Source organism: Cyprinodon tularosa, unplaced genomic scaffold (assembly GCF_016077235.1).
Source record: "Cyprinodon tularosa strain WSP-4 unplaced genomic scaffold, ASM1607723v1 ctg311, whole genome shotgun sequence".
Taxonomy (NCBI): domain Eukaryota; kingdom Metazoa; phylum Chordata; class Actinopteri; order Cyprinodontiformes; family Cyprinodontidae; genus Cyprinodon; species Cyprinodon tularosa.
Window position 1 is genome coordinate 415,196 of NW_024039021.1, and position 144,179 is coordinate 559,374.

The window sequence follows — 144,179 nt, forward strand, 5'->3', positions numbered from 1 at the left end:
GGAGGAGCTGCTGCTGTCCTATCCAACAGGAGGAGGGAAAAAAAAGTTGTTGCTTTTATGCAAATTGGCATCTGATGAAGGTTTTTTAGGGGAGCCACAAAGAGGGTTTGTGATCGGAGTGCTGAGGAGAATGGGAGAGGTTAGGAGGGGTTATGGGGAAAAGACAGGAACAAAATTCCCATCGCTACACCCGGACCCATCATGTTGCATCCTTTCTCTGTTTGTTCCTTTTCCTCTCCCCTTTTTTTCATCCTCCTCTTCCTCACATCCATGACCCGGTTATTAATGTGGTTCAGATTAGTGGCTCGTTAATTAACGCATGTCCCCCATCCGTTGTTCTTAAGCCTTTTTTTTTCTTTTGATTGTATCAAATTCGGGGGTTTTCTCCCACTTCATCTTTTATCAGTTTCCTTTTTTCTATGATTTCTGATGATGAGAATAAGGAAATTTGCAGCGCAAGGGAGCTAAAACAAGACCAATTGGTGGTTTAATTTTTATAATGTGGGCTTATTTTTTTAATATAACGCTCTTAACAGAATGAATTGTAATTTTATGCCCTATTGAAAGATATATATTATGCATTTGTGACACAATATTGCATGGATGTTGAAATGTGGATCTGTTTATAAGTGTCTGATATGTCCTCTGAACAACTCTGTCTTGAGAGGATGAGGTAGGAATTCAAAATATCAAATATAGAAACAGGATAAGTCCCTATGGTAAAAGCCACTTAGATAAAAGTCCGCTAGGTGATCTGAAAAACCCAACAATAACAAAATAAAAAGCCTAAAAACAAACTTTCTAAAATCTATACTATAAAACATATTTTATTTTATATAATGTTTTGTAATTCTTTGGAGGATTACAGCAATCATCAGCATGTGTAAAAGCAAAGATATCTTATGAATCTTTATTACATTTATGCCTTACACTCTACCCTTTGGTGAGACAAAATTAAAAATGAAAGTCAAGAAATCTGTTGAATTTCTAACCATTTTTTTCCCCTTTACTTAGAATGCATTTGATTTAAGCCTTTCTTTACACTCCGGTTTATGTCGCTGCATAATTATTGAACTAGTTCACATTACTCATAGTACCTGTACGAAATAAATATTTTCCCCCTAAAGAGAGTACTTGAAAACATGATCTTGCCCCTTTAACAGATGTCTTACTGTGCATAAAACAACAAAAGACTCTAAAATGCAGTTTTCTAAATAATCCTTTTATTCAAGCAGAAAAGCTATCCAGACCAGCTTGATGTGAAAATATATTCCCTGCTAGTTAGTGAAAACTATAAGACCTCATAAAATCACCAGTATGACAACATGAGGTTAGCATTATAAGCAATCTATAGAAATTCAAGAATAAATGAGTCAATTTAGCAATTGTTATATACCCAAAGTAAGGGTTTTGGACTCCAGTTAGAGCCATCATTTACAAACTGAGAAAAAAACAGAGGTGTTTTTTGAGGGTTGCTGTCAAATTAATTCAAGTCCACAACAACTCATCCACATTTTACGGAAAAACACAAAAGAACATTTCAATCAGGTTTCTGCTGAGATTAGTGCTCATGATTTCAGAAGATGGAATCAGACTGGACAGGAAATGCATCCACAGGAAAATGCCAGAGTAGAAACCCACTGCAGTCTGAAGAGAACACAAAGGTGTTTCACATTTTCTAAGAAGAAATAATTTTTATATATTTTTATATATAAACATATCTTCAGGTAACACAGAGTACATGTCAGACTTAATAATATTACTTTAGCGATAGTTTCAAGGTGTTGCTTTATTGTATGTCTCGTACCATGTCTTTCGGTTGTGCTGTTGTTTTTTCATCACGTTACAGGTGATGAAGCAGACTGAAAATGTTTTGTCATTGTATCCTTTCTATCTCCTCTTTCTTTCATCTTTTGTCTTTTTTTTCTTTTTCCCTTTTTCTTCTTCTGTTTTTCTGCTCTATTTACATTGCAGTGTCCATATAAACTGTAAAACTCCCTGCATAATTATAATAAAGCAATTTATAAGCCTGAAACAAGTGGAGCTATATGGCAATTGCCATACTGCTACATTTGTGAAAGTAAAATCTGTTGGGCTCTTTTTGGCATCAAGACAATTATTCTTGATGCCAAACTGCAAAAAAAAAAACACTGTAAAAAAAAACTGTAAAAAAAAAAAAGAAGAAATAATTTTTTCACAGAACAGACATTTTACATTTTGTGGTGTCAGACACTAGGGAAACAAAAAAAAAAAGCAAAAAAGAAGAGAGAGAGAATTTTGTAATGAAAATCAATAAAATCTGAATGAGGTGCTGTGGCATTACGTTTTAGCCTAGACTAAAAATTTACCTTTTTTTGATCAAGTTGAGCTATCTAAGCTATCTCTAAAGTTATGCTGCTATTGGTTTAAGATGATGGAGGACAGAAGGATCACTTTACATAAATTAATTCATTCTTTCTAAGTTCTGCTATTGTGAGGATTCGTTAGTTCAACCTCAAACATTTTGTTCTCTCAGCTTTTCTCATCATGGAAGCTTCATGTGGTTTGTTGCCATCTGGCTGTGTCTCCATCCTGAAGAGAAATATCAGCTGTGCTGCCGCCATCGACACCTTCACTAAATCATAGGATTGGGCCTATTTACAGTGCTTAGTCCTGTTTCTCTCCTAGACATAACCATATGCTCAGATTTTACTGTGACTACTTGTATGTGCTCTTTTATATTCTTTTCGGCATGAGATCTGGTTCCAAGATGGTCTGCTTAACTGGTTCTAATGTAGAAAAAGCCACCTGTTGAGCTAGTTAACTGTTGCCAGACCGTATTCATAGATATGTGCTTCCATGTTTCTTTCGTATGTCTGTTTCTGTCTTCTTGAACCGCAGTCGGCCTCGGAAGATGGATGCTCAAACAGAGCCTGGTTCTGTTGGAGGATTCTTCCTGTTAAAAGGGAGTTTTTCCTCTGTACTGTTTCTGCACACAGCTGTTCTGCCACAGCTTTTTGTGGTAGGTTTTAGGATTAAGGCCTGAGATAGTTTTGGAAGAATGTTGACATTAGGTCCAATTAAGCAACAGATTTTTAAAGGGCTCATTCCAACATCACAGTCTCTTCACTATACTTACCAGAATGGATGGTTTTATTTCTTTTTTTCCCCTCAAATCTTAGCCTCATCTGATCAAAGCAGTGGTTACAGTTAAGTAGAATTAGAAGAGGCTTTTATGCCAAGTAGTGTTTTACAAATACAAGGAATTTTTTGTTGGTGATTAGGTGGTACACATTGACAGGTAAGATTAGAGTTGACATATGTAAACACTGGAATATGTCTTTTGCAAATTACATGTTCTGTGATGGTGGGACAAAAAAGTTTTTCTCTGAATACCTTAAAGAAACCCCCTAAACCACGATCTAAACGTTAATATGTGTCATGATTCTGCACTTTTTGGTTCTGTTTAAGTTTTCTTTTTGAGTTTTCAGTTATATTTTAAATAACGTCTTTCTGTGTTTTCTAGTTTGATTTCATTTCTATTTTGCGTTATTCTAGGTGTTTTTTGTTATATTTTCTGACTTCTTCTGTATTAGCCTAGCTCCCTTCTTGATTGCTCTGTCCACACCTGCTCCCAGTCTGCTAATTAGCCTGGTCTTTGTTCAGTCATTTATACACCTCCTGTTCAGTCACTCTTTCCTGGCTCCTCATGTGTGTTTTCCCTGTTATCTCCTAGATTTGGGTTTTCTGTATTTGTTATCTTTGGATTTTTTGTCTCAGTTGACACCTTTTTGATTTATTAAAACTGCAAGATACTACTTCAGGTTCAGTCTTTGCATTTGACCTTTCCAAAACCTCCACCCAACCCTGACAATATGGAGTCTTAAGGCACGTTTCCATCCATATTTCAGGCAAAGTTCAAGCATACATTTAAAATTTCATAGAAATAAAAAAGCTAATTGGATATTCCATCCATAGAGGGATTTATCCAGGTGATGCAAAGTGGAATTAAGTCATATGTTTAGGACACACTTCACTGTAATAAACAGGAAATAGAGCTAGCAGGCTAACCAGCACCACAGATGAGTCATGAACCGTTTAAATTAATGTGTTGCAATCAAACAAATCGTACTCACTTTACCAGATCAGGTAGGATTAGCGATTCAAGAAAGACATTTTAAAGCTTGCACTTAGGACAACAGCAGAGGAAACGTCTGATCATTCATATGAGCTATAGGGTTAGTGAATTTACTCTTTTTAAAACTAGTTGTACAGCTTATATAAACCAAAATTCTCCAACACCATTGGCTTTCATAGCACAAATAAATAAATGTAGTCCAGAACTGTCAGTTGAATTTTTAGCTGTTTTGAATGAATAGTCCAACAGTGCATTGTATTAAGAAACAAGTGGCATAATTTGTTCAAATTGCGCCTACATATAATTGACATGAAGGGATTCGCGGTTGACCCTGATGCAAAAGGAGGTTGTCACAAAATGTTTGTCTTTTTTTTTTCAAAATAAAGAAAAAAAAGTTAGAAACTCATGAATAAAAAACAGAGATTATAGCAAAAAGGGGTGAGAGAGTGTGAAATGAAAACGATCAAAAGCTGAGGAGAATTAGGACAAGAAGCTGAAGAAGAGCCAGAAATAATGGACAGAATCTGAGCAGAAGGAAACTAAATAAATATACGTAGCAGAAAATTTTAAATGTAACCCAACATGAGAATAAAAAAGGAAACACCAAGAGAAAATAAAGATATTTTGAATTCAAACACTAACCAATCCTAACAATACAACACTTTTTTATCATGCATGTTCAGAGGATGATATAACAGTTGAAATATTTTTTTTTCTTTCTCAGCTTTCCTTATTCTGCTGATCATAGTGTGACTTAATGGCTGCCCCCCTTATATCCAGGCATTGACCCCCCCCCCCCCCCCTCCTGTAAGGGGCTCCTGGTGAGGCCCCATGCTTCCTCAATCGGGTGCCTCAATTAACAGGGCACAAAGCCCCAGACCTCTCCCAACCTTTGCAGCCCTTTCTGCAAGGCCTGCAGCTCAGAGGCATGCGTGTGTTGGAAGCAGGGCCGGTCGGGGTGACGGGGGAAGAGGGAAGGTGGTGGTGGTAGGGTCGTCAGCACTCTTTGTTCCCTCAGTGTCCAGCTTGGCCCCCTTGCCCCCGGAGTCTTTCATAAGGAGTGTGTAATAACTGCCTTTGTTGGTTTTTCCTCTTGTAATGAGTCCAGTGGGAGGCCTTGTTAGTGCGCGGGGTGCTACGCCAGGGGACCTCGCAGGAACTCTGGGATTAGAGGCTGCCCTATTCTGCCCTAAATGTGATCCTTCCATGTCACAATGGTCCTTCCATCAGTGGATGAAATTGATTCTTTTGATCTCCCAAATTTTGAATGATCTTTTGTTCTATCTAAAGGCTTCAAATTTGGGCTTGCTTAGTCATCTAAAGTTAAATGAAGGCCTGGTGCTTCTGTGATTTTAGAGACAATGAAGGAAATTGAGCATAAAGCCTTGATATTATAACCTTAAGGCCCTGAAATTATAGAGGACAAAGGGGAAAGGAAATTTCTTCCATCTTAAATTATCTGTTTTAATAAAATAAATAAAATAAGCCCAGCTTATTTGGTTTGTAAAATTTTATTAAACATTTTGGTGCCTGATCTCATTTTTATTATGCTAAAAAAAAATAATGCTGTAACTTATTAAAGCGCACAACATCTGCACATATTTGAGAATACAAACGATTGCATGTCTAAGACAACAATTTTACCCACAAGCCTGCTTTGACCTCGGGGCTTCATGGGTTCAGCCAATTAGTTGTTATCACCTCTGCCTGTGAAGAATGCTAAGGTCACGCTGGATCCCAGTCCTGCCGAGCTCCACTCTCACAAGCAGGATTTGTTTTCCACAGGTGAGCGTTAAAAGAATCGAAGAGTTGTGGGGCCTGAAATGAACACAGCCTCCACTTTTGTTGATTTGGCATTCACTGGGTGAGCCATTTTACAGGGGGAGGAAATTCAAGTGAAGCACTCCCATGTACTCCTGGAGCACTGAAGGCAATTTTCCCTCAGTCAAGTGGCAGAAACCCTCTTCAGCTGAACAACTTCCTGCATTTAGTGAGCACTCCCACTGACACCCCTGCTCCATCATCCCCCCTTCTTAGCTGGCATCAGTCACAACCTCTCAGCACGTCTCCGCTCCCTTCAGAAATGTGACAACAACTGCTTTGCGTAGAGATATAATCTGACACTAAATGAAAAAACAACAAAATATGCATTTTTTTTCCCTATTTCTTATGTTGCACTAATATCCCAAGATGTTTTTGGTTTTGTGTAGCTGATGCTGTAGTTTTTCAGAAATAAATATTTAAAGCTCATAAGAGCGATTGGAGAGTTGATGGAGCCGTTTGAAATAATAAGTGTTAAATTAACTCGGAGTGAGAATTCCCAGATGCACTCACAAAGTGCTGATGTTTCTACTTTGAGTGTAATTAATGGTGAGAATGTTTCTAAAAATGAGTGATTAAACAATCACAGAATAACAGGGAGATTCACACGTAGCTTCACCATGCAGGCTTCACTACGAAGTCTGAATGTAAAGAAATGACACCAGATATTTTGCATGTGGTTCTGCTGTTCTGCAACATTTTAGATTGGCATCAGTGATTCACTGTTGGCTTATTATGGTTTCTGTGAAGGCTGTAAGCGGACTGAGGGGTTCCCACAGGAGACCTGCTCGTCCTGAGGGAGCCTATTAATCTATTATGTTCACCTTCAGAACAGCGTTAAGAACAACAATCGCACACAAGCCGGAGGCTGAGCCACAGGAGGCTCCAGCTGCTTAGGACGGAGCCCGTTTAGCTGGAGGGGCTGATCAGCACCGTTCCCACGTGCCTCGCAGCTCACATACAGAGACATACAGTGACGGGGTCAGGGGTACCACCGTCTTATTTACATGTAATGGGGTGTTTAAGAAAACTGAAAAGTGATCTCATGACAGTAAGGCTGGTTAGGCTGGAGGCAAAAATTCCCCTCTTAAATTTGCTAAAGTGTGTTTTTTTGTTTTTGTTTTTTGCAATAAACTGTCCTTATAGATTAACATTTTTTAAATAAAATTGGTGCAATTTTTCATCTCTTAAAAAGGATCTCTAAATTAATGACAAATATTAACCTTTAAAATGATAATTTTTTTAAGCTACATCTGCACCAAACACAAACAACATATTTTTTACAGTGGGTATAATGCCAAGCAGAAAAAAAGAAAGTCTCCTGAAGACATATTGGACTCTAGAAATGATTACCATAATCATGATTATTTTTCCTTTGCATTTTAATTAGCCCTATGAAGCTCAATTAAGCTCTTCAGTATGAGCGCCTATTCAGTAAACAGCTGTCCACCTGTCTTTTGGTTCCTGGGAAAAAGCTGCAGTGCCTGTTCACGCCGTGGCACCATCACCACGCTGGGTGGGGGGTCAGAAGAGGCTCCTGCAGCCTGCAAGGGGCCCTCAATTAAAAAAAAGGGAGGAATAATTCGGCTCTGCTGCAAGCAGCTCATCAGGATATGCAAACGGCTTGATTATCAGGACTAAAACTACAATGAGATAAATTGTTAATGACAACAGCAAACATCCCAATCACCAGATTGAAACATTTTACGATCAAAATTATTTTGTCTTTTGAAAAATGTTCCCTCTAGCCAAGCAATCAGATGCTTGCTGTAATTATTGCAGCTCTGTTAACTGAAATCAAATGCTTATGAAAGTTACCCCTCAAAAAGCTTCATCATGAGGCCATGTGTCTTTATTTCCCTACCAGCACCACCTGGTGGTCTCCATGAGAGGTTTTTCAGCAGCAGAAAAGCAGAGGATTAGCTGTCTCTTTTTGTGTGGAAGTACTGTATGACAGGAATGACTGTCATGGGTAACAAAGCATCATTCTTTAGCATTGGTGTCATGGCTACTCCGTAAAGATTTAATGAAGTCTACATCTGTTTCACTTATGTATCATGTTGTCGTACAGAAGATCTGATTAAGAGCTCTTACCAATTATAAAAAAAAAAAAAATTGTAATCTTTATATGTGAATAATCATCTCAGAATATCAATTCCTAATTTTTGAAAAAAAATTCTCTTGATAATCATCTGGAAATGCCAAAGGATGCTCTCCACTTATCAATAAACCTACTGTGTAGATATACGTAACATAGAACTATTTTTCATTTATCTCAGTCCATTGAAAACATATTTGCTCTGTTGCACATTCCTCATCATGCTCAGATGATAGTTTCATTTATTAAGAATAAAAAGCTCCCCAAACCAACCTCTTCCTGTGTGAAAAACAAATCAGCCCTCAATTCTGACCATCTCCCATCATGGGTCTTTTGCGTATTTTGCATCACTGAAGAGGAATCGTGACCGATTCTTAAGCTGAACCATTCATTTAGCTGCACTGGATGTTTTTTTTAAGCATCCCAGAAAAATACAGAAACAAACTGAGCTGCTGGTTGATTAACTGCCTCTCTGAAAAATAAAATATTTAACAAGACCTTACCTCTATTTGTCTTTGATCTATATCGTCAGGGTGCAGTGGTGTGCAGAGTAGCCAAAAATGTACTCATGTAATGATTATTAACACTAACTCATCAAGAGTAAAATCAACACAGCATCTAATATTTAAAAAGATGTAATAAAGACAGTCCAACGTGTACACTTATGTGCAAATTATCTTTTAAAGACTATAATAAGATAATTAAAACGGAAATTGATTCCAGGAGGAAAACCCCTTTCCAAACTAATTTCATTTTTAACATAAAACCGATCAAACCTCTACTTACGGTGGCCCTTCAGTAACAATAAATCATTTTGGCATAATTGTTAAACGGTTAAAGCACTTAAAAAAAAAAAAAAAAAAAAGCAAGTTTGTTCATTATTTAATGAAGTTACTCACGATGGGCGGAGTCAAACTCTAGTAAGAGTAGAGATATTTTATTAAGGCATCCATCCATCCACTTTCTCTTATTCCATCATGGTGGCGGAGGGCCTCTCTGCAGTCTATGGGCGAGAGGCGGGTCACACCCTGGACAGGTCTCCAGTCAGGACTTATTAAGATATGATGCAGTAAATCTATTCCTAAAAGTATATTTTTGTCAAAATGTTAACCAAGTAACTGTAACTGAGTAAATGTAATGAGATATTACACACCTCTGGAGGCGGTGTATTGGGTAGAGAGCAGGAGAGGCTACATTCATCAGGTTAGCTTAGACTGTAACTGCTTCAGTACACTGGCCGCTGCCTGGGTGGTTCATCACTCCAAGTTCTCTTTATTTGAGGATTATGACTCTCACTGCAATTGACTGAACTTTAAAACCATAAAAAATTACTCTGTAACCTTTTTCAGGCCTATAAACAAATCATTACTGTCAATATGTATTGCTCTTTTTATTGTGGCATGTCACTTTTAGCAGTTCTTTTTGCCAGCTTCGTGTTGTCAAACAGGCACTAACCCTTTTTTTTTTATATATATCAGTTAGCGTAATGACCTAGGTTTTCTGGAACTGAATAAAAAGGGGATCAATTGTGGTACTGCATTTTAGTAAGACAAATATATTTACACATGGGGCTAAGTTGGTTTACACTGCAAAAAAACTATCCAGAAATCAGTAAAAAAATCTTAAGTATATTTACCCTTAATTTGAGCAGGTAAATAAGATGATATGCCAATGGAATTAGTATTTTTACTCTTAAAATAAGATAGTTAAATAATATTAACCTGAGATAAGACGATAAAATAGTTTTTTCTTATTTTAAAAGGAAATTGTCTTGTTCCATTGGCAAAGTGTCTTACTTACCTCCTCAATTCAAGGAAAAATGCACTTATTTTAAGAAAAAATAACTTATTGAGATTTCTACTTTTTGCAGGGTAGACATGTCAGATTTATTATCTGGCTTGACAAAACCGCAAACAGAAGAAATACTCAAAATTTATTGTATGTAAGGAATAATCTTTACTATCCATAGAAGGACTTGTTAAAAGAATATTAGATAAGATAGAGATGCATACTTCTCATATAATTATAGATTTTCCTACTCATTATAAGGCTATAAGGATAGAAATTCAGTTTCATTTAATCTCCCCAAGAAGTCAAATTAGTTTAAACAGAGATCTATTTTGCCAAGATTAAGGTAATAATCCTCACTGTTTAAGTAACAAGGTTGGAGGGGAAGAATGGAAAGATACACGGCAGACTATATAGATATAATAGCCTATATAGCAATAATGATAATGCTGTTCCTCTTCTTAGGGGCCAGGTTTGATCAAATGGAACACGTCTTTAATTATGGCATTAGAGATCGAGCCAGCAGACTTACAAAGTAGGGCTGGACATCTAATAACGCAGTAACCTATCAGATAGACAGCAGCTTGGTGTGACACACAGATGTCCGATATCACTGAGGTATAAGAACCCATAATTTTCTTTATTCTTTTGATGCTGAGTCCAGTACTGTAATCTTGCATTCATATGTTGGTCTTTAGGAACTATTTTTCCACATCACACGATAACCTATGCACAAGAATGGCTTTGCTCATGTATGGCGTCTAAGTTCAACTTAAATCACCAATTTTTGCTTGAACTGGAACTTGAGAGAACATGAGTTTTCGAAGCACTAGAGATAAGCTCCAGCTCTGCAATGCACCCAAAGCATGGAAGGTGGATAGAGGGATGCATGTGTGGATCAATGCCATTCTACTTTGGTATCAATGATGAATGATGGTCCAGAAAATGTCATTTAAATCAGTTTGACTGGTGCATCAGAGCTGATTCACACCAACTTGTTTTCACAACAATGAGGAAAAACATGAAATCCAAACCTCTAAATCGAAAGGAACACTTCTGCAGCAGAGATGCACATTAAAGGATGAAATTATATTGAGTTTAACAAGAATAATATTTAAGGTTTGCTCATAGGATGTTAATCTCCTCATAAGAGGATAGAATTTTTTATGAATAGAATAAATATCAACTTTGTTTTCACTTTTTCAATACTCTCTATAATAAGTACATGGGTTAATACTGATGTTATGGAAACAGTTATTTTTATATACCTGGATAAAAAATGTACCTGTAACTATAGCAACTATAACACAGATTCACCTCAGCGTTATTGTGTTTAGAGTAAAAAACAGCTGTCATAGCTGGTTGAGTGTTCAGAGTTTAAATAAAAGCTATTTTTCTTGAGGAGTTATTGCATTATAATCTGGAGACGGGAAAAAAGTGCGACACTGATGGACATAAAACAGTCCGGATTTTATCTGACCGTCATTTGATTTCTGCATCTTTTCCAAAATTTTAATACCTTGGGCCTGTTTCAGAAAGGAGGTTAAGTGAAAACTCTGAGTTTGTTAACCCTGAAATGAGGGAAACTCTGGGTTTTCTGTTTCAGAAAGGGAGGTAAGTTAAACCTGAGAAAGCAGAGTAAGTCAAGCCCGTTTCTGAAAGAGAGGTAACTTATACTCAGAGTCAGTTACCATGGCAATTTACTCTGTGAACCTAACCTGGTCGGGAGCAGGTTTTCTTCAGAAAATCCAGAGTTTATTTTGGCCTCCTCCCCTTTTTTAAAGAGGAAGTGGTGTTTAAACACCTCATTGATTCTTTGGGGACATACAGTATTCATTGCACACATTTCAGTCACGTAGAGCGCATCAAAGGGAATGAAATGGCATGTCCTTGTATGGATGATCCTGTTTGTAAAGCCAGGTAGCTAGTCTACTCCCATGATGTGCTCAAGGCTTACCTGCTTGAAGTATGTTTTTATATTTCATTTTCAGCTGCTGCCATGTTCTTTTGAACACTAAATTAGGTTTAATAAAATACTGTTCTTCCAGTTTCACCTCTGATATTATAACAGTTGGGTAAGTTACTCTAAAATAGTTCTTAATTACTAACTAAAAATTTTATCTTCAACAAGTCTAATTAGATTAATGTAATAATTACTGTCTCTAGAAAGTATTGGTCTACTTACTAATTTGTTTTACTTACTTATTAATTACTTTCTAAATCCCAAATCAACCTCAACCACTTGAACAATACAAGGAGAGACAAGAAACTGCACTTCTAATGCTTTCAAATAAACAATATTCAATTGCATGAATTAATCTTAAATTGACCAAAGTGTGTAACTAGAGGGAGAAAGTTCAAATCAAAATATACCTTTCAAAATTTGATATTAAATCCACTATTGTTTTATAGTCTTTAATTTAATTACAGTATTTATATGACTTAAGTAACTTAATTCATTACACCCAACACTGTATAAAAGTAATTAAAATGTAAACTTACGCATTGACTCGAGCAGCTATTTTCACCCAAGCTAACTCTCTCTCCTTCGCCGCTGCAGCCGTGTTGCTTTTTTTTTTAAATACATGTTCAAATTCTGCATATGTTTGCATAAGCACATCCAGTTCTGCTGGTGAGAAATATGCACACCTCTTTTTGTCTAACGCTGTTGCCATGGTGACTCGTAATATCTGTGCTCCATTGATAATGGCTTTATATAGTTGTGGTGCATGCGCTTAACTCAGAGTCAGTCAATTTAGAGTTGATTGAACTAACTCATTTCAGCTGTTCTGAAACCCAAAACTCAGAGTTTCCAATCTCAGGATAAGTCAACTCAGAGTTCAAGTTTTAACTCAGAGTTGGTTGAACTTCCTTATTGAAACAGGCCCCTTGATTAAAGAGGCTTTGAGATTTCTAACAAAAACCTGATGTTCATTTCAAAATAAAGGCATAAAGCAAAGCCCATCATCCAAAAGTCTCTCTGTGCTTTACTGGATAACCTTCCTAAAGCTTCAATGTCTCCCGTTGCAGACCTGCTGTATTGGTTGATTATAAATACCACAAGGCAAAAAAAAAAAAAAAAAAAAAACAATTTAAAGATTTTATTTTTTGGCCCAAAACAAAATTAAACACAGTATTTTAAAAGTATTTCCTTAAAACAGTCAATGTAGCCAACATCCATTGTCATGTTGGCTTAGGTCAAGTTAGAAGATCATAAAAATAAAGTATACAACTGCAAATACTTTCATATGAGAAGTAAAACTGTATAAAACTCTAAACCTAATAAAATCAAAAGTAAAACAGAATTATCTCACAGCCTGAAAACGTTCCTCAGATTAAATGAAAAGTCTGAAAATTCTCTCATCCAGACTGAAGGAATTAAGTTCAGTGAAAACATCTGGGTTTATATAACATTTTACTTTGGTTGGAGCTGACAGTAGAAGTGTAATTCGGTCACATGATTCTTTTCACTACAGTGAATCAGCTTTTAATTCAATAACACATCCTTTATCATTGCAGCGTATTCACAGATACAGCTCTAGATTGACCTCTGGTGGTTTTCTCTATTAACAAGAAAAAAAACAATATTTGCTCTTATGTTTTTCTGTTCTAGTCTGAATTGAATAATAATGTATCATGTTTCACATGTATAAACAACTTGACAGCTGGAATGAGCGTAATGAATATTTTTGAGCCTGTAGGCTTTCAAGTGCTGTTAAAACCTCTGATTGGGTCTGTGTTTCTCAGTTTCAGTGGATCTATTCTCTAAGTGTTGAGCTTCTCAACCTCCTCTGTCCTCACAGTAGTTAGCTCCTCCTGATGATGATGATGCTCTTCCCCTGGAACCTTAAATAAAAGAAGAGAAAACTTGAGAATGGCTGAAAATTTCACATTAGTAACTCAATTATTTACTCTGTTATAATTTGCTTTCTTTATCATTTTTTTTTGAAGATATGTTGGATAAATTTTTCAAATGAAAAAAGCGTATTATTCTAGCTTAACTTTTTCACCCTGACATACAGTAAATGCACATATCAAGATGAATTATATAGCAAAACAGTTAATTGAATGTTAACAAAGCTTCTGCATGGAAATAAATTAAGAAGACAGGTTTAAGTAGCAGTTCTAAAAGAAAAAATCCTGAATTCAGCATAGATCTGCACGCAGTAGATCAAAAACATTAAATAGAAGCAAACATGTTGCACAATCTCCCAGTGAAGGTCATCAATGACAACAATTGGCTGGTTTTATTTAGCAGGTTTGCTGAAATTATTTGGTGTGGAATTTGCTCCCCCTGGTGGTCAGTCATGAATATATATCTTATTCACTTTAACTTGCATAATGGTGGTTAGATAAAACCTCACCCCTCCTAGCGTTTTCTAGAAGAAGTGGTTTCACTACAAAATTTTCCCTGAAGTATTGGTTAGAGTATTTTTTTTCTTCTATCCTTTAATGTCATCATCCAACAAATGAATTTTTGTGCAAAGAAAGAAATGGCAGTACAAAAGTAACAATAGATGTTCTTTCTACATGAACTACAATCATTGGGACAGAAATTGATGAAAACAATTATTTATAGCATATTAAATAAGGTGTTTATTTTATAGTATATGAAACATCTTTCCCAGTAATTTGCCCTTTTGTTAAGAGTTCTTTTTTAATGATTAAACATGTCGAAATTTGGTTCAGAAAAATCATGATAAAAATGTCAATTAATCAGGGCAATGGTAAACTGTAGCATTTTTATATATATATATATATATATATATATATATATATATATATATATATATATATATATATATATATATATATATATATATATATATATATATATATATATATATATATATATATATATTTCCCAAGAGAATCAATTAAACCAATATTCTTCAAATGTTGCCTTACTGTCATAAAAAATTGCATTAAATTATAATAAGTGGTGCATTTTTACCTCTATAAATAAGAAGTGAATAGCTGCCTTTTCGCTACGTTTAACTTTCAAATCAGTATTTATGTCTTTTCTTTATTTTATGTATTATCTGACCGCAAGCTGTGAGATATTATACAGATGCTGATTTTAAAAAAAAGTTATCAACACTTTTATCACCACAATAAATGTCACAGTTTATTGTGAAAAAATTCTAACTTCCCATTAACAACTCCTTCATACATTTTTAAAGGTTTTATTCCTCTATTCAGACTTTTTTCCCCATGACACCTTGGAATAAAGATGCAATTTGATATTAATTATGTGTCTGTTTAAATAAATGAAACTTTATTAGAGATTTATCAATATTTATTTTTGTTTTTTCTTCATATTTTGCATTTGCAGTTTGTTTTCAATCAAACTCACCTCCCAGTAGACGTTGTCCTCAAAGCAGGCATTATCGCGAGGAGCACCGAGCACCGGCAGCTTCAGAATGAAACCTGAAAACACAGAAAGGAAACTTGATCCTCTGTTCTCTTCAGGTGTTAAGTTCCATTCAAACAAGTAAAGAAACATATACTGCACTGAGATTTCTTTTTAAAAAAATACTTTGCTTTTCGCCTTCATTCATTTATCCACTGTATAGTAAACTGTTTTACTGTTTCATGTGGGTGATTTTTTAACTATGTGTTTTTCTTTCTGGACATTATTGTGACCAGAAATAACTACATTTATCCTTTACTGCAACACTAGTTTCAGAAATGCAAAGTTTTTTTTATTTTTTCTTGAAACACCAAGGACAAAAAAATAAATAACGTAAATATTACAAAGGCAAATAAATAAAGAAGCTAATTAAGAGTTATATACATTTATGTCTCACTTTATAATTTAATTTCTACTTACCTTTATTTGTTTATTGTATTTTTGTTGGCAATTAATTGTATGCTTATATATTTTTTGAGCATTTATTTATTTATGTATTTATTTTTAAATATGGCAGAGTTGGTCCTCCATACAGCTTAACTGATATCAGCAGTGATTTGAATGAAGATGGTGCTTGTTGCAATTTTCAAATGATTTGGGTTCTTTTCAATGCTATATCCTTGGAATTGCTTTGATAATCACTGGTTATGCACACACTTACCAACAATAAGTCCTCCAAGAAGAGCAATACCCAAGGTGATTGCAAGGGAAATTGCCTGCATGCCGCCCTGATAAGACGTGTCTCTACTTCCACTTGCCACATCAGGGAAAACTTTTTTCAAACTAACAGGTGGAAAAAAGGGAGAAAAAAAAACATGTTAGCCAAGTGTTAAATGTATATTATGGTATAGAAATTATTAAATGAAGGATCTATATGTGTAAAAATGTTCAGTTGAATATTAAGTGAGGGAAAGAGCAGATTAAGTGTTTACCCGTCTCCATATACATCCTTGGGAACAGCAGCAGCGGTGACGGCTCCAACAATGGCTCCCAGAATGCCGGGCATGCCGTGCAGATTGTGGACCCCACAGGTGTCTTGGATCTTTAGCTTTTCCTCCAGGATGGGCTTAAGGGAAGAAAAGAGCATATAAGGAGCTGCTGATAAGATTGTCATGTTATCTTTTATTTTACTAAACCACGTGGGACGAGTAACAACTCCAAATACAAAAATGAATAGAAAATGTGATAAAGAATTTATTCTGCTGTCTTTAAGACATGAAAACATTTTGAAGTATTTATACCGAGAGGTACTTGAACCCAAGAACGGAGATGATTCCTGCCAAAAAACCGACAATCATGGAGCCGAACGGCGTGAGCATCATTTCACCAGCTGTTCCTGCTGCGACTCCTCCAGCCAGGGCTGCATTCTGAATGTGCACCTAAAAATACAGACAGAACACAGGGTGAGATAAAGTAACAAACCATCTAAATTTACACTGTGCTTTTCTCTTAATTCAGTCCACTTCAAGCCATTTATTCCAGAGCCAAATTCACCCAGTCACACACTGAAAAAAATGAAATATAACCAAGTCAGTTTTTTTTATATGGGTGTATTTTCTCTTATTTTGAAAAGATGCCAAAATGTTTAAATGGAATAAGATTATTTCAGTTTAAAATAAGAAAACATAACTCCATTATCTTATTTTAAAAACATATTTAATCATCGCTAAGGGGGAAAAATACCAACTCCTCTGGCAGATCTTATTAACCTGCACAAATTGCAAGGCAAATACACTTATTTTGAGAAAACTTTAATCAGTTTCTGCGACACATTCAGACAGTTTCATTCATGCAGACACAGATTTGCTGATCAGTAAGCTGGGGTTAAATAAAACATGCATTTGCTGGTGTACTGCTCTGGATCTGTGCTGCTGGATTTTGTCTTTTGATATTTTCTGTTTTTTTTTCCTTTATGGAGCTCTGTATTCAAAATGAAAGAGCTCACCTAAGTAGGAAAGGGATAAAAAGCAAAACACATATTTAGCAAACATCAAAATATATGCATTTAACTAAATATTTTTGATAGAAAATGAAATACAAGCCTTGTAAGTAGACATTTAATATTTTACCTGCTTTACTAATGCTTGTTTCCCTAAAACAGATATCGACAATAATGTCTTCTAAAACCATAGTGCACGTTTCCCAGTGATGTAAATACACAACAGTTTTATTCTAAAATAAAGACCATTTCTAGCTGCCATGCCTAATTTGATATGTTGATTTCAGGCAACAATCTAAGGTCCAGTGATAGAGGTCCTAGAAGGATTTCACAGCACACAAATATTACACGACACTCTTAAATACCAAAGAGTAAAGACATCAAATTTGGTGAGTAGATTTTCCCCTAGCATCCAAAACAAATGTATTGTTTAGAAAACTTTAGCTAATGAATATAAAACCAATTAAAGCAGGGTTTCAAGGAAAGCAAAAACGGCAGGAGTTAATGAACCAACAAGAACACAAAACATTTCCTTTCTAATGCAATGACCGAGTAGAAGGCAGAGGGGGGAGATGTGGAGTCAACAAGTCCTTTTCTATGCCATGTTGTTCTGTCCATCCGCTGAAATAAGCGAGTCCAATCTGCAGGGGGGATTGAATTGTGCAGATTGGATTGATGTGGTTCAGTGGCTGAGCAGAACAAACACATAGGAGAGATGACTTGTTGACCCCACATCTCTGGTAGAAGGTGACCTAAGGTGTTGTTTGTTTGCATAACTTCTCAGTTAAATGTTCTTTAACAGTCAAAAACATCAGCTATCATCTGTGGGTCACATCTTTAAAGAATCAAACTGTTTGCTGAAATCTTTCCTGTTGATTTCTATTCACAATACTGCTGCAGGGGCCCATTTATTTCCTGGTGTCTGAGCTAATCATGGATAGAAATATAAAATGCATCTTCTTTATGATTCTAAATCTATAACTTTACTTCCTGTCAAACATTGTGTGTATCATTAGCTTGAACTAACCATTGCATCATACAAAAATGTGTGAAATCTAAGGGTAGATGGACATCAGTATAACACTGAACTATGCATCATGAAATAATCTGTGATTACACAGGCTATTGATGTTTGTGAGGTTTAAAGTAATATAAAATGCAGTAATCCTTTTAATATTAACTAACAGATTGATGAGGATTCATAGAGGCCATGATGTTGGCTCTATTATTAGGAAAAACTCCACCACTCATAAGCTTAGCTGCTGTTCAGGTCCAGTAGGAACAACCTTACTGAAAGCATATTGCAATTTTCAATATTTGACGGTGATAAAAAAAAAAACAAAACAAAAAAAAAAAACATTATTCTTTAGGAAAATCTAACTGTAAATTTTTTCATTACTGCTTCTTTAATGTTCACTTTCATAAAATGATGGTATTGCAATGTAAGAAGTGTAGATTTAAAAGACAAATCCTACTCTATATGTACCATACACACATTATTATCCCAGATATTTAGTGTAAGGCAGTGTTGGTTGCAGCGTTTGTGCGTAAAGTGAAACCATATAAAGAGATTAATATTCCAGCACTATACAGAGTTCCCTCCCATTTTTTGATAGGCATCAGTCTAGAGACACCATGTGATGATTTACCACCTGATCCCTCAGTAAGTGAAGATAGTTGGTATCAGATGAATCTTGCAACAATTTGGCTGAGACCCAATCTACATTTTTTGAGGAGGTGTGCACCTTTCATTAGCTTTCATGTATTGAGTAACAGACGCATGTTCCTCAAAATGCAATTGGAACAGGAAGCAAAGATGTGAAATCTTCTGTTTCATTTCTTTCAACTAAATACTGATCTATCAAATTCTGATAAACTGCATGAATATTTCATTAAGGCCCCATCCACACAGAATTTTTGCAAAGATAATCTATTCTTTAGGCTCTATTTAACATGGATGGGGCATTTTTGGAGGCCATAAAATATATATTTTTAAAACCAGCTCCCACAGTGGGAAACTCTTAATGCTGGTTTAATGTCAGTGGATTTCTATTGGTTTTGTTACTGGTCTTACCACAGTGACACCAATAGGCCAAGCATACTGTATGTAATACAGCTTTCTCAGTGATGCTGTTTGCACTTTTATGGGTGCAATTTGATTCAAATGCACTTATGAAAAGATACTTAGACTGGATCTCAGCCTTTTAATCAATGTCCTGATTGATTTTCTTGTTTAAAAAAAATGAGTTAAAAAAAGTAATTATAATCCTGCATACTAACCATGTCCAGCTTTCCGTCATGAGCTGTGAGAGAAGACATGGCGTACGTAGACATAGTGCAGGCAGCCAGGGAGTAGTAGGTGTTCATGGCTGTACGGTGCTGGGGGTCTCCATGTTCTGTGATGGCAGAGTTGAAGCTGGGCCAGAACATCCACAGGTAGATGGTACCTGTATTTACAGTAAAATGGAGTCAATCTTTAAAAATCTAGCAGTAGTAGAATACATTTAAAAAAACTGAACTTAAAATATCTGTAAAGATACTGTATGCTGTGTTGCATTTAATTCAATTCAGTTTATTTATGTAGCGCCAATTCACGACACAAAAGACACTTTAGAGAGAATTCAACAAGATCATAAAGTCAGATTGCATCGACTCTACAGCAATCCCTCAAACCAAGCATGCTAGTAGCGACAGTGGAGAGAAAAGGCTCCCTTTTAACAGGAAGAGACCAAGAGAAGCAGGCTCAGTGTGAGCGGCCATCTGCCGAGGCCAACTTTAATCAATCACCATGATTATAAGTTAAATAAGAAAAAAGAAGTTAAGAAGCATTATTGCTTAAGATTTATGTGCTAAGAAGATGGTGTGTTCACTTGCAAAAACGAGAAAAAAAAAAAAGAATCTGTCATACTGAATGGAGACATTTAAATAAATCTTTAAAGTAATGCCCTATGATTGGTAGCTCTTAACATGAGTGACAGTGTCGTCCTGTCAGAATACCTCACATTGATCACACACCCTGGCTACTTGGCCACAGGGATATCCCTTTGGATAAGCACGTGTGACCTTCGCCTTGGAGTCTGTCAGAATCAGAATCGGGTTTATTGCCATTGTTAGTGAAGGAGTTCACAACTAGGAATTTTTTATGGTACAATCGTCGGATCAAATCCCACCCGGACCCTCTGTTACATACCACACACATAATCTAAACCATTGCATTACATTCTCTACCCTACTTGACGTTGAACTTGCCCCACCTTCTCATGCTTTTTGCAGTCTTTAAAAGATGTATTTATTCCTCCTTTTCATTAAATTTAGAAACCTTTCCTGTTCCTCCAGAAGATAAGCATCCCCACAAGTCCCAGCATGCTGGTGCTTTGGTCTGGCATCTTTAGTGTTTTGCATGTTTGGAAAAAAAGTTTGATCTATTATAGTATAAATCTCACCTAACCTGAACATCCTGTATCAGATGTCCATCTCTCCAGCCTGACTTCAAAGATTCTCCCACATGAGCCCTGGATCTCTGCAACTCTATCCAGTGATACCATGTGCATTTCAGATAGAAAGTCTTTCTATACAATCTTTCATGTTAGTCTGACTTCCTTGTCTTGGGAGGGATTGCTGCAGAGTCAACCACATTATGCAGGCGAATTTCTACGAAGCTACATGCTCATCCAGAAGGAGAAAATTCTGCAGCGTTAATGACTCAATGCAGTCTGTGGTGTTTCCTTAGCCAGAAAACTTTGAGGGGTTTTGAAGCAGGATTAGGTTATTAAAAGAATCCCCAGAGCTTTCTCACTGACCTATCCACCATGTTCCTGGGTCTCTATACTGTTTAATAAGTGATGTTCTATAATAAACCTTTGAGATCTTCACACACCACCCGGATTATACTAAATGAAAGACTTATTTACACAAGCATGGGTTATATTTACTAATGCTGGATTTAAATACATGTACTATAGTGTAAATTAATTTAATCTCATGAAGACATATTAACATAGCCTGGGTGCCATTCCGAACTCAGTCCCGGCCACAAGGTTTGAGGTCGGGAAGTTCGGTCTGGCATTGCTCCATAGTAGCGTGAGTATGATAGCCCACTGTCTGGCGATCCAATCAAATTGTCAGGGCGGGCTTTATACAATGATGGACAGATGATCAACAGTAACGTAATCAACCACGTGACCAATGCGCGCTTGGGTGACAACAACAATGGCTGCCTCTGGAGAGTTGAGGTGTGTAGATTCTGCTATTAGGTCTGTTCTAGAAGATATCGACAGCAAATTAATTTTGAAAGAGGAACAGAGAAACACGATCAAGGCTCATCTTCTTATTCTAGGCGTGCAACTGCACGCTTTGATTTTTGTTGACAACAACTATGCATCGCTTAACATACGTCATGCACTCCGTTGCTCTTATTGGTTGTAGGTCTATCCAATTGAGTGCAGAGGCATTTTTTTTCCTGGTTCGTTCTAAACACGCCCCATAATCACAGCTCTGTGGAGCAGTATCAGACTCATATTCTGACTAGAATTGAAAAGGACTACGTCAGACTAATATTAACATGCTTAGATATTGAAATATTTTTGACTTTTTAACTATAAGATGTGTGTCTAAGAAATTTTATGTAGGATTTATTCTCCTCACCTCCAACTCTTCTGTGTTTTATGACCAATTGCGGGTTTAATACTGCCAGGTCCCTTTAGCTGGGGAGTTTTATGACTGCATATTTTACATCACTAAAAATATCCGACATAGGTATAGATATTCAGATATAGGGTATGTTTACAAGGATCATCCTTCACTATGATTGTGGAAAGTGAAGACAACAGAGGGATCTGGAAAGTTTACGAAGAGGAATTTCAAGTTTTTAAATTGTAAATATTGGATGCTGTGAGTCAGGTCACACTTCTGAGTTCTTTCCTTTACATCAAGCATGCTGAAAACATAGGACCTATGAAGGAAAGCATTTCCTATTAGAGTTTTTGTCGTATGAAAGTAAAGGTTGGGGGGAAAACAAGCAAATTACTCAAAGCTACTAATATAGTAATGTCATCAAGGATTCATGGAGAAGAGAATGAAACCTATTAGATCTGAGCGCTGAAACAAGCCCTGTTGTTCTAGACAGCCTATATTTACAGTACAAAGCATGTCACAACCGTTTGGCACCGAGCCTCAACTTATACCCACAGGTAGTATACAAAGAAAACTTTTCCTGGAAATCTTCTGTTTCGCAAGAATTACCTATCATAGCAAACATGTCAGAGTGGTAGACAGACGAGTTCTTGTGTTTGCTCTTGTCAAGGTTGGGTCGGTATAAGACTCTGGTCACCATCAGGCCAAAGTAGGCTCCAAATGTGTGGATGGTCATGGAGCCTCCAGCGTCTCTAGTCTAAAAGAAGGTACAAGGGTTGGTTTAAATCCTCGAGTGCATCAGCTGAGCAAATAATACATTTTAATTAAGTACTATTTATTACGAAGGCATTAGATTAGTTATCAAAGAAAAATATTTATTAGTTTGGTTTATGGTGACTTACTCCTAGAAGGCTGAGTAAGATAAACTCATTGACAGCAAACAGCGTGACCTCGAAAATGGCCATAATCAGCAGCTGGATTGGGCTGGTTTTACCCAAAACTGCTCCGAAGGAAATCAGCACAGAACCGGTGCAGAAATCTGCATTAATCATACTGCAAAACAACAAAAACAGAGATTAGAATGGAAAAACAAGCAAAGTCAGCTTTCTCTCAAAGTCAGTTTTTCTCTTACGTCTCTTAATCAGCCAATGTTAGATGACACAACCCTCATAGAACATGTCACTACATGCGCAATGTTAAAGTTAAATAAATGCTTTTGGCAGTATAGGTTTTGCTTAACTTCCTTCAGAGAAACAAAGGTCTAGCTGTCTGAGTTAGTTTATAGACTTTACAATATTGCAATAACGCTCTTCAAGGTAATGCATCTTTTATGTTATCATGTATTGTAAAAGATGAAACACAGTTAGTGTCCCTTGATTAGGGACACCTCTCATTCAAGCATGAGAAAGGAATCATGTAAAGTTGGTTATAATGCCATATCCTCTGGAAAAATTATTACTTAGACTTTAGTTGAATTACAAAAAGAAAATTACTTTATGTTCATGTAAGTCACCTTTAGGAATTAAAAGGAACCTTTATGAAACACAGGTTGGATGCACATTTCCAAAGGTGGTGGCTGCAAGTTTAACTCCTCCAGGCCAATAAGTGGCTTACTCACCCTTTGCCGTTCCGTACTGCTCACCTGTCATTGTCCAAATCTACTAACTTACAGGTTCAGAGGAAAATCAGTACCCTAGGCGTGGCGTCTACACCCCTTCCTCGAATCTGCACCAACAGTCGAAAGCTTGTAAACTTGTACCCCCTCATTTTCCTCTTTTTCTTTTTTGGCTTAAATATGAAAAATTTAAAGTTGGGAAGAAAGCTACTAGGATGTGGCAACACAAGAGCTTTTTCTGACGTGACTTAATACACCATTATTGCTGCAGAACCTTTGCGTGTCGACATTGGCATCGTACAACTTATTCTCCACCACTGTAGGCACCATTCATGGAGGTATCACTTTTGATAATTGTTTCGGTTTATAAGTTGTACCTATGATCTGTAATCATTAGGTTTAATTTAATCATCTAATATTTTCTACCTTTCAACCCCAATGGCGATCTTCCCATCATGCAGGCCATGGAAGAAGCCTTGCATGAGAGTGGCCCACTGCAGAGAAAAGGCTGCAATAAGAAAATTGAAGCCCACACTGCTGAAGCCGTAGCGTTGAAGGAAGGTCATGAGGAAACCAAAGCCGATGAAAATCATGACGTGCACATCCTGGAAACCTGCAGAAGATGGAAAACATGGCATGGGGATGAAGTTAATGTGGACTCACTGCCTTGTTAGATGCATGTTTTGGTCAAAATATGGTCTCATACACTCTGCTGCAAGTGCAAAAAGGTCTTTAAATAAGTTTCATTCATCACTGTTGAGCTGTCAGATACTTGGCTCATCACCAACCTGCATCAACAGACCTGCATTTACCATCTAATTACTGACAGTTGATCTTATTAACTTAGGCTTCCTGAAAAGTCAGGTTCAGTTGTAACTTGCATGATGGTATATGACTCATTTGTTTAAACCTTTAAACTTTGAGTTATAACTTACAGAAATTCACAAAATAAATCTAGATTAGAGTTTGAAATGGTCAATGACCCATTTTAAAAATGAACTCTGTTAACCTTTTCCATGACATTGTCTCCTGCCCTGATTCACACAGTTTGAGAACATTGCTCATTATTTGTTTCAAACTGCTATTCATAACATTGCTCTCTGCTGTAGGTGCCGTCGTTGTGGTAACTGTTAATTGGCTTAACCAAGCAGAGATCTTGCCAGCTTCCCTGTTGGTATTTTGGCCTTGATTCCCACAGTTCCCAGTGGCCTGGACGGACGCTTTCATATCAATGGAATAAGAAGCGCTGTTGGCTGGGAATCCTGTAAGCCAAAAGAAAAGTTCTAAACTGCGTTTTTTCCCACTGACATCATTTTAAAACGTTGAGATTTTCCTCTTTTTTTCTTTGATCATACCTGCTCAATAAATGGAAATCTAGATGATAGATTTGAAATCAATTAGCTCCTGCCATATGGGCCGAAGCACGAATTTAGAAGATTAAATATTTTATTTATCTCATATCTTATTTAAAGAAACGGAGCGTTTTTCTGTACAAGATATGCAAATACATTACTAAATCTAAACCAAAGCCAGTTTATTCATATTCTACACATACTGTATCGTGTACTGAGTTAAAAGAGTTTCTATTTAATTTTTTTAAATATAATTATATATTGATTATTAATTATGAGAGCTGGGGGTTAAGCATACATAAAATATTACAGCACATGACTTGTCCACCAGTTAGCTCATGTTTAGTGTTGCCTTCCAATTCAGTAAGATTGAGCCAGAGTCCTTTTCCAGCTATTTTTACATCTGAGGTGAAAAACTAAAGAAAACTCACAATGTGGATAATTTGTTTTGGAAAATAATATCAAAATACTCTGTTTCCTGGCTTTTTTTTTTTTTTTTTAACAGTATGTTACCCCATAGGCACGCTGGCTTCGTCCAAAAACACGACTGTTAGGTTAATTGGCTTCTCTAAATTCTACTTAGGTACGAGTGTGTGTGTGTATGTGAATGGTTGTTTGTCCTGTTTGTCTCTGTGTTGCCCTGCAATGGACTGGCAACCTGTCCAGGATGGACCCCGCCTCTCGCCCATTGACAGCTGGAGATACTGTAGGCACTAGCATCCCTAACGACCCCAGCAGGGATAATAGTGACGAAAAATGGATGGATAGAGGTTATCCAATATAAGCTGGTCATATGCTCCACTTTGCTCAAAAGAAAATTAAGTACTAGAAACACAATAGGTTATTCCCAGTTTGACTTAATGACTACCTTAAACTGAATAAATGAGCAAATTACAAACCCATGTGATGAAGAACTTTTATAATTCAGTTTCTATAGCATCTCTAGAGGTCTGAGCTTTTGGAAGAAGCCGGAGTACCCATGGGATTAAAAACATAATTTATTAAATAGGGGTGTGCATGATAATTGTCATGACAATGCATCGCGATTCTAATCTTTGTGATCTACTGCATCGATTCTTGATGCCAAGTATCGATTTTTTATTTTAAAAAAGGAATAAATAAAATACATGAATGGTTGGCGCACATCAGCCAAAAATAACGTCCAGTCCAGAAGATGTCGCTGCGGATGTGTTGACGCCCGCTTCCTGGTGTCACAAGCATTTTCGGCCGCGGAATTCTGCGACGAGTCATTTATAAACAAAACATGAAGGAAAATTCGCCCAGTTCCATCACATTTCAAGTCAGATGTTTGGATACACTTTGGCTTTAAAACATAGAAGGTAAAAACGAAATTGATATGACGCACGTAATTTGAAAAAGGGGAAATGTCATACATTTGAATGTTTTCATTTCATTGGTTTAAAGGACCAACTAAATGAAAACAGTGCAGAGTAAACGGCACTGACTATCCCTTTTTTGTTATTTTAAGTTTTATAAATGCTAAGCACTTTTTGTCAGTGTGTCCACTCTAGTAATAGTAATATTTGTTTCCAGTATTTGTTTTCATGGCAATACCTCCAAAAGTCATTTTAATAAATAAAGTTATATATGAATTTTGTTGTTTTCAGTTATTTATCAATTGAAGACTGTTAGAAATATTTTATCTATACTCTGTTTGTGTTTGATGGGTTGTGTTCTAATGAACTATTATGATGTATAATATGTGATTCATCTTTTATTAACTCTTGCTTAAGATTGTTCCAGATAAAGGTCATGCAACGGACGGGTTGTAAAGGAGGCCTGAACATCCTCTATCACATGCTGGGTTGTAAAAAAGACATGTTTAGAATAAAGACACATGTTTCTTCTAAACATGTGTTCTTGGAACAATTCTACGAGGGGCCGTTTAGGACAGAAACTATTTTGTTTTAACATATGTGCTGAGGTTTAAAGTAAAATCTTTTTGTTTCCCCTTTCCCTTTAGTTAAACCTCAGCTGATGTAATTAGGGACATCCCCTTTTCTTCAATAAATAGCAAGGAGAAAGCTGAAGACTGCAGAGTGGGGTGGAGATTGTAAACTCTGCATTCTCCTTCCTATTCTCCTCGCAAGTAACTAAATTAATTGTCTCTGTGCCTTCTTTCTTTCCCTGTATGTATGTACGTATGTATGATGTTTTAGGTGCTAAGACCTGACAAAGACACTATCCAGGTCAGACTCAGCCAGTCAGCCACTGGTAATGGCTGTATATTTTTCTAACAGTGTTCAGTGAAAATATTGCAGTGCATCGCAATATTTCAAGTATCGTGATGCATCCTGATAGAATCGCATTGTGGCATGTGAATCGTGATTCAAATCGAATCGTGACTTCTTTGGCAATACCCACCCCTATTATGAAATTATGTTCTCTATGCATTCAGAAAAGTTAGTCATGTAGTTAATTTTAGAATTTTTGTCGTAAGTATTCAGTTTTACTCTGTGTATGCTTAACTTGATACTGGTTCCTATGAATTGTTTATTCTCCTAACAGTATGCCTGCAATAGTGGTTCCAGGCTGTAGAGCATGAAAAGTGTGAACCTGTCTCTGTTTACTGTATATGATCCTTTTTGTCCCAGCATACAATAAAGAGGCAGGATAGCGTCTGTGTACAAACATCCCTGAGATGTGAAGGTGAACTTTTTTCCAGATCCTTTGACAGAGAGGTGTCAGGTTAAAAACTGTTACTCCTCAAAATGCATCAGATTCAACTTTCCACCCTTATTTTCACATTTTAGATGTGGCACAGCAATGAAAGAAATAGTTAATTCCTCTAAGTTTTAAAACTATGTTCTTTGTGTCTCAACATCAAGTCAGTGCGGCCAAAGTAAAGTGATGCAGATCTATTTGGAAAAATTCTATTAACGGCATCTTTTTTATTGCTTAATCTAAAACAGATAATTAAGTTGAGTAAGGATGTGTGTGTTTATAGCAGAGGTCAATCAGTGAGGGGAAAAAAAGGATGCAGTGTTTGCTGTCAGAGGAATGCCACGTTGAAACTAAACTTTAGCAATAAGGTAATTTACTCAGAGAGCTTGCATTGGCTTGATAAAGTCAGGGGCTGAGCAGAGAAACTGGTGTAAAAAAAGTTAGGAAGAGAAATGTATTGTCTCTTTAGTTACAAAAGGGTTGAAAATGATTTAAGATCCATGATCAGTTTGGAAGGCAGTCAAAATGGTGAACAGGATCCACATTTATGACACCTCAAAGATGTTAAAACTTAAATTTGGGCTGCCTATTGGTACTTTGAGCAATGTTGGGTTTTGGTTCAGGTATAAGTGAACTAAGTATGAATACACCTAAATAACACTGAAGTTGGATTGTTCAAACATTCAAAAGTGAGACGAACTTTCTCATTCGTTTAGAAACTAATATCAATAACAATAAACCCACCAGATTATTCTGTTACCTTCTTATCAGAGATGAGACAAAATAAGTCACAAGTCTTTATCCTCAAATCCAGAGTCAAGGTAGTCAAGTCAGACACGAGTTTCCAAATAATACAAGTAATTCAAGTAATATCCCAAGTCTGAAACTTCAAATTTCCAGACCTTTCAGGTCCTTTGTTTTTAAACAAAGTAACATAAGTCAAATCTCACTAACTGACACAACCATTGCAACTCCACATTTCAACTGGAAATGTCAAAAAGTGGAAAAACTCACAAAGACAATCAACAATTTCAGCGTTTTATTGAAATAAGAAGCTTAGCCCGAGGCGCTACAGACGGGGGGGGGGGAGATGTAAACATACAGAATGATGATGGTTTGATTGAGCGAAGCAAATAGCATTGATACATCATTCCCGCAACAGCCTTACAGTGATGTTAGAATAAAGAGAGAAGGAGGAATGGGATCAGAAGATCATATGGGATGTTTTAAATGTATTATTGGTGCTCTGTTTTTTGTTTTTTTTAAACAGACTTTTTAAACTTTAGATTTGAGGTTTAACTGCCCTGCGTTGAACTGGCCACCTGTCCAAGGTGTACCCCGCCTCTCACCTGTAGACAGCTGGAGATAAGCACCAGCACCCCTCGCAACGCCAGCAGGGGTTGACAGAAGATGGATGGATGGGTGGCGTTAAAATTAGTCTAACTAAAAAAGCTCATTTCCAATTCAAGTCTAGAGTCATTCATGAAAAAGTCAGTCAAGTAACAAGTCAGACCATTTTTTCAAGTTAACTCTGCAGTCATTAAATGAATTAATCTAGTCCAAGTCATATGACTAGATTTTCCACCTCTGCTTCTCATGTTAAGTTTCTCTTGCATGGATTTAAAACTGAGATCTCGTAATTACGTCAAACCTCTTTCCCTTTTGATAAGCAGTTGCTAAACTAGCTGATATGCTCAGTGTCAAAACTAATACCTTTTACCAATACCCCTTAATGTTCAAACAGTGTTGCTGCATGTTTACTAAAGGAGACACAGCTCAGTGTGTGAAGAGAATAAACAATTTAGTTGTTGTGGTTAAAAAGTTTAAGACTTCAGATAAACTATGTTTCTCCTCCAGGTACCAATAACTCTTATGCAAGGTGGCCAATTGAGGTCGAGTCCAGGATTGTTGGGAATCCTGCATTCCCCAAATCAAATTTGAAATTTAGAGTGAGCCTTCGGTTAATTTAAGTTAAAACCCAGAAATTTAAATTTTTTAGAAATAAACTGACTATCATGCCGTTTCAATATTAGGGATAAAAATTGCGGCCTCTTTGATTATTTCTAGAAATCTTTTTATTCACACCAATTTTACTAAGTTTAAGAACCACTGCAGTAACTGATTCAAACATTTTATTAAAGATCTAATTAGACAAATGTGTTCTGGGAGGGACCACTGAAAGCTGACTGCTCACGCTGACTTTAAGCATCCTGGACTGATGCTCACAAGTGTTTGTAGGATAAGAGATGGATGGAGTGACTGGGTATACTCTGAAGTAATGTTTTCTCTGTGGGGGTCTGTTAAGAAAGCATTATGATCTTCTTGGCTGATGGCTGCTCCCGAGTCTGCTTCTGTTGGAGGTTTCTTCCTGTTAAAATGTACGTTTTCCTCTCCACCGTCACTACAAGCATGCTTAGTGTGAGGGATTGCATTAGAGTCAATGAGTCGATGCAATCAACTGGTTTTCCTTAGATCGAAAACTTTGAATCAAATTGACTGTATGATCTGGTGAACTGTAAAGTGCCTTGAGATGACATGTGTTGTGAAGTGGTGCAATAGAAATAAACTGAATTGAATGCTGTGGCCATGAGCTAATAATAATTGGATAGGTGGAAAACCTTGCTGCTCTTGTACTCTAAGGATTTTCATTTAAGCAACACATGTCCACCTGACGATTACCTTTACATGTTGTATTATTGGACACCATTACGATGTGTGTTATCTCACACTTTTTAAACAGATGGACTGGGTTCAAACATCAACACAAATCTGTTCGATAAGTTTAGGATAAAGGAGACTTTTTCAACAAGTGGCATAAAGATAAACCAGCAGCTACTGTTCTTCTGTGTATGTTTTCACTAAACAGGAAAAAAAACATGATATTCTGCAGTATAACACTTTGGCTAAAAGTCCTTCAAGTTTCATTGTCCATAAAGTTTTGCATTGATGCATCTGAGGCCTTAAGCTGTATATTAATGTAACAACAACCTGCACTTTATCCAACCTAATTGTACTTTTTGTTGCTTAATACACTGAACAAACAACGTTTAGCCTCCTAAAACTCACCTAAGTAATCGTCACCTATTTTGCATACCCAAATCCAAAAGCAAATACCTGAGGAACTGTAAGCCCAAATTACATGTGTGATACATCATTTAAAGGCTAAAGTAACTTTAAACTCTGATATTCAGATTAAGCTTTGCTGCAAAGCAAACTTTGTAAACTCTGCTAATCAGGCAACGACTTCAGCAAATAAGGGTGGTATTCTTAGAGAGTCACATGTGATTTGTTGGCTCTAATTCAAAAGTCAATATCACAGTGACAGGCTGAGGCAGCCCTACAGTAACCTGCTACTGGAAGAATTATTACCTGGAATATTATTATGCAAGAAGATGGCTTACCCTTTTAGCATTCCCATCATTCTTTGTTGTTTCAAAGCTCCGCCCTCTCACCTGGGTGAGATGCCTGGAGGTAAAAGCCTCTCAGATTGACAACTAGACAGCCATGTTAGGATGTCCTTTTAAAGATTGAATATTAAGCTATGGGGAAAAATTTAACTCATGATTATTCTTTTGCATTTTACAAAAATGAGAGATTCAAACATGTGAATTAATATTTATCTATAAAACATATTTATACATAAGTAGAATGCTCTTACTAAATATCTTAAGCCACACTAGAAAAAAGATAAACTTTTGAAAACAAATTAATCAAACTGCTTAAATTTTGAGCTTTTCAATTCTATTGAGTTTTTTCTTTGTCAGGTTGTATGCTCCGAATGGAGTTGCTGAGCACTGGAAAATTAACTGAATAAAAATTTTTTTCTTACAATGCCTTGCTATATAAAAAATTATGTTAAACATTAGTAGTCAACCCTTTTTTTTTTGTTGTGTTCATTTTATTCTTGAATATACTTTTGGATCAGGAAATTTAAGAAAACAAAGGTGGCCCAACAAATTCAGCATTAAAGACAGCTGCAGCTTTCTCTTAAAATGGTGCCCCAACCACAGCCCAGCTTGGATGTGTCCCTGGTGCAGCAGATAGAATTGAAATGATTGCACTTCCTGCTTACCCTGCTGTCAAGTTTGGCAGAATGATCTAAGATATCAAATCAAGGGTGTGTTATTAAGGAAACATCTGAAACCTGCAGCCACCTGAGGACCATGGAAGGGAGACTTGATCCATAAATAACAGTCCAGTTTGAATAGGAAGTGCTGATTTACCTTAGAAAGTTGTAATGCTAACCGCTTAAACAATAAAAAAGGAGGGATTCAAATTTACTGATAAGGAAAGGAATAAAAACGGATAGAGATGTATTTTCATCAAAAACAGATAGGCATGATAGCAAATGTCATTTAAAGCAATAGTTTCTGTGTTATTCCTATCTACAGGCTAAAAAAAAAAACTTTTCCCCCTCAGATATTTGATGTATAACATTTTGCTTTTAGTGCAACGAAAATGATGCATCTATATTCCTCTGTTGAGACCAATTAGAAAACAATGTGGCCATTAAAACAGATTTAAAATGTTCAAATATTTCTGAATCTGCATGCATTATGTCCCTTTGATTCTGTTGGACAGCCGTTGAACTGCAATGACACACTTAGAACTTTTTGACCCCTGGTCCACAGGACACTTACTTGGATAGCGGTAGTAGAAGTCATTCTCATAGTCGTTATGAGCTGTTTGAGGTGTAGAGTTACGAGACGTCCCAGTAGCATGCCCACCATGGCCATGAGAGTTTGGAGTTTTCCCATTAAATAGCTTTGCATCTGTGTCATGGTCATACTCCACCAGCACACCAAAGAGGATGATGAGAATGATTTCCAGGATGAAGCAGACAATTGGCAGCTTCAGCCGCATGTTGGTAGATGAGTCTGTCATGTTTTCTTGCAGGTCAGAAGAGGATTAGAGGCTTGGAGAGGCTGGTTGTTTTTCCAGCTGGGCTATTGCTGTGTATCTCACTCAGACACCGGGGTGTCCCTGGTGTCAACACTAAAAGGCTGGGGAGTTTGTGTGTGTGACCCAGCTGAAGAAAATTGCATCTGATTTTGTTGAGTTGGGTCACACCTACAGAGCAAAGCAAGGTGGAGACTCAGTTAGTCCAGCCCCTTCTGAGTTTGAACTCACCTCAGTTTGTCAAAAACTTTTTAAAAGATGAGCACATTCTAGCTGGGATTTAAAAAAACATACAAAAAATATAAAAAAAAAAAATCCTCTTAACACATCTGGTCTACATGCAAGCTATGAGCAGTAAGATCCATCTTAAAATGAATAGCCACTGACTTAAAAAGGCATATTTCCTCATTCTATTGCATTAAAAACAAAACTTCAGTGTTGATTTATTTTTGTGATAAACCAACACAAAGCAGAAAGATTCAAACATGGTTTCTGATTAGAATCTGACCATTGAGCCCCCCTCACTACTGGTATTGATCCAATCCAGAGCGACCCCTCACCTTCACAATCACCTGATAAGTAAGTTTCTGCTGATAGGTTAAGCTCCGCCTCAAACTACCCCTTACCTTGCAAGCAAGATCAATTATTGCCAGATTTCTGAATTCAAAAACTCCTTAAAATACCTCTTGCCAGAAGCCAGCCGATGCATTAGCCTCTATACAGAAATGTTTTGAACTAATGAAATGCAGTGGCGTGAATGATGTCAAAGCACCAACCAAATACAGAAAGCTGACGAAAAAACGAAGATGGCTGTGCCAGTTTTAGCAGAAATGCCCTGTATTCCCTTTTAAAAATGAGCAAAAGGACACGATTTGTGCCTTTGTGGATGGGAAAGATGTTTGTGCATTACTCCTGAACGGATCTGGAAAGAGTTTGATTTATAAGTTAACTCCGCTAGCTGTAAAACAAATCAGGAATGTGATACGTCACAGCGGCTACTGGTGCTGTGATTGGTTAAAAGTTCGACATTATGATTTACCCAATTGGCTCAAAGAATAGTATTGAACGTCCCTCCCTTTTACGAACACTTTCAACAGGAGGCTTTCCAGATGCATACTATGTAGTTCCATCCGAATTATGCCAGGCTAGATCATCCCTCCCTGATCCAGGGGAAGAGGTATTCTCACAAAGATTTTATCCTTCCACCCATTTTCTCCGGACAGGGAGGGCCTGCTGCTCACAGCAGAACTCATCAGGACCACTTAGAGATGCATACATAAAATAAAATACAACTTTTTGTGTGATTCAAATACAGGAAGAGCATTATGATATACTTAAAAGCTAAAAATGTAGATTTTGCATTCTACAGACCCTTTAAACTTCTCAATGACCGATCTTTAGTACATAAACTAAACAGGAAAAAGAATTTGATACTGTAAACACAACAAAACACACCTAAAGACACCTAAACTTAAAAGTGTGGAGAGCTACCCCTCTTAAATGGAAGCTTTTTGGGTGGGTCTTTCAGTGACATGTTGTTTTCTATTACATGAAGTTGTCTGACCAGTTTTAGGTCATAGGCGCTACTATACCCTGGACTCTGAGGCCCTGACCTTCATGGAGGACAGAGCCAGGGTCTGCAACATGTTTATGTATGTTCAGCGCTAAAGATGCATAGTTCATACTGATATATTTAAAGAAATTCCATTAATCTGTATAATTTTGTCCCATATCACCCAGCCTGAGATCAGTTTGTGTTTTGGAAAATCATCATCTTAATGTGTTGACCTTGATATTTCAGCCCCATTTCCTGTTAGAAACAGCAACAACAGCACAGACCATTAACTGTACAGAAAACAATGCAGCGCCATGTGAAAGGATACTTTGATCAGTACATACAAAGAAAAAGGAGGCATCCACACCTCAGCCGCCTCTATTAAGCTGCAGGTTAAGTTGGTTTGAGAAACCCTTTATTATGTCTGCCCCTCCTCATCCTCAGCCTTATCCTCCTGTCTGAAGTAACATAAGATACTGTATGTCACTCACACCTCTATCTACATTTTCTTTTGAATGGAATAGAATGAGATAGAACTGTGTTATGAATTGTCGGAATCTAAACTATCAGCCCATGGAGATTGGATGATTTAAAGAAATGTAATGAATTCAGCTGGAATATAAAGGCCTCCTGTTTGGCTCAATTTCTTTCCACAAGTCAGTTTGGTGCTTCCGGAGCTTCTCCCATGTTTTATAACTAACATTACACTAAAAAAAATAAAAATAAATAAATATTCTAGCATGTGTATATAAATGTTTTTTACATTTAGGCATCATTTTAGTGCGAGGAGTTCTGTCCAATGGCCTTATTTTAACCATGGAAGTGGGACCATCCTTTATGGTTTATACAAATAAAAAAACACATGCAGGTTTATTCTAGTCTTTATGGGAAACTATCTTCCTGCTCAACTGTTTTAAGTTGATCACATAAAGGAAACCTTTAACATGTCTCATCCTGCATTTTCATGTTAAACCAGCATCAGCAGAGTTTCAAAGGAATCAATCAGATATAAGAGATTAAGCTCCGCCTGCCTCAATGGTTCATATGGATAGTATATATATATTTACAAATCTTAATAAAAATATGAATAAAATATTACTATACCCTCAAATCCCATCAAACTAAATTGTGTTTTTCCCCCAAAAAATATTTGTATTTACTTTACAATTTACTTTATAACTGAGTACAGTGCTTAACACAATAAAGAACAACTCTTATAATAGAAAAAAACACAAATTAAAACGAGACAAAACAAAACAGTTTAAACCTTCAAAGTTCGTCAATATGTTGCAGTGAGACAGTTTACTGTCAACCTCTGAGGTGGAATGGAAGAGCTAAACATGTGGAAACAATTATTAGCACCCCTCACTTAATGAAAGAATAAACATAATGGTTAGACACAAAAAATAATTAATATCAATGCAGTTGCTTTTTAACTATGCTTTAATACAATTATAAAAATAAAAATAAAAACTTATGGAACAGGTCTTTGCTGACATGGTGCGTACCACACTCAACATGGACCAGAGGAAGAGAAGAAAAGAATTCTCTCAGGATATTAGAAATAAAATGATAGACAAGAATGTTAAAGGTAAAAGCTAACAGTTGTTCAGAACTTTAACATCCATGGGACTGCAGCCATCCTCCCTGGATGCGGCCATAGGAAGAAAATCGATGACAAATCAAAGAGGCGGATAATATCAATGCTAAGTAATGAGTCCAGAAAAACATTTACAGAGATTAGAGGTGAACTTCAAGCTAAAGCAACATTGATGTTGCATCATCTGTCATTGCCAGTGTGAATTCTCAGTCATCCGGGTCATGGTAACCACAAACAGTCAAAAACAGGCTTAGATTGGAAGGCTGTTGAAGAATGTTGCCTTCTTAAACAATGGCATCTGCTATAGTGAACTTAATGTAAGATGACCAAGGTAGACATCATTGTTAAAAACAGACTACATGTTGGCAAGTCACAAAACTTGATAATGTCCTTTGGACAGATGAGACGAAAATGGAACCTTTTTATCAAAGCATACCAGCTATTCGGTCATAGATGGAAAAATGAAGCATATCAAGGGAAGAACACCATCCCTACTGTGAAATATGGATGAGACTCTGTTATGTTCTTAGGCTGCTTTGCTTCATCTGTCCCAGGGGGTCTGAATCTCTGCTGGGTCCAATAAAAGCTCCAGACTATCAAAGGATTATATTAGGGGTGGAACGGTTCACAAAAGCCACGGTTCGGTTCGTTTCACGGTTTCACGGTCATGGTTTTCGGTTCGGTATATGTTGATTGTTAGCCTGACATGTTGGTCTATTGCTGTTAGCATTAACAAAACGTGTTGCACAATGCTTGCACACTATTGCACTTTTATCCACAACTTTCTTTCCGCCGTTGTCGTAGGTCACTCTAAATGCAAAGTGGTCCCATACAGCAGACCTACAGTATAAAGTGCTGCTGGCGCATCTTCCAACTCCTGTTCTTTTCCACTCACCATACCCACACAATTCTCCACAACAACTGATTTTTTTCTGCTACATCCGGCTACGCTGCTTCGCTTCTTCTTCTTGTTTACTACTGGTGGTTGGCTTTGGTCGCAGTACCGCCACCTTCTGCTCTGGAGTGTACACGCTTCGCCTATGAGAAAAAGGAGCAGCGAATGAACCGAACGCAACACACGCAAATCGAACCGAGACAGTCGAACTGAACAGTTCGGACGGTTTTTAAAAACCGGTCCATCCCTAGATTATATTAAGAGTGTAACTCCATACCTTAAGAGCTACTGTGGTGAGACATTTGGATACATCTCTGCTCCAACACACCTGAAATAAGGCTAAATTAGTTGGTCATTAAGTTTTGTGAAGGTCTGGTTTTTAACCGATTATATGTTGAAGACAGGATAGATCTTAAAGGACAGGACAGGGGCCCTCAGGGACAGGAGTTAAAGACCTTTGCTTTAAACTAACCTTTGAATTTGAAGATGACTGAAATCATCACAGGTGTTACAGTTTTTTTTCTCTTAAAAACCAAATGAATGAAGAAGGTTCCTGTCATTCCAGACCAACCCACATGAAGGAACTCGTGGTCATCACTTGATGTCTGCTGTGAGTCTCGTGCTCGTAGAAATCCGGACGTCACTGTCAGTGTGGCATTCAGGTTAAATGATAGTGGTTCATTCCTGTAATGCTTTAGATTCCAGGTTAACATGATAATAACTTGGTCTTCAAATGATAACTTAACATGATTTCTTCCAGACTATTGTTTGTTGGTTAACTATCATAAAAAATATGCAGGTAATATTTATGTCATGAAATTACACCTTAAAGCTTGTTGTTACCTTATTAAGTCTCCTGATTTTTCAAAATTCACGTTTTTTTTCTTTATACTAATTAATTTATCTAGCCAAGCAAAACCTTAATTTTGTTTTACCTCAAATGTTTAAATAATCCCTTAAAAAGGATTGAAAGTTCAACCAAAGCAGAAATAAATCCTCATATCACATCCCGAAATCAAAACAAGAGGATAATCCATGGATTACAAGCTTCACAGTTTACTTTTCACTGGATTAACCCACTATCTGATTAAAACCAACACATTTCTGAAACCAAACGTGATCAGAAACACGATTAACGTAGAGAAGTGTTAAAGAAAGCAAAATGATAAAATATTTGATGAATGCGGGATATAAAATCAAAGAATTACGGCAGTGCTCGTTTCGCTTCCACCGGCTCCTTAAGCTGCACTTTACTAATACCGTATATTTAAGCTTTTCTAAAGTGTGGTAAACTACATATTTGTTGCAACACAAAATAAGTTTTATGAAAGCACATATTCTTTGCAGAATCCTTGAGAGATTATAAAAAAAAAACTACAAAACATACATCACATGATATCTTTTTATTGGAAAAAAAAGGATGGTGGATACCTTATTACCTTAAGTGCACAAATCAGAAATCATATACAATGTCCTGCAGTTAGTATTTAGATTTTTCATGTCTGGAATGTTGCCTGATGCTAAAAGTCAAATATTATTGAATATCATGTTTTGAATCAAAAGAGAGAAAAAAAAAATCTATACATCTACTTTTTTTGTATCCAAGAGTAACAGAGTTCCGGTAAGCCTAAAAAATTCTGAGATTTCCAGCAATACTCTCTAGTATAGATACAGGTGTAACATCACTCTGGGAATCCCAGAGCTTTATATACATGCATGCATACATAAATACATACATACATACAGACACGCATGCATGCATATTTATTTAATTTTACACTTTTTCAACCACTTTTCTCATTAATAGCCTTATATTTTTTATCAAAACTATTAATGTCAGAAAAATAATACATGCACAGAACATTTAGAGTGATGCAGAATAAAACAGTTAATTTTAATGAAAAAAAATTGTATAAGACTAATTAAATACATTTTTTGGGTCCAAAATATATAACTATTTATTTCACAAAAGGATTCTGCACAAACGGTATTAGAAATTAAAGTTACGTGAACTGAGGCTTGTCCAGTCCCTAGTAGCTTTATGAAAGCCCTGAGAAATGGCTCTGTTCTCTGTAGATCTCAAATAGATGTAAAAAATCAGTAGAGCTCTTGAGCATTTATTCCAACTTACGGAAGCAAAGGGGCTCAGCGGCACTGCTTCTGAACAGGCCAATTAAAAGTCTGCTAATAATAATTTTAATTGAACTTTATTGATCTAACATTGGAGAGATTTACCTCTGCATTTAACCCATCCCCTTGGAGAGCAGTGGGCTACAATCGTGGGGAGTCCAGGGAGCAATCGGGGGTTAAGGGTCTTGCTCAGAGAGTGGCAGTCTGTGGGAGTGGGTTTCGAATATGATGTGATATAAACATTAAAATGCTAACATTTTGCAATAGAATGGCAAACTGATGGAACAAATGTGCACAGGGCATGACTTGCTTGCCGGAAGGAGTTAAACTCTAGCTATTACCTATTACTAACTTCTTGATGGTTTTCTTTCCAATCTGATTATTGTCTTTAATATAGAACATCAAGTGTAACAACAGCTGCGACGTGATAGTTGAAATTTAGATAATCAGATGTTCAAATAAAACAGTGGTGTATCTAAAAAGCTATAAAAGTCAAAAGAAAACGTTCTTTCCTTGAAGCATGAGGACATGTTGGCATTGTACCACACATTTCAAATAGCTCCAAAGGTTCAAATGTGGATTCCACAGATAGTTTGAACAGTAGCTGGTGCTTCTTGTCACTTCATCAGTGCAGCTGGCTGGCTCCAGGGCCCCTGCGATAACACAATCTGTCCATCAGAGGATGGAGCACATCTATAGTAACAACACAGGGACCACAAGAAACAAGGCACCAGATGAGAAGATATAAAGGGCGAGACTAAACCTGCTTGTTATGTAATACTGTGACAGCATAACATGAGGCGGCTGTAGAAATACTACTTTCTTAACGCTGTTAAACTACACCGGATGCTTTTCTCAAAGCATGCATGAAAGGGACTTTGAAGCAGCTGAGTGAAACACATTTCCTGAAAACATACACCGTTCTACAAGCTACGACAGGGAGAATCTTTCACCTTTACGGTCAAAACGTGCTGTGGAGACACATATCACTGCTACTATACATCATAGCCAGACATCCATCCATCCATCCATCTATTTTCTTACCGATTATTCCAAGTGGTGTCGCGAGGGGTGCTGGTGCCTATCTCCAGCTGTCAGTGGGTGAGAGGCGGGGTTCATAGCCAGACATCTATAGATTAATTAAGAATTAATCTCAGTCTTGGCTTTTATTGGTGTCTAATAATCTGTTTTCAAATATTTTTCACTTAGAGAATGAAACTTACTTGGTGAACTATTCAATATGTGATATAATTTTCTCTTTACTACAAAGTCTGTCATTCTTATTATGTATATATAAATATACTGTATATATCCGCACAGAAGGAAGATAAGGAATATTTTCAGTCTTTTCCGGAGAGCTGCAGCTTTTGTTGGAGAGGAAAAAACACCAGTGTGCTTTAGGTTTAACAGGGCAAAACAGGTATGGGAACATAAAGATATCTTTCTCCCGTATCTGCTCTCAGATCACTATCTAGCCGTGTGACTCTCATCCACGTGTTACACAACTGAGCCAGCAGCAAAGTGATTGGCTAGAGAGAAACAGGCCCCATCAGTAAATCACTCCACAGTAAGGACAATAGGTCAAACAGGAGATGTTTTTTTATGATAAATCACTTTGGTAATTAACATGATCTTCAAAAATAAATGCATTAGCAGAAAGTATCAAAACTTTCTGCTTGATCTTTACCAGATTTAGTTTAAAGTTATTGGCTTTGTTTAACTCCTCTGCAACCATTTGCCTGAAATTATGTCAGTTATCAAAGTTATTTTTGAAGGCTTTGTTTGAGTACATACAGTATATCTTTACCTGAAACAAGTCATAAGACATGAGAACATTTTAACAACTCCAAGAATGAACCTGAGGGGATAACAGTCAGCCAGGAAGAGCTGCTGGTAGCTTCTTGCTGCGTTCCATTTACTCCGATGTTGAAACTTAGATGAACCATATTGTGGTTGCATGTGGGTTTATCAGTAAGATTTGTCGACTGAGGATTTTAATGGCAGATCTGCCAAACTACTGTTAGCTGCAGCAACATGCTCACCTAAGAAGCAAGGTTGTCAAAAATATTAATACTTTTTCCTATTGTTAATTTTAGATTTCTGAATTATTTGTACATTAAAACAAGAATGCCTCAGACATCTCTAAAGTATTCTCTGATTGTGTTTTATTTGGGTTATTAATGTTGCACTTATTTGCACACTTCCATAATTCTGCTGAGAAACCATGCTCTGCAATGAGATTGAAAAAGGTGAGTTTTTTGTTATAATAAAAATATTTTCTAATGCCTTTCTTTTTTTTATTCCAACAGAATCAATAATGGTGTTGAGTATCAAATAATTCCTTGGCGTCAATTTCAATTTTAGAATAGACAACCTTGCTAAGGAAGTTGTACAGTATTATGTGTGTATAAGATTTGTTGAGACATAAATTGTTTTGGGTTCAGGATTCTTAAGCTCTAACTGAATTTACTAAAAGTTTTATATTGATTGTGCCATATGGGATTTTGAGGTCAGGGTTCAGTGAGAGAGTTCTTACTTTGCCACTTAGCATTCTGTTCTGTGGAGATGCCATTTATTTTTTTAAGATATAACTTTGGAAATTGCTAACCTGCTGAGAAAATGTAATAATGAGTAGGTTTTAGATTTACTTCTACACCACATTATTCTGGGACTGCTCCTGTGGCGGCCGGCCCATAGGGGGCGCTGGGACACCGCCCTCCCTGATAAGAAGAGAGAAACTTAAAATATATTTTTACAAATTAACTCATAAATGTCAGTTTTACTCTCTAGAGTGTGTACCTATAAGCAAAACAAATTATATAAACTACATTACCCTACCTACTGTCATTCATTTGTGGATTTCCACAGACAGACTTCTACCGTCTCTGACTTGGGGCTCTGATTAGACTGCCCCACATGTGCAGAGAATCTGCCAATCATGTACTATTGCTAGGTGAATTTATTAATTTAATGGCCAATCAGCATCTCAGAATTTTATGGTCTTGGGGCTCTGAAAATACTGCCCTTTAACAAGCTTCTGCACCCAATGCGCAGGTGCAGACAATTAGAGGGACGATGGCGAACGTAACGAGCGAGATGCAACTTCGACCAAATTCGGTGAGATCCTTATTTATCTACCCGTTTGCCAGAAGAACATCCCTGTTGTAGGGTATGAAAATTTCATGTCATGGTTATTGTGACCAAAATCATCACTGTTCCTGTTATTATATAGTAAATTAAATCATTACTGTTAAATTGTATTTATTGTCCAATTGTTTATTTGAATTCTTATTCTGGATTAGTTGGAGACATACACTAGGCTATATCAGCCCCACCAAAAATATTTTTCGCCAGCCGCCACTGGACAGCTCCTGTTGAATCTTACCCCATTTACACTACCCTTGAAAAACCGTGCCGAGACCGGTCCGAGCTCAGTAACTGAGATAACTTATCGTGTGTAAATGGAAAGCAAACTGAACTGAAACGAGCTAGACACAACCGGACCAAGCTAACTGCAGACAAGTTCCTGAGGTGGGCTGGGCTCGGTTTTTCCCTGGCTCGGTTCTCTGATAACAAGAGTGCATGAGCAGAACGCGTCATCTCCATCTGGCTGCACATCCCGATTCATACTCCATTCCAGTAGTTGGCGGTAATGCCCCTCCGGAAGTTGCTTGCCAACCAACACAAAACAGAAGAAGAATAACTATAAACAACAATCGAAATCTTCTCCATGCAACATTTTGATTTGCTTGATTCAGTCCTTCTTCGTCTTCTTCTTGTGTTTTATGGTGGTTGGAAAACAACTTTTGGTGCATTACCGCCACCAACTGCATTGATTTTCTCCTTCAAAACTGGCAGTAATACCGCAGATCGTCACTAGGAGGCGAGGAGTCGAGATAGCGTGATGTGTAAACGGTTGTCAGAACCGAGCTCGGCCTGGTTAACTGATCCGAGCTCGGACCGGTCTTGGCATGGATCGGTTTTTCAAGGGTAGGGTAGATGGGGTATTTGTTTGTGGAATGAAGGGATATTCAGCAGAACCTTCTGACCTGATTCGCTCAAGCAAGTTTTTGTGATCGCCTACCAAAGTTTGGTTCTAGCCAATCACAGTAGCCAGTAAAAAAGCAGCAGACGCCATTAGAAAGCACTTATATACTTAATCACTTATATTGTTATTCTCTTGTTGTTCCTCTTTTAGAGGTGGAATTGTTAACCCTAACCAAAAAAATGTGATAGCATCAGCAACATGCATCTCCTTCTGCGCTGCCATGTTTACTGCGTTTGGCTGTGGGCTTGGTTTCTCTTGCTTTTGACACAGCTTTATGTCCCGCCTTAAACAAAAATTCTGCAATATGATTGGATTACCTTTTCTGGGCAGAATCAATTGGACATGTGTTTTTTAATTCACAAATACAGCAAGAATCCAGATTGTAGGCAAGGTTTGGATGAGAATTAAAACCGGATACAAAACAAAACCTTCAACCAAATGTTTTAGCTGAAAAGATAGCAACTTAATTTAATCCTTTCAGGTTTCATGACAAAGCACATAAAAATAAAAATATATATTTGTAATACTGTTTTAGAATGTCTCCTCTCATCCTATTTTGACATAAATGTTGGTCTGAATATAGGTAAATAAAGTTGATTTTATTTAACACGTGAAGTTTGCATTTTACTTTGTAACTGACGTGTTTGTATTGTGGTGAAGGTTATACATTTCTAAAGGCCTGGTTTTCTGAAGGGTTGGTGTTTTTAAAACAGATGCAAACATGTTTGTATTTGCAGAGCTATTACATTCAATTCCATTTATCCACATAGTGCCAACTCAAAACACATGCCATCTCAAGGTACTTAACAAAGACAATTCACCCAGATCATACAGTGAGATTGATTCAAAGTTTTCTTTCTAAGAACCGGCCTGGCTCCAACATCTATAAACAAAGGTTTTGATGGCAGCAGCACAGCCGATGTTTCTCTCCAGGATGGAGTTACTGCCAAACAAGAACAGAACAGATGAAGCCATTGTGATGGGAAAGGCAGAGAGACCATAAAGTCAGAGGTTGAACAAACAAATATTGTTGAATGGAAGAATAGAGATGGGATGAAAAAGGGTCCTTATGTCCTTCAGCAGTCTAAGCCTATATCAGCTAAACTATAAAGATAGCATGAAATTTGACCCACTCTAACTATAAGCTTTACCAAAAAGGAGAGCCTTGCCTTAAAAGTAGGAAGGGTGGGTGTGCGGGTGGCGCAGCGGTCAGTGCGCACAACCCATGTACAGATGCCTTAGTCCTCGACGTGCCGACGTTTGGTGATCCTTGGCCACATGTCTCTCCCCTTTTCTCATATCCCCTTTCCTTTGAGCCTACTTTGAAAAAACGAGCCACTAGTTTTGCAAAAACTCAAAAAAAAAAAAGGGAGGAAGGGTGTCTGCCTCACGCGTTAAAACTGGTAGTTGGTAAAACAAAACCATGCTTTAAGTTTTATATTCCTATACCTCCTATACAATTCTGTAGCAATCTTTGTAGATTGCCCACAGCAGACCCAGTTATTGCATGTAATAAAAAAAAAAATGGACGAGCAATTAAGTACCTCTTATTTGGAAAAAATCAGACCCTAAGTGCTTTAATGTTGGTTCACGTCACAATTTTGATCTTATTTTCCTTTTTCCATATTCAAAATCAACTGACAGGAATAAAGGAATATGCTTTATGAGTTCCTTCAAGGGTCAATTAAACATCAGCTGGTTAATTTAGAAAGTAGGCCAACCTGCCAAGAGTTAAGCTCAGCATGAGAGAGTAAGTAAACCTTCATTTGTATGGACTGATCTGAAGCATAATGTAATTAATGCAACATTGTTGTTGCACTTTTAAAATTTTTGTTGGAGTGTCACAGTTGTGCAGTTAAAAACTGTGTCTCAGAGGTGGGATACAGATGCGGATCAGAATGTTGCATCATGAGCCTAAACAAGGCAGTTCAAGATGACTAGTAAAGAGGAGCGGCACTAGCCTAGTAAACTATCCCTACCTGCCAGCGTTCAAAATCATTTTTGCCTGCGAGTGGTCTAGCCTCGATCAATGCCCCAGGCCCTAGAACTGACGGGCCAATCCCAACACAGAGATGTGTTTTGAATTTTTGGATGCAAAGGGGGTGGGGTTTTGAGGGTGTGACGAAAAAGCTGCACGACGCTGGAGAAAGAACAACAAGGAAGATGGCGACAACCATTGAACAGTAGCATGGACTGCGGCAGCAGCAGCTTTCAATGGAGCGCTCCATTGAAAGTTAAAAGTTCTCTTTTCTGTTGCTGCTGTTCAATAAAAGTATCTTATAAGATTATTTGAGGGGAGAATATTATACATTAAAGCATCACTATATGGCCCATTGTTGTCGGAAAATTTTTATCTCTCTTCTATTATATATTAATTTATCTTATTTACTCACTATAAAAGTTTTCACTCAGTCTGTTTCTCTCTCAAGGTCACACCATTCTCTGAAGGATGGTGTTTGTAGACCAGACATAGCTTCTTCCCATAACAAACCAGATTCTTTCTCAAGGTTTATTCATTACATGAAACTGTTTAACCAAAGTGTCTGTAATTTGTTTTAACTTTGACTACTTTTGCATTGTTGTTAGTAAGGGGGGACGTAAGTAAGTAAGGAGAGAACAGGGCAGAATGCTGTGCCATTAGGGCTGTATGATGAACTGTTCTCTCTTTGCAAAGATATGAATAAATGTGTCGACTGAGTGAAATCCATCAATCTCCGTTTATTTAACTAGGATGAATAGTTGAATACTTTTTTCCCACGACACCATTTACCGATTTAATGCGTGATTAAAAAAAACAATTTCCTAAGCTGAGAGGACCGCGGCAACCAGCGGACCTCCGAGGCTAACAGCAGCCAGGGCTAACCGCAGGGTGTGTGAATGACTGCTGGAGATTTTTGACTCAGCTTTGGAATCAGTTTTGGAAGGATTAGATTTGGGGTTTTCGTTGAAACATGAGCAGAGGCTCTAGCCTCATTCATTTTTAAGAAGGACGTATTCACGGTTTTACCATCAGGCTGTTTGTTTACACTCTTCCACCTGCTTTCTGTCGCTTTTACTACGTCACAGTCAGTTGCGCTCATTGGTCATAGCGTTGGCCAATAGGCACAGACATGGTTTAAAAAAACAATCTTCCGATGTCTCATTCATTGGGGTCAGACTAAATTACACATTTAATCTCACAAACTTTCTATGCCAGATGCCCTACTTCTGTAATTTTAACTCAGGAGACTTACACCACTACTCTATGAACGACCCCTTATTTCAGGTTCTAAAGAACCAAAATTACTGACATTAAGAAGCTACTTTTGAAAAATGTATATTCTTTTTCAATTTTATTGTTATTTATTTCCTGGATACCAAGAAGTCAGCTTTTGCTGTCTGCCAGGTGTATTCAAAGACAGCGAAGGTACTAGCATTTTTTAAAGTGCAGGGTGATAGGAAATATAACCTTCGCTCAGTGGGCCTATATAAAAACTGTCAAAACGAACTTGCATGAGAGGCATAATTAACAGTGTAAAACAAACAAAAAAGCAAATCTTTGTGAAATCCTCAGCCTAGCATGCATTTATAGGAATCATAAAGTTATAGGGGTTTCATGTCTATGCTGGAAGAGGGAGGGTCATTCAAAGTTGTCAAAATGTTTTTTCCTCTTGTCATGTGGCTCCTCCAAGGCCCCATCACTTGTCACAGGTTTTTTTTTCAACGGTCACGTACTGATGCAACACATGATACCGACACTACATCAGGGCTGAAGGCGGGCCAACCTGCTTTCATATCAGCTTCAGTCATCTCCTAAACATCAGGCTTTCAACCATTCAGGATTTCACTTTAAAATTAGGACAAATTCATGTCTCCAGCACCTTTTAATGGCTTGCAGACAAAGTTGGGAAGATCACAGTAAACTTTTACCTATATGATTATATAATTGTAATATATCTAGTATTTTAATTATTATATATCTGTAACTGCAATTCGAGTTTAAGAAAAATGTGATTGTAGTCTCACAGTAGAAGCCATCTACATCAAAGTGACTTTCGGAAAAACAACATTTTCATCAATCAAACTTAAACGTTGTGTCACAAAGTCAGAGCGAGTGTTTTCCTGCAGGCTATAATAGATCACTGTAAACCATCAGTAGCTGCAGGAAGTTAACGAAAATAAAACCAGCTGCACAAGGAGAAGAATTCAACAGAAACATCCCAGAGATCACAAGTTCTCTCGTTTTTAAAGACGACTGGAGACTTTCTTCAGATAAATCGTAGAAATTCACCAGCAGGTGACCTAAAATAATCAGTATTTGAATAATTGGGAAATAAAAAGTATTATAAGTTACTTCGGCTTCTCTGTGTACCAATAGGTGAACAGCAGAGGGCAATATTTCTTCAGTCTATCCACTAAAAAATGTTTTTTTGTTTTTTTTTTTTAAATAAGAAAAATAAAAAGCAAAAAAGTAAACAATAATAATAAAACATCATTATTTTGCATTTTTTCTTTTTCTATTGTGAAGCTGCCTGTGAGCTTTAAATAACGTGGGTAATAACACCATTTTATATGAAATAAATCATATCTAAGTTGACTAACTTTTAATATTTAAAAAAAAAACACCTTTAGGATATAATCAAAGACTGATGTTCCAACTAAACCAACATCAAAACAGGAATTATTAATTCTGTTCCTCTCAGATGCTCATAATTGAGAAATGTTTTGAATATATGTTCACCAATCATTAATATGCTGTTTCTTTAAGTGTCAGCCTCCTGATGGTGCAACGGTTGTTAGGAGCATTCTAATGTAATCCATGCAGACTAAACTGTAAATTCTCTATACACTGAGACCAGTATTACTATTCAGTACAAATGGTCCTCTAATGCAAAATGCATGTCAAACTGTCATTGCAACATAAATTGTTCTAAATATCTCTGAGTATTTCTTGGAACAGTTGTCCTCTGTCACCTAGAGGTGTTTGTCCGAATACTAATTGGAGCACAAGAAAGAGTCCCATTGATGATGAGCACAATGAATGAGCAACACAAGCAAAAACAGAGGAATCCTATCACTGCATCCTTTTTTTCCCCACACACACACACACTGGCCGGTGTTTGCGTGTTCACCGCCTGCTGTCTGTACTGAGACAGTGACCCTCACAATGGTGCTTTTGTACGAGGCGAATAGAGGCAGAGGAAATCAGATCCAACTAAACATCTTCTCCAGCTGTCACTCCCAGACCAGTCTGGGCAAAACAAATGCGTCTAAATTCACATTTTTTTAAACTTGACCCCAATCATAAAGATTTTTTTTTATCCAAAAACCACATTTGCATGAACCTATCATGGAAAAATGTATTTTAATTAATTTGTGTTGAGTTTTGCATAACCTTTTCCATCCAACTTCTATTGTTTTGCTTCAGGCATGTTTAAGCAACACTACTTGCAGGCTTCATTCTAGCAACTGAAGGAAATGAAGGAGAACCTTCTTTCCCCTTTAAGACTGACATTGTTTTTGTAGTCCCAGGTCCGGATTTGAGTTATTTTAGATTTGTTCAAAGTCTTATGAGGAAGTTACAAATGTGAAAAAATCACTTGGCATGATATTATATAAATTAAGATGAGTTGGCCACAAAGATTAAAGATAAGCTGACAAAGTAAAGCCAATTAAAAGATAATACCTATAAGGTATTTAAAATATTTTTTTCAAATTCAAAATCATTGTTATGAATATATTAGGCACTTATTTACACAAGAGTTAATAAGTTCATTAAAGACATGGAGTTTGAAGGATGTTCAATATCAGTGATCCTTTTCTCTAAAGGTTATATTGAGAACTGAACCTGTGTTCAGATTAAATAATACTACTTCAGCGATAGTATCTAGGTGTTACTTTATTGTATGTCTCGTTCCATGTCTGTTGGTTGTGCTGTTCTTTTCACATCTCTTTGCAGGTGATGAAGCAAACTGAAAATGTTTATCATTATCTCCCTTTTTATCTCCTCTTTCTTTAATTTTTTCTCCTTTTTTTCTGTTTTCCTCTTCTGTTCTACTTACATTGCAGTGTCCATATAATCTGTAAAACTCCCTGCATGATTATAATAAATCAATTTATATGCATGAAACAAGCGGAACACTGTGGTGATAGCCCAACTGCTCCACTTGTGAAAGTAAAATCTGTTGGGCTCTTTTTGGCATCAAGACAATTCTTTTTATTGCCACATTGCCAGACAGGACACTGTTAAAAAAAAGAAGATAGAAGTGAACATGTAAAGCCCTGCTTGTAAGTGTAACTGGATCATCAATAAGTAACAGTAACAAATCAAGATAACAGTTTTAATTTGAACTGCTGTAATATTTTTATACCAGTTTAAATGAGCAACAACTATGAGACGTTTTTGATTGGCTCTTAACCTATGGTCTTCAGTCAATATGGATACCTACCTTCACATAACAGCCTTACACTTCTATCAATTATCTCCTCCCACCTTAAAGGCCATAATCTAAAGAATTTAAAGGCAGAAACAAAAAAACATATGAGGTCCCACCACAAGGATATTATTTTTTTCCCATTAATCAAGATCAGACTAGTAACCATTAAGTCTGACCATCAAAATTCAATTCTCCTGACTTGAAAAGAGTGCCGTACAAGTAGAGGCCATTTACCAATTAAATTACATGCTTTCATAAAGTTACCCAACTTTTCTATCTACCTCTGTTAGTAACGTGAATGTGACTCCAGACCCTTGGAAACCCAGAGCTTATCTCATGCCCACAGAGTTTCCAATAATCCACTATACTTACTTTCATATTTAGCTGTATGGTGTTACAAGGATGTATTCTCCTTTCATACCAGAACTGCTTAGTTCCCGAAGGGCAGCCAAAGAGCAGTGTGATGGCACATTTCATCAAGCTGTTTTATGGCAAACAAGGGTTAATAGTTGATATTAGTTTGTCATGACCGACTGATAATGGTGAGCTAAATTCAGCCATTAATTACCAGAAGTTGTGTGCAGTTAGCTACTCTAAAAAGTCATAAAAAAGAGCCCCTGACTGGGTACCTGGAATCAGTTCAACCCAAACCATTATCCGCTCCTAAGCCAAATGGAAGAAAATGAGCATAACATAGAAAACCTTTATGTTCTGCAAATTCAAACAAATATAGAAAAAATAGAAGAAATATGGATATATTAATTGCATTTCATCTCATGACATGAAAATAAATGTTGTGTTTATATCTACTAACTTATTTTTCTGTGTTTTAATTCTTTCTTAGTCAACAATATATTTCAATGCTGATGACAATGGAAAATGTTTGATGTGTAAAAGATGATGGCTGTTCCAGAGGATAAACTGTAAACCAACCAGTAAATATAACTTCTGCCATGCATAGGTAAATTAAAACTCATTTTCAGATAGAATAGAACAAAACAGAATAGAATAGAATAGAATAGAATAGAACAGAATAGAATAGAATACAATAAAATAGAACAGAATAGAATAGAATAGAATATCACACAGAGTCACAACATCACTTAAAAATCCACACAGGAAAACATGGAAAAAAAAATCTTGTAGCAATAAAATGCACATTTAAACACAATTATATTTTTACATTGATATTTTGGTGACTGTGATGTTGCTAGTTTGCCTTTAACCACAAGCATTCATAGATTCAGTCCCTGTTAAGGTTTGATTTGGCTTTTGTTTTTTTTACCATTAGTTTAATCTTTTTGCAATCAGCTTTTTATTTCCACTGTGGTCACTTTACAGTTTATACCACAAAACGGGAAAACAGAAAGAAAGCGTGTGACTGTCAGATCGTCATTGGGTCATTAACATCTGGAGCAGAGAGGACAGCCGTCCTGTTTACACATTGTTAATGACAGAGAGGACCTTATGACCAGATAGAGGAAAGTGGGGGGGTGGAACTGAGACAGTTGAACATTCAGCATTCTGACCAAAGAGCCAACAGAAATAAAGGACAGACATGAATTAGTTTGAGAATTATTCACAATATCCTTTATTGGACACCAAGAAGACCTTGCAGTCATGTCGGACAGTACGGGGGGCTGACCGGGAAATTGGACACCAGTTATTCAGGTTTGTCATTTATCTAAAATACAATAGATTTTGAGATTATTAATGGTGGAAAATAAGGAATGTTTTATTTACAGCTGTTTCTGTTATTAACTTTTGTCACTAGCAGTTGTGTTTAGTGAAATCTGAATTAACTTAACATGCTTTCTTTTGCACTACAGGAGCTGAGAGAAATGACCTCCTTCAAAGGGAACTTTGTCAGGATTACTTTTATAACATTAAGTTACTTGTCCTGTACTTCTGCCTCATATAACCCTCACAGAACAGGTACAAATGCTACTTTATGTCATCATAACCAGAATCAATTATGTAATTCATTATTAATTGTTTTTCATTCATGTAATCGTCATTTTAAGTCAAATAATGCTCTTGTCATAGTCAATACAGTAATGTAGAAACATTAAGCATTATATTATTGATCCCATCAGCCTGATTTTGGATATTTCTGATTTTAAATGTGTATTGTAACAGCAAAACCTTCATTTTAGCCATTATCATAGTACAAACATATTAGCAATCTAATTTAACTACTAGTAGATAGTAATAGAAAATAATAATCAATAATATCTAGGAAAAAAAGATATATGTATATATTTCATCCGAGATGGAACAACCAATATAACATATATCTTAGTGGATGGCCTTTCATGAACCGAGGACAGATGGACCCAGTATTCAGGAGAGACAGTCAGTAGGAAAGTTCAAAAGGTTTATTAAAATAAAAACAAAACAAAAGCGGAGCTGTGGCTCGCGGACACTGCAGGCAGGGGGGGCGGGGCACCGCCCAATCTCAGACACTCTAGGGAGGAAACACAGGTAAGTGACCACGATCAACCAATAGAAGATTAACTGTGTTGGTCACTTACCTGGTTTAACAGTCCAGACCACAAGTGTCCCAGTACTGCAGTCCCAGAGGTGATGGTGGAAGCTGATCCTGGTCAGGGATCCAGAACAGACAGGAACAGACAGAAACAGGCAGGATCCAGATCAGGCAGGAACAGAGACAGGTGGCAGGATCCAGACTTCCAGGCATCCACAGACTTCCAGGAGGGTTCAGAGTCTTACTGGGACCAGAAGCATGACCAGGTGGTCACGCACAGGAGCAGACAGGATCAGGTGCAGACAGGCAGGCTCAGTGGAAGAGGGTAGCCGAGACAGGACGTGGAACCGGAACTTGAAGCAGACTTTAAACTGGTCTCCACCCAGGAGCCAGGCTTACTTAGATAAAAACTGAACCCCCCCCCATAATGAGCCAAAAACCCAGAGGACTCCGCAGGGGAGGAACAGTGGACGATCAGGAGACGAGACAAACACTAAAACCCTCTTTCCACTGGCTGCCAGGATCCAGGACATGAACCAAATAAAAACTGAACAGAAAGACTGACAGAAAGACAAGCAATGATCTGGCACTGAATGCTCAGGCTGAACTGAATATAAACCAGAGGAAACAGGTGAGAGGAATTAATTATAATGAGGCAGGGAGGGAAGAGGGCAGGTGAAAGGAATTACTAATTAAGGGAGAGCAAACAGGCCAGATCATGACATGGCCATTATGCATCTTGAACTAATTTCTGTCAAACTACAGATGTGGCTAAACGGAGGATATAGAAGGAGGGCTGGGTGTGAAGTGCCTCATTGGCATTTAAAGAGACATCACCAAAACCAGAGAAAACACCTAAGAATACCTTAGAAAATCAATTAAATAGACACCTAGCCAAAAAGACTATGACACATCAGATCAAAGCATTGCAGTTTCACTAGATATAGACCAAAACTGAATGACATAAATACAAAAAGGGATGATTTTGAAAGCATGATGTGTCTCCTTTAAGTCGTTGACTTAGCAACAATTCCTTCTCTTCTTCAAGCATGGGCTAATAGAGAACAAAAATAAAGCTGGGAGTAGGGTAATATATAAGAAAAAAAAAATAAAAAGTTGCATCTTTGACCATACAGCTAACACAGGTTGGTGTCTTGCTAGATATACCATATCACATGAAATTGCTTTTTATCAGTTTTACACAAAAATACCTTTTTCTACATAGATGACTTGTTTGATATGATATGTTGTTTTACATACAGAACCAGGAACACTAAAGAAGCTTCAGTATCTCCTTGAGCCACCTGTGCAGGTCGAGGTGGCCGGCCGAAGGGGAGATAATGTCACCTTGCCTTGCATCCTCAGAGTCCAACCTAACCACTACAAGATTAAATGGACAAAGCTGGAGTCTGAGAACAACGGGCGTCAAAATATCATAATGATATCGAATGCAAATGCTTTTAAGCCCTACGGCCTGGTGGGACAGCGGGCTTCTCTCCAGAGGGCTCACACCATGGACGCCTCCCTGATGCTTAGGCATCTTGAGCTGGGAGATGATGGCAGGTATCGGTGTGAGCTGATAAATGGCATCGAAGATGAGAACATTCTCATTACTCTGAGGATTGAAGGTAACTAGAAACTCATTTAAATAAAAAAATCTTCATGTAGGTCTTTGATGGTACATTTTTAAGGCAGTACCTTAAGTGCATCAAAAGGGGTTTCAGATCTCTTAAATTTAGTTGATAAGCTATTTCTACTAGAGTTGTGTTTATACCTGCATGGGGGCAGAGTTTTATGAGGGCTTAGGGATAAAAGCTGCCTTTGTTTTTAGGTGTGGTCTTCCCATATCAAAGTAAGCATGGACGTTACAAATTCAACTTCCATGAAGCCAAGCAGGCTTGTGCTGAGCAAGATGGTAAATTAGCCACCTACAATCAGCTTTACAAAGGTATGACTATTAGTCCAAACCTGTACTTCTTATATGTAACATTGCTTGTGCTGTTTGGCCCCCTCACATTAACCTACTTCATCTTGCAGCTTGGACTGCAGGGTTGGACTGGTGCAATGCAGGTTGGATTCATGATGGAACAGTTCATTATCCAATCGTTCATCCACGACCGGTCTGTGGAGGAGAGTTGCCAGCTGGCATTCGCAGTTATGGGCCGAAAAATAAGGACGATGATCGGTTCGATGCTTTCTGCTTTACATCTCAGATATCGGGTAAGTGGGAGAGTAAAGTATGAAAGGAACTTGGCTTTTATCCACCCTGTCCTAAATCTGGATGGATAATCTAATAACTCGCATAACAATTATTGTGTGAGAAAATAAAAAAAAAAGTTCTGTTTAAACATCCAGGCTAATACTAAAAAGAAAAACCCCAACATAACCAACATCATTCAACCTTAAATACTGACTGACTCTTAAATCCTTTTGAGAGTTCCATGCAGTTCAAAGATGTTCAATGAGTTCAATGATGATAATTCTACATGAAAAGAGACAGGAAGATGTACTTAGGATCCGAGGAAAACCGACAGCAAACCGTAGGTTCAAACAACCAATGATGAGACACACATAAAAGGAATCTGCTATCTGAGAGAAAGATGGTTAGCTTGGGATAAACAAATGGGAAAAACTAAGAAAACCTTTTCAAATATACCAACATAACCTATAAGGAAAGCCAAAGAGGGTAGTGGCGGCCTATTGGTTAGGGCATAGAGCTTGAAATCCTGGGGAGTTCAAAATCCACTCACACAGACTGCCACTCTAGGTCTCTGAGTAAGACCCTTAACTCCTGATTGGTCCCTGGACGCCCCACAATGGCAGCCCACTGCTCCCCAAGGGGATGGGTTAAATATAGAGGTAAATTTCTCCAATGTGAGATCAGTAAAGTTAGATTATTATTAATGATTTTTTTTAAAACAAGAATTACGAAAGAGGATTATCCCAACAAAAAAGGCAAACAAAATTAAGATGGCAAACCAAAAATGGCCACAATAATAGAATAAGGCAAGTCCTAAAAAAAAATCAAAGCAAAAAGCTAACGCCCGAAGACGTTACATCCAGAAGCATCGACTGGAACAGGAAGACGACCACTCAACGCGTTTGACCATAACGGGTCAGAGAGGAGGGTTTCCAACCTGTCCTGCTGTCTCTTATGAAATGTTTAATGTTTTTTGGTAACATAGAGTTTAATTCAGAATCTCCCAAAGTTAAACTTTATATAAGATCACTTAACAATTATTTTACAGAAATGTCAGACTTATGCAAGGTATGTTCATTTTTATATAGCCAATACTTATTACCACAGAACAAGACCAAGGAGAAGACAATTGCAAAAAGAATGGAAAGTGTCCCATATATGCCCCCGTTTTGTTTTGTTGCTGGATTTATTTGGGATTGTCATAATATATGCCAACAATGTTTCTCCGATGAGTTATTTCCAGGAAAATTTAAATTATTTATCCTTTTTCAAATTTTTCTGCAGTAAGCCATTTTGTGTTGGTCTGTGAGATAAAATATGAATTGAATAAGGCATATTGATAACTGTGCTGCACAGGTAATCATCAGATAAGGAAGATAAGAAAGAGCTGTATGTATTCTTAATTAAAAGTATGATAACTTGTATCACAACATCAGACTCCTTCAATCCTTTTAATTGATCATTTATCAAATTCAAATTTTAGCTGAAAATAGTCATAAGCAGTAAATAAATGAGCAAAGAGTTCACTAGTTAGAAACATTCAGTATGGAAAGATTCCAAACAGTCAACACAAAATGTCAAATCTTAAACTTTTAATCCCAACATCTCATTTTGTGAATTTTTAATATGTTTTTGTGTCTCTGTCTTGGTGACAAAGGCTCCGTCTACTACATATCAGGATCCTTCTCCTATGACCAGGCAGTGCTGGCCTGCAAGCGTCAGAGATCAGAGTTGGCTTTGGTCGGCCAGCTTTATGCTGCCTGGCGTTTCCAAAAATATGACCAATGTAATGGTGGCTGGCTGAGAGACGGCAGCGTACGATTTCCCATCATCAACCCCAGGAAACACTGTGGAGGCATCCCAGAGGCAGGGGTCCGCTCCTTTGGATTCCCAAGCAAAACAACTCACCTCTATGGAGCTTTTTGCTATAGATAACCCATGTTACAAAGCAAAAGAAATCAGTTTTTATAGGACCTTGGCATCCAAGATTGAAAATGGTTAATAAAGATATTAGAAGCTGCTGAAATATATGGTGTAACAAGAAGTAAAGCAAAATAAGAAGGACATAAAACATTTAACAGTACAGATGAACAATCAACTTAGCCTCTAACAGCTACTTTACTGTTGCGGAAACCTTCCAGAGTTTCAATGTAAAATGTGTTTCTATCCTTCTTCCTGTGAGTGTAATAAAGGGGGATCAAACTTACTTCAAAGACCAATAGAAACCAGAATTATTCAATTTAAAATTAGTTCTAATTGAGTCCTCTAACTATTGTTGTGTTTACCCCTAAGTTGTTTTTAATTTACTTTCATATTTGAGTTTTTTTTATAACCCCATAGCAAAAATATTTGTCAAATTCATACTCGCCTTGATTAAGAATGAGCCTACTCTTAAAAGTCAAGAATGTAACATACTAAAAGAAAATGATGATAGTTTTATCAATGTCACCAGTTGTAATTTAATGTCTCTAATACTGTATATCATTTGCTTATAATTCAGATTTTCTTGTTTTATGCTATAATGATCTCAAGGTGTATCAAATGATTTTTATGTAATAATCATAAAGGGAAAAGTTTGAGTGTCAAGCAAACACATTCTGTACTTAAGTTAGTTAATTGTTGTCTTCTTCCTTTGACAATATAAAGTAAATAAGCAGAATCAGTCTGTAAGCTTGAGAAATTTACAGAAAGTCAGGAATGGGGTAAAATCACTGTAAGTAAAAACATAAATGTCTGAATTGATAAATCTAGGTCAATAAACACGAATAGATGTAAGATTTGTATTTGTTATTTGTCGTCAAATCATTCATATGGCGCATCGGATTTTGTATCTGCGCGAATAAAAGTTACAAAAACAAAAACAAGTACAAATCATCAATTTATGAGTAAGAATCTAAAATTTAAACTTGTGCCATCACAGATGAAAAATCCCAAATCACATATGAGAATCATTGGACAATAAAATATTTTTTTTCTTTAAGTATTTTTTTTGCTTATATTAAGAAGTTTAGAAACCTATGAGTGGGATTTTATTGACCGTTACCTTTTGCATAAATGCAAACTTGGCCCAACGTACTGTAACAAGGATCTTCAGGAGGCCAGCCTGTCATTGGATTTGGAGCGACAAGATATGATGATGATGATTGATGATGATGATGATGATGATGAATAAAAAAGTTCCCCCTGATTGCTCAATACAAAAAGTCGTCCAGTTATGCATTAGGGTGACGTGAGAAACTAAAATTTTCCCAAGAATTACAGATATTATTAAGTACCATAAACTGAGACCAAATCCTCTTAATATAGTTTTCTGAAATGTAAAGAAATTCAAAGGAATTAATTGATTCAGTCATTGAAACATCCTGTATTTCCAACAGTTTGACAGGCAAACCTAAGCATTCTTAACACTTCAGTTGTATATAACATCAGTTTTAGATTAGAAGTGCATTTTATGTAAAATTATACATAAAATAGCCAAAAACATCTTTACCACAGAAGAAAAATGTATGATAATCAACTAGGCCATTATTGAGGGCATGTCCATCCAGTCATTTTCTTCACCCTCTCAGTTCTGTTTAGGGTCTGAGGGGTCGGCAGCCTACCTGCTTGGATATAAATGTCAGAAAGCATCATGCTGAGATTTAAACTAAAGATCTGTGAAGTGCACAAAGGGACGGCGCCATCCAAGCTTTGAATATATTTGTAGTCATGGGCCAATTTTTAATTACCGGTACATTTTTGTTTTTTGTCTGGTTAATTTATATGAGCTATGAAATTTAGGCAGATCTGACACAGCTGCCTTGATAACTCAGTCTGACTCATTATATGTAGAAGAATGGAGAAAAATGTAAGTATGTCACAGATGGCTGACTGTCATGCCAATGGTGACGGCTTCACATCATCAAATCAAATCCATTTTCATCCACTTGTTCACAACAGAATATGTGAAGTTTACCGCATTACGGAAAACAAAACAGTATTTGTGTCTTTACTTTCCTAAAAATTGTTATTCTTTTTTCCCTTGTCTTATAAAGATCTTTTCAAACAAACTGTGATGATAACTAACTCCTCTTGTTCATCCATTAAACCAAACAGCATGTGAAATTAATCAGATTTATTCATTAATCTTCCCATTTTTTTTTTTGTAAAAGAAATATTTAAGAAAAACTGGGAATTAACCTTGCTGCTCTCATACACTAATGATGAAGATCTATAGAGAATTCCTCTGAATGCTGCAAAGCCAGAACCTTCAGTATAAATTGGCCCATTAAGAGAATGAAAGTTTCACCTGTAAAACCACCAGTTGACTGTAATTGGCCTGTAGATTGAAACTGGGACAGAAGTTTAAAGACGTCACAGGTGCTGTTTCCCTAAAATAGTGATTGATTCCCGACATCTGGAGGTTCACTACTTTATTCATACCCTTCAATGAAGAGAAAATCAATTTTGATTTATTTATGGTTTTTGTGTTGTAAATAAATAAAAATAAAAATCACATCTATAAATAAACAGGGACCAAATATCCATTCCTTCATAAAGACTTTAATCATTTTCATAGTTAAAATCAACCGACAGCTTTTAAAAGTATAAATTCCACTTGCTATAAAATGACATTTTCCCTCTTTATTGCATTTTTAGAGAATACATTAATCCTTCATCCATAAAACAAACATTTAATGTGAGCTTTGTTATTTTTTTGTAATACAGTATGCCAGAAAATAATTATGAGCAATATTTGCATCAGCTTCAGAATATGTGCTTTTCCATCATGTAGAAAATTGTCCCATTTTAGCAAGAAAAATGCAAACTTTGGGAAAGTGTAAGAGTTATTATAATACTGTAGAAAAAAGAAACTCATGAAGCCTAAAGAGACAGTGACATAGAGGGAACAGAAAGTGAATAAAACAGCACCAGGAAACAAGCAGAATTAAAACTAGTGTTGCACCGCTGCCATTTTTTGGCCCCGATATCGATAACCGAAACCTGGCTGTGCAGTATCGGCCGATACCGATTCCATCTGTTTGAAATTGATGTGTGTGTGTATATGAAGAACTGCATACTACTTGGATGTAAAATAATGGTCATCATGGCTTTGTCAAGCTGCTGCCTACCTTTGTGGAGCAGGAAAAAGACTAATACAAAGTGATTCCAGTAGAACTTTTTATACCTGGAATGGGTGACAATAGTGAAATACATTTTTGGCTCTCAAAATGGTATCAGTGCCCTATTTGTTGGTACTTGACGATGCCAATACCACCATTTTAGTGCTGGATCGGGGCCCCCTTACACTGGTATCAGTATCGGTGCAACACTAGTTAAAAGTCTGCAAAACGTCACCAGAACAATCAAGTGGTTCAGGATGGTCTGAGTAGGCTATCAAGTGGTACTTTTATCAAAACAAATTTCTTTTTACAGCGATAAAACAAGTTAACCATTGTCCAGCAGCAGGGAATCAGTTTTTCTGTCAAATCTGGAAATAACTTCTAGGTGGTGTTATTTAATCCAGGTGTGATTGCCAGCATAACTCTCACATTGGGATTTTCATCTCCTACTGAAGGGCCAGATTTCCATGTTAGCAAGATCAAACAAAAAAGCAGTCAGAAAACAGTCCCCTACCTGCTTGTTTTACAGAAAAAAAAGCACATTGTGTTACTCTAAAGCCTCGGCATAAAAAAAAAATCACAAGCTACTGAGAAAAAAACGCCAGCAGTCCCCATTAGAGAGGCAGCAGGTGGAGATGTACCTCATGTTGCATCATTTTCATAACATGCTAAGAAAAATGCATTTTACAGAAAATTGTTTTGATGTTTTAGTCAGAAAAAGTCAAATCACTCTGATATTATAGAGCTATAGTCAGGTTTGATCACCTTCAGGGGAGAGATCCCTACAGTTTGACCAAAAAATTCTAACATGTAGTGGATCAATCAACCATAAATTAGCCTTTAACATTGTTTTGAGCTTTATGACATTTATGTCAGTTATTAAAATAAACAAGAACGTCTGGCTTTATATCAGGAACCAAATAAACATCAGGTGTCTTATTGGGTTTCTACAGATAAAACAGCATAAAACAGTTTTTAATTGAGCAGTTAAATAACTGCTTTTCATCATTGAATATAGATGTGTGTTTAGCATGCACTTGTATTCAGCCTCGATTAATCAGATATCCCCAAATAAAAGCCAAAGCCTCTTTTACCTCAGTTGTTTAGTAAAGAGTTTGTTATTGTTTATCATTCAATTTCATAGGTTTTAATTGATGCATTTTTGTGCATAAATATAAGTTGAAACGAACAAATCAGTGAAAAAGAATCCAATAACAGTATTAACGGGAAATCCATCTTACATTTATTGGAAGTCAAAGAAGCTGATTCTGAGCATTCTCATATTCTGAAAGATATAAAACGTGATGACAAAATATTTACCTCTAAGAAATGCATTAAAAACAAATACACATGATGATGATAATAAAACAGAAAAGTTTATCTTTTCGTCTGAATCCATTATTGGATTTACCAAAAACAAAATATTCAGGTTCAGTATCACTGATAATGTAAACCAGCTGTTTTTATTATTCATTTTCTAAACAGAATACCAGGGGGAATCTCATACTTCTTCAAATATTTTATTATTCCTTTGTAGCAGATTTATTAGCTGTTTGGTGTCATACTCTTTTACAGAATAGATCCAGATAATAGATCCAGCAAATTACTGATGTTTTTACTTGATTTTATACATAAAAATAATTTCTGTATAACATTTCAAAACCATCTTAAAAACATTCTGACGTATTTATCAGATCGGTTGAATTTGTTTCTCTCACTCAATCAACCCTAATGAGGTCATTCAATTGGATTCTTTTAGAAAAAATAAAATCAGGGGGAGATGGTGTTTTAAATTTTTATTCTCTTTTAAAGGACAAGATGCCTTTAATCATTCCACTTAAGACGCCAGGAGGGTTGTGCTGCTTTTTCTGTAGCTGCTTTCATGAGCTCCTCATTCTGGTCAGGCTGGGAAGTCAGAGAATCCTCCCTCAATGTGTGAGCTAAAGCTGGGAAAACAAAACAGTAACATTGTCTCTGTTTTAGTGTGAAGCTTACAGCTATAAATCTGTTTTTCTGTGAGTTGATGAAAACAACTAAACATTTTGAACTGAGCATTCTTCCCAAAACCTAAATAAATCTGCAACTATCTAAAAAAAACAAAAAAAAAAAACCCCACCTGTTTAACTGATTCTGAAAACAAATTGTTGGTCCACTCTATTAAGCCTGAAAATCAAAGCTACTCCAGACCTTTTGAATTCAAACAGCTTTGTGGATGGGAAGCAAAACAGCTTTAAACTTAAAAAAAAAAAAAAAAAAAAAAAAAAAAGTCCAGTGGATTGCTTTTTTTTTTTTTTGAATGAATATTATCTTGAAAAGTGAGCATCTTCACCAGCAAGACAGATGGAGATTCAGCCAATCACAGGACAGATACTCAGTAAATTACAGTATATTTACAGCCAAGCTTGAAAGTTTACACATCCTCCCATTAAAGGAAATGATAAATTCACACTAGTGATTCAAATAGTTAAAAAAAATTAAAAAAGTCATGATTAATAAAAAAATACTAAATTATAATTTAGTAAAATAAAATATAGATTTTGTTGAGAATGAATAATATATATATATATATATATATATATATATATATATATATATATATATATATATATATATATATATATATATATGTATTTCCTTCTTTTTTTTTCAAAATCATTGTCATGATTTCTGTTTTTATCATTTTTATTTCTTATTTCAATTAAAATGTTTAATAAATGGTAGCTGATTTTTTTTCTGACTTTATTGGAAGGGTATGTAAACTTTCAAGAACAACTGCAGGTGCCTAGATGGGGTGAAGTCAATGTGTCCGGTTTGCTATCATAGCTCTGATCATGGCTATTGCCATTAGGTTCCACTTGGTGACTGTGTTAGAGATTGCTTTGGGTTTAACAAAAAAAAAACAAAAAAAAAACAACAGCAATGACTACAGAGACAGAAAGGGAGGTGAGCAAACGAGAGGTGATGAGAATTAAAGAAAGATAGAGATAGAGATAGAGCAGTGGAGGGAGGGACAGGAGAAAAAAAAACACTAACCAGAATAACTTCTAGAAGTTTGCAACACACCAACAACGCAGAGGCTTTGTTGGCCTCTTTATGCAGAACCATCTCTCCGTTTTCAGAGAATGGTCAGATAAATAGAACATATCCAGTGAAGGGTTGGTGTTTGGATGAGATGTCAGATTTAAAAAATGGCCAAGTTGTTTAGATGAACAGTAAATTCTTTTGTTTTGTTTTTGTTTTTGCCTTCTGGTGAATACTTCATTAAAAAATCTATTATTTAATATAAATAGAACTACATCCTGGTTAAATGAAGGTTAAATAATTAAAACAAAATACCATGTTATATATAAAACACCACATCAATGTCAAACCTGTCAGCTAAGGACAGGAAACTGAATAATTAAAACAGGCTCAATAAAAGGAGAAAAATAACATTTCAGAAGAAATCTAGACACCATCAGGATGGACCATTAGTGTATCTAGCCCTCTTTTATAATGATCAAAATGTTTTTTGGTCTTTTTTTTACAAGCATATAATGTGACTATACCCCTTTTAGCACAATTTTAATATTAAAAATGTTTTTCATAAATATCCTTTAACAGATGCAGGCTGCTTCTCTTATTTAATTTCAAAAAACTATGTCTGCTATGCTCAGTGATTTTAATAGCCTTAGAATATATATTTAAAAATGCTCTAAATTTTTTTTTACTTTAAAAAATATTTTTTTCTATTTTGATAATTTTAGTGTCAAATTAGTTGCATTAGTGTCACATTATTAGTGACTTTCATACTTGTAATGTAAGGAGCAACATGGAGACACAGGGGACGGCTTGCTAAGAAAAACGTTCAGTAAACTACAGGAAAAATACAGAAAATATTCTAAATAGATTTTTTCAAACCAAAAAGAAAGCCAAAACATTAATAAGTATGGGGAAATTCCTGAGGACCAATGGTAAAAGTACTTGGCTATATTCTGCAAAGAAATCGAAAGAGAAGATCAACAAAAACTGAAGATAAAAAGTGGAGAAATGGAGAAAGGATAAACCTTCAGGAACAAGATAGCTTTAAATTCATGTATTCATGTTGGATATTTTATCTCTTTCGCAGACAAATTGTCTACATTCATCTTGTTTTGTTGAAGGGAAAATAAGAAGCTAGAATTTAGATCATCCTCAGTTTTCACATCACCCTATATGAGTCTGTTACGGTATTTATTTTATTCTGATTAACAATAAAAGGCAGACCATATAGCGAACTCACTTGGTATGCAGGTAATCTGCGGCGCCTCCCAGTGGCCTCCAGGCAGACACTGGATCACAGGATTCAGCTTCTGTATAAAACCCTCCTCACAGTAGTACCGAACCCTGCTGTTGGTCTCATAGCGCGAGCGCTTCTTCCCGTACACCAGAGCGTGTGGGACCCGAGGGGGCTCTCCACAGGATGCTGTGGGGAAAAGAAAGCTTTAGTAATAACCTTAAAGCAGCAGTGACACTTCCCCTTACAGAACCTTGTAAAAAAGGCACTACAAATTGTTGCTGTTAATAAAGATAATGATTGAATTTTATTAATCTCACACAGGAGAAATTCACCTCTGCATTTAACCCATCCCCCTGAGGAGCAGAGGGCTGCCATTGTGCGGGAGTGGGGCTTGAACTCAGAACCTCTGGGGTCAAGCGCAATGCCCTAACCACTAGGGTGCCACTACCACCATGGTGAAATGTAGGTCTGCCTGTCAAGTAAACCATTTCACTTGCTTTCATTCAGCCTCTTCCTGTTTTAAAGCAGGGCGCTAAAAATCAATCAGTTACAATATAAATAGCATAGTGGATGATTATTTTTTCCCCGGTGGATTATCAAAATAAGTGGTCTTCCTAATTGTCAGTCATTCTGATAATTGACAGCAACTTTTAAACAGAGCGTGCAAGAGGAGAAATGGGCTTGTGCACGCTCTCGTGCACGTTTAATAGACGTTCCCTCTCGGTAGCGGGAACAGGGTTATGCATGTGCATTTGTTTTATAAGTGGAAAATTCTCCACAATACCTTTAACAATAATAGAGGTTAGAACATATGGTATTTACAGCAATAACAGCTCTACACCAGTTTTTTCACCCTTGTTTTTAAGGTTTCCCCAGGAGTAAATGCCTTGCCCAAATTCTCTCTTCTGGGAGTCTTTTCCCAATCAGTTATCCTTAATTTACATTTTGGACAAAGGTTTTCATAGCTCTTTTTGATGGCTTCTCCGTATTATAAACCTTCAAAATTCAAAAATGTTCTATTATCACTAGGAGGTCATGTGTCTGTTAATGCGAGTCGCTTCACATTAGGCTTCTGTAAAGCTACACAATGTACCACGAAAACAGGGCTAAAATACTGCCACCAGGTTGATGGAAAGTTGCATATGTTGGTTTTTGACCAAAGAAAGCAAGGGGAGGGGACAGACTTCTCAATTTTTTCATAAACATTTATATGACTATTATCAGTTAGAGCTACTTTCAAATGAGACTCCAAACTGAAAAAGTTATCGTTAAGAGATAGGAACTCACAGACACCCTTCTTGCAGGTATAGGAGAGGTGGTAGTTGCATGGCACATCGCTCCATCGGCCGCCGTCATGCCACACCATCACCGCACAGTCCTCCCCAGACAGGAAGTAGCTGTCAGGTTGGTTTTTGTACCAGTTCTCATAGAGCTAAAAGCAGAGGAGGCAAAGGAAAATCCAGCTATTGGCTATTTGTTTTTTATACCCACCAACCCAAAATAATAAAAGTGCAAATAAAGAAGAAAAAATTGAGGAAAAGAAATGAAGATGTTCTGAAACACAAAGTCAAAGCATTAGGAGGAACTGCAGGAAAACTCACAAGCGGGTTTCCATCTGACCAGCGGAAGTCTCCTTCAATGGTTCTGTCATTTAGTCCAATCCACTGATACTCTCTGTATTTATCTAAATGTGTAAATGAACCAAATCACTCATTTTATCACATCACGTAATCAGTACACAGAATATTTATTTCCATATCTATGATGGGCTGGGGGTTGGCGCTGTTTGTTGCACTGTTGCCTTGCAGCAAAAAGGTCATGGGTTCGACCCAGGGTCCTTCTGCATGGACTTTACATGTTCCACTCGTGCATCGTGAGTTCTCTCTGGGTACTCCGGCTTCCTCCCTCAGTCCAAAAACATGACTGGTAGGTTAATTGGCCCCTCTAAATTGTCCTTAGGTGGGTGTGCATGGTTCTGTGTCTCTAGTCCTTCCACCTGTCCATGGTATACCTTGCCTTTCTCCCATGGACTGCAGGAGATAGCGCCATGATGCTGACAGATAAGTAGATTGTGAATGGATTTCTATGGCATTCTTTTTGGAGCAGTAAATTACAATAGAAATTATCCGTCTATTTGGTTAAAATGTTGTATGTAGGATAAAAAGGTCCTGAAAGGTATAAAGAAAACATGTTTCAGCAAAATCCATCAGTAATCAAGAACTTCAAGTGGACAAGACTTAAAGGAATAGTACACCCAAAACATGATTAGCCTTCATTTTCTACTCACCCCCATGCTGAACAACACTCTGGAGTACTTTTTTGATATCTCAAATGCATCTGGAGATCTGGGAGGCTTCTTGCTGTCTGCTGACATTCAAATAATGGAGGTCTATGGCGCCCGAGACAGAAAGGTCCATAAAAGTCCACAAAAAACGTGTCAATATTCCTCCATACTGCTCGTCCAATGTATTCCAAGTGTCCTGAGTGGGTAGCATCCAGAATTTACTCGAAACGAAGTCATTTAGAATGTTTTTAGAGCATAAACAGTAGTGTATAGGATTTCCTGAAAGCGCGCGCGTTCACGACGCTACGGAAGCCGGCAGACCAAACCAGATGAAAGTGCGCATTCTGAGGACTTCAGTGTTGAGGAAGAGCATGAGTTCTTTGCCGAGCTGAATGTGCACTTTCATCTGGTTTGGTCTGCCGCGGTTTCCGTAGCGTCGTGAGCTCGCAGGCGCGCGCTTTCAGGAAATCCTATACACTACTGTTTATGCTCTAAAAACATTCTAAATGACTTCGTTTCGAGTAAATTCTGGACGCTACCCACTCAGGACACTTGGAATACATTGGACGAGCAGTATGGAGGAATATTGACACGTTTTTTGTGGACTTTTATGGACCTTTCTGACTCGGGCGCCATAGACCTCCATTATTTGAATGTCAGCAGACAGCAAGAAGCCTCCCAGATCTCCAGATGCATTTGAGATATCAAAAAAGTACTCCAGAGTGTTGTTCAGCATGGGGGTGAGTAGAAAATGAAGGCTAATCATGTTTTGGGTGTACTATTCCTTTAAAGTCAGACCTTCAAAGAGTCATTATATAAATCTGATCCAAAGATGAGCCATGGCTTAATTTCAACACCTGATTGTAGGCATGACAGAAAACAGCAAACCATCCGAGTGAAGTCTTCAAATTTAAAAGCCCATATTTACTTTTCGTCTTCATTTCTTCTGTATCTGACCACAGTTTCCCTTTAAACAGTTTTATATGGTAACAGCCTGCAGATACAGATACATTCAAAATAAACCAATGACATCAGAAAGCTTTATAACGCTGACACTTTAGTTTCTGGTGGCAAGAAATCGACAGTGAGTTAACCTCCACTCTGACTATTCTTCTTCTTCTTCTATTGAGTTTTCTGGCAGTTTGCATCCTGTGTGCATTACCGCCATCAACTGGACGGAGATCACTCTGACTATTTGAAGGAATTTTGATTATTAAGGCTGAACTTCCTTCTTTTTCTGCAAACTAACAGAATTATGTCAACGTCTGACAGCTGTTAAAACCTCAACCAAAATATGAAGAATTCTTTGAATCTTCAGTTTTGGGTACAAGTTTCACTTTAGTCGAATGTAAAACTTAAAACGACTCTATACTACTATACTCTGCAGAAAACTATAGCGTCACATTTTCCAAACTTTCTGTTTCTTACTTCCTGTAAAACATTTTTTTTTTCTTGCTCAGGCTATTTTCTTTCTCTTTGGCTCAGAAACCAAATGGAAATTGTACAGAAACTTCTCCTGTAAGTGTCATTGTTTTGGTTCTGTTTAAGTTTTATCTTTGAGTTTTCACCGGTTTTATTTCCATTTTGTGTTATGCTATTTATTTTTTATTGTATTTGAGTTCTTAAGTATTTCTTGTTTCCCCTCTGGTGCCCTCTTGTGCCAGTCTCCTTTTTCCTAGCTCCCTTCTAGACTCCTCTGTCCACACCTGCTCCCAATCTGCTGATTAGCCTTGTCTTTGTTTCTCTCTCCCATATATGCACCTCCTGCTCACTCACTGTTGCTGGTTTGTCACCATTGTTGTGAGTATTCCTGGTTCTAAGTTTTTGTGGATTTTGTAGATTTATGTCGTTCGAGTTTTGGTCCTTTACCCGTTTTTGTTCTTAAATCTGCAAGTAACCACCTTCAGCTTCAGTGTCTGCATTTGAGTCCTGTCAAACATGACACCCAACTTGACACTAAGTCAGGTAATTAAAGCTGTCAGCTGTACATTAACTTCCATCATCAACCATGCCAAGTTGACCTCGTCTTACTTTTACTTTAATTTTATTCTTCGATACCTCCTCATACAGTAAGAGACTGCCATGTTTCTTGGTTTTCTAATTAGAAGATCTTGACCAAAACAAAGTTTATATTGAAGTTCCTTGAAGGTCAAATGCTGACCCAATGTCAGGATCTAGCAGAACAAGAGATGTTCTATAGGAGGAAAAAAAGACCAGTTTTAAAAGAAGAGATTTTTATATCTCACAAGTTTCCTAGTTAATTTAACACCTTATAAATTTTATTTTAAATACAGACAATCTTATGAGCATGATTCTGATTTGGATTAACTCATAAACTTTATCACAATTTTGCAAATTCATATCTAAAAATGTTAAATTTCTCCAAGAATGACTCCATTAAAGCTGCTAATGTACAAGTAAATCTAGCCGTGGTTGAAATGGGAGCCGTCGAATGTCCAGATAACCATCTCACCCCCCGCCAGACAAAATATCGACAAGCAGCACAAGTTCTAAGAAAAAAACGGATTCCATAAGTTGAAAGACATAAATTCCCTTCTTTGTCATGCCTGGACGTATTTTTTACCACTTCAGATCTTACAGGTGTCTGAAAATGAGGAATGTTGGGGAGCAAGATGCCTGGGCTGATATCTGCTGCAGAAGTTGAATGGAATGGAGCTTTTACTGGGATGTACATAAAAGCAGCTAAAAGTGATGGTTGGTTGGTACAATACTCAGTCTTTCACTCCAAGATAAAATTAATCTACAATGTTTTTAAATAGAGACATCTATAAAGGAAGTCCATTCTACTTTCATCTCTGCAACTCAACCCTTGCAAGGCAGAGTGGGGGTGCCGTATATAGTGGCAGGAGATGATGGGGTTTTGTTTGTATATTCCACGGGAGCAGGTAATTATTACCTCCGCAAAGGAAGTGATAGTTTTAGGAGTTTGTATGTTTTTCTGTCTCACTGTTTACAGGACAACTTGAAAAGTTATGAATGGATTTTAATCATTTTATCACAGGTGTTCCTTATAGCCCTAAAAGATTACATTTTGGTGATGATCCAGATCATAATCTGGATGCAGTTTTCAAATAAACCAGAAGGTGGCAGCAGTGCCTACTGACAGCTTTGGGCTCAAGAGGTCTGGAGGTATTATATTGAAGAAGAAAAAAGAGAAAAGGGAACTTTCTTGGTTTGTTAGCAGGATCGATTGAAAACTTGTGAGCAGATTGCAGATTGCATGGGGAATTTTTTTTTCAGAGGTGTGCCCTATGCCAAGGAACAATTTAATTTTGGTAATGATCCAGATCGTGAGAGTTTAAGCTATAGGTGTAAGTCACAATTTGGGGCAAACTTTGCTGTTTGGTGGAGGTCTGCTGTTCTAGTTTATTATTTCAGTTAACTTTTAGGTTTTGGCTAACTGACAAAAATGCTCCTGAAAATAAATCTAGAAGGCAAATGCAGAAAAAGAACCTAAATTACCATACATGACTGAATTTAGCTTCATCAATTTAAGGAGCTGTAAAGGAGACGATTGCTGTCCTCGGCAGTAACACTCAGCAGAAAGGGATTCGTATCTAATATATCGGCACCAGACTTTCAACAGAGAATAGTAACATACCAGGTGTAAGAATACATAAAACACATAAATAAATTAATGCATACATAAATACCAGGTGGTCTACTATGATAGTCTGGATTCACTGACTTTGTGGCTTCCATTTCCTCCTTGATCAGTTTTTCTCTGCATTTCTTCTTTCTCCCTCTCTAACATTTTCTCACCACTTATACTAACACCATTGTCTAATTTCTGCTCGTGTTCAGTTTTTGCACTTTCAGTATGCTCCTTGAACCTTCTGGTCTCTTTATCGTTCTTTTCCCCCCCTCAAATCTCACACTCTCTTCTTATTTCTTATTCCTTTTTTGCCAACAAAACTAGAGAATTCTCTACTTTTACATTTCCTTTTCATTTTAATCTGCAATGTGCAAACATCACAATTTGAAGAAATAAGCCAACTTATTAGGATAGTCTATCATGACATGAAACCAAAAAATATTAAACCCATTCATACAGGTCAAAGCGGCAGTTCTATCTAAAAATCTTCTTATGGTAGCAGCAAATGTATAATTTTACATAATTTAACCATGTTTATTATGGCATATATGCTTTTGTAAATAAATGTATTACTTGAAAGCTTGATTTTGAATAAACAAGTATTTTGATGAGATTCATCTTGGGTAAACAGTTTGTTTTGCAGACCACTGGTGATGATCTGCATTTTTATTTAAACCTCAACCAGTAATCTAAGCTTTCTATCAATCCTTCCACCCATTATCAATACCCATCCATCCATGCAGGTTGGCGATTTGGTAAGCCGTAGGTTACACTCTGGACATGTTGTCAGTTTATTACAGGGTAACATGGAGGCAAAAAGCACCAACAACCATGAACATACATCCTTACTGGAGAAGTCTGGATCCGATTTCATGTTGGAAATCTGTTCAATATCGAACAACAAAAGATTATCAGAATATATTGACCTAAATATATAAAAATCTCAGATAGAGGGAAAGTTAATGGAAAAACTCTGCTTCTATCTGCTTGTTTTAAGCTATTTAAACCACAGCTGGATGATAAATGGGTCAGTTATTCAGTCAGCCTATGGTTTAAAGCAGCCACCGGGCCGCAGACCGGTACCGGTCCGTCGGTCATTTGGAACCGGGCCGCACAGAAAAAAGTATATATATATATATATATATATATATATATATATATATATATATAAATAATTTATCGACGATCAGAGTCTGAGTGATGTTTTATTTTGAAAAATATAAATCCCATCTATAACATCCTATCTTTGTGAGGTGGGATTTTCTGTGGTTACAGCGACCAAAACAAAGCTACGGAGCAGACTGGACATCAGGAGCACACTTCGTCTGTCATTTTCTCCAAACTTGTTGTTTTATTTTTATGCTGTTATTTGTATTTGATATTTGATTTTATCATTTAATTGATTGTATAGAGAGTACCCAGAGAGAACCCATGCAAGGGGGAGAACATGAAAACTCATGCAAAACGACCCCAGGCTGGGAGTGGAACCCAGAACCTTCTTCAAAGACAGCAGTCCTGGTGTGCATCCCTCTTGATCAAACCTTTTTTTAAATATAACACTACAAAAAAAAAAATGAAACAATAGATTTATGCTGATATCATATTGGGTCAATATCAGGCAGTATTTAAAGCTGCGATATTGGAAATGACAAAGTTAAATCGGGTCACTTATATTGCTTCTTATCCTCACTTGCACCTCTCTCTAACTACACACGTCACCAGCAGACACATGCCACTTCCTCCACACGCTGCTGTCTGTGTGGTTGATAAGGACTGTTAAAGCAGATGTTAATTGAAATAAACCAATTGTCTTTCCCGCCTCACATGCAAGGGGCCTGTCCTGCCTTTCTGAAAGGAGTGCTGATGCTGCACTGGCAGAGTCCGCACCGACAGACAAAAAAATAAATAAATAAGACAGAGACGCAGGCCAGTGCCTTGGGAATACTCCCGATTCTCCCTATGGCCAGTATGCTCAGATGCATAGATTTAAAAAGGGGAATTCAATAATTTCTAAGTTCAGTGTTTAAATTTCAAACATTCAGACAAACTGCAGCGGTTTTTACTTCACTCTGGTTGCTCACACTGAGAGCAGATCACCCTGCACTTAGAGCTGAATGCATCCCAAATGTTACTTATGTTCAGCCAAATTTTACCATTGATGTGATCCTGCTCCTCAGGAGTCATGACAGAAAGAAGATGTCCGCCAAACATCCGACAGTGCTGCTCCGCGGTCTCCCAGCTTTGCCGCTTGCTGAAGTGACGATAACAGAAGCCCTGAAACTTCTCCCAGCCTGGTTCACACTCCCCCACATCTGAGGCAGGATGAACAGCAGAGGACAGCGACATCAATGAAAGGAGTTTACAGATATATAGTTGCATTTTATAAAGTACGGTCATATGTTTTCAGTTTTATGTCACCACACCGCTTTGACACAAGTCTCCTCCATAACCAGGCAAGCAAGCGCAGCTTATTGATTCACCATCGACACAAGTGCCTCCATTTAGACAAGGATTTTCCAGACAGGAGTCTGTAAACAGATAAAAAAATGAACAGATGATACCAAATTTTTTTGCATTTATATATAACATAGTTTTTTGCTTGTTTTTTTTAGTTGCAGTTGGTCAGGACCAGATTTAATAATGGATCCACTGGAATTTTATTTCGAGAATACTGGAATACTGCATTTGTTTAAAGATAATTTATGATTGCAGGGTGTAACTGCATACCAAAATCAATCAATTAAATTAAAGTCAAATTTCGATATGTTCTTTGTCCCCTTCAGTCCCGAATAAATATTTTTCATTTACTTTCAGTTAAACAAATTACATTTCTGAAATAAATTTGACTTCTTTATGTCTTTGTTTTTTTTTTTCAATTATTAAATTAGTATAAGCAGGCAATGCTGACGTTTAAAGAGTTTTAATTCCGTTTCATTGATGTTTATGTTCAGCTTAACGTCGTTTCAGCTAAATAACTAAGTTTAGTGTAGAGTGAGCTAACAGAAAGTTTATCGTTTAATAATTAACATTGTCATCATCCCAGTAGAAAGCTGCGTTTCTCACATAAACAGCATATCAGCTTGTGCATGTGCTTACAGACAGTTAGGGCTGAACTGGGTCATTATTATACATATTTCTCTTGTTTATACCTAATCATCTTTGATTTTTTTTTTATCCTTTCAGAGAGTCGATTGTTTTCCTATTTTCTTTCAATAGTAGAGCCCAGTTGATAATAAAGGGACATATATTTTCAGACTTCAAATCTAAATATCTAATAATTCTAAGAAAGTTTATTAGATGTTAATATGCTAATCTAACAAAATCTAGAAAATTTTAAATTTTAAACCAGGTTTTCTCAGAGTAAAACTACAAGTCTTTCTAGGCCCAAATGAAAAGTAATAGGTCCATTAAAGGGTGTGTGAATCTCTACAGGAGACGGTGTCCAGACACAGTGAATGATCAGACAGCTTTAGTTTCTGTACAGAGGAAATTAAGCATTGGAAGAAAAAAATTACAAACAGTAACTAAGCTGTTGAGGATGCAGCAGTTCTAATCCAATCTAGAATCCTGTCCTCAATAGATTTACACCTTATGTTTGTTTACTTTTTATTCTTAAACTCTTCATTCAAGTTCATACAAGGTTTTACATCTGTATGATTATTTTTGGATTTACATATACATTGTCTGAAAACATTGTTAAAAAAGGCCTTTCTTGGAAGACACCACCAGGTGGAGCTGTTGTATCAATTTCAGCCCCTTCTAGGAGGAACCATTATCTCTGAATTGATTTTTTTAACTCTATAATGCCAAATGTATCTTATTTTATACATACCGTTTCTGAAATGTTTTGCGCCTGACACCTTTTGCATAATTTAATGGTAAAAACTTTGCTCAAAATCCTATTGTACACAATCAGATATACCTGATAACAGCCAGTAGAAGACTACACAAAAAAATAATGTTGACTTATCGCATAGTAATAAATTATTAATATCAAAAATGTATTTCTGTTCTTTCTTTTTACATATTTTGTTAAAAGGGCAAATAAGGAATTCAAACTGGATCAGGCTTTAAAGGGTTAATATTATAAAGCTTTTAATTTGCCCCATTTAAAGTTTATATTCTTGGAATGTGTCTGTGATAAATTAGTAAATCTCTGATCCCAGTTTTAGAGGACAGTACCTGCTAAATATTTGACGTCAAATGACGTACCTTCTTGGCTTGCAGCGGGAACTTTGGCTGCAGGTAGAGCCGGACCCATGGCTGTCTCCTCCCTTTCATCTCCTTTAAAACCCTTAGGATCTAAAGTTGGAGTGGTGGCCATTGCATCCGTGTCAGCAGTAGGCGCTGGAGCTGAAGTGTGCTCTTCTTCAGGATGCCATGTGCAGATGTGAACTTGGGGCTCGGCTGTGGTGGGCTCTCCTCCACTTCCCTCTGATCCTTGATCCGCTGGTGGGATTCAAACACACACAAAGAAGTGAAAATCAAGATGTATCAATTCTTTAGAAAGAAAATGCTGATTCAAGCACTTTTAAACCTTTATCTAATTTCATTTGCAATCTGAGCCTTTTAGCCTCCATTCAATATTAACTGCAGTTAATTTTGTTAAAATGTACTTAATTAAATAAATTCATGTATTATATTTAGCCTTCTTATTTGCCTAATGTCAAAACTCTTATTCAGCTTACATAAAAAACACATAAAACTGTTATTATACAGTAGCTTTACAATCTAAAGGTGTGTAACATGTTTCTATCTAACATTAATTCTGCTACAAGTACTTGTAAATTCTTGCTCCTTGGCGATCTCATTGACGGGAGGCTCTGCGCTGTATTCCTGATCAGACCAAGACTCCTGGGCGGTCGGGGTTGAAGGCTCCTGCTCCCATCTGGGTGTGAGGCTCAGATGGGGAATCAGAGTGATCTTTATCTCTGGTATTGGAGGAGCATTGCTGGCATCCTCCCTGATATTTCCAGCAGTGGTGTGGTCCTCTGAGGGAGTTGGGTTTGTCATGACGAGTTGAGGATTCATCTGTGGGGTTCCTCCTGAGGAACCTTCATCCGATCTATCTTTGGGGTCCCCTTTCGTCTCAGTAACGTCCTCCGTTACAGTCGGGACGGTGTTGAGGAAGACCTCTGAGTTTTCCTCTAACATGTCGTGGTCGGTGTTACCCTGAATCTCCTCCAGAGGATCTACCTCAGGAAGAGCAGTTGGTTCTAGTCCTAACAGATTTGGGAACTCTGCAGGATGCATGTCTCCACTCTGCTGTGGTGAATCATCAGATTCTGTTGTGCTGTTTGTATTTTCATCACTGGTGTTCAGTTGCAGAGCTGCTTCTGTTGGCACACTGGAGGGCTCCTGGGTAAAGTTATAACCTAACAAGAGAGCAACATCAGAGAGATAATTTTCATGTCTGAATGAGATGTGGTGTGAGAACAGAACATTTTTTTGTCCCTTTTGTCATGACAACTCTGGTTTGTCTGCTTGACTAGAGCTATATTTAATTAAAATATTTTGAAAAGACATAGCACTCTTTTGAGAAAGAGCAAACCTGGCTAAATGTGAAAAATTGATTAATAAATCAAAAAGTATATTAGATACTGATATGGATGTTTAACTGTGAGAACCAGCAGGCATTAGGTAACAATTATATTAACTTTGTAACGATCTTGGTTCTGTTGTTTTTCTCTAAGTTTTCAGTTTCAAGTTTAGCCAGGTTTTTCCTTGTTTTCTAGTTTTATTGGTGTGTCTGGATTCATTTAAGTTGCTTAGGTTTTTCTGTCTGTCCTTTGTCGCCCTCTTGTGTTCTTTTCCCTTGGCTTCCTCATCAGCTCTAGTCACACCTGCTCCTTATCAGTTCATTAGTCCTACCTTTGTTCAGTCAGCCATAAATACACTCCCTCTGCAGTCCCGCTTTGCTGGTTGTTTTATCCATCCATTTTTAGGCACGCTTAATCCCAAGTGGGGTCACGAGGGGTGCTGGTGGTCATCTAAAGCTCTCTATGGAGTATGCTTGACTAGCCTCTCTATGGAGGGGCAGGGTACACCCTGGACAGGTCACCAGTTCATCGCAGGGCAAAAAGAGACAAACAACCATGCAAACACACTCACACCTAAGGAGAATTTAGATAAGCCAATTAACCTAACAGTCATGTTTTTAGACTGAAGCCAGAGTACCCAGAGAAAAACAATGCATGCTCAGGGAGAACATGCAAACTCCATGCAGAAAGAATCAAACCCGCAACCTTCTTGCTGCAAGGCAGCAGTGCTACCCACTGTGCCACTGAGCAGCCTTGTTTTTTTTTTATTTTACAATCTTGCCATAATTACTGCTCTAAATAGGTTACTCTGTCAGCTAATCTTCGCAGTTATCTCCTGATTTGCATTATTATTTTCCTTTCCTCTAATTGCCCTCGCTTTTTAAGTAGTGCTATTTTCCATATTTGTCATTTTAGGTGTACAGTTATTTAATCAAGTCTTTTCATTTTCATAAAAATTATTGATCTCTGCTTTAAACTTAATGAAACAGCTGAGCTTTTTTTTTTGACTGATGACGTAGCTTTTGAGGGATTTTACTTACTGAATTTTAAGAATCATATCAAATGGGCCTGGATACAAAAAATTGCAAGAAATTTATTTTAAAATGATGGTGAAAATTATGTATTATTATCTTATAATTTACAATGAGCTACAATTACTTTGCATTAGTCCATCAAAGAATGGAATGAAGTACAATGAATTTTGATATTTCAACGTGAGATGAAATGTCCATGTTAGTGGGGTATGAATACTTTTTCAAGCCAAAAACTTTCTCTTTTAGGTGAACTCCTGGAATTTACAGCTTACTCACCTGAGTCAAATGTAGGGACCAATTTAGAAGTGGACCAAGTCTCAGTTCCCATCAAACCAGAAGTCATAGAGTCCTCTGTTTCCTCCTCCAGACTATAAGAATTCCCCTCAGTGGAAACCTCTTCTGGACTCACAGTTGTGCTGCCAGCTGAAGATGGAGACAGATCGGAAACAGGAGCTTTCTCAGTTTGGGATGAAGTTGTAAAAGTTGGAATCTGTCCCTCAGTGTGAGTGGGATCTTCCTCTGGTGTTACTGACACAGCAGGTTCAATTACAGAGACACTTTTCCAAGGGACAACTGTTGTATAGTCCTCTTCTGGACCGGGCGGATCACTCCCCTCATGACCGGTTTTCTCCAAATCACCTTCAGATGTGACATTAACAGGTAACCAATCAACGCTCACTGTCTCAAAGGTATGATCCTCTATGGGTACGGAGCTTCCTGATGCTTTGGTGTAAGTTATTGGTGTGGTCAGGTTCTCATTGGTAACAAAGGTTACAGGAGATGCTTCGTGTTTTTTGTTTGGGTCTTCTTCGGGTGCTGGCTGATATGAATCAGGGTAGCTCTCGTTCTTTATCAGCTCCCAGCTCACACTGGTGGAGAATGTCTCCTCCAGATCAGATGGGGTCGTCAAATTATGAGAAGTAATTTCAGGGCCCGGTTGAACTGGATTTGTTGTTGGGGCATGGTGCATCTCTACTCTCTCCTCTGGTGTTTCTTCACTCAAGCTGGCATCTCCCTGAGTGGTTTGGAAAACAATGTCTTGGCCAATGTCCTCTGGCTCAGTGGCACGAACCTCTTGGGGGGATTCAGTATAAGGGCCATTTTCACCTGGAGAGTTTGAGATAACATCAGTTAAAAACCAAAACAGAACCAAAGTTCATCTTGCTAATCTAAAAAAGAACAAACCTGATCTCTTACTTTTAAAGCAGTAGACATAATGATGAGAGAGAAGATCAGGGAAGCCTGTCTGGTTGCTATAGCGATAGATGGTTTTCACGCCAGGTTCACCTCCTCCACAGCGCTCTGTGGGGATTACAATAGGGTACCGCACGCTCCCGTCTGCCAGCCATCCTGGACTGCAGTGGTCGAGTCCATCATTCCAGGCTCCGTAAAGCTGAGCCGTGGTGGCCAGCTCTGCGCCATGATTCATACAGTAGGCCTTGGCTTCCTGGAAGGTGAAGCTCTGGAGGGCGGGGCCAAGAAACACCTCACCTTTGAAATGGATGACACATCATGGCTTAATCTGGTGATGTTTTACAGACGTGTTAAGGCTGATTTATACTCAGAAACCAGGTCATCTGCGTGTGTTCCCCCCGACTCTTCCACAGACACTCTAGTGCACATCTCCAAAATTATAGGTGACCACAGACAGTGCCGCAGACAGGAGGCCTCTGATCGGTCAAATATACATTCGCTCTACATTATGCTTATTTCCTGTTTGGTACCTTACCGGCTCGTATTGTTCGTATAATCGCCATTGCGGAACACGTCTTTTGAAGTCTGCAGAGCTAGAAGAGCGAGGTGTACGAGAACGCTGGGGCCCTTTTTCCACCTGGATCCCAGCTCTTTTTTCCCCTGATGTCCCTCCATGGTCGCACAAACTTGCCCTTTGCGTTTTTCCACTAACTCACTGCCTCGGCTGTATCTAAACCCACAGCTAGTTCGTGATTGTCCCTCTTGTGTTGTGGCATAGAATAACATAGCGCAGACCATGCTTTAATATTAAGTCTTACCCTGAATATTCTCCACATAGCAGTAGACGTCATAGAGCTCATCATGCCCTACCAGTCCGTAGTTCCGTACTCCCGGCATGCCATCCATGTCTCCAAAGCAGCCCTCCCTTGGCATCTGAATGGGATATCTGTTGGCAAAGGTCATACATCATTAGAGCAGCAGCTGCATGACGAAACTGCTTGTTTGGGTGCTTGTCAACACACTGAAAAGCCCAGAAGTGTTAGAGATCTAACAAGAGCCTCTCAGCTCTCGGTTTCCTGATGTAGATGCAAAGAGCGTATCAAATGGAGGACGCGTGAGTGCAGCACTCTGACCCCCATCCACCAGATTATACTGAACACATTCCCTGCTACTCTTCTCCAGATGCCAGTTCAGGGTAGCAGCTCATACAGGAAAGAGTTGAAGGGTTTTCCATACTCATTAAAACACTGCAGGGCTTTTCCACTCGAAGCACAGGATTTGAAAGCACAGAAGGACCACTCCATCTCAGGTCCTGACCTGACAGATTCGTCTGAGAGCCATCCTGCATCACACTGCTCGTATCCGCTGTGATAGGCGGCGAGGAGCTGCTCAGGGGAGGCGATTTCAGCCCCGATGTCCTCACACGCTGATTTGGCACGCTCAAAGGTAAAGGCGTACCGGCTGGATGCATCACGGTAATGAAACACCACACCTGTCACACAGAGTGAGAGCTTTGTTGGGTTAAGGATGAGCAAAGCATTTTCTGATGGAAATCCCTTATGTGGATGAACAAATAGTTTTTTTTTTTTTTCCACAGCTGCTGATAGAAAAATAACACTTGAACTTCCAAAACAGTGTCATTTACTATAATACATTTATACCTTTGTACCGGTTCTACTTTATGCCACTACTAAACACCAACTGGAAATAATACCAGTCATCAAAAATCGCTGAATTATAGATTAGTTGAATCGTAATTAGTTTCTGAATCGTATTTAAATCTTCATAATTTCTTGCAATTCATAATATATATATATATATATATATATATATATATATATATATATATATATATATATATATATATATATATATATATATATATATATATATATATATATAATATTTATATGTGCATATATACTAACATACACTGTTAGGGACCACTTTTAAAGGAAAAGTCAGGTCAGCAAGGAATAATCAATGCGTCATTATCTATACCTCAAACTAATATGTTTGCAGTGATTTAATGAATTTTGCGTTAATCAGTAAAAATGTTACTAATAATTTTCGTTGCGATCACTGAGTCTGGGACCAGCAATTTTTGCCCAGATATAGTAATACCTCCTGATATCTTCCAGCAGTGATGTCACTGTCCGGTAAGCCTAGCGCCATTGTCCCATCTTTACAAACAAAGTCAATGGGAACTACTAGACACCCCTGAAATCAACAAAAGTTATTTAAGAGGACTTCACCATTGAAAATCAAAAGAACTATAGTGAAACTGACAATACCCACATGCATGGCGGTTGGATGTTGTAATACATCAGGTAAAAGTGAAAAAAATATTTGTTATTTCCACCACTGGTTCACTGAATGTGTAATATTTGGCACTGAGTGAATGCAAATGCTATCTTGGTAATACAAAGGGTATTTGCATATTTGCTGCGATGGGTGTAAAGGGGTTAATATGACTACTTTTACATTTTAATTAAAGAAATTAGATGCACCAATTAGATGCACCAATATGCATCTAATTATCAGATAAAATAAAACATAAAGCATGAAATTATTATGTATCACACTCAACAGAGTTGCTGATTATTTATCAGCCATTGTGGCCAGAAAACATTTAAAAAAGTGGATCTAAAATGCAGATTGTAGCTAGCTTAACTTGGCTGTAAACATTTTGCTCTCAATGACCAACCAGAGGACAGAAAATGCTGACATGGGGGGTCTCGCTAGCTGGCCCCCTGGGGCAAATCTGAAATCTGATTGGTTGAAGAACACGTTCCACACTAGTATTGTTATCTCACAGGCACCTGCTTCGTCAAGAAGGCCCCAGACCTGCTAAAGCATAAAACGTGACGATTCTAACCTGGATTAAAAAGCAGGTTAGAAATATAACGTAAATATAGTTTTTAAGTCTACTTTTTTCTATGAAACTTATTATCAGACAGCTTGAATTACGTTTTTACTTTGTATGGCGTGTGCCTCTGATTTCTGTGATTTTGGTAGAATACATGTTATTAGATGCAGTGTGGATTCAGGGAATATATATACATTAATTAATTAATTAATTAAGGGTAACATATGTAGCATTTTAATAAAATTTTAATGACATTGATGTAATTAATTATAATTTTTTTATTCAGAAACACCACACGGTAAAAATAATCCTACACCATATAAACAGATATTTTAGGCAGGGTTTTCAAGGCAACATAAATCATAACTTTTAAATATCAAACTGCTGAAACTAAAAGAAAATAAAAATCTCTCTATTTCTCACCCTTGACCTTGACATGGACCACTTCATCAGCGTCCTCCAGCCCCTGCTGCACCTCGCAGCGATAGAAGCCGCTGTCGTTCTTTCTCAGGCTCTCCAACCGCAGGGTGAGGTCTGCAGGGGAGTAGGCGTAGTTAAGCAGCGAGGCTCTTTCTTTGTAGGCCTCGCTGACTCTGACCTTATCGCCCCGGGCCACCAGGATCTCCTTCTCTTCTCCGTCACTGAGAACGCTCCATTTGACCCGGGGCACAGACAACACGGCGTAGCGCCCGTTAGTGGAAGGGGACGGCGGCGGGTGGGCTAACGACACCAGGCAGGGCAAGGTGAGTGAACCCCCCAACACGGCGCTCACGGGTGGAGAGCTGGGGATGGTGATCTGGAGAAGCTTGGAATCATCTGAGGAGTGGACATTTTTTATTTGTTAATTTTTCTTTTTTTCCTTACCTTAAAAAATAACCAAACAGAAAGTATTAAAAACTTCTCATCTTTTTGAAAATATGCAAGACGGTACGAGAGTCTTTGAAAAATTCTTAGGCCTAGAACACCTGAGACCCAGAGAAGAAAAGATTTTTATTCCTTTAGGAGCGAAAAAAGGGATGGTCTGTCAGCCATTGTCATAAATGTTAACTGATTCTAATCCTGAAAGAGAAATCATTTTCAACAGCACACCTGGGTCTGTCAAAAAAGCTTTTCCTATTTAACCATTAAGGGACGACCTTCACAACACAAACCTCAACAAACACACCATGGGCTTCTATTATCTCAGACTCAATGGGTTTAATAATATCACAGGAGCAAGATGCAGGACATAAAGCTGACAGGAAGAGTAAAGAAGTGTGTACCTGACTCATGGTGGGGAGTCGAGGACGAGGGCGGGACGAGGAGACAGAGGAGAAACAGCAGCATGTGTGAAGAGATATTCAGACTGGAAGAAATGGAGACAAAGAGCTTTTACAAGAAAATCACATCATTCTTGGGCTACTGAATCTGAATAAAACCTCTATAAACCTTCAAGCAACAATAGTACAAACAGAAACATTGAAATTTCCCTGATTATGTTGAAAAGTAAAAATTTTGCAGACAGCATTTCTTACAACCATTTTTTGCCAACGTTCTACCCATGTGCCGATTTTAATAAATGAGGGAAAATTCACATTTATTATGTATTCACAGCCTTGTACACTTCAGGTTTAAAGTTGAAAATTTCCAATACATTATTGAAATGATAGAAAATAACTAGGGCTGCACGATATTGGGATTTTGGCCGATATCCGATATGCCGATATTTTAAAACTCATGTAGCCGATAACCGATATCGATACTGATGTTAAAGCTGGACAAAAATAAGTAGTCATTGAAAATAGCAGTTTTATTATCCATTTCTGACAAAATAATATACTCAAATATATAATATATCAGCATATGAAGATATTGTGATATTTTAATGTATCAATATTTCTTCCCTCATCTTTAGAAGTTTTTAAGTCTGTAAAAAAGAAGTTTTTGAGGAAGAAGAAGTAGTATTTTTTTTTTTTAGACTGTAGAAACTCAGAAGCTGATCAAATATCGGGTTAGATATCGGTGGGGTGGCCGATGTCCGATATTCAGTTTTAAGGCCGATACAGGCCGATACCGATAGGGGGCCGATTATATCGTGCATCCCTAAAAATAACTTCCAATGCTCAGCCTCCAACCTTCATGGCGGCTTCACAACATCAAAACTAGAACTCCTGAGCTTGATGACCCACTGAATCTAAATGGACTTCTGCATTTCACGCTGCACGTTTCTCTTAGCATGATGCTTTATTTTAATTCTGCTTTTGACTATCAGAGCTATGAATCTGAAATGGAGGACTAAGTTCCATTCCAGGTTTATTAACAGCTTAAAGCACAGACACAATCATCTAACCAGCTGCTGTCCTCCATCTGCAAACCAACAGCTTAGCTGCTTGTACAGATAATCTCTATGATCTATATCTAACATAGGTGAGGTTTGCAACATAGATGGTTAATTGGCCCTGCTCTTTTTCTATTATGACAGACTGAACCACCGCTACAATTTTTTTTAAAGCCTTTGCAGATACCAACTATTATGACATCTACCCAATTTCTAATATTTGCTGCAGTTTCTTTGGACCGATAAAAATAACAGAATGTTACAGAGATCCCAAAAATAAACAAAAAGAAAGATTTAGTAACAAATCACAGAGAAGCAGCAATGCATGCACTTCATGCAACCTCTCAGCATTCAATAGTACATAGTTGACTATTGAATCGGTCAATGCATGTTGGTATCGCCTGATACCAATAAGAGAGAAAAAAAAATTAAAATATCTGCCAAAATGTCAGATGTATTTTCTATCTCTGGTCTGGAGGAGGCCCTGTCTACATCCTTCCATAATTTAAAAGCAAGATACCACTGAGTTCCTTTAAATCAAGACTAAAAACACATTTGTTTAGGATTGCCTTCGACTGTTAAAGTTAAACAGTTCAACTAAAACATATTTTCTTTAGTCCAACTGTTTTTAATATTCTTTTTTGTTTCTGCATTTTTTATTTTATTTTATATATTTTTTTATTTTTTCCTACTTGCTTTGATTCTGTTTTATCTTCCTGTGTTTTAATCATGTAAAGCACTTTGCATTGTCTTTGTACTGAATTGTGCTATACAAATAAATTTGCCTTGCCTTACCCCATTTGGACTCTGGTCCACTGTTGGTGGGGGGCAATCCATGACACACAAGAGAAAAGCTGAAATTGAAAATAAATTATAACTCTAAAAAAACAAAACAAAACAAAAAAATAGTCAAGCTATTACAAAAAGGCAAAAAGAATAGTGTTTCTGATGGAAACCAGTGAGCAGAAATGAAGAAAATTTGAAAATCAGTTTATATTTTAGCTTTTAGTAGCAAGTAAAAGTGATGCTGAATACTTGCAGCCTCAATAAGACTAATTAATATTTTTTTTTGCATATATAAGACTGATAATACCCTGTACAGGATTATAACAGGCTTAAGTTTTTGTCTTTTTTCTTTAAATGAGCTAGGATGGTTGGGTTGGTGGGGTGAGAGAATGTATCATGTCTAAAGCAGCCCCATGGGAAAATGTGTGTGTTTGTGTTTCTGTGTGTTTGCTGAAACACCATCCGGACTGAGACAAGCCAAAGGCCTGTCTGTGTGTCCTTGGAGCTTTCTAGCTGCTGTGAGTCAGACTTCGGAGGCTGAGGGGTGTGAGTTGAATTCTGATTTCTCAAAAACTTCCAGGAAGGTCAGAAGGAAGCTTAGCAGCCATTTTTACCCCATTAACATCCGATTTACAGATTAGGTTTACATCAGATATCCATCATATCCCAGAGAAAGTTTGTTTTTTAGTTACGTAACTGATATTCAAATATTGTAACCAAGGACCTACTAAAATGCTGTACGTAAATTCACAACTGCCTTAAATCAAATGTACTGATCTTTTGTGTGCATGTGAAAGCAAACTTTATTTCAGAGAATCATAGAAAAGATCTGTTTATGTCAGATTTAGTTAAATCATATTTATAAGCTGTAGCATGGGGCCGAATACGGTGGGTACATTTTTCACTCTTTGTTTCATCCATTTGCTAAAATCAATAAAATGTCAATAAATGTACACACAACACCCGATCTGGACAAAAACAAAACAGAAATGTAGAGTAAAAAAAATTTAATAAAAAAGAAAAACTGAAATATCACACTGTCATAAGTTTTTTTGCCTTTTGTAACTGCTTATTGATGTGCAATTATATGAGTAAAAATGATGGCGCTATTTTGATATGTTGGCTTTTGTTTTGCTTTTTATTCATCTTGCTCGATGTCCTTATAAAGCTGAAAGTTATTTTGAGTAAAAGGCAAAAACCCAATTGTTTAGAACTGCCTTTGACTGCTGAGGTTAAGCTGTTAACTGAGGTATTATTAGTTTAACCTCTCAAAACCCACCAGGTCGCCGGCGACCCATTTTAAAGTTTTTACAAATAATAACTCAGAATGCATGAAAATTACACTGGTAAAATATTTACAAATATAGACACGTTAGACATTGTTGGAAAGCTTAGAATCTCCACAATTCAACCACCTGGATCATTTTATGGATATAGTGAGCACCACAGCACAATTAACACAGATATAGCAGCATGTCAAAATGTACCATGAAAAAGCAGCCACAACAAGCAAGCATGTCTTTATAACTGCTGTTCAAAAAACCTATTATTTTCGAGAATAAAAAAAAACAACTTTCAGTCATGTTTGACCTGATGCAGCTCGGGTGTTTTACTCACCCAATTTCCATGCATATATTCAGAAACTAGAAGGTGTTAGCTTTCAAATAATATATCACACATTAGTTTGGGCTTACAGTTCCTCAGTTATTTGCTTTTCCATTTAGGTATGCAAAATAGGTGAGAATTTCCCAAAATGAGGTGGATATTAAGAGGTTTAGGTTTTACTCATGTTTCTGTATTTATTGCTTTTATTCTGATTTTATTTTTCTTATATTTCATTGTCTAACACATGCAAGTACTAACCTGACTCCGCCAGATGGATTTGCTCCGCATATCCATCTGGAAACCTTCGGTTGAAGTAATTTTGGGAAGGGGTGAAAATACTGGTTAGCTGATTGGCCTATGTTGGTGATAGACAGGCCAAATAAACCAATCAGATCAACGAAGCATATGACGTACTAACAGAGCAACGACTAAAACACAACCACAAGCCAGGCTACTCTTGCCGAAACCAGTCGGGAGAAGAGCAAAGACATCTTCTCCTCTGAGAAAAGCCTCCAGAGCAGTGTTTTGTTCTTCTTTCAGTGAAGAAATACTCTATTTTAGTTATTTTAGTTTCAGATTTTTATTCCTAATTCCGATAAAACTTGCTCGATAGCCACGCTAACGCTAGTTTCATGGACTGAAGCCACCATGTTCTTTAGACTGAACTGTCGCACTTCTCATTGCGTCACACCTCAACCCGCCTCAAAGCCAACCCTGATTGGACGTTCGTTTGGTGAACGGCTCCAAATTTTCTTCAACGGAGAGTCTTCAGACTGATTAGCGAGTGAAATCTTGAAAGCTCGCAAGATCAGGATGGTCTCACGAGGCTATGCAAGTACAGCACTTTGAATTGTACAGGAACTGAATTCTGCTATACAACATCAGCTTCAAATATCAGCCCCGAAATTCGGCACCACATATTGGGGATTGGTTAAACATAATCGGCTGATCTCTTCTATAATTTTTCAAAGATGTGTTGAAATAATCTCTCTACTTGCAACTTTATTATGAACAAGATCAACAGTATAAAAACACAAAAACATGAGGGGGTAAATGCAAGAAAATGGGGGAACTAAATCTCATTATTTTTCGGTCCTTTGGTACAATGATAGTCACGGACTGAGCCCAGTTACCGTCAGCACATTTCCATAAAGCTTGGAGGCCTCATAGACACAGACAGTGGTGAGAAGCGGACAAAGAGCGGGATTTCCCCACCAAAAGATGCATCCAGGCAACATCTCAAAGACAAAGCGAGGCATCACAGAGCGGCTGAATAGTAAATGACTTCACCTTGAGGTAAACGAGGTTAAGGCCAAGAGAGGATGTTTGACTACTCACTCTGCAAGACAGGGTCACTTGAGGCAGCAAAGGAGGCGGAGGGAAAGAAAGGAGTGATCTACATTCCTAAAGAATTGCACCAGCTGCACCAGAAAGGGTTTCGCTCTTTCTCACTTTTGAACAGTTAGTGATAATAAGGCTGATGCTCCTGCAGGTAGTTTATGCAATGCTGGAGAAAAGTTTATTCTTTTAACCAGCCACACCGAACAGGAATATCTGACTTGAAATGTATTAGTTTGACAGAATATCATCAGGAGCTATTCTGATAATAATCACCAATTAAAGATTATATTTTCTCAGCAAGGAACTTGTAAAAAATATGTACATAAAATGTACAAAGTGTACAAGTGGGCAAGTCAAAAGTACACATAAAATACATAGATGTATTTTATGTGTATGAAGAATGGTTCATTAGCATTTATTCAAGTATTTTAATTGTAAAAGTAGCATTCTCATTTGCAGTCAGTGTTGGGCACGTTACTTTGAAAAAGTAATTAGTTATAGTTACTAGTTACTTCTCCCAAAAAGTAACTGAGTTACTAACTGAGTTACTCCACAATAAAAGTAACTAGTTACTAGTAAAAGTAACTATTGCGTTACTTTTGCGTTTCTCGCCCCCGTAAACCTCACCACCCAGCCCCCACCTTCTCGCCGTGTGTTTCCAAAGCCAGCTGAATAGAGCGGACGACAAAGACAAGAACCTGCAGAGAGTTTTGCATTTATTGCAACTCAACATAAATGACATCAGGGGGAACGCGATGTGAAGTTTTATAACAGGACATTCAGATCTGGTGAGTATATGAAATTAATAACTGGGGATGTCTAATTCTGAAATCCTGTGTGTTTGGGTTGTTATAGATACTGCAACATCTATCTATCTATCTATCTATCTATCTATCTATCTATCTATCTATCTATCTATCTATCTATCTATCTATCTATCTAGATGTATACTCTGTGTGTGACATAAAATATGGATCTCCATCCCTGCCACAAAGGCCATCAAATAATGTTTAAAATAAAAAATACAGTAGGTTGAGAAGGCAGAGCATCCATCCATCCATCCATCCATCCATCCATCCATCCATCCATCCATCCATCCATCCATCCAGATTTCTCCCTTTCTCCATATAGGCTATCATTTCTGGCTGTTGTCAGGTTCATTTGATCGTTCACGCTCTCCATACTTCTCCTGTGGCGCGAGCACAGAGCGACTGTTGCGCGCCTTTAGCGAGCATGCGCGTTTCCTGTCGCTTGCGCGGTGACTCGTGCCGCCTGCGCTGTGTGGAGATGCAGAGGAAACCGTTATGTGATGGGGAAACGCAGCTCTACGTAACACCGGTATTTCCATGTGGAAAACGCTGTTTTGCTGCTGGAGTCATCCTCACTCTCCATCTCTCTGTGTGTGCTGTACGTTAACACCCGCCAGCAGAAACACCCACCTATTCAACTGACAGACGGAATCTCGTCCTCCCCTCTCTCATGACAAGGCGCGCACCTCTGGATGACCTAAAATAAATCTTTAATATCTCTTAAACAAAAGTAGCACAAACAATATTTTTTTCTGCACAAATCTGCACTAACGTTGCACTAACCATTCAGTCTATTTGCAGAGTTTTTTGACGTGGGTGGGGTGTCAGCTTCACGCAGCTGCGCACGAGTCCTATCATGAAAAAAGGTTCATTGCGCGACCTAAGTAACGCGCAGTAACGGGGTGCCTGCAATGGTAACTGCGTTATAGTTACAGTCAAAGTAATTAGTTAGATTACTCGTTACTAAAACAAGGTAACGGCGTTAGTAACGCCGTTACTTTCAACGCCGTTAGTCCCATCACTGTTTGTAGTTACATGTAAAAACATTTATCCTTCTTATTGTTCTAAATCACCAAACACAAGACATCTTTCAGACGTTGATTTTTAGGATAAATCTGATCTGTCTGTCATAGTTTGAAGTTAGTCCAGAAATAGTTGTTAAAAAATTGGGCTGTGTTTGGTCAGTCTGATTTTGTCACAGTTTAGTCAAATAGCAGATGTTGAAAAAAATGTTGAAAATGTTTTATTTCTTTTTTTATATTTTCAAAGATCTGAAAATTACGGCTTTTCACTTTTTAATAATCGTCCTTAAGACGCAAATCATGCCGTCGTTTCAACCAATTTTTGCTTTGTGGGATTTTGTCATGTTGCAATTTAACCTTTTCATGACGTTCTTAATTCTTTTTTTATTATTGTTATTTTCTGGGTGCTTTTTTGGTTTTCTTTCCTGGTTGTGTTTTTTTTTTAATATTTTTTAAGTTGTTTGTAATTGCTTTGAGTTTGCTATATATATTATTGTTGTTCTGATTTAACCAAATTACTCTGATCTGTTCTTTTTAGTTTCCCATTTTTTGTCTTCTTTTCTCAGTGTATTTTGGTTTATTCTCTTATTTTAGTTTCAGATTTTTATTCCTATTTTGGTTAGCAGATATTAGGTGTCATGATCTGGCCTGTTTGCTCTGCCTTAATTAGTCATTCCTTTCACCTGTCGTTTTTCCCTCCCTGCCTCAATTATAATTTATTCCCCTCACCTGTGTCCTCTAGTTAAAATCAGTTCTGCCTGAGCATTCAGTGCCAGATCATTACTTGTCTTTCTGTTAGCCTGTCTGTTAGTTTTGTTCCTTGGTTCGTGTCCTGGATCTTAGCAGCCAGTGGAAAGAGGGTTTTTGTGTTTGTCTCGTCTCCTGATCGTCCACTGTTCCTCCCCACGGAGTCGTCTGGGTTTTTGGCTCTATTTGTGGGGAGGTTCAGTTTTTATCAAAGTAAGCCTGGCTCCAGGGAGGAGACCAGTTTAAAGTCCTGCTTCAAGTTCCGGTTCCTACGTCCTGTCTCGGCTACCCTCTTCCACTGTGCCTGCCTGTCTGCACCTGATCCTGTCTGCTCCTGTGCGTGACCACCTGGTCATGCTTCTGGTCCCAGTCAGACTCTAAACCCTCCTGGAAGCCTGTGGATGCCTGGAAGTCTGGATCCTGCCACCTGTCTCTGTTCCTGCCTGATCTGGATCCTGCTTGTTTCTGTCTGTTCTGGATCCCTGACCAGGATCAGCTTACAGCATCACCTCTGGGACTGCAGCACTGGGGACACTCGTGGTCTGGACTGTTAAACCAGAGTGTCTGAGATTGGGTGGTGCCCCGTCCCCCCGCCTGCAGTGTCCGCGAGCCACAGCTCCGCTTTTGTTTTGTTTTATTTATTTAATAAACATTTTGAACTTTCCTACTGACTGTCTCGCCTTGAATACTAGGTCCATCTGTCCTCGGTTCATGACATTAGGTCCCTTTGTGTTGAATAGTCCACCCCCTCCCTTCCCATTCTGCAACAGCTGTTCCACATCCTCTTTTATTAGCACACATGGTCCATATGTTAACTCCCAGCTATCACCTCAGTATTTAAGCATCCAGGATTCATTGTTCATTGCTGGATTCTTATGCTCACTTCACTTTCATTTTTTTGTTCTTTGTCTGTCTGTTTTCCATATCAAACCTTTTCTTTGCCTTTTCCACCTGTTCTACACCATAAGATCCCAAGAAAATGAAAAAAAAAAAAAAAACTCATGTAATATTAGTACTTACTGTTTCTGTCCTAAAATTAGCTATGGGCTAAGCTTTTACTGTGACAAATTAGGTTCTCTTATTCATCCCTTTAACATAAAAACTCATGGCTCAGAGCTCATCTGCTTAACGGTTACCTTTCTAGACAGAGCCATCTGTGGAGCTAGTTTACCATCATCTCAGTGCTTCTATGTTGCTTTTTTGCACCTGCTTCTGTCCTCTTAAACTCCAAAGTCGCCCTGGCAGAAAGCTGCTCATACTGAGCATGGTTCCGCTGGATGTTTCTTCTTATTGAAAGGGAGTTTTTTTTCTCTCCACTATTCCTGCATGCATGCATGATCAGTGTGAGGGATTGCCCTTGAGTCAAGGACACAATTCAAGTAGGTGTATACTGTCGCTAGATGCTCATTCAGGAGAATAAATCCTGCAAAGTCACTATGTCGATGCATTTAGCTGGGTTTACTCAGAAACCTTTTAACTGTCTGCATGATCTGATTGAATGGTGCCTTGAGATCAGGTGTTGTGAATCTGTGCTACATAATTAAACTTGGGCTGAAACAATTGGATTGATTGTGATTAATTATTAATAAAATTATTGAAATAATCATCAACTAATTGAATAATCGATTAATCGGTTACTCAATTAGTGTAGAGACTGTAAAACAAGCCTTTAGCTGACAGAGTAATCTGCTTAGAGCAGCAATTATATCAACATTGTAAAAAAAAATAATATATAATATATATATATATATATATTATAATATAATATATAATATAATATATATATAATATATATATATATATATAATATAATTATAATATATAATATATATATATAAAAAAATGTCATCTGTCATTATGCTCCAACCAGAACTCCTCAAGTGGAAAAGTTTTAGTTTCACCTGGTTTAATTTAGTAAAAAATCTTCTTTAAGGAACCTATGGCTATTCGATTATTATTATATTAATAAAAAAATAATAATTGACAGATGAATTGGTTTGCAAAATAATCACCAGTTTCAGCCCTAAATTAAACAGAATTGACCTGCATTGTTCTGTTACATCCAGAAAAGTTACATCAGCTGCATTTAACCATTTGCTAGAAATAACATTGCTTTTGTCTGATTAATATGCAGATAGAAAACTATAGGCTGGGATTTTCTTCAGAATTGTCATATTTTTGCAAAATAAGTGACAAAGTGAATATAAATAGATAGTGCTGAGGGCTTTGGAGTATTTATAGTCATACAGAACTGAAAAACCTCATAAATACAGATAAACTCAATGACACTGGATGTCTTTCACACACATAACCAAAGAAACAAATACTCCTTTTAACATCACTGTCTTTCATTTTGGAAAATGGGAGCAGGACCTCGTGCTGGGCTGCTGTGGATCCAACCTGACCTCCTCTGCACCCCTGCGTTTTCTCACGGCAAGGACCACCACCGTTACAGTGCTCTTCCCCTCCGCAGCTCCTCTGCTGTCCGGCCCACCAGTCCCACATCACACCACCTCAAAGGAAGCCCATCTCCAGGGGCAACCTCAACACCCTCCCTGACGGACACAATTTGACAGGAAGCAAGAAGCAGACGGGGAGGGCTGGAAGCAAGGGAGAACTCAAAGAGAATAGAGGTTAACATGGAGAAAGAAAAGAGGCTCCGTACAGCATGACTGAGTCCTGAGAGAGATGTTAAGTTCACAGGATTGATTTGGAACAGCTCACCAGTCAGCCTCAGGCAGCAGCCAGCTCTTATTAGCTGGTAGCTGCTGACTTGCTGTGCAGGAGGACAAAAACTTTAAAGCTCTGACACAGACTAAGAGCTTACTGGTTTCATTAGCATCTCCGTTTGAGGGGAACAAGCTGACTCAGATGCAGAGAGGAACACAACAATAGTCTCAGAAGTCATAGAGATTCTGCAGGCTGATCAAAACGGTTTAAATCAGCCTTTACACACATTGCACTCATAGATTTTCGTTATTCTATGTCCATCGAGACTGAATCAAATGTTTGGAAATGGGAACCAGTTAGGGAACATAACTTGGTTATGACAAAAAATATCCTCAAATACTAAAGATGAGCAGATCAGGTGGAGTGATAGTCAACAGCCACAGGAAACTCTATTTTTACCCTACTTACAAAAACTTTGTTCAAGAGTGATGAACTAACCCAAAGTTAGGTGGAAATATCCAAAAATGTTTGCCTAAGTTGTTTGAAACTGCTTAAATCAGCTAAATAAAGACCTGATCAGCAGTTAGCCTTCCAATCGTGTGGGTTTTCCGCACTTTTCTGCCGACTTACCGAGAAACATCTTTTAAACTAAAGACACAGGTGTCAAAACTATTCAGAGGGTTTACCTCAGTGTAAGTAAAGATAGCTGCTTAAGTTAAAGTTGAAACTAAAGACTGTTCAATATACGTAAGTGGAAAAGATATATATATTTTTTTTTAAGTGATGCAAATTCACTTAAAACTGTATTCTTGATAAACATTTCTATGCAGAAAATATTTGGTTAATTTCCTCTTTTGCTCACTTTGTTGGCAGAGAATACATGAAATACACTATATTGCCAAAAGTATTTGCTCACCTGCCTTGACTCACATATGAGCTTAAGTGACATCCCGTTCCTAATCCATAGGGTTCAATATGACGTCGGTCCACCCTTTGCAGCTAGAACAGCTTCAACTCTTCTGGGAAGGCTGTCCACAAGGTTTAGGAGTGTGTTTATGGGAATTTTTGACCATTCTTCCAGAAGCGCATTTGTGAGGTCGCACACTGATGTTGGACGAGAAGGCCTGGCTCTCAGTCTCCGCTCTAATTCATCCCAAAGGTGTTCTATCGGGTTGAGGTCAGGACTCTGTGCAGGCCAGTCAAGTTCATCCACACCAGACTCTGTCATCCATGTCTTTATGGACCTTGCTTTGTGCACTGGTGCACAGTCATGTTGGAAGAGGAAGGGGCCAGCTCCAAACTGTTCCCACAAAGTTGGGAGCATGGAATTGTCCAAAATGTCTTGGTATGCTGAAGCATTCAGAGTTCCTTTCACTGGAACTAAGGGGCCAAGCCCAGCTCCTGAAAAACAACCCCACACCATAATCCCCCCTCAACCAAACTTTACACTTGGCACAATGCAGTCAGACAAGTACCGTTCTCCTGGCAACCGCCAAACCCAGACCCGTCCATCAGATTGCCAGATGGAGAAGCGCGATTCGTCACTCCAGAGAACGCGTCTCCACTGCTCTAGAGTCCAGTGGCGGCGTGCTTTACACCACCGCATCCGACGCTTTGCATTGCACTTGGTGATGTATGGCTTGGATGCAGCTGCTCGACCATGGAAACCCATTCCATGAAGCTCTCTGCGCACTGTTCTTGAGCTAATCTGAAGGCCACATGAAGTTTGGAGGTCTGTAGTGATTGACTCTGCAGAAAGTTGGCGACCTCTTCGCACTATGCGCGTCAGCATCCGCTGACCCCGCTCCGTCAGTTTACGTGGCCTACCACTTCGTGGCTGAGTTGCTGTCGTTCCCAAACACTTCCATTTTCTTATAATACAGCTGACAGTTGACTGTGGAATATTTAGGAGCGAGGAAATTTCACGACTGGATTTGTTGCACAGGTGGCATCCTATCACAGTTCCACGCTGGAATTCACTGAGCTCCTGAGAGCGACCCATTCTTTCACAAATGTTTGTAAAAACAGTCTGCATGCCTAGGTGCTTGAATTTATACACCTGTGGCCATGGAAGTGATTGGAACACCTGATTCCAATAATTTGGATGGGTGAGCAAATACTTTTGGCAATATAGTGTATACTGCCTGGGTCTATTTTTGTTTGAAATTAAAATTTCAGGCAGGATAATATAGAACACCAGTACTTCATAAGCTGATTTGATATTTTGGAAACAATGCAACAAATTAAAACATTAAGTAGTGTAACATGTTTAAATCTTGCTGTATAAATAACTGTGCAATGAAAATAAATATTATTTCCCATAATGTCTTATTTTGTACTTCTTACTTCTTATTGCAAATAATTTTACCCCCATTTTCTGAATGCTTTCTTTATAATATTTAAAGTAAACATCATTAAAAGTAAAATCCTTTAGTTTGTAAAGAAAACTAAAAATGGCTTCCACCATTCAAACTTAAATAGAACCTGAAATCAATTAACTGTCTGAAAATATTCCAATTTCTTCAGATGTTACCTGTGCTTTAGCCTTCACTAAAATTTGTGAGACAAGTATGCAAACATGGAGCCTAGGCGGAAGTTCAACTGAAGAAACTGACTGTTTTCCTACATCAACGTACGACACAGCCAATCAGCTTTTAACCACACCTCTACGAAAGCCAATCGGCATCCATAGATCATCTTAAAAGGCCTCCGATCCGCAACTCTTCTGCTACCTAGTGCACAGGCAGTTGTTGCGCTGTGTGACTTCATTCAGATGACCCCGCTTCACCCCACCTCAAGCCCCTCCTCCACCATTGTAGCTAAAACTTCATCAGGGTTTCATTCCTCCTGGACTCTTACTGCATTCCGCGTCTCATTTCAACCGGTCTGGCAGAAGACCGCCATGTTGAGCCTGGCTCTGCCAGAGGTTTACCTTCTAACGGGGAGTTTTTTCTCTCCACTGTCGCTCATCATGGACAGGTTCTCTCAACCTGTGTTATCTAAACTGGACTTCCATCTTCCAGGTCCATGAGTGAAGCTCTAGTATCAGCTCACGCAGTCCACTGGATCTCCCCATAAAGCTCAGCAGACCGTCTCGCTAACCAGCAGTCTACAGACTGACAAACTTCATCTATCTCCACTCCACCACCAGTTTCAGGCCTGGGGGGGAAACAGCCCTGTTCTTTGCTCCTGTTCATGCATATCTATCAAAATTCAGCGCTATGTTTCCTGCCGAGGTCTGAGCACCAAAGACCAAGTAATTGTATCAATAAATTTCTTCTAATTGTCTTTTCTCTTTGTGTGAGTTTTTCAGATTGAAATGCAGTTCAACGCAGGCTGTTCAAATTCTGTCAAATTTAAGGTCCAGACATGTTGGCGTTTACCTACTGCTACCACTGAATATGGCACTAATAAACAATTTCGTTTCCACGAAATATATTTAACTTGTAGCGGTACGCAGTTTTAGAAAGAACTGCTGCAGGCAATGTTGTGCCACCAGCACACATTTACCTGTCTGGGCGCGCAGAGAGACTAATCCACAGCATTTAAATCAAACACGTCCTCTTTCAATACGTGTCTGGTGCATATTACACTCTGTGGAATCTTTTTCTGCTAGCTATTCTTATGCACAAATCCAACATCATCAACTTTCTGTGCCACTGACCCATGGCAGTCTCAAGGATCTGTTCTAATTCACGCAGTAAGATATTACAGCTTTATAGCAGACCAAGAAAAAGCCATCAGCTTTAATAGCTGTACCCCTCCTGCTCTGCTTCACACAGGTGATTATAGATTTTTATTTTTATTTAGGTTTATGACATGACAAAGCCAGCAGGAAAGGTAATGGAAATAATTCAGACATTTTATCAGACCATATGTGCTAACTTCTGTAAAGCATATTAAACTGACTTTTTGTTCCCATATTAAACTGAAATAAAATTAAAAAAAATCAGTAAACTTTTTTTTTTTCAGTGGCCCTAATCCTCTTCTGTATAAAGGGTGGTGGGAGTTCATGAGTTGTCAACTATAACATCTTTAGGCAACTATTGGGAAAATACATTCATGATTACCTGAAAAAGGCCTTGCTTTCAATTTTAAACTGCAATTTAGTGATGAGTTTGTGCAGCATGGCTGGATAATGCAGCTTCATGCAACTGTGCACCTGCCTGAGTGTTATCTCTGATGTTATTTTAGCACAATGACCAATGCATCCTGTAATACTGACTAGATAACTCTTACTCACCCCAGTCAGCCTCAGCAGATGGCCGCTCACACTGAGCCTGGTTCTGCGGGAGGTTTCTTCCTGTTAAAAGGGAGTTTTTCCTCTCCACTGTCGCAACAAGCATGCTTAGTGTGAGGGACTGTATTTGAGTCAATGAGTCGATGTAATCAACTGGTTTTCCTTAGATAGAAAACTTTGAATCAATATGACTGGATGATCTGGTTGAACTGTAAAGTGCCTTGAGATGACATGTGTTGTGAATTTGGCGCTATATAAATAAACTGAATTGAAATTGAATTGAACTCAACATCGCTGGCCATACACACGCAAAATGGAAATAGGAAACACAGATGTATCTGCTGTTACCATGAGGTGAGCAATGCTGCCTGCAAACACGGATGCCATGAATGATATATTACCTACTGTAAAAAAAAAAAAAAAAAAAAAGTTAACAAGTCAAGAAAAAGATAAAAGTTAAATTAGATTGAAAGGTTAAAAAGTTAATAAGCCTAGTTAACAATAAGTTTTAGGTTTATAAACTAAAAAATGTAAGTGCCAGTATCAGCATTAATGCCTCTAAGGTTATGTTGGACCAAAAAAATTAATAAAAGTGTTTCTTTCACTCTGATTGTTTTTCACAAATTCTTTATAGAAGGACTTTAGTTATTTTTCTTAATATATTCGGGTAAGTTGGCATTTCTTGTTACATTGAAATTAATTTTTGCCATGAAAATATCCATATTTTTTTTTATGTTACAAAAGTAATAAGTTCTTGTCCTGGATTCCAATAACACTATTGGCAAGCAGAGTGCCCTATTAAGGGTTAAAGCCAGATTATTTTAATGGTTGTTTACAAAAACATGCAGAATACAGAATTTGAAGGATTTCCAGGAGAGGCAGGAAACCTGGTCCAAATTAAATGCAGAGGAAGCAACATTTGTTTAAATACAAGTTTAAAGGGGGAAAAAAACTAACAGGATAGATTGTTTTATCAAATGCATAGAATTAAATGGACTTACTTCATTTTGTTGAATGTTGTTTTCTCTGCTCTGTAAGGGACATCCAGGCAGGTGCAGAACTTGATGTCTGGATCTTCAGACTGGTGGGAGAAACCGAGGCGGTCCTCCTCCAGGAGCAGGAGAGACAGAAAGAGGAGGAGGGAGAAAATATCTGGAAGGGAGTCAAAGTCTTAGGACCCCCTGTGTGCTCCCCTTTGCCTAATAAACCTTAAACACGTAGAGATCAAAGCTTATGTGACACAACCAGTTGTATTGATTTTTTTTTATTCCCTCAGCGAAAAGTACAAATAAATCCGATTTTAATTTTATTCTCGCTCTTTCCTGGTCGCTAGGGGTCAGTAAAGCCCGTTTTTAATTTGATTTGATCGAAAGTAGATGATAATATTAATTAAATATATTTTCCACCAGTCTTATTTTTAAATAACTAATAAACTTTCACATTCCTCCAGATTATTTCTTTTTTTCTGTCAAACTGAGTTAAGCAGTTTTCATGCATTTTCAGTAATTCTTTGATTAATCTTTAAACAAAACCTTTTCAAACATGTCCTGATTGGAAAATTCCCTGCATGCTGATCCCAGCACTGCTGCACACTGTGATCACTGCATGCAGAGCAGGTTAATCTCAAGCAAAAATCTGCTGAAATGACAGATTCCTGGTGGTCTGTAATAAATGTTGAATTATAGAACTACCACTGGGACATATAATAAATAATAAAAGAGTATCTATAGACTGGCGTCTACTTATGACTGGCGTCTACTTAAGACCCTGGGGGAAGGAAATTCCTAAAAATTAATAATATATGTAGGATTACTGAGCAAAGCTTAATCACTTAATCTTCTTTTAGTTTGAATTTCGGAAAAGTCTTTAATTAACACTGGAGTAATAATATTCTATGAAGAAATGTCCAGGTTGGTCCAAACTATGGAAGATCGGAACACATTTCAGATTCATAAACATTATTTATGGTTTTATTACTTAAAAAAAATATTTTTTTCAGCCTTGAGTTAAAAAAAAAAGGAAATTAATGAAAGTTTAACACAAAAAACACTTTAAAAGTTGGAGCAATATTTATTTTCCAAAATCTTGTTTGTTTGCTGAAGTGGATCAAATATTATTAGTCCTCTTTGGGAAAAACAATCCCTATCTAAGATGTGCCTGACAGAAATGGATGTAAAGCAGGTGTTCATATAATTCGAAGTAAAAAAAATTTTTTTACCAGGAGGTTAAAGTTAAAATGTGTCAATGAGTTTATATTGTTTATTGCAGCTTTGAAATAGAAAAAAAGAGAACAGTGATATGAGAGCCACACATATTGTGAATTAAAGCTACAGTGTGTAATAATTCTAGGGTTTGTGGAAATAAATGTATAATATTATAGTATTTTATTTAATGTCATCTACAAACTGAAAGTCTTAATCTTTATGTTTGCGTTTGGTTATAAATTGCTACTCTAGAGGTCGCCATTACGCTCCTATATGCCTGCAGCAAGTTAGGCCTAAATAAAATCTGCATCCTACGCAGACTAATAAAAATTTTGAAAATTATCTGTGTAAACAAACCTCGTTATGACTTGACAAGAAAGGTGATGGGGATATTGTGGAAGTCATTTTGTACCATGCTGGTTTCCGTACTGTTGGAGGGGGAGAAGCGGTTCATGTCTGACCGTTAGATGTTGCTAAAAATGACACACTGTAGCTTTAATTACTCAACCCAAAAAAAAATAATTACTGAACAGTTACATTTGGCAAAATAAAAACAAAGCATGTTTTTCTTCATCATGATTAACAGTCGCTTCAGTAGTATTGGTCGGATGACCTTTGACCTGTCATTTAAATGCATCAGATGTCCTCACATCTTAGTTTTTCTTTAATTGAGGTTTCTGTGAGCTCAGATAAAACTGGACTGGGTGACAACAACAGACTTAAGAGGGCTGATTATAAAACCCAGCTCCCCAATATGAGGTGGTTATTCTCTCAGCTGGCCGACTGATGCTCCGATATCAACATCAGCAGTGATGGGAGTAACGGCGTTGAAAGTAACGGCGTTACTAATGCCGCTACCTTTTTTAGTAGCGAGTAATCAAAATTATTACTCTTACTATAACTATAACGCAGTTACAATTGCCGACACCCCGTTACTGCACGTTACTCAGGTCGCACAATTAACCTTTTTTCATGATAGGACTCGTGCGCGCGTCATGAGAGAGGGGAGGATGGAGAGTGAGGAGGACTCCAGCGGCAAAACAACGCTTTCCAGATGGAAATACCGGTGTTACGTCGAGCTGCGTTTCCTCATCAGATACGGTTTCCCCTGCATCTCCGCACAGCGCGACGACAAGCGACAGGAAACGCGCATGCTCGCTGAAGGCGCGTAACAGCCGCCCTGTGCTCGCGCCACAGGGGAACTACGGAGAGCGTGAACGATCATTAGCATTAGCATTACATGTTGCAGTATCTATAACAACCCAAACACAGGATTTCAGAATTAGACATCCCCAGTTATTAATTTCATACACTCGCAAAAGTAACGCAATAGTTACTTTTACTACTAACTAGTTACTTTTATTTTGGAGTAACTCAGTTACTAACTCAGTTACTTTTTGGGAGAAGTAACTAGTAACTATAACTAATAACTTTTTTAAAGTAACGTGCCCAACACTGAACATCACTGATTATCACCAAATGTCTGTGTTGTATCAATATCAACAGCAGAGAGGCAAAAGAACCTTCTAGTTTTTGTTGCCAATTTCTGCCCATTTAGTGGAAACTTAAGTCCAATTATCCTACCTTAAATGAAGTTAAAATCCGCTCTAAGAACTGATGAAGCGCCGTGAAGAAGAGGAGCCAAGGAGGCTGCCAATAGACCTACTGTAACAGCAACGGAGCTGCAGAAAGTTCTGGAAACAGTGGTGGGGCAGTAAGTGTGTTTTTTGTTAGGAAAAACATCAAAAGAAAGTTAAACTGTGCATATCACATTTGAATTCACCCATAAGCCGCTGGAAAAGGCTTTACGGATCAGGATGAGAACACGGTACCCACAGTGGAGTGACAGCACCATCATGCCCAATATAACCAATCATTTCATTTTTAAGAACTTACAAATTTTACCTACAGTCTTTGCTGAAAACATTTTGGTCCCAAACGTGTCCGAAGCACCATTTGAACTCACTATAAACCCTGAGAAAGATTGTTATAGTTGACAGATTACATGTGAAAAATGTTAAAAAATAACTCCTCATGCTTGTTTAGATCCAAACCCTGAATAACTGCAGCTTCTAAAATATTCTATATGCTTCAGTTCAGTATTCAAAAAACAAGAAACAAACCGAATGGAAAGGTGCATTAGTTTGTCATGGATGAATGCTACTAGTTTTTGTCATCGGCAACACTAAGTAAACAAACAAACAGAAACACAGTCCAATGATGGTGTAGAAAGATTTCTTCAGACATTATGTCTTCAAGCATTCCCAGAACACCAAACAAACACGTCCAGAAGGCACATTTGGTTCTCTGTTTAGCTTCAGACTCTGCGCTAAGATCTGGAGATGAGGGTCCTCTCCCATTCCTCTTCTACGACTTTGTAAAGCTCCATCGTGGCTTTAGCGTCCTCCACAGACGAGTGGCCTTTCCTTCCAGTCTGAGGACAAAAAAGAAGACGGTTTAGCTCCACGTTCATAAATATATTCATAAATAACTGTGGGTATTGATTCAAATGTCAGGACTCAGGAATATATTTTATTTCAATTCTCAAAATTTAGAAGCGATTCTTTTCAATCCGGTTTTGGATCTTTAATTAGATGCTGCTATTAAAAGCTTTTATTCTGTTACATTAACTGTGATTAACTGTGTAGTTATAAATCATAATAATAATCACATTTTAGAAACATTCAACAGCATATTAATAAAGTGATGGTAGTTAATGATTGAGTTAATCAATTGTTAATTTTATCAGTGATATTTAAGAATAATATGGGAATCAATTAAAGGATAATTCCGGTTTTTAACACTTTTAGCCCATTTTCTGTAGTGTCCAGGATGAAATCGAATGATCGACACCAAAATTTTGACGATTGGTCCTGTCTCTGCTATTTGGCTCATGCAGAATCCCCCCCTGGCTGCTTCAGAATGGCTTCCATAGTGCATGTCCGATAATGTCCTTAAAACAACCTTAAATGTTCTTTTTTTTAAATATGCTACTCACCGGGTCGTCAGCGCTGTTCAATGACGTTCCAAAAAAAGTTTCGTGAAGAAAAACCGTTCCTGTCTTGTTTTATTTAGCATTTTGTAAATCCCAGAACTATTTTTTCCGATACATCACAACCGCTTATAAACTTCCGCTTCCCGTTCGAATCTGAAGCGTTGCACACTCCAGACCACTAGTTGGCGACGGTATCCTCTACCGCCAAACTCAAAGTCCAATATGTCCTCCTCAAGAATCCACCTTTCGTATTCCATTTTCAGAGTTTTTTAAAGTGTTTAACAGAGACGTTAGCACCTCGACATCGGAGTACACAGAGTGAAGCAGAAACACTTGGGCCTTGCGAAAAGACTACAACTAATCGTAAACCGGCCCCATTTCCGTTTCCGGTGGCGGAGGGATATTGACTATTCCAACAGAACTCAATGGGATTTACAAAATGCTAAATAAAACACTACAGAAACGTTTTTTCTTTACAAAACTTTTTTTGGAACGTCATTGAACAGCGCTGACGACCCGGTGATTAGCATATTTTAAAAAAAGAACATTTAAGATTGTTTTAAGGACATATCGGACATGCACTATGGAAGCCATTCTGAAGCAGCCAGGGGGGGATTCTGCATGAGCCAAAAAGCAGAGACAGGACCAATTGTCAAAATTTTGGTGTCGATCATTCGATTTCATCCTGGACACTACAGAAAATGGGCTAAAAGTGTTAAAAACCGGAATTCTCCTTTAAGGACAGGAAATTTGACTTTAAACAGTTCTATTTATAACCATTCTAAGTGCTGTTTTTTGAAACTTGTACATCCATGAATGATTTATGTTATGTATTAACTTTTTGTGTTTGTTTGTGTTGTATAAATCAGTTAAAAACAAATAAATTTAGTTTGTAGTAGTGCAGATTTAAAGACATTTGTGAAGAAAATGTTGCGAGAACTTTAGCTGTTCTGTTATATTGCCCACGGAAAAGAAATACAACTTGAGTTGAAATAATAATAAATGATGGCTGACGGAGCAGCAAGGTAGTTTTTGCCGTGTTGTGATGAGGTTACACGGAAAATGAAGAAATTAAACTAAAGATTATGACACTACAACCATTATAATGTAACATATTGAAGGACAGCTTTAGTATGACAGCTCTTAATTTAAGCTTCTATAAATAGTAGTGACTATAAGGTCTTTGCAGCCATAAAATCATCCCTACATTTATTAAAAAAGTTAACATTCTCACTGACTGATCAAACATTACTAAAGATGGCAACTTCTATGTGAAATGAATCTAATCTAAACAGAGCAGTACATCAAAACCATCACATATGATCATATCAAACACATATATCAGATCAAATATGAACTACTTTAATTCATGGACCTTAAACCCGAAAATGCAACTTCCAGAATCCAATATGAAAACCAAATGGAAGAAAAGCTCAACATCTAAAGTAGATTAAAGGAATAGTACACCCAAAACATGATTAGCCTTCATTTTCTACTCACCCCCATGCTGAACAACACTCTGGAGTACTTTTTTGATATCTCAAATGCATCTGGAGATCTGGGAGGCTTCTTGCTGTCTGCTGACATTCAAATAATGGAGGTCTATGGCGCCCGAGTCAGAAAGGTCCATAAAAGTCCACAAAAAACGTGTCAATATTCCTCCATACTGCTCGTCCAATGTATTCCAAGTGTCCTGAGTGGGTAGCATCCAGAATTTACTCGAAACGAAGTCATTTAGAATGTTTTTAGAGCATAAACAATAGTGTATAGTATTTCCTGAAAGCGCGCACATGCGTGTTCACGAGCCTACGGAAGCCGGCAGACCAAACCAGACGAAAGTGCGCATTCAGCGTCTGCTCTGCCAATAATGCAAGCGTAGAAGAAGAAATGTGCTGTTTACCTGTGCAAAGAAAGAAACAACGAAAGAAAAATGTCTGAGGACTTCAGTGTTAAGGAAGAGCATGAGTTCTTTGCCGAGCTGAATGCGCTGGTTTGATCTGCCGGCTTCCGTAGCGTCGTGAACGCGCATGTGCGCGCTTTTAGGAAATCCTATACACTACTGTTTATGCTCTAAAAACATTCTAAATGACTTCGTTTCGAGTAAATTCTGGATGCTACCCACTCAGGACACTTGGAATACATTGGACGAGCAGTATGGAGGAATATTGAAACGTTTTTTATGGACTTTTATGGACCTTTCTGCCTCGGGTGCCATAGACCTCCATTTTTTGAATGTCAGCAGACAGCAAGAAGCCTCCCAGATCTCCAGATGCATTTGAGATATCAAAAAAGTACTCCAGAGTGTTGTTCAGCATGGGGGTGAGTAGAAAATGAAGGCTAATCATGTTTTGGGTGTACTATTCCTTTAAGCAGCCATGCAGCATGAAGTGTTCACTGCTTTACCCCACCCTCACTGATCAGGGAAATCATGACTTTAAATGTAACAAACAAACAGTTTTTTTTATTCTAAGTGTTTAATATTAAGGAACATTTCTTTGCACACCGACCTCCAAACATCAACATGTAGGATATTTCCTCATTTATCAGATATACCATCATCATCCTGCAGCATCATTTCAAAGCCTCTAACAGATTGTAACCACCCCTGCAGTTTTCCATCAAACCGTTTCCGTGGTATAAGCAGTTTTTTTTAATAAGAGAGTGCTCAGGTTTTGAGCAGCTGTGGTATCATGACCCCCCATGTGGAATGATGGCTGGGGGCCTTTTCAGACCGGGCATTACACACACAATGCGCACTTGAACTTCTTAAAGTCAGCTGTGGTGGAAAACTTCAGCCCCCAGAAGAAGGTGTGGAAGAATTGGCCTCTATGTGTGTCCAACCAGAGGAAGCCTGAGTTTCGCGTCTTCACCTTCAGCTCCTCTCTCTCCTTCCCTGCTGCTCTCCATCACAGGAGGATGCTCCCTCCAGCTCTGCCTTTCCCTTTTTTCACCTCCTCCACCACTTCATCATTAGTTCATTAGTTTCATTAGTTTCAATCACTAATGTTACTTAAGGAAAATTTCAATATTACATGTGTCACTGTACACTAGGGGTGGAACAGTTCACAAAATCCACGGTTCGGTTCGGTTCACGGTTTCGTGGTCACGGTTTTCGGTTCGGTTCGGTATATGTTGATTCATAGGAAAATCTGTAAGCTGACATGTTGGTCGTGTTGCACACACGCACAATCCTTGCACACTGTTGCACTTTTATCCACAACTTTCTTTCCGCCGTCATCGTAGGTCACTCTAAATGCAAAGTGGTCCCATACAGCAGACCTATAAAGTGCTGTTGGCGCGTCTTCCAACTCCTGTTCTTTCCCACACGCCATACCCACACAATTCTCCACAACAACTGAGTTTTTTCTGCTACACCCGGCTACGCTGCTTCGCTTCTTCTTCTTCTTGTTTACTACTGGTGGTTGGCTTTGGTCGCAGTACCGCCACCTTCTGCTCTGAAGTGTAATCGCTTCGCCTATGAGAAAAAGGAGCAGCGCATGAACCGAACGCAACACACGCGAATCGAATCGAGACAGTCGAACCGAACGGTGAATGGTTGTTTGTCCTATTTGTCTCTGTGTTGCCCTGTGATGGACTGGCAACCTGTCCAGGATGTACACCGCCTCTCGCCTGTAGACAGCCAGAGATAGGCACCAACACCCCTCCCGACCCAACTTGGGATTAAGCGTGTCGATGGATGGATGGATGGATAAATATATTGGACTTTTTTTTATAATTTGACCCTGTCAAACAGGGGACACTGCTTCAGTTTGTGGGACAGAAGTGAAAAATGTGAGACTGTCCTCCACAAACCGGGACATCTGATCACTGTAGTATGAAATTAGCTGAAATAAATCCTGTGTTTTGATCACCTAAAAATCAATGTTTTCACCATCTGATTAAAAATCTCATATTTTTGTTTGTCACAATATAATATAAAGAATGTGTTTTTGAGTGTCCAGGAATTATACATTTTCGATCCTATGATATTCTCTCTTAGAAAGATCGCCAAGTGGAAGGCACACCTTAGCCTTCATTCTGCTGGTTGATGTGGTGTTTGTGACAGGTCCTTTGACACAGGAGGGTTTTTTTTTCAGCTTTTATTGACATTACACTGTCATAAGTACAGAGCATTTAACCCAACCACTTGGGAAGCAGTGGCTACTGCGATGCACTGCTGCTGGAGGATAACCAGCCCTTTAGCCTACAGGTAGAATGTGCACATCATGCGGATTGATGCGCTTATGCGTTGTAACGTGTCTGATCTGCATCCTCCTTCGAACTGAAAGAACAATCATCCCAAAGATGCTGTTTTTTTTATAAACATCTATTCGTGTTTATTGTTTAGCAAAATAAAACCCTTTTTTGATCAGGATAATTTTTTTTTAATATATATAATGGGAAACGGCACAATAATGGTTCACCGCCGGCTGCTAAACACAGCCTCTATAAGGAGTTTTTCTACAGCTAAGATGAAGACTTGATGGGACAAAGGAAAAGGAAGCCAACATGGGCAGCCAAAATAAACCATTACATGAATTATCATCAGTGTAATTCCAGCTAAATTTGCATACCTGGATATCACGGTTGAAGATGGCTTTGGTGAGTCTCTTCAGGGAAGCAACCTGTTTCTCTGGGAAGCCGGCCTTCTGGTTGAGAAGAGGGATTTTCGACGTGTCCCTCGTCAGGGAAAAAGGATGAGTGTAACTGAGGGCCTTGAAGTCGTTGTGTATTGCGTGGCCAATAATGATCTTCCCCATCAGCAGCCTCAGGATCTACAGAATCAAAGCAGAGCTCAGTCATTCTGATATGATGCAAAATCTGTTAAAGGGATTGAGCAAGAAATCGGGGTCTTTATCCTAATCTGTTGGATTGAGAAACATTCTATTAGCCTCGTGAGACCATCCTGATCTCGCGAGCTTTCAAGGTTTCACTCGCAGATCAGTCTGGCTACTTTCCGTTAAAGAAAATTTGGAGCCGTTCACCAAACGAACGTACAATCAGTGTTGGCTTTGAGGCGGGTTGAGGTGTGACGCAACGAGAAGCGCGACAGTTCAGTCTAAAGAACATGGCGGCTTCAGCCGATGAAACTAGCGTTAGCGTGGCTATCGAGCAAGTTTTATCGGAATTACAGAGTATTTCTTCACTGAAAGAATAGCAAAACACTGCTCTGGAGGCTTTTCTCAGAGGAAAAGATGTTTTTGCTCTTCTCCCGAATGGTTTCGGCAACGGTTTGATCTATCAATTGGCTTGTGGTTGTGTTTTCGTTGTCGCTCTGTTAGTACGTTATATGCTTCGTTGATCTGATTGGTTTATTTGGCCCGTCTATCACCAACATAGGCCAATCAGCTAACCAGTATTTTCACCCCTTCCCAAAATTACTTTAACGGAAGGTTTCCAGATGGATATGCGGAGCAAATCCATCTGGCGGAGTCAGGTTAGGATTCTATTTCACAAGTCAATTTGCTGAAAACCTCTTTATAAATCATATAAATGGGCTAGAGCAGTGTGCTTTTGCTCTGAGAAGGTTGCAAGTAACCGGTTTGATCTCCACAGCCTTCAGTCTGGCTCCCTGAGCAAAATCCTTAACCCCACACTGCTCTCCAAGCGCCACACAATGGCAGCCCACTGCTCCCCAAGGGGATGGGTCAAATGCAGAGAGTGAATTTCCCCATTTGTGGGACAATAAAAGGAGTTACAAACATTTAAATTTAGAGTTTTTACCACTGTTGTCCTTTGTTGGCAGTTGCCAGAGAAACAGACAGATTCTATTGCACTTCTAATTTTAGTCTTAAAGTCGTAGGGAAATCATATTTAAATGTCAAATCAGTCTGGCTTAAACATTTATATAAATGTACTCTTTATTAGATGATATTGTCCCAAAATTTAGAAAATTTCTAACTACTTTAAAGTCGTAGGGAAACGGCTGTTCCAACGGTTGCAAAATCATGCAGGGAGCAGGAGGAAAACAGTAATCTGTGTTTTAAAAGGCCTTCTTACGTGACAGTGTTTAGATTTCACATCACCTCTCTGCGAGCCTCTGCGTACGGCGTGGCTTTGAAGAGGTCTCTGGGCCGAATACCGCTCCATGGTGTACGGAAGTCTGTAATGGGCACGTCGGGCTTGATGAACTTGTCGTAGACCACGTCCCCGTCATACGAGACGATGCTGCAGCGAGCCAGTTTACTGATGCTACCTTTGGGTCCCGTTCCCACCATCTCACAGTCGATGGCGAGGTACTTTGTGGGGTTCCCTGTGGAGGTGAGGAGTTTATGGCTGCTGGATGACGAGGGGCAGGAGCCAAGTGCTGCTGTTTTGCTGCTGCCCTGCTGTTTGGGCTTTTCCTGGCTACCTTCATTTTGCACAATGAGAGACTTTGGTGGAGGGTTAGAAGGAGAGGTTGAAGCCCCAGAGCTACCAGCAGTTGGAGGTAGAGAGCATTTAGGGAAAGGTCCATTCTGGTTGGAAGATTGCTTATGGTTATTGCTGCTCCTCTGATTAGGGTTACTTTGTTTATCTTTAAGATAACCCTTTGCCTTTAGGTATTTCATTCTTTTTAAAAACGTATTGCGGTTCTTCTTTTGCTTTGCTGTGGGACCGCCTGCCTGTGGGTTATCAACAGAGGAGGACAGATTGATCATAATATCAGACATGTTGAAAACTGATCCTTTCTATTCTTCATTCAGCTGGATCCAAGAATCTTCTTCTGCTGAGAGCCTCAAAAAGAGGCTTTTCTTTAAAGTCAGCTTTAAAAATGCACCATCCTGCAAGACAAAATAAAATAAAATAAATCAAACATTGTATTGGTGTCTGTAAAACTCCACCGGCCTGGTTATGTCTTAATGACCTGGAATCGGCAATGTTGGGCTAGTCGATGTAGACTTAAAATCGTTTCAGGATGTTTTGGGGTTCTTTCATAATAAGGATAAAAACCATCATTACTTCTTCAGAGTCTTTCTCAGGGAACTGCATGTGCTTGCATGGCAGAGCAACCACAGCTCCAGAATTACTTCTGCAGAAAGCTAATTTAATTTAGGCGTCTTAAGGAAACCAGTTACATAAAGAAATGTGATTTGTATCACTTAACATCTAACAATTATCATGTTGAATTATTATTTTTTAATTTTTTGATCCCACAATGGAAAAAAAGAAAGAAATAGAAACATAAAGTAACAATAAACATTTTGAAAATAAATAATTTTTTTAGGGATGTTAAGGATTAGTTTCAATCTATCATCTGAAAGAAAAATCTAAATTCTTATTATGGCAATAAACATAAACGAAACCCCTACTAATGTTCAGATTTGTTTCAAAAAAGCAGATGGCAGACCAGGAAAAGTACAGCTCATACTTTAAATAAGAACCAATGTGTCCATTTTAAATGTTTGAGTCTGGACAGACATGCATAAAAAGCTGCAGTTATAAAGTCAAAGTTGTAAACAAAACTCTCTGTCCCTACCTCTGAATACCTGTAAGAAAATAAGCGAATGAAAACAGAAATAAGTGTGCCCGTTTTGTCCCATTCTACCTCCAATGAAATGAAATTGTTTACCAGTATTGATAAACCAAAAAAACACAACGATGCCACAAAAAATGAATGTAGGTAGAATAGTTTAAAGAAAAACAATCTTTCCGAAGCACAAAAGGAAAGTTAGAGGGGATGAAAGGAAGCTGTGATTTGGGCTGGTAAAGAACTGACTCCAAGTCCTAGTTTACCCATTTGAAATATGGAAAGTTTTAACCTCTAAGCAACCAAAACAATGTATGTTTTGTATACTGTATAGGGGTGTAAATAATAATCGTTTTAGATTGATGCATTGATCCAACAGCCGATTATCTAATTTATCGACACGTCCGCAAGAGTATTCATTCGATTCATGTTTATTTTTATCCATTTGCATTTGGACGTAAGTCTGACTCCCGTGCTTCACATGCGCTAAACCTATTTTGTCCTACTGTCTTGCTTCCTTTAGCCGCTACCCTCTATCTGCTTGCACACACACACCCATATAAACACAGGGGCATTATTATTTTTCAGTGAATGAGATTTTCATAGGCCTAGGTGGAGTAAAACTTTGCTACTTGTGTTATTTTCTGTTGTTTCTCAAATAAAATGCATAATGATATTACAGCTTTCATTGATTTATTCCAAATTTGAAACACTGTCTAGCCTGTGAGGTAAAAAAAAATGAACCAATTAATCGAATTGAATCGTGGTGTGTTCTTTAGTATCGAAAATAATCGAATCGTTGGGTCAGGAAATTGATACTGAATTGAATCGCCATGATGGGTGTGATTTTCACCCCTAATATTGTACCAACATTCTTTTAAGTGTAGTTGCCAGAGAGCAACTACACTTAAAATGTCTTGCAGCACAAAGTCATTTTGTTTTCAAACAAAAACAGGAAGAACAGAAACAAAACAAACAACAACAAAAATAAAAAACACATTGAAAGGAAAAAAATTTATGCATTGCCTCCCCTCCCACACCTGCACACTGCACCTCAGCTGGTTGAAAAAGGTTTCCCTCACATTTTCATTGATTAAAAATTAAACAATTTGGGTGTTTGGGCTTGTTTTTGTGAGTCCTCTACATTTCTATTATCAAGCTTGTTTTATAACTGCAGCTATGAGTTAGCATCAGCGTGTTGTTAAAAAAAAATTTAGGGTATAAGATTCTGCTAAATAAGCATTTAAGTTATTGTTTATTGATTTGTGTAAAAACACAAACAGAAATGATTTATATGTTTATTATAAGCAGTAGAAATTAAGCAGTTAGAGCCTACAGCTCTAACTGTAGGCTTATGTTCGTTGTTTTTCCAATGTTTTTATTTGCTTGTTTAGCTTTTACGAGGTGAAACTGAAACATTTTAAATCTCTTGTTAGATTTTAACTTTACAAGTAACTAATGACAAAACATAATGGCTTAAAGAAAAGTAAAGTTTCATAAAAACAGATGTCATAAGGTATGGGTGAATATTCAAATAATTAACTATACTGATTGTTGAACTGTTTTAACACGTTAATTAACCGTTTAAAACGTTGTATCACAGCTAAGGCTATCTTGCTAAAGCTAGCAATGGATTTAAATAATACCAAAATAAAATCACTGAGCGGAAAAAATATACATTTTTGTTAGTTTCTAGATTTCTATTAGTTGAACAGTACATACCAAAAAAGGAGATATCGAAAGACAACAATGAAAAACTCTAAAACATCAGTAGTGTGCCTAGATGACCGCTGAAGGATCAGTTTCCGGGATAATGCTGCCTTCACGTTCCACGTACAGCGTTGGAGAAAACAAGTCTTCATAACAGTGGACGATGTTAGCGTTACTAAAAATGTTGAAGTATTTGTAATTTTTTTTCAAGGTTGTCTCAAAAAATACAAATCACAAATTAACCCAAAACACAAGCACAAAGTGTACAAGTTAAACTTAATAGAAACCAATGTGATTTATTTCTCCCTAAGAAATCATTGTAATTTACATGAAATACTAAAGAATTTTCAGTACCCCGAATCAGAAATTTTAAGAATGGGCATTTTATGTGTAAAAGAGCCAAAAGGACATTCATTCTCTGACATGGGAGTTGGCTCGGAGCTTGTCTGCCTGGCTGTTTGTTTCCTAGACTGGGCTGCTACAGCTGCTTTTTGTATCTCTGCTTCTGTCTCCTTGAACCACAGTCGGCCTCGGCAGATGGCCGCTCACACTGAGCCTGGTTCTGCTGGAGGTTTCTTCCTGTTAAAAGTGAGTTTTTCCTCTCCACTGTCGCTACAAGCATGCTTAGTGTGAGGGATTGCATTTGAGTCAATGAGTCGATGCAATCAACTGGTTTGATAGAAAACTTTGAATCAATTTGACTGTTTGATCTGGTGAACTGTAAAGTGACGTGTATACCGTTAATGGGCGGTATAGAAATAAACTGATTTTTTTTTTTTTTTTGGGTTGTCATTTGTTTTTCTCTTGGTTATTATCTTCCATGGAAATTTTCCATTTGATTTTATGTTCAAGATGTACGTCTTCGTTATTTTTTTTATTATTATTAAATGAAAAGGAATTTCAAAAACAGGTCCGTGAGTTGATTAGCATGTTAAAAAGTAGACTTGCACAGCAATGACGCTCGAAATTCCAGGGAGTTCCTGAACGCTTCATAAATGTACACTCCAAAGTTTAGCTTCAGGCTCTCGCAAGTCTTTTTAACCCAGTATTGTTTTTTTAACGTGATCTTCGTTGCGTTTCAATAGATTGCTATAAGGGCTAATTGCCAACCGCTTAGGTATTTAAATCCATTTGAATTTCGTCTGAAACGCTGCATTGTGATGCTAACGCATGTTAGCATTAGCTTAGGGAAAAGTCTCATGTCAGAACAGCAGCCACCGCCAACAACACAAGATGTGGACGAATTTACAGCAAGTTTTACTGCAGAACAACAACGGGAATTGGCGAAGAAAATAACCGCATTTTTGTCTGATTACGGTTATCTGTCCGACTCCTTTATTATTGTGCGTATATGGGGGCTAATTCACAAGAAATGAGGAAAAATATTTTATAAATGTAGTTATACCGAAGGCTTATTGTTAACTTGTTGTTTTATTTTTAGGAGTTCTTCACTGAAAATCTATGGCAGACGTTACCGAGCGCGTGGCAAGCTGTTCTGCAGAATCTTTCCTATCTACAAACTGCAGATCTACTGCTGGATGCTTCTCCTGGAGACAGGAGGTACTGATGTGTTGCAATCAGAGCCGTTTCTAGATACACTGAGGGCCCTGGGTAAGGGGGCCAATGAGGCCCTGTTGTTTCACCACATCCCACTTTACCCTAAGGACCAACTAATCAGAATCATGCAAAATAACAATTATATAAACAAAAACAAAAAAATAAACATTTACTGTTAACTAAGCACATCATGTCTCATTTAGAGAAACTCTGATCTGGTATTGATTAAATGTAAATGTCAATCCCTTTATCGTTCAACAATGGGGAAAGACACTTGTGTATTAGTGTCAGGTAGACCAGGTATCAGTAAATATGGGTCACAATCTGTAGGGGCAATTTGTCAGTTTCTTTGATAGATTTTAGTTGATTTTAGTTTTCAGTTTGTAGATATACCTTCTTGTCCAAAACTCTTCTCCTCAAAGTGCGATGCTCTCATCCTACCTTCTGATGATGAGGAACAAATTCTGAAATGGTGGCATTTTAAATGCCTCTTGAGAAGGAGCTTTCTAAGTATGGATGGGCCCCAATCTTACATCTTTTCATTAAGTCCTGTAGCTTATATGTTACACTATTAAGGACTGGCATTAATTTAATTTGTATATTTTGATTAGTGATGCGTATAATTGTTTTGTTTTAATACAAAGGGATGTTTACAAACAGAACAAGTGCAAATGCATCCTTGATGCTATTAAACAATGTAAATAATCCCTTATCGGGCCATAGGCTCCAGCAGCAGCACCATCTAGTGGAAGGTAGAAATACCTACAACACGAAATAAATTCCTTTTAAAAACAAAAAAATTAAATAAATAAATACATTTTTTATCTAATAAAGCATTAATCTACAGTTAATCATACATGTTTACCTCCCTAGTTGTAATTTTCTTTAAACTGGTGTTTATGTTTGTAGCAGCAGTAAAACTGAAAATTTGCACCTGGGTGGTTATTAAATTCTTTGCTGAGAATTAATCTAGATTTAGAATTTAAATAGTTGGTTTTACAGTTTCAGGTTCTCTTCAGCTAATTGTTGTAGAGAATAGAAACTTGGCTCCAAGCAGGGATGCACCTAAAAGATGACTCAGCTTTATGACACTCTGGTAGCACATCTTCAATTATACTTTTGAATTTTTCAGTCAGCGTGTTGTGTTTATAAACTAAATTATGATTTTTATCTGGAGATCCTAACCATACATTTGTTTAATGAGATGGATTATGAGGATGATGATGGATGACTTTATGATTACAGGTATCCATCAGTGTGGCCCCTGTCCCTGCTGACTTTCCGTGCCACCGCCCATGCCCTGGCGTTTCCCAGAGGATCCAGGCCGCAGCGAGGCAGGGCGACTGGTTCAGGGAAACCCGACGAGTTCCTGAAAAACCACAGTCAGAGTTCATTACTGGGCCACATCTTCAGGAAGCATGTCAAACCCAAGAAACAGCATGAGATCCGGAAGCTTGGCGTGGTACTACAGCTGTAGTTGGTTTTGCCCAGGTCTTCAACATGCTGCTGCTTCTGTGTTACATGTTTTATTTTCTCTCTCTTTGTTTTTTTTCTTCTTAGCTTGTTAAGCAACTCTGTGACCAGACAGGCTGCAGGAAAGTGGTGGATGTGGGCTCTGGTCAGGTAGGTATTGTAACACCTTTTTTTTCTAACACTTTTCACATGTTGCAACAATACTGGACACAAATATAAAGCTGAAGAATTTTTCTCTGTTGTTTTCTAGTAAGAAAACAAATTTAGTGTCCTGTTTTATGTGAACCCTCTAAACTAGGAGGCTTTATGAAACCTCATAATGACATAAGATAATATCAGTTCATGAAATGATAACACATTGATATCTGCATTTTCTTTTGAAAAGGGTCACCTGACCCGTTTCCTGTCCTTTGGACTGGGTCTGTCTGTGACTGCCATCGAAGCTGATCACACCCTAGCTGCTATGGCTTCCAGGTATGATGCAGAGTTACTGTGGGTGCTGGAAAAAGAAAACCGGAAAAAGGTCAGTATTTCCACACACATATTTCACATTAACATGTTTTATGACAATCCTGATCTATTCAAAAAATAGAATATGTGTTTTAGTGAGGCATATTGGTCAGAATAACATTTATGCAATTTTTTTTCCTTTAAATACAGTGGGGCAAAAAAGTATTTAGTCAGCCACCAATAGTGCAAGTTCTCCCACTCAAAAAGATGAGAGAGGCCGGTAATTTTCATCATAGATATACCTCAACTATGAGAGACAAAATGAGAAAAAAAAAATCCAGAAAATCACATTGTCTGATTTTTAAAGAATTTATTTGCAAAATATGGTGGAAAATAAGTATTTGGTCAGTTACAAACAAGCAAGATTTCTGGCTCTCACAGACCTGTAACTTCTTCTGTAAGAGGCTCCTCTGTCCTCCACTCGTTACCTTCATTAATGGCACCTGTTTGAACCCGTTATCAATATAAAAGACACCTGTCCACAACCTCAAACAGTCACACTCTAAACTCCACCATGGCCAAAACTAGAGAGCTGTCAAAGGACACCCGAAACAAAATTATAGACCTGCACCAGGCTGGGAAGTCTGAATCTGCAATAGGTAAACAGCTTGGTGTGAAGAAATCAACTGTGGGATCAATTATTAGAAAATGGAAAACATACAAGACCACTGATAATCTTCCTCGATCTGGGGCTCGACGCAAGATCTCACCCCGTGGGGTCAAAATGATCACAAGAACGGTGAGTAAAAATCCCAGAACCACACGGGGGGACCTAGTGATTGACCTGCAGAGAGCTGGGACCAAAGTAACAAAGGCTACCATCAGTAACACACTACGCCGCCAGGGACTCAAATCCTGCAGTGCCAGACGTGTCCCCCTGCTTAAGCCAGTACATGTCAAGGCCCGTCTCAAGTTTGCTAGAGAGCATTTGGATGATCCAGACGATGACTGGGAGAATATCATATGGTCAGATGAAACCAAAATAGAACTTTTTGGTAAAAACTCTACTCGTCGTGTTTGGAGGACAGAGAATGCTGAGTTGCATCCAAAGAACACCATACCTACAGGGAAATATGGGGGTGGAAACATCATGCTTTGGGGCTGTTTTTCTGCTAAGGGACCAGGACGACTGATCCGTGTGAAGGAAAGAATGAATGAAGCCATGTATCGTCAATTTTTGAGTGAAAACCTCCTTCCATCAGCAAGGGCATTGAAGATGAAACGTGGCTGGGTCTTTCAGCATGACAATGATCCCAAACACACCGCCCGGGTAACGAAGGAGTGGCTTCGTAAGAAGCATTTCAAGGTCCTGGAGTGGCCTAGCCAGTCTCCAGATCTCAACCCCATAGAAAATCTTTGGAGGGAGTTGAAAGTCCGTGTTGCCCAGCGACAGCCCCAGAACATCACTGCTCTAGAGGAGATCTGCATGGAGGAATGGGCCAAAATACCAGCAACAGTGTGTGAAAACCTTGTGAAGACTTACAGAAAACATTTGATCTCTGTCATTGCCAACAAAGGGTATATAACAAAGTATTGAGATGAACTTTTGTTATTGACCAAATACTTATTTTCCACCATATTTTGCAAATAAATTCTTTAAAAATCAGACAATGTGATTTTCTGGATTTCTTTTTCTCATTTTGTCTCTCATAGTTGAGGTATATCTATGATGAAAATTACTGGCCTCTCTCATCTTTTTAAGTGGGAGAACTTGCACTATTGGTCGCTGACTAAATACTTTTTTGCCCCACTGTATGTTTCCGTATGAAAAAAATTTCTCATATTGCCCTGATATCATAGTCAGATTTCGAAAGTCGTGTTTCTATTAGATGGAATCAGAAAGATAAATAATTTACTGTCAAATTATATCCAAAGTTTTGATCCTTGCAGACTCCTATAAGGTGGGAACAGAGATTAAGAACTTTGTCTTTTTTTAAAAACTACTAAACATGCAGTTGCTGGTTTTGGCCACTTGAGGGAAGCAAGCTTCAAACACTCCAAGAAAAGATTCTTAGACCAACCCTTGTTTTATTCTTATTTGATTTGCAATAAATACATAATTATTCATGATTTTATAAACCTTGATTTTGGATATTTTTTACTTTCTTCCTCCAGCTTACAATTAAAAAATGTACACTTATTATTTTACCTTTTATTGGTCATTGAGGAGTTATAGCTGTTTTTATTTACTTTTATATTTGTATTTTACATTGTAGCATGCTTATTGTTTTTTTTAGGAAGACAATTTTAAGATCTGTCCAGGGACAACAGATGAAAAATAGCCTTTTGGCTAATTCTGGTGCATGTGCAGGAATGCTTTTTAATGTACACTGTCCCTGTCAAATAAATAAATAAATTAAATTTAAATTAAAATTGTAGTTAGTTGTAGGAGGATTTGCATTGGAAATATCTAAATAGACTAATGAAAATCTGTTTCTCAGGGCTGCTCCTTTCAACTTCCTGAAGAACACTGTGTTCCACGGCACATCGCTGGTTGGGTAAACCCCAAGGCATCATGGGAGGCTTTTATAAAGCAACTAAAAGATGCAGATCATGTCATTGAGGGACCCCAAAGTTGGTCTGGACCTAGCAAAAAAAGACGTTCAGATGTAACCCAGAATTCAAAACCTGGTGGTTTTTCACTGAATCCAAACATGGCTGATGGTGAACAGATCCTGTCTGAGGGAAGCTGTTGTTCAGACATTCAATCTGTTTCTGTTATGAACCCGGAGGAATGTTGTGACTTTGTCCTGACTGGGCTCCATGCCTGTGGAGACCTGAGCGCCACTCTCCTCCGCCACTTTGTCAGCTGCCCTCGAGTTCGTGGCATCACCTCTGTGGCATGTTGCTACATGAAGATCACTACCAAAGAAAACCCCGCCCCTCCAGGATTGATCTCTCCTCCCACTCAGCCCACACCTAGCTCTGAGTTGTCTCCCTTTGAGTTTGGCTACCCCATGAGCTCCTGGGTCAGAGGTTTGCATGGCCATCAGCTCTCCTATAAAGCACGGGAGGGGGCCTGTCATGCTGTGGAGGACTATGTGCGGAGGCTCAGGGAGGAGAGCCAGCTGCTCAAGACCCACTGTTACAGAGCGATACTGGAGACGTTCATCAGGGAGGCGAGACCAGATCTCCGCAGGGCAGGAATCCAGACCATAAAGAAGGCCCACTTGTTAGCTTTTACTGAGTGAGTGAACATGGCAGCCTCCAGGCTTTCATGAAGGTTTTCACCTTTTCTAGGTTCACTGTTGTGGTGCAACCAGAAAAAAAAATCCCAACCATCTGGTTTGTCTGTAAAAGCAAAGGTCATATCACAGCCTGAGGAGCTTACCGGTAATATAAAAAAAAAAAAATCCATTTATGTTATGTTTAATATTGAATGTGACTAAAGTACTTATATAGTAATGCAGTGTGTTAAAAATGGAGCAAGTGTAAATAAACACTTTCTCCACATGAGGTAAAATAAGGTTAAGTTGAAGCATAATTCATTCATTTACAAAAAGGAAAAAAAATCAAAGGGACAAGAGTTGAACCGAGAAATTAGACCGTTATCGGATTTTTCTGCTGTTTAACCTTTCATTTGAAATCACATATCCAGTCCTGCATCAGTCAGTGAACACATCACATGTAACGGATCTCAGCAGCCAGTGAATACAACTCTATGGAGGGAAGTTTGGTCCGTTATTGTTGCAAAGAACATGTTATGTAACTAAGGCTACGTTCACACAGCAGCCTGAAGTGACCAAAATCTGATTTCTTTTTTGGTTTTTTTTGCCCATATGGGACCTGTATCTGATCTTTTCATGACAGTCTGAATAACAGATCCTTTTTTTTTCCAATGAGACCCAGGCCACTTGGCTCTGTGGTCCTGAATCTTTTAAAATGCGAATCTTTTAAAATGCGTGAAAGAGCAGGTTGCATTTATCCAACCTGTTATTAATACTCAACAAAGGTCACTATTTTGTGTCATGCTTCGCAGAAGCGGGAAGAAAGCAACCATGGTGGATGATAATGCCGAGAGCAGTCTTTTTTTGTTGTTGTTTTTTTAGCCATCTTGAAAAGGTTGAGTTTTTAAGAAAGATCTCTAGATGAGCTCCAGCACTGCCATCCATGTTTACTTCTATAAACACAAAGCATGCTAGCTTGTCATGCTAGCTTGTGACATTGCGTCCTCTACTGCGCATTTGGGACACTTCTTTGCCTTGCAGCTATATTTGCTGTGATCAGTGGGAATAAAGTAGTTTTAATAGGTTTTAAAGTGAGAAAGTCCACCTGAAAACTTCATCAGTGGAGTCAGTTCATCCAGATTATCATCCTGCCTTCCAATGTTATTTCTGTCGGTGCCGCTCAGACCCCCACATACCGGCGGTGCGCTGTCAGTAGGATCCCATTCCACAGCAGCCTCTGGCCGGGTCGCCTCCTCGCGTCTCACCGCGGCGGCTGGTAGGTGTTTTTCATCTAAATAAACTGAACTGCAGGCACCAGGATAATAAAAGCGAACATATTCTGCCTGCAGATTTCTGCATTTTAAGTTAATTTAGGCGTTAAACTGTTTCAGAGGAGTGATCACAGCGCTCTGATCATCAGCGATGTGTCTGCCTCCCTGCCAGCTCCCAGATCAGATTCTCTGATTGGTTGACGCGGCGCGTCGAGCAGCAAAAGTTAAATTTTTCCATCTCGAGCAGCAGCGCGTTTGTGCCCGACGCGCTGCTTCAGCTGCTCAAAACGCGCTGTGGGACCTTTTACTGCGCCTTGACGTGCGTCAACCATTGACTTTGCATGTAAACTCGCTGCTTCTGTTGTGCCTGCTGCGTCCGGTGTGAACGCAGCATTAAGCTTTATGAACACAGTTCGCACACGACAACACAATAAAAAAATCGGATTTCACAAGAAATTCGGGATTTAGCATCAAGGCCTGCAGTATGAACGTAGCCTAAAAAAGGGTATAAGATTTACTTTACTGTTTAATTAGATTTTATAGAAATAAAAAAACATTTATTCCATACTTTAAAATTATTTCAAACCTTATTTTTAAAATTTCTTTCTACAGATTTTATATTTTTTTTGAATTTTTTTTTTTTTTTTTTTTTAGGATAAGTTTTACAAATTGCAACCTTACAGCTCAGATTCTTCCTACTTAAAGCCCAATAAAAGGGCTCCTTTGACCAATAAAACTGTTATAGATAGAAATGCTTCTTAAAGGTTGTTGAAATAAGACTTATTTTTGTAGAAGAAAGGCTGGTTGAGTTTTAAAGTTTGCTTTCTGGATTTAATAATGAGCCATGTTTACCAATCTGTATTTAAAGTAATATTCTGGGTACGCTGCATGTTTATGACCTGTTTATTTGCATCAATGTTTTTATTAGGTATGCACGTCTGGGCCTGCCTCGGGTCGGCCTTCCCTCTGATTTACCCCTGGACCAGGAGCGGGTGGAAGCCATGTTGAAACAGCAGAACATGGTGGTGGTTTACTTCAGTCTCAGCCTGCTGCTAGCTCCTGTAGTGGAGACCTTGGTGCTGCTGGACAGGATGATCTATCTGGAGGAAAACGGTGAGCTGCTGCTTACATTACTGTGAAAGTGAACTTCCCTCTGACTGAAGCATTTGCTCTCTCTGCAGGAGTGAAGAGTCAGCTAATTCCTCTCTTTAATCCAAACTTTTCCCCAAGAAACTTTGTGCTGGTTGCTCTGAAGCCGTCCAGATAGTTCAAACTACTGTTAACCTGTGATTCTGCTCTCCGCTCCCCTGATCCAACCCCCCAGGCTTTTCATTGGTGTGCTTATTTATGTGTTTTATGAATATCTTCTGAGAGTAAAACTATTCAGGGATACCACTATATGCTTTAGATTTTAATAGTTTTGTATTTTATTTAAGTATTTTATTGAAGGGAAAGATGTTTGATGAAACTGACATGCACATTTTTACTCCCAAGGCATGACTTTGCTTTTAAAATACTGCTGTTGGTTTGTTTTTACATTTATGTGATAATATTTTTGTTTGTTTTTTAAGCTGTAAATGATTTGATGAGTAATTTTAATGAAGGTATACAAGTCGGACATCTTTGTTTCCGTCTTATGTCTAAACCAGAAAGCAAAAATAAAACTTTGCTTGTTGTGGTTCCAGACAAATCGTGTTCTATTTATTCATCTCTTTAACATTTTTTAGGGTTTGGACATTTTACAGCTTCATGTTGGAGGAAAAGCATTTTATTTCACTCAAAATAAACTCAAGTATACTGCTGCATTTAAAGCATTTCAAACAAAAACATGAAACACTTAATTTGCTGTGGAGAGATTTGTGGATTTTTGATTTTTCATCAACAATTACCTTTAAAGTTTAATTCCTTCTGTGTTTTAATTACTTTTACTTTGATTGAATTTTTTGTAATTATGTTTCATTATATTCTTGTTTTGTGTTTTTTTCTTTACAACAATGTAGCTGACGGTGAAAGAGTTACACTCAGGCTTTCAGAAGGGGGCACTGATTTTAACAAAAAGCAGACATCAGTTGGTTAACCACCAATATAGATATAATTAATTGGAATTTCATGTGAAAGAACACAAAACATTTTTTAAAATAAAAAAAATAAAAATTGCGACCTGCAAAACTATTAAGCACCCTTTTCTCCAAGTGAAGCCAATTCCTTTCAGAAATAACCTGTGTGTAATCTAATATAGTTAAAATGTAGCTGCTCAATGACGGCCTCAGGGTTTAAGACAGCACATCATGAAGTCCAATGAACACACAAGACGGGTCAGGAAAAATTGGTGGAGAAGTTTAAAGGCTATAAACAGATTCCCCAAATGTTGAATATCTCACAGAGTGCAGTTCAAACCATAATCCGGTAATGGAAATAGTATGACACAATTGTAAACCGACAAAGACAAGTCCAGCCAACTAACTCACTTCCTGTTTAGATTAACTGAGTGTGCAGCTGTTGCAGCTGTCCAGAGGAACTCCATCTGAAGTTAAGTTATTTTCTCTGTGATATCTCTGTATCTAAGTAACTCTAACTGACTACTTTAAAACATAGCACCTTCTGCTGTACTTTTCTACTGAGCACTTGTCAGTTTCACACGGTTTTATTTCTGATAGCAAGGAGTAGCTAGCCTAGGCTAGCGCTAGCTTAGCATTGCTATGGCTTCTCTCTCTCCCTCCCTTGACTCTTTTCCAACTCTTCCTTCTTCCTCTCCTCTCTCCTGCTCTCTGTGTCAGATGTTCAGTTATTCCTCTGCCTCCTTTAGTGATAATGGGATGTGTAATAAGTGCAGTATTTTTGTAGCTTTGGAGGCGAGGGTGTCAGAGTTAGAATCCAGGCTTCAGGCTGTTGAACATCCAGGAGTTAAAGTAGGCCCCCCACGTAGCTGTCCTCCAAAAGTGCCTGAGCAGCCAGGCGATTGGGTAACTGTACGCAGAAAGCGTAGTCGTGGATCTCTGCCCACTGGTCACCACCAACCCGTTCACGTTTCTAACCGGTTTTCCCCACTCAGTGACACACCCACTGAGAAGCCCACTCTGGTGATTGGCAGCTCCATAGTCAGAAACGTGGCATTAGAGACACCAGGGACCATAGTCAAATGTTTGCCGGGGCCAGAACGGGCGACATCAAATCCTACCTGAAACTACTGGCTAAGGATAAGGTTAAATACAGTAAGATTGTTATTCACGCTGGTGGTAATGACACCCGGTTACGCCGATCGGAGGTCACTAAAATTAGTGTTGCTTCGGTGTGTAAGTTTGCCAAAAAAATGTCGGACTCCGTAATTTTCTCTGGTCCCCTCCCTGATCTGACCAGTGATGACATGTTTGGCTGCATGTCGTCATTCAACCGCTGGTTGTCTAGGTGTTGTCCTGAAAACAACGTGGGCTACATTAATAATTGGCAATCCTTTTGGGGAAAGCCTGGTCTGATTCGGAGAGACGGCATCCATCCCACTTTGGATGGGGCAGCTCTTCTTTCTAGGAATCTGGCCACATTTATTAGTCCTCCAAAACCCTGACCACCCAGGGTGCAGACCAGGAAGCAGAGTTGTAGTTTAACACACTTCTCTGCAGCTTCTCTACTGTTACCCACTCTTTACTCCATCCAGACAGTGTCTTGTCCACGACCAAAATCTAATAAATTAGCAAAGATTCCCAAAGGAGTAAATCATGATAATCTAATTAAAATCAAAATAACTCCAATTGGGGAAAAAGTTAAAACAATTAAATGCGGTCTGTTTAACATAAGATTGCTTCCCCTAAAAGTCTACTAGTTAATGACTTGTTTTGGGATAATCACATTGACTTGTTTTCCTTACAGAACCGGCGCAGCAAGAGGTTTTATGTGAAAAAATAGGCAATCCTTCAACTTTTAAATTTTCACATACCCGAAGTTTTGGGCGAGGGGGGAGGAGTAGCAAAAATCTCATTTGATTACGTTACCCCCCAAAAATTTAATCCCAACAATTTTTTGAAATTTAACCCTTATTTCCCTGACCCAAATTTTTCAAGGCAAGAAAACCTCTTCTTTTGATTTTGAGCCACCTTTTTCCTTACTTAATTTTTAGAGATTTTCAGAGTCCTTTTGATTTGGTATTAAATATGAGGGGGGCACAATGGGGATTTTTTAAAAACACCTCTGACATCAAAGGGCATAGTTTAAAAAAGCACCCTTTTTAAGCTATTTTAGCACTAGGCTTTGTTCAAAATGAATAGTCCCACACATTCTCCTTCTACGGGGATCTTTTTTGCGACATAGGGCATAGAATGTGAAAAACAAAAGTTTTTCCTCACAACCCTGTCCTTCTGACCATTTTCAAAAAATAACCTTCGGGTTTACTTTAACGGGTTCTCCCCCCCAAAAAAAGTTCAATTTATTAGATTTTTTATCAATAGTGCATTTTAAAAAAATTTTAAAGAATCTTTCCCACTTTCTCTCTCCCTGTGCCCCGCTGACAGGGGGTCAATGCAAAAGCATGCTTACCCCCCCTTTCAAAGGTTGATGATTTTTTTATGGGGTGCATTCCTGGCGTTTGCCCCCTTAGACAACGCAGCCCCCTTTTCAAAATGAAAACCTTTAAAAATAAAAGCTTGCTCCTTTGGGTTTAATGCAGACGCGTATTTGAAGCAAAATGTTGGGGAAACGGGAGAGAAAATATGTTTCCACAGGCCTGGGGTCCTTCCTATCTGGAAAATGGTTTAATGCTGTATAAGGGGCCCCTTGGGGGTAAAGCAAACACAACTTTCCCTTTAATAGAGGGAATAAGAATAATCCAGATTTCTTTTTTAAATACGTTGCCAAACTACCCAACCATAGCCCCTGTTGACCCGTCCATTCCCCCTGTTCTTAGCACAATGATTTTAGGGGTTTCTTTAAAAAAGATTGTCTTTTTAAAAAAATAAAATCATAACACTTTATCCGCGATTGTCCCTGAGGTATCATGGAATCTGAACCGGGTTGGGGACTGCTTTGATCCATTGAACTTTGGGGAATTTTTAGCAAAAACCTCCCCCCCCCCCCCAACCTTAAAACTGGGGGTTAGTTTTTTTTTCCCCAATTTTTTTAAGGAGGTAATTCCCTTTATTTCCTTATTTTTAAGTGATTATTATTTGTTAAGTTGATATGTCCCTAAAGCTTTTAAGGTTCTGTAATTTAACCTCTGCTTAAGAAAACCCGTCTTACCCAAATATTGGTCAATTATAGACCTATATCCAATTTTTTCCTTTTCTATCCAAAATTTTTGAGAAAAGTATTCCAAACAAATTTTTGCATCACTTACCCAAAATGAACTTTTGAAGATTTTTAGTCGGCTTTAGAGCTCATCATACACTGAAACAGTCGGTGAAAGTCACAATAATATTCTCATGGGCCCCAGATAATGGACTTTGACTGTGCTCTCCTGTTGGACTAGTGCTGCATTTGATACAGTTGCCCAAATATTCTTTAAAAGACTTGAATTTTTTTGTTGGAAATTTAAAGGAAAGCACTAGACTAGTTTAAACTTATCTAATTGGGATAAAAATTAGTTTTTTGAAGATAGATCTTAAACACTCAAAGGTTCCCCGTGGAGTACCCAACAGGGATAAAGTTAGGGACCAATTCTTTTTATTTTCATCTCCCAATTTGGTAAGTTTTTAGAAGCATGGGTTTAAATTTTCCCCACTGTTATTGATGTACCCAGCTATACTGTCTAAAACCCCAGATGAAGCTAACCCATTACATAATTACGGGCATGTCTTTAAGACATAAAAAACCGGTGACTCTTAACTTTCGCTTCTAATGCAGATAAAACGAATTTTATAGTTTTTGGACCAGAGTCTCTGAAAAAAAAACTGTTTAGCCCAGTCCTTCATTTGGATGGGATTAAAAGATTTTCAGTAATAAATAAAAAATCTGGTGTTTTTTGTGACGGACCTTCATTTAAATCCCATATAAAAGGGGTTTTCTAAATTTTTTTTCATCGGGGAACATTCCCCCAAAAATTTAGAAATATCCTGCCGGGTGATGCAAAAACAGTCCATGATTTGTTATTCAACGACAATTTGAAAATTTTTTACTACAGGAAGTCCACAAATGAGTTAAAAGCCTCAGCTGACCCAAAAACGCAGCCAGCGTTCTAAGAAAATTAAAAAAGAATCATATCTCGCCTATCCTGGCTTCCCCTTTTTCTTTGGGTTTCCCTTTTTAAACAAGAATGAATTTAAAATCCCCTTCTACATATAAAGCCTTAAATGGCCCAAGCTTTTTCTTATATAAGACTGATTGTTCCTTATGTTCCAACAAGCACTTCGCTCTCAATCTGCAGGACTAGTGGTTCCAGAATTTCTAAAAGTAGAAGGGAGGCGGGTCTTTTTATTATCAGGCCCCTCTCCGTGGAACCAACTACCAGTTTTAGTCCGTGGGGCAGACACCCTGTCTATTTTTAAAGGCTGATTTAAAAAAAACTTTCCTTTTGAAAACCTTTTATATTAGAGTGGCTCGGGTTTTATCCTGAGCTATCTCTAATTTATGCTGCTATGGGGCTTAGTTTTTTGGAGGACATAGGGCCCCCATTTCATCATTTGCTTCTTTCTCTCTGTTCTCCTAACTGCAGAATCTGTTATTAAATTTCTCTAACCTTCTGCCTCTCGTTTTTCCTAGAGTAGTTTTGCCCTCGCCTTTTCCCTGTTTGGGTTTGGGGGACGTCACCCGGGAAAAGAAACATCACTTTGCTGCTTCCATCAACACCCTTGTTTAAGAGGGTGGAGATGGGGCCTGTTTTCCAGAGTGGTCCTGTTTCTCTGATTTTCGGGGGGGATTTTTTTTGGGGGGGGGTTTTTTAACTTTTGGGTGTTTGGGTTTCCTGGGGGGGGTTTTAAGGTTTTTTTACCCTGCTTGGGGGTTCCAAAAAGGGGGCGTTGGAGAGGGCCCCGAATATTTCGCGGAGGTTTCTCCTTAAAAGGGGTTTTTTTATGGAAAGCATGCTTAGGGGGAGGGATGTATTTGAGCGACAATCAACTGGTTTTCCAATAGAAAAAATTTGTATCAATTTTTACTGATGACTGGGTTTAAAATGTAAAGTGCCTGAGATGACATTGTTGTAATTTGGGGCAATAAATAAACTGAATTGAATTGAATTAAACTTACCGGCCGAACATGGAGAGCACTGATCAGAGATGCAGCCAAGAGGCCCATGTTGTTTCTGGAACATCTGCAGAGATCCACAGCTCAGGTGGAGGAATGTCTCCATAGGAATTGTCGTGCACTGCACAAATGTTGTCTTTATAAAATTGCAGCGGTTAAAACCCATGTGCAGTTTGCCAGAAACCATTATAAACAAAGCAAATGTGGCAAGAAGTGGTTTGGGCAGATAAAACCACAATTGAATGTTTGACCATAAATTCAAAAGTCTATCTGCTGCAAAGAAGTAACACTGACTACAAACCTCTCTAAACACACCATCTCTGCTACCAAATGTGGCGGCAGCATCATGCTCTGGGATTGCTTCTGTTTAGCAGCGACATTGAAGATGGATGAAGCCAAGAACCGGACAATCTAGGATAAAAACTGTTGGAGTCAGCAAAAGACTTGAGAATAGGGCAGAAGTTAATTTTCCAGCAGAACAACAACCCTAAACAGGTATCGGGTATTACAGGCTAACAATGAATCAAAACAACCCCCCATTCCAAACGGGTGGACCCGTTCATCCGGTTTAATTTGCATGTTTTCTAAGCCAAAACAAGGCTTTGGTTTTGGTCCACTCTATAAAAGCCTTGAACTCAACACTATTTCTGACATTTTGAATTGAAAAAGCTTCCTGGATGGGAAGCTAAACATCTTTAAAACAAAGTCCAATGGATTGTTTTTTTTTACTTTTCCTAGAACAACCCTAAACACACAGGGCTGCAGTGAAACAGTTTAACCCCTTGGTGCCTATTGTAGCAAATATGCATCAAACCATATTCTATGTTGAACAGTTTGCAGTTATATATTCAGTGGGGACCTCAGAGCTTTGGGCGAGCACTTTTTTTTACGGTACAACTGTTGTTACAAATTTGCACCATAACTTAATTGCTATCTTCTTTGTGGCGTAGTCAAAGTAACAATCTCAATTTGATAACTACTTAAGAAAAAAACATGTACAAACATTTTACATACATGTATATGAATTCAGTTGTCAAGGGGTTAAAACAAAATATATTCTTGTATCAGAATGGTCCAGACATAAACCCTTAAATTTGTTGCATTTTCGGAGAGCTGTTGTTCACAAAAGCTCACCATTTAAACTAAGCACGAGCTGTTTGACAAAGAAGAATGGGCAAACATTTCAATTACTAGATGTGCAAAGCTGATAGAGACATCCCCTCAAAGACCTGCAGCTTTAATTGGAGCAAAGGGTGGTTTCAGAAAGCATTTACTCAAAAGGACTGAATACTTTTGCACAATGTCATTTTTATTTTATTTAAAAACAAAATTATGCATGATTTTCTTTCTGCTTCCCAATGGCATACCACTTTGCATTTGCCTTTCACGTAAAATCTCAATTAAATACATATATGTTTGTGGTTGTGATAAGACAAAATGTGAAACGTTAAAGTGGTATGAATTCTTTTTTAAGGCCCTATAAATTAAATTGTAGGAACAACAAAACTAAACCTGGAAAATCTGAATGTGATGGTGTAAATTCTGATCTTAGTGTCATTTAAAGCTACAGTGTGTAATAATTACAGGCATATAAAGTCAGAAATTTAATATATTATCTAAAACCTATTTCCAAAAGTTTTCCACCCCCTGCCAAAATTAAGTCAGTTTTTCCAATCATTCCTGGCCCCCCCTGTATAAATTCAAAAACCCAGGGGAGCAGACGTTTTTCAAACAATTTGGAAAGAATGGTCGCTCTCAGAGCTCATAATTCCACGGAATTTTAAAGGGTTTACCCGGGCCAACAAATCAGTCGGAAATTTTCCTCGCCCAAAAAAATATTCCCCAGTAACTTTAGCTTATTAAAAAGAAAATGGAGTGTTTGGGAAGACAGCAAAAAACCCCCCGAAGTGGAGGGCCCCTAAACTGACGGAGCGGGGCACGGATGTGAGCCATGTGCAAGAGTCGCCCAACTTTTGCGAAAGCAAAAAACACGATCCCAAACCCCTGTGCCTTCAATTACCAAAACAAAGGGAGAAGTTCATGGAAGGTTTCCCGGTTTCCCGGGGAGGATAACCTACACACCAATGAAGCAAATCATGCGGTGGGAAAACAGCCCGGACGGATCAACAGTGGAGAGGTTCTCTGGATGAGAATCGCCTTCCATTGGCAATTGATACGGTTGGTTTTCGTTCCGGAAAATATTTCTGGACTGATTTCCAGGTTTAATTTGGGGGGGGGGTTAAAATTTTGTTTTTCAGGACGGCTTGGGCCCCTATTCCTTGAAAAACCCCTGTCTTTGCATACCAAGACATTTTGGACAATTCCAGCTCCCAATTTTGGAACAGTTTAGCTGGTTCCTCCCAACAGACTTCACCAATGCACAAAGCAAGGTATAAAGACATATACAAGTCTTTTATGAACTTACGGGCCCCACAGAGTTGACCTAAATAGAACACCCTTTTGGGGGGAATTGACGGGGCTGAGACCCCTTCTTCCCCCCTAGTGTGGATAAAACCCCTGGGGGGAAAATTTGGTCCCAAAAATTCCTAAACACACTCCTAAACCTTTACACCTTAAAATTGAAGTGTTTAGTAAAATGAAACGTCTATTTGAACCCTAGGAAGGAACGGATTATTAAACCATAGGGGAAAAGGGAGTACAAATATTTTTGGAATATATGTAGAAAACCTAGAGTCAGCCTTTTTAAAAATATTTGGTCTTAGAAGTTTTTTAAAACTGGGGGGTCCCGGGAAAAGGTGCCCGGTAAACCAAGCCGGGGGAAAAACTAACGATTGCTTTTTTAGACCTCAAAATACTACGGCAATTGAAAAAATAGCTTCTTTAACAAAATGGCAAAATCCCCGAAAGCGTTTATTTTCCCCAAAACCAAAAAGAAAAAACCCGTTAGCCCCTCAGTAAAAAAAGGTTTTTGAAAAAAACCCGGGTGGGACTTTGCAAAAAATGTTTTTCCCTGGTGGGCCAAAAATCCGACAATAGGCAGCCCTCGACACAAGAAAAAGCCACACCGAAACCCCTCATTAAGAAACGGAAACACAACAAATAAAACCAAGCTACAAGAAAACAAAAAAGGATAACATTTCACGGCATTTTTTACACAGGAAATCACTGATGGAGGAAAAAGGTTTTCAAAGTGACGCCAAGTCCCGTTTCTTGACAGGTAATTAATTTCCCCACAAAAGCTTATCACTGCAGTTTTGGCTATTTATGAAACCATAAGGAAAGGCAGATATAACACACTTATAGCAAAATAATAATAAAGAAAAACATGGTAGAAGAATAAAACAGCCTTAGAAATATGTAATGTAGTCCATAAAGTTCTGGTGGTCCGTGTGATTGCCAGAGGGGGTGTTTGTGTATTTTCTCAGAGCTTTGTCATTAAATCTCATTTCCCGTAAGTTTGCTTTCATTTTTACATCCATTCACCAAATGTTTTCTGTTCTTTTGCAATCTGGAAAAAATAGCTTCTTCCAGCAAGTAACGTCACCATCCTGTTTTCATAAGTCGTCTTAATTCATTGCAAAACAACAAGAGTCCACATGTTGGATGGGGTTGCAGTAAATAACGACTGTTTATTTATCTCGAACACAAACAGTTGATGTTTTCTCATTTGCTTTTTTGTTCCACCCAGGTTTGATTTATTGTGCCAACTTTCTGCGAACCATTTTTACAGCTCAGCCCTCAGACACACAAGAAATAATCACAACCAACTGTTACCCACTGCGATCTGGATGCCCAGAACCGAAACCCAAAACCACTTTAAAAAGAGTCACCTTATTCTTCAACAAACTCATTCTTACAAGAGGATATGGGGCATATACACTCACCGGCCACTTTATTAGGTACACCTGTCCAACTGCTCGTTAACACTTAATTTCTAAGCAGCCAATCACATGGCGGCAACTCAGTGCATTTAGGCATGTAGACATGGTCAAGACAATCTCCTGCAGTTCAAACCGAGCATCAGTATGCGGAAGAAAGGTGATTTGAGTGACTTTGAACGTGGCATGATTGTTGGTGCCAGAAGGGCTGGTCTGAGTATTTCAGGAACTGCTGATCTACTGGGATTTTCACGCACAACCATCTCTAGGGTTTACAGAGAATGGTCCGAAAAAGAAAAAACATCCAGTGAGCGGCAGTTCTGTGGGCGGAAATGCCTTGTTGATGCCAGAGGTCAGAGGAGAATGGCCAGACTGGTTCGAGCTGATAGAAGGGCAACAGTGACTCAAATAACCACCCGTTACAACCAAGGTGGGCAGAAGAGCATCTCTAAACGCACAGTACGTCGAACTTTGAGGCAGATGGGCTACAGCAGCAGAAGACCACACCAAGTGCCACTTCTTTAAGCTAAGAACAGGAAACTGAGGCTACAATTTGCACAAGCTCATCGAAATTGGACAATAGAAGATTGGACAAACGTTGCCTGGTCTGATGAGTCTCGATTTCTGCTGCGACATTCCGATGGTAGGGTCAGAATTTGGCGTCTACAACATGAAAGCATGGATCCATCCTGCCTTGTATCAACGGTTCAGGCTGTTGGTGGTGGTGTCATGGTGTGGGGAATATTTTCTTGGCACTCTTTGGGCCCCTTGGTACCAATTGAGCATCGTTGCAACGCCACAGCCTACCTGAGTAATGTTGCTGACCATGTCCATCCCTTTATGACCACAATGTACCCAACTTCTGATGGCTACTTTCAGCAGGATAATGCGCCATGTCATAAAGCTGGAATCATCTCAGACTGGTTTCTTGAACATGACAATGAGTTCACTGTACTCAAATGGCCTCCACAGTCACCAGATCTCAATCCAATAGAGCATCTTTGGGATGTGGTGGAATGGGAGATTCGCATCATGGATGTGCAGCCGACAAATCTGCGGCAACTGTGTGATGCCATCATGTCAATATGGACCAAACTCCCTGAGGAATGCTTCCAGCACCTTGTTGAATCTATGCCACGAAGAATTGAGGCAGTTCTGAAAGCAAAAGGGGGTCCAACCCGTTACTAGCATGGGGTACCTAATAAAGTGGCCGGTGAGTGTATTTATAACTGTAGCTGGTGAATATTCTTAGTCAGGTCATAGTCATTTAAAAAAAAGTAAAAAAAAATAAAAGCAATCCACTGGACTTTGTTTCTAAGTTTGAAGATGTCTCGCTTCCCATCCAGGAAGATTTTTATATTCAAAATGTCAGAAATAGTGTTGAGTACAAGGCTTTATAGAGTGGACAACCCCCCTTTCAGAGGCGTAGACAGGTATCAGGTATCACAGGCTAAAAAGGAACCCAAACGACCCAGATTCCAAAGGAGCAGACCCGTTTGTCCGGTTCATCCATCCATCCATCCATCTTCTTCCGCTTATCCGGGGTCGGGTCGCGGGGGTAGCAGCCTCAGTAGGGTGGCCCAGACGTCCCTCTCCTTAGCCACTTGGGCCAGCTCCTTCGGGGGAATCCCAAGGCTCTCCCAGGCCAGCCGAGAAACATGGTCCCTTCAGCGTGTCCTGAGCCTCCCCCTGGGCCTCCCCCCGGTGGGACCTGCCTGAAACACCTCACCAGGGAGACGTCCAGGAAGCACCCTAATCAGATACCCGAGCCATCATTCAGAGTTGTCTAAATGCTTTTGTCATGTAAAAAAAGGGCCTTTATGCTTTTAATGCCACATTTTTTTTTTTGCACAAACCAATGTTTTCTCAAGAAGCTGAAGAACCTCCTGAAATGTGAAGCAGGTTATATGAATACTTCGATAAACCCCATTTTTAATTATTGTAAAGATCCTTTATTCTTCATTGTATGACGTCCATCAGCAAATGTTTTTCTCTCATCAAGTGGTCTGTCTTTAAGAGACAACACATATTTTGTCTTTTACTTGCAAACCCCAGTCCATTAATTCATACAACTTTACCAAAAAGTCCAAAAATAAAACTCCATAGCACTATGCTACCACCGGCATATTCTTCTGTGGGTATGATGTCCTTCTGGTGAGGCTGCTTTGCTGTTTTTTTGCCAACCTCACAGTTTATAACTGTGTTTGGGGCTATTTTAGATATATCGGGATGTTATCTTTTACAGGGAATGTTCTTATTCTTTCCATCCCACTACCGACTCCAGATATATGGAATACCTTTGCTTACAAAGATGTGATAAGTCATAGTCTCACTTCAACTAAGGGTCAAGTAAGAAAAAAATCCAGGAAATCCAGGATTTTTGATGAATGTATTTGTAAATCATAGTGAAAAAATACGTTTGCAACTCAATACTTTGTTGCATAACTTTCCAATAAAGTTAAAAAAAACAATCCACTGGACTTTTTTTCCAAGTTTGAAGACGTTTCGCTTCTCATCCAGGAAGCTTTTGTTTCCTGGATGAGAAGCAAACATCTTCAAACTTGGGAACTAAGTAAAGTGGATAGGTTTTTTTTTACTTTTTTCGAATGAATATGATGGATGATTGAGAATCTTCGCCAACATTTTGTAGCATAACCTTTGTTGGTAAAGACAGAGGTCAAACATTTCTGTAAGTCTTAACCAGGTTCGCTCAAACTGTAGCTGCTATTTTGACTGATTCCTCCATCAGATCTTTAGAGGAGTTAAAAATATGTGTTGCCCAGCAATACAGCCCCCAAAAACACCACAGATTTTCAACTCCATCCACACTTCATTTTATGTGATTGAGGTCTAAATATTTGTTAGACCACCCAAGGACCTTGGAATCCTTTTTGCGGAGCCACTCCTCCAATGCTGTGTGTGTGTGATCTCTAGCTACATTTACATGAACAATATTAATTGGATTTAAGGCCTGATCAGATAAAAAAAAAATCTTTTTCAAAAAGTGAGACTGAAGATTCTAATCTGATCAAAAAGAAAGTTTATTATGGAAGAGAAACGATTGCCATTCTGATTGGCTTCCATCTACACACCCATTTGGATCTTTGGAGTTAAGAAATCTCTACTGCACATGATTGCAATGACAGCGAAACTTTTTCTCTTTACTCCTAACCTAAAACTAAAGCAAAGAAAGATACAGTGGGGCAAAAAAGTATCTAGTCAGCCACCAATAGTGCAAGTTCTCCCGCTTAAAAAGATGAGACAGGCCGGTAATTTTCATCATAGATATACCTCAACTATGAGAGACAAAATGAGAAAAAAAAAATCCAGAAAATCACATTGTCTGATTTTTAAAGAATTTATTTGCAAAATATGGTGGAAAATAAGTATTTGGTCAATAACAAAAGTTCATCGCAATACTTTGTTATATACCCTTTGTTGGCAATGACAGAGATCAAACGTTTTCTGTAAGTCTTCACATGGTTTTCACACACTGTTGCTGGTATTTTGGCCCATTCCTCCATGCAGATCTCCTCTAGAGCAGTGATGTTCTGGGGCTGTCGCTGGGCAACACGGACTTTCAACTCCCTCCAAAGATTTTCTATGGGGTTGAGATCTGGAGACTGGCTAGGCCACTCCAGGACCTTGAAATGCTTCTTACGAAGCCACTCCTTCGTTACCCGGGCGGTGTGTTTGGGATCATTGTCATGCTGAAAGACCCAGCCACGTTTCATCTTCAATGCCCTTGCTGATGGAAGGAGGTTTTCACTCAAAATTTGACGATAAATGGCCCCATTCATTCTTTCCTTCACATGGATCAGTCGTCCTGGTCCCTTAGCAGAAAAACAGCCCCAAAGCATGATGTTTCCACCCCCATATTTCCCTGTAGGTATGGTGTTCTTTGGATGCAACTCAGCATTCTCTCTCCTCCAAACACGACGTGTAAAGTTTTTACCAAAAAGTTCTATTTTGGTTTCATCTGACCATATGATATTCTCCCAGTCATCGTCTGGATCATCCAAATTCTCTCTAGCAAACTTGAGACGGGCCTTGACATGTACTGGCTTAAGCAGGGGGACACGTCTGGCACTGCAGGATTTGAGTCCCTGGCGGCGTAGTGTGTTACTGATGGTAGCCTTTGTTACTTTGGTCCCAGCTCTCTGCAGGTCATTCACTAGGTCCCCCCGTGTGGTTCTGGGATTTTTACTCACCGTTCTTGTGATCATTTTGACCCCACGGGGTGAGATCTTGCGTCGAGCCCCAGATCGAGGAAGATTATCAGTGGTCTTGTATGTTTTCCATTTTCTAATAATTGATCCCACAGTTGATTTCTTCACACCAAGCTGTTTACCTATTGCAGATTCAGACTTCCCAGCCTGGTGCAGGTCTATAATTTTGTTTCGGGTGTCCTTTGACAGCTCTCTAGTTTTGGCCATGGTGGAGTTTAGAGTGTGACTGTTTGAGGTTGTGGACAGGTGTCTTTTATACTGATAACGGGTTCAAACAGGTGCCATTAATGAAGGTAACGAGTGGAGGACAGAGGAGCCTCTTACAGAAGAAGTTACAGGTCTGTGAGAGCCAGAAATCTTGCTTGTTTGTAACTGACCAAATAACGGCACTTATTTTCCACCATATTTTGCAAATAAATTCTTTAAAAATCAGACAATGTGATTTTTTGGATTTTTTTTCTCATTTTGTCTCTCATAGTTGAGGTATATCTATGATGAAAATTACCGGCCTCTCTCATCTTTTTAAGTGGGAGAACTTGCACTATTGGTGGCTGACTAAATACTTTTTTGCCCCACTGTAAAAACCTTATACAAGCAGGTAGTAAAGCAAATAAAACAGTTGGACCACATCCACTGATAATACGTCAGTTAACAGTTTACTTTCAACAGTCAAAGGCAGCTCTGAACAAATGGCATTTTAACTTCGACTTAAACGAATTCAGGCTTTCAGACCTTTTCCAGTCTTCTGGGATTTTTTTCCATATCAGTAGAAACTTAATGCTATTTCTCCATGTTTGGTTCTAGTTCTGGGTGGATAGAGAAGTCTGGAGTTAGAAGGCATGAGTGATCTGGGAGGTAGATCCACTGACAACAAATCTGTGTTGTATTGATGTGCTGATCTATTCAGTGATTTATGGACTAACAGAATGATTTTAAAATCTATTCTCTGAGCTACAGGGAGCCAGTGGAAGGACTTTAGAGTCCGACTGATGTGCTCTACTTTCTTAGTTCTAGTGAGAACATGGGCAGCAATGTTTTGGATCAGCTGAAGCTGTCTGATGGACTTTTTATGCAAACCTATGAAGACACTGTTGCAGTTATCAATTCTACTAAAGATAAATGCATAAATGAGCTTTTCTAGATCCTGCTTGGACATTAGTCCTTTAATCCTGGATATGTTCTTCAGTTGATAAAAGGCTGACTTAGTAAATCCTTTTATGTGCCTCTGAAGGTTCAGGTCTGAATCCATCATGACACCAAGATTTCAGCAATAAGCAGTGGTTTCTAGCTGTAGTAGCTGCAGCTGTGAGCTAACTCTGGATCTGTCCTCCTTTGGTCCGAAGATTATTTACTCAGTTTGTTTTTTGTTCATTTTGAGAAAATTATGGCGCATCCACATATTGATCTGTTCTAAGCATCTATCTGATGGGTCCCTAGTCACCTGGTGACACTGGTATGTCATCTTTACAAACTTACTAGCCTGATAAACCAGACTAAATGTGAGATTAAATGTATAATTTAGTCTGGCCCCGATGAATGAGACATCAGAAGATTGTTGATGAGAACAACCCGTTGTATTGGCCAACGCTCTGACCGCAACTGTAAGCGCGACAGAAAGCTGGTGGGGGAGTGTAAACAAACAGCCTGTCAGTAAAATGGCGAATACGTCCTTCTTAAGAATGAATGAGCGTAGAGCCTCTTCCTGCTCACGTTTCAACGAAAACCCCAAGTCTAATCCTTCCAAAACTGATTCCAAAGCTGAGTCAAACGAGAACTTTCTCCAGTGTCACGCAGCTTTGTTGTCACGCCCTCAGAACCCCGCCCACTTTGCATCCAGAAATTCAAAGAACATCTCTGCATTGTGATTGGTCCACCAGTTCAACATATTCTCATTATCAGTTCGTATGAAATCGTACGAAAAGTTATGCACACTATTTCGTACGTTTTGGACGTTTTTCCTCAAAAAACCACATCAGTGCGCATGCACTGGCAGACAGAAAAAAAAAGCAGATCCGCGGACAGATGTAAAACTGGGAAAAACAGTGCAATCATCACTTATTCATGTCTCTAACTACGTTGCTTGCTGTTTTATATCTTAGGGTTAGGGTTAGGGCTAATTGTAATTTATATTCTATGTTCGTGAATGGTGCGTCAGATGCGCATGCGCATACGACGAAAAAAACGTCCAAAACGTACGAAATTATGGTGCATAACTTTTCGTACGATTTCATACGAACTCATAATGAGAATACACTGACCAATTCTAGGGCCTGGGGCATCGATCGAGGCTAGACCACTCACAGGTAAAAATGACTTTGGCCGCTGGCGGGTGGGGCTAGTTTACTAGGCTACAATCTTACATCATTTCAAAGGGGATTCTGCATAAGATTTTAATAATAGTAATAACAATCTGTATTTCATTTTTTCACTTTATAGTATTTATGTATTATACAGTATATATTTCTATACTTTAATATATTTATTATATTTGAACAAAATATATAAGAGCAGAAAAGAGGACGACTAAAACCTGGTATCGACTTGCTAAAAATGTCTACCACTTGATGTTCAATGTTCAAAGCGTATTATTCCTACCAGATGTGCTTCATGCCATAAATCCCTGGAGCATATAGACAGAATGTCTCTGAACCATAGAGTCCCAGCTTGGAGCCAAGCATGGCTTCTGTTTTATTTAGAAGATCCTCTTGATGTACAAAAACATTTGTGATTTTATACTCCACCTCCTAAGAACTGGGAACATGCCTCATAAAGCTTTAAAACATTCCAGGACTTTGGTTGAGAAACATCATGAGGCATTTATTTATGGTCATCGTCTGTCTGTTGCTGTTTCTTTTTGTGTTTTAATCTGAATACATTTCAATCCAGTAGTGAAATTGTGTGCATGTAAACATAGCTACTGACATATGTGTGTCATTTCCACAGATGCAGAGTCAAATTTATGGAATTCAGATTGCTGTTAAAGAAAGGGTTAAATCTTATCTACTGTCTGTTAAACTGTTTTATGCTAAATGACTTTCAGGGATTACTTGAAATTCGAAAGCAAATGTGCTGCATTGAAGGCAAAGACATAAGTCGCTGAGAGATTGATTGTAAAGGCAGAAATGTAATTTAGATCCATATAACCAGAAGATCTGCATATGCTACCATATTGGTTCTCCCTGTTCATTTTTAGGTTAAGAGCATTTTATTTGTGGTAAAAAACACATATAGCTCCTTAAATTATTATATTTTCAGCCAAAAGAAGTGGTTAGAAAATGTGTATTTTAGGCTGTTCAAGTACTTAATCTGCTTTTCTTTGCTAAATCAACAAATCTGGGATCAACCTCATTATCTTTTGAAGAAAACGGCAGACCTGCATTTAGCTTGATTACTTCCTTGATCAGACCTGGCTTAGTGTTTATGGAACGCATCTCCCGACGACACACAGCGTATGCTGGCCGCTCGACCGCATGCTGTGCATGGAGCAGTCAGACCCTGAACCCCTTGTTGTTGTTCTTCATGATTTTGACAAAGGGAACCGCAGCCAAGAACACAGACGGTTTATAAAGTGTCTAACCAGGGAAGGGCAAACTTCGGATCAGTGCTGCACCACAGTAAACAGTGGCCATTATGCCATCCATTCTTTTGGTTGCTCTGATCATGTCATGGTTAACCTCATTCCTGCATACAAGCTGAAATGTAAGCCTGTGGTGCAAACATCACAGAAGTGGACCAGGAAAGCTATGATGTCGGTCCTCGAGGGCCGCTGTCCTGTAGGTTTCTCTTTATTACAGCTGATTCTAATTACTGAAGCTCAGTGAAAGCCTGTTAATCAGCTATCAATGAAAAGGCGCTGTGCTGGAGCAGGGAAAACTCTCAAACCAGCAGGATGGCGGCCCTTTGGGACCAACTTTGGGCATGCCTGCTGGAGGATCTGCAGGCATTTTTTGAACAGCACTGAGTGGGATGTTATAGGACTGCTTCCAAAAATCTGGATGAGTTTAAGGGAGGCTGTGACGTCCTTTTGTGGAATGGATGAAGCCAGGATACACTCCTCACGCTAGGTTGGTTTTGGCTTAATCTCTTATCCTGGAATTTCTGGATTCAGCTTTTTGTAAAATAGGGCCCTGGGTTTGTATGTTTGTTGTCTTTTTCCCTCTTTCCTCTCTACAGGGTGTTATTGGCAGGTGAGGTCCAGCAGCTGCAGCCCATCAGTTCAGGATTCCAGACTGTCTTCATGTCTGTGGTGGTAATCAGATCAGTCTTTCGCGTGTTATCCTTTGCATTTTTGTTTTCTGAGCAAAACCTAGGTTTTCTTTTCAGGAATTCCTTCCTAGAATCCTTTCTCCACCACAACCTATCTTGGAGAGATCAGATAAATAAAACTGACTATCAGTATTAACTCCTCCTTGCATCCATGGAAGTAAACTCACTATCCTTGGATATGCCATCTCTTCCACATTAAGATTAGCATCCTTCTAGATTGCATTTAATCTCTACTCCATTTTATTAGAATTCATTCTGCACTTCTCTCCATGTGCACCTAAGTTGAATCCAGACCTTGGAAGGTCAAAAGTGTATTCAATCTTCATCCTGAGAATTAAATTGCTGCTTCCATAAAAGTCCATCCTGTTCCGAGATGACAATGTGGCGTTAATGACAAAATATTAAATTAATCTCTTATAAAGCAGAAGCTTGTAGCCTACATTTCAAGAAATGACCGTTTTCCACGGAAACCCTGCAAGGAAAAAACTGGTAGAGATATTGGATAGAAAACACTAAATCGTTTAAATAGAGCTATAATTTATGCATGCATTTTAAAACTTATTCTGTGATCTAATATTTTCTTAAAAGTAAATAAGTTTTAAAGCTCAGTGGTTTTCCAGGTTGTGAAAGAATATGCCTTCATGCTAATGGGGGATAAGTTGTGTTAAAAACAAAATAAATCCACCTACGTATCTCTCCTGCAATTTAGGGGCTAGATTTCCCGTGCAGTCCTACTGTACGGGACGTAAATTGATGTTGAATTGGAGCAACCGACAGTTTTGATTAATTAAGTCTGAATTTTCAGTAGAAGTAGAAGTTACTTGACATAAAATATGCACGGTGGTCTTGAGAAGTGCTGTAAATACGAACTGTCTTTAAAGCGTTTCTGCACGCTCCCCTGCTGGGTTGGCTGGTTGCCTCATTTAACCCACAGTGCCAGTCGTGTAACAGTCGTGTATAGGGTTGTCAAAAGTATCGATACTCAAAGAAGTATCGATACTGAAAATTTGTATCCGGATACAATAATCATTTTCAAAAGTATCGAAACAGTGCTATCACCAGTGGCAACTAAACAGTCATTCATCTTATGCCCAGAATAGAGGAAAATGCACTTTCTGAACACTGTGTGATTGAATAATTCTGTGCACTTTTCAGTTTCAGCCTTTTTTTTGTAACAGGTGCAGCTGCTGAGAATTATTTTTGTTTTTTAACTGGTTTGGCTAGTGTCATTTTTATGTGTGTAAAGCATAGCCAAGGAAGGAACACTTAATTTTAATTTTGCAAGTTTTTTATCAAGCTTGCTTAATATTTTGCACAGCATACAACCTGAAAATATTGTTTATTGTATTTATCTATTGATTGTATTTTGTTTATTAATGAAAAAATTTCCGTTGAATTTTGGAGTCTTTGTTTTTATCCTTGTGGTATCGAAAATGGTATTGAGTATCAGATATTTTCCTTAGTATCGGTATCGAGTTGAAAAGTTTAGTATCGTGACAACCCTAGTCGTGTAAGCCTGATTACCTCATCCTGCCTCTGGTCCCTGCCTCTGGAAATTAAATTTGTATTTAAATGTTTAGCTGTTATAGGGACATATTTATTTCATCATTATTTTTTGTCATAATGCAGCTTTTACCTGGGTGATATAAGTCTGATAAAAGGCCCTTGTCTTTCAGATGAGACTTGAAGTGGCTTCACTCAGCCTGCTTCAGAGGCTCCTGCAACTTCTGGACGGCAGAATGTCACCAAAAAAAATCTCAAACATTAGATTAAAAAGTAAGTAAAAAGTAAATCCTTTTATTGTCTCATCCATCCGTCCATTTTCCGTCACACGTACTCCAAGTGGGGTCATGAGGAGTGCTGGTGCCTTTCTCTAGCTATCTATGGACGAGAGGCAGGGTACACCCTGGACAGGCAACATAGACAAACAGGACAAACAACCATTAATGCATCAACTGTGGGAGGAAGCCGGAGTACCCAGAGAGAACCAACACATGCACAGGGAGCACATACAAACTCCATGCAGAAAGCACTCAACTGCAGCCCCCTTTATTGTCCCATAATGGGGAAATTTGTTCTCTCCATTTTGACCCATCCCCTTGGGGAGCACTGGGCTGCCATTTTGTGGCGCCCAGAGAGAAATTGGAGGTTAAGGGTCTTGCTCAGGGACCCAGAGTGCAGGCTGTGGTGATCAAACCAGGTACTTGCAACCTTCTCAGAGCACAAGTGCACTGCTCTAACCCACTAGGCCAACACTCTCATATGACCCTTATCAATGACCGTTATCTTTTATATCAATAAACACAGTGTCTGCCAACGTTCACAATGTAGTGTATGCTGGCTGATCGGATACTATGTTTACTATGGAGCAGACAAACCTAGACTCCCTTGTTGTTTTTCTTTCTGACTGACAAAGGAAGCCTAGTCTAAGAACTCCCCAAACAAGACAGTTTATAAAGTGTCCAACCACAGAAAGGCAAACTTTGGATAAGTGTTGACCACAATAAACAGCGCTTACATGCCGTCCCCAACACTCATCTCGGTTAACCTGATTTACGTCATGGTCAACCTCATTTCTGCATTCAGGCTGGAAGTAAAGCTCTGTGAAAATGTTAATAAAGAGGATAAGGGAAGGTGTAGAGGGAAGCTGTTTGGACAGCACTGACTAGGATGTTTCTGGACTGCTACCAAAGACCTGGATGAGTTCTAGGGAGGCTGTGATGTCATGCATCAGGTTCTTTGAGAACAACTATATACAACACGCACCAGGGTCAGTTATAGCAATGATAAAGCATGGATTATGCCAAACTCACACAGCTAAAGTTGGATAAGGAGGGGCCATCTCAGGAGTTAGGGCAAGGACATAGGGAGAGGAGAGGAGAGCAAGGAGGTATGAGAGGCTAAACGGCTTAACAGAGACTGAAAGAGCAGTTCCCTGGAAATAACAGCACATTTGTCTGGAGGGCATCAGATCACAAACCATAAACCAAAATCTCCTCCCCCAACTGCTTTTTATGACTTTTCCCTTGCAAATGAGCTGATCCATTTCTGCTCTGGCATTGAAACTTACAGTTTACAGAGTTGGCCGGCTCCACACTCTCCCCTGCCCCACCATCTATTTCAGTGAAGGATGGCTTCTTTTAACTGAAAATATCATAATTTAAGAAGCTACCTGTTATTTTTCTCAAATAAACACCTCTTAATCACAAAAAAAATCCTTAAATTGGACTAGAACCTCTAGTGCAGACATTTGCTCGAGTGCTAGCTGACAGAATAGGTGTCAAGCGATACAGAAAAAAAATTGACTTCATAACAGAAAGCAGCATGAGAAGCACTGTTACCGTCGACTTCAAAAACCTAAAAAGAGTCCTGAAAATTTGTAAAAACAAACTGCTGACACCGGCATGAGTAGCTCAACTCTGTAGTTATAAACAGGAGCTACTTGTTGTTTGTCTAAACGTATCAAACATTTTTTATTTTTTTTATTTTTGTCATAATAACATGGTTTGCATATTTAGTTTAGAAAAACCTTGCATTGCTTAACCGATTAAAAACATGTGTAGGATTAAACTATATTGAAAGCAACATTGCTTTAAACATTAATAAACAGGGTTATTATACACATAATAAAAAGGTGCATTATTTTCACCCTCATCACATTTATGTACTATATTCATCGAGCCACTTTGCGATGAAAAGGCGTCGGACACAACCTTACTCGGCCAGCATGGCTCCTCTTTCTGTGGAAAACAATGGCTTTAACATTAACTTGTTTGTTGCTTCTAGAGGTGTAAATCACACCCATCATGGCGATTCGATTCAGTATCGATTTCCTGACCCAACGATTCGATTATTTTCGATACTCAAGAATACACTTGAAAGCTGTAATATCGTTATGCATTTTTTTAAGAAACAACAGCAAATAACAGAAGTAGAAAAGTTGCTCAAAAAATACTGCCGAAAATCAGTGCCGCAGACAGGAGGCCGGCTTGTTTTGTTTTTACAACCGGAATTCCGGAAAACAACTCGTGAAGTTTGACCCACTAGAAGAGCGAGGTGCGCGAGAACGCTGGGACCCTTTTTCCACCTGGATCTCTGCTCTTTTTGGCCTTCATGTCCCTCCGTCGTCGGACTAAACTCGCCCCCACTTCCTCACCGCCTCGGACGTAGCTAAACCCACAGCGTGTAGCAGAGACCACGCTTCAATATTGAGCATAATTTAAAAATGTCTGTGTCAAGCTCACTGCAACACACTGCTGCAGGAGGATAACCAGGAAGCGAGGTAGGAGGGCAAAATAGGTTTAGCGCCACCGCAGCACGGGAGGGAGAATTACTCCCAGGAGCAAATGGATAAAAATAGACCGGAGGGAAAAAAAAAAAAACGTTAATCGATTCTCTTGCTGACGTGTCGATGCATTGGATCGTCGGCTGTTGGATCGATGCATCGATACAAAACGATTATTATTTACACCCCTAGTTGCTTCCCTAAGATAGTCTTACAGACTTGATGTAGAAATACAAATGTGCCATCTGTCTTTGCAGTTGTAACTTTCTGCTTCTCTATGCCGCAGGTAAAATTATCCTCAGTTTGACTGAGCTTTGTTTTCACTGGCTTGCTTTTCCACAAAGGCAACGAGATCTTGCATGGTCAACTGGAGAGAGGTATTTGCAAATGTTTGCTGTAAATCTTCTCTTAAACTAATATCTATGAGACAGATCAGCATTTCCAGGTTTTATGAGTGATATATAATCTTTTAATTTTTAGCTTTTGTTAGTTTTATATTTTCAAATGCTATACTGTTTTTTTTTTAGCACTTATATGTAAAGTACCCAATAGATAATATCCATTATTTTATCACTATTATTATTATTATTATTATTATTGTTATTATTTTTTTTATTATTATTATTTTTATTATTATCAACTTCGTGGCTTAAAATTTTATTTTTGTTTTAAGGACATCTTACTCGCCCAAACTGCCAGGTGCACATGTCATTTCCTTATTTCAATATGGCTGTCCAAAACACTTTTGTAACTATTTTCTATTGCACTGACAATCCTTGTATTTTACCCATAACATACGCATTGATTGCGTTTTTTTATCTCCGTAAATGAATTTTAGAACTTCTTATTTTAAATCTTGTTATTAGGTATAGGGTTAACCATGTGATGTAAGGCTAAAAAACACCGGTGCGTGTTGTTGTGCATTTTTCTCAGAGCTTGATGTCCAGTGAGTTCACTTTAATTGTTGCAAGTATTTTTTAACCAGTTAATAGTTTAAAGTCTTTTGCAATCTGGAAATCTAGCTTTTAGCAACATCTGTCAAGGGCCAAGGTCACGCTACCAATCTTCATGCTTAATTCTGATTTTTGGCTGAAATGCATTATGTCCTTATGGTCGTTCACTAGTATTTATATGCAGCCGCTATGAGAAATTAGTCTAAAGAGAATAGCACACTGACCAGCATGTGCAGACGAAGAATGTAGACTTCACACAGCTCATTGGGGATGAAATGATAAATGTGACTGTTGTGCTTAATAAAGCATAATTGAAAAACAAAAGCTGATACTACTGCTGCTGTAGAAAAAGTCTCTATAGTGCTATAGTGGTCAGACTGATCTCCTGGGGTGATGAGGTTGGCTACAGAGAAGAGGTCCTGAGGCTGGCAGCCTGGTGCTCAGAGAACAACCTCACTTTGAATACCAAGGAAACTGCAGAGGTGATCATCTAATCCAAGAAGCAAAACACAGACACACACACCCTTCACATAAATAATAAGAGCGTAGAAAGGGTCCACACCTTCAGGTATTTCAGCACCCTCAACTGTGAAAACATCTTCTGGTCAGAGAAAATCACATCCATCATCAAAAAGGTTCAGCTGCAGCTACACTTCCTGAGAGTCCTGAAGAAGCCAAAGCTGAACTTAAACCTGCTGCTGATCTTCTACAGTTCACCTACTGAGGGCCTTACTTTCATATTTCACCACAGTATAAGACTGGACAGACCCAAGAACATCTTTTTACAAAAGCTACAACCACTCTGAACTTTGACATGCACAGATTTTTTTTCGATTTCATGTACAATTTATATTTATTTATTATCTTTATATACACCATCTTTATATCTGTTAGAAAATTCTCAAAACTGTGCACTTCAAATCGATGTCTATATGTTTACATTGTATATCTTATAGATTTAACTTTTTTAAGTCTTTGCATTGATATTGGTCGCTTTAATCTCAATGTTCTGTGTATGATAATAATAGTAAAATTGACTGATCTGATTCTGATGTGTAGAGGGAGCCCTAGCAATGATGTTAAAAGTTGGATAAAATGTGGAATGACCGTTTAGACTGTAGATTTCTGCTTCTGTCTCCTTGAACCCCAGTCGGCCTCAGCAGATGGCCGCTCACACTGAGCCTGGTTCTGCTGGAGGTTTCTTCCTGTTAAAAGGGAGTTTTTCCTCTCCACTGTCGCTACAAGCATGCTTAGTTTGAGGGATTGAATCCGAGTCAACGAGTTAGTGCAATCAACTGGTTTTCCTTAGATAGAAAACTTTGAATCAATTTGACTGTATTATCTGGTGAGCTGTAAAGTGCCTTAAGATGACGTGTGAATTGAATTAAATAGATGCTTATAAATCTATCGGAATCTCTTTAAATACCACATGTGGATGTGGGTTCAAATCTGATTTTATTTTGAAGGTTGAAAAGATTGGCTGTTTAGATTAATCAGATCTTTTTGTTTATGTGCGAAAAGATCAGACTTGGGTCATATTTGCCTGCATTTTTGTTTGAGGACCAAAGTGCAGATAATTGCTCAGAAGGAGCATGGTGAGTCTTTTGTCAAACAGGCGACATGAAGAGGATTCCATGACCCAATGAGAACTGACAACAATAGAAAAATGAATACCAAAGCATTATTTTAGACTAGGCAAACTCCATGTTGCCTAACTTGAATCCATCCTTTGTAATTTTTCTTTTCAAAATTAATGTTGATTTTTCCAAAAGCTCTTAGGTCATGTGACTGACTTACACAAAACTTATCTCAAAACATTGTAGTATATTTTTTATCCTATTCTAATGCATTTACAATTTGATATTAGCTTTTATAATAGAGAAACTTTAGTTATTCCCAGTTCTTATAAAGAAAAACCTTTAATTCACCATTTCCAAGTGAACCACCGCTGCACATGGTAGGGCCGTTGCCGTCAGTT

The 144,179-nt window shown here is 38.2% G+C and overlaps 5 protein-coding genes across 6 annotated transcripts; 2 read left to right on the forward strand and 3 right to left on the reverse strand.

The window, feature by feature from the left end:
• Positions 1-12,910: 12,910 nt before the first annotated feature.
• On the reverse strand, positions 12,911-32,499 carry rhbg (Rh family B glycoprotein). Its single transcript, XM_038292401.1, has 10 exons — positions 32,101-32,499; positions 23,850-24,036; positions 22,711-22,861; positions 22,418-22,565; positions 19,457-19,623; positions 16,479-16,616; positions 16,170-16,303; positions 15,899-16,020; positions 15,181-15,254; positions 12,911-13,670 (listed from the first exon to the last, which is right to left on the reverse strand). Exons 1-10 carry the CDS (start codon positions 32,342-32,344, stop codon positions 13,590-13,592), a joined length of 1,446 nt encoding a protein of 481 aa, XP_038148329.1. The 5' UTR covers positions 32,345-32,499; the 3' UTR covers positions 12,911-13,589.
• A 17,877-nt stretch (positions 32,500-50,376) lies between these two features.
• Positions 50,377-55,897, forward strand: hapln2 (hyaluronan and proteoglycan link protein 2). Its single transcript, XM_038292389.1, has 6 exons — positions 50,377-50,674; positions 50,833-50,938; positions 52,754-53,119; positions 53,323-53,439; positions 53,529-53,711; positions 55,349-55,897. The coding sequence occupies exons 2-6, from the start codon at positions 50,845-50,847 to the stop codon at positions 55,624-55,626; spliced, it is 1,038 nt and encodes a 345-aa protein (XP_038148317.1). The 5' UTR covers positions 50,377-50,674; positions 50,833-50,844; the 3' UTR covers positions 55,627-55,897.
• A 4,116-nt stretch (positions 55,898-60,013) lies between these two features.
• bcan (brevican) lies at positions 60,014-96,292 on the reverse strand. Of its 2 annotated transcripts, none has more exons than XM_038292403.1 (15): positions 96,127-96,292; positions 80,851-80,933; positions 80,012-80,404; positions 78,037-78,211; positions 77,538-77,665; positions 76,711-77,016; positions 75,802-76,632; positions 73,733-74,326; positions 73,164-73,400; positions 71,375-71,479; positions 71,105-71,263; positions 64,653-64,735; positions 64,339-64,483; positions 63,055-63,237; positions 60,014-60,739 (listed from the first exon to the last, which is right to left on the reverse strand). In XM_038292403.1, exons 1-15 carry the CDS (start codon positions 96,129-96,131, stop codon positions 60,618-60,620), a joined length of 3,549 nt encoding a protein of 1,182 aa, XP_038148331.1. In that variant the 5' UTR covers positions 96,132-96,292; the 3' UTR covers positions 60,014-60,617. The 2 variants fall into 2 exon arrangements, with proteins under 2 accessions (XP_038148331.1, XP_038148330.1); XM_038292402.1 differs by having other exon boundaries at positions 76,723-77,016; positions 96,127-96,274.
• Positions 96,293-98,851: 2,559 nt separating this feature from the next.
• On the reverse strand, positions 98,852-109,618 carry isg20l2 (interferon stimulated exonuclease gene 20-like 2). The gene is made up of 4 exons (XM_038292384.1): positions 109,497-109,618; positions 106,351-107,088; positions 104,899-105,099; positions 98,852-99,763 (listed from the first exon to the last, which is right to left on the reverse strand). Exons 2-4 carry the CDS (start codon positions 106,975-106,977, stop codon positions 99,659-99,661), a joined length of 933 nt encoding a protein of 310 aa, XP_038148312.1. The 5' UTR covers positions 106,978-107,088; positions 109,497-109,618; the 3' UTR covers positions 98,852-99,658.
• An 853-nt stretch (positions 109,619-110,471) lies between these two features.
• rrnad1 (ribosomal RNA adenine dimethylase domain containing 1) lies at positions 110,472-119,090 on the forward strand. Its single transcript, XM_038292383.1, has 8 exons — positions 110,472-110,827; positions 110,926-111,044; positions 112,287-112,503; positions 112,602-112,664; positions 112,900-113,037; positions 115,466-116,211; positions 118,391-118,575; positions 118,644-119,090. Exons 1-8 carry the CDS (start codon positions 110,645-110,647, stop codon positions 118,727-118,729), a joined length of 1,737 nt encoding a protein of 578 aa, XP_038148311.1. The 5' UTR covers positions 110,472-110,644; the 3' UTR covers positions 118,730-119,090.
• The last annotated feature ends 25,089 nt before the right edge of the window (positions 119,091-144,179 follow it).

Coding starts and splice junctions, on each gene's coding strand:
- rhbg (XM_038292401.1), bottom strand. CDS start 32,344: ATGACAGACTCATCTACCAACATGCGGCTGAAGCTGCCAATTGTCTGC. Junction 15,255..15,898: donor TCTTGGAGGACTTATTGTTG/GTAAGTGTGTGC, acceptor CTGTGTTTTCAG/GTTTCATTCTGAAGCTGCCG. Junction 13,671..15,180: donor AGGACAACGTCTACTGGGAG/GTGAGTTTGATT, acceptor CTTTTATTTAAG/GTTCCAGGGGAAGAGCATCA.
- hapln2 (XM_038292389.1), top strand. CDS start 50,845: ATGACCTCCTTCAAAGGGAACTTTGTCAGGATTACTTTTATAACATTA. Junction 50,939..52,753: donor ATATAACCCTCACAGAACAG/GTACAAATGCTA, acceptor TTTTACATACAG/AACCAGGAACACTAAAGAAG. Junction 53,120..53,322: donor CATTACTCTGAGGATTGAAG/GTAACTAGAAAC, acceptor CTTTGTTTTTAG/GTGTGGTCTTCCCATATCAA.
- bcan (XM_038292403.1), bottom strand. Junction 77,017..77,537: donor CTATGTGGAGAATATTCAGG/GTAAGACTTAAT, acceptor TCCATTTCAAAG/GTGAGGTGTTTCTTGGCCCC. Junction 63,238..64,338: donor TACCTGCAAGAAGGGTGTCT/GTGAGTTCCTAT, acceptor TTTTCCCCACAG/CATCCTGTGGAGAGCCCCCT.
- rrnad1 (XM_038292383.1), top strand. CDS start 110,645: ATGCTAACGCATGTTAGCATTAGCTTAGGGAAAAGTCTCATGTCAGAA. Junction 110,828..110,925: donor TGTCCGACTCCTTTATTATT/GTGCGTATATGG, acceptor TTTTATTTTTAG/GAGTTCTTCACTGAAAATCT. Junction 112,665..112,899: donor TGGATGTGGGCTCTGGTCAG/GTAGGTATTGTA, acceptor TCTTTTGAAAAG/GGTCACCTGACCCGTTTCCT.
- isg20l2 (XM_038292384.1), bottom strand. CDS start 106,977: ATGTCTGATATTATGATCAATCTGTCCTCCTCTGTTGATAACCCACAG. Junction 105,100..106,350: donor ACGCAGAGGCTCGCAGAGAG/GTGATGTGAAAT, acceptor TTGATTCTGTAG/ATCCTGAGGCTGCTGATGGG. Junction 99,764..104,898: donor TCTTCAACCGTGATATCCAG/GTATGCAAATTT, acceptor TTTTGTCCTCAG/ACTGGAAGGAAAGGCCACTC.